The 133,959-nt window shown below is 40.1% G+C and overlaps 2 protein-coding genes and 1 non-coding gene across 3 annotated transcripts; 1 reads left to right on the forward strand and 2 right to left on the reverse strand.

Moving 5' to 3' along the window:
• Nucleotides 1–16,172: 16,172 nt before the first annotated feature.
• Nucleotides 16,173–19,595, reverse strand: SLC35D3 (solute carrier family 35 member D3). The gene is made up of 2 exons (XM_050786253.1): nt 18,975–19,595; nt 16,173–17,949 (listed from the first exon to the last, which is right to left on the reverse strand). The coding sequence occupies exons 1-2, from the start codon at nt 19,411–19,413 to the stop codon at nt 17,138–17,140; spliced, it is 1,251 nt and encodes a 416-aa protein (XP_050642210.1). The 5' UTR covers nt 19,414–19,595; the 3' UTR covers nt 16,173–17,137.
• An 8,801-nt stretch (nt 19,596–28,396) lies between these two features.
• Nucleotides 28,397–121,124, reverse strand: PEX7 (peroxisomal biogenesis factor 7). The gene is made up of 10 exons (XM_050787969.1): nt 120,893–121,124; nt 118,087–118,144; nt 116,855–117,005; nt 97,611–97,688; nt 97,123–97,231; nt 79,032–79,138; nt 75,790–75,903; nt 73,517–73,572; nt 46,888–46,987; nt 28,397–28,873 (listed from the first exon to the last, which is right to left on the reverse strand). The coding sequence occupies exons 1-10, from the start codon at nt 121,020–121,022 to the stop codon at nt 28,805–28,807; spliced, it is 972 nt and encodes a 323-aa protein (XP_050643926.1). The 5' UTR covers nt 121,023–121,124; the 3' UTR covers nt 28,397–28,804.
• Nucleotides 89,727–89,860, forward strand: LOC126954075 (small nucleolar RNA SNORA27). The gene has a single exon (XR_007725524.1). It is a non-coding gene; the product is annotated as a small nucleolar RNA SNORA27 (small nucleolar RNA).
• Nucleotides 121,125–133,959: the final 12,835 nt, after the last annotated feature.

Raw genomic sequence — 133,959 nt, forward strand, 5'->3', positions numbered from 1 at the left:
TTCCATGGACTGTACAGGAAGCATGGCTGGGAGGCCTCAGGAAACTTACAACCATGACAGACAGCCTAAAGGAAGTGAGCACCTTCTTCACATGGCGGCAGGAGAGACAGAAAGAGAGAGAGAAGGGGAAGGTGCTACACACTTTTAAACAACCAGATCTCAGGATAACTCACTCACTATCATGAAAACAGCAAGGGGGAAGTCAGGCCCCATGATTCAATCACCTCCCACCAGGCCACGCATAGGGATTACAATTCAACATGAGATTTCGGTGGGGACACAGAGCCAAACCATATCAGTTCACTTTCTGATAGTTATTTTGATAAATCTAGTCCTTTTACATAATCTCTAGGAAATTAATTTTACTTGCTACCTGCCTGGAAGATCTAGCTTACAATCTAGATTTGTCTTCAATGTAGATAGATAGCTTCCATTCCCAAATTATGTGCCTCCAATCTTTCAAGCTTAGAGATTTACCAGGGGAGTGAAATTTAGCCCAGCTTTGGAAGTTACTAACTTTATTCTCTGTCTTGGAGCAAGCATCTATAGTTAGCAAATTCAGGGTCTATTGTTATTTTTGTTTTGCTTTGCTTTGCCTTTGGAACTGGCTAATGTACTATCTTGGATTCTTAGGTCACTTGTTATGTATATGTCTTATCTTCTCAAAGAGAATGATAGTTCCTTGAATGTAGAAACTAAGTCTTTCTTTCTATGCCCAAAGGGCCTTACACAACATAGTGCTAGAAACTATTTGTTAATTGGATGGTTGATAAAGGGGAAAAAAAGGCTACTAGACCATATTAATATTTTTTACATTTAGGAATATGCTACCTGATTTTGAGGTTTTTCAAGCTTAAACCACTGTTGCAGACAATCAATGAATCAACATCCAATAGAGTATCAGAGATAATAGCACCTTTCCTTTTATAATTCTAATGACAGTTTCAGATGAGGACCATAACCAATTCTGATCCACCCTGGAAGAGCTAAGGCTTTTTGCCCACAAGCAGCTAACAAAGTTATCACAAACAAGCTGAGTGCCTCCCTACAAAACATTTTAGATTATATTCTTGCTCTCACTCACCTCGATCAATTTGTGCAATCTCAAGAAAGCATCATTTTACATATCTGACAATGAAAATTATTCTCTCAGCAAGTGTAACACCCCTCTTAAGCAATCCACGCAAGTGACATGAATAGAAGGAAATAAGAAAGGTACTTCTGAATGCATGTAAATGAGCAATGTAGGGGCTTCCTTGACCTTCTCAGAGAAGACAGTCTTTATAAATCCTGAAGAGTGGTATTATTAAGTATTTCAAATGCAAAATATGAATATATCTGTTTTGCTAATTAAGATGTCTGTTCAACCAAGTACTTGGCATCTCATTTAAATAATTATCTAGTAGAGTATATTGCACTTCTATTTGGTATATCAAGAGTGTTCAATCAGGAGAAACCCTAGCCTGCTTAGGAAAGTTTGTTAATTAAAAGATTTGAAGATTTAAATAGAGTACCTCCAGCTTTGGGAGAATCCTTAAAGTTAAGTCAGTAAAACTTATAGTTCTTATTGTTCATCTGGAACTAACAACAAGCTCTGGCAGGCATTTGAACACATCCTCAGACAAATAGAAGTGGCTCCACTCACTAGGCCACTTTAGAATGCCACCTTTGCTAATCTCCCAGAGCTGGACTCTTCCTGCTTCTCCAGCTTTGCCCATCTCCCCAAGGATCTTTTTCCATTACTGAATCTGAAAACAAAGTCAAAAAAAGTTTTTTGGCCCTAGCTGTTCAGCTTATATAATAATGTCTTGCCCAGGTTTGAGGACAGCCTAATTTTCCAGTAAGAGATTAAGAGCCAACTTAATAAAAAGAAAAGAAGAAACTGGATGTCTGTGCTATAATTTGGTTTTAATATTTTGACAACAATCCAATAGTAGGAAATTCAGGAAGGATTTTCAAAGAGTTACCTGTTTTCAAGGTCTGCCATTGAAGGGTCTGTGAATCCCCTTGTAGCAAGTGTTTCATTCATTTTTATGATGAATAGTTTTTGGAAATTAAATTTAGTTTGAGGAAATAGTTTCGGGCTGGGTACAGTGGCTCATGCCTGTAATCCCAGCACTTTGGGAGGACAAGGCAGGAGGATCACTTGAAGCCAGGAGCTTGAGACCAGCCTGGGAAAGATAGCAAGACCTTAACTCTACAGAATTTTAAAAAATAGCTGGGCATAGTGGCACACACCTGTAGTCTCAGCTACTGAAGAGGCTGAGGCAGAAGGATTGCTTAAGCCCAGGAATTGGAGGCTACAGTGAGCTATGATGGTGCCTCTACACTCTAGACTGTCTCTTAAAAAAAAAATAAAAATAAAAAGAAGAAGAAGAAAGAAAGAAAAATTATTTCGAGAAATCAAAACATGTTTTCAGTGCACCAGAAGGAATTCATGCATTGAGTAAGCACTCACTAAATGCCTACTCCCAAGGAACGCAGAGATGAACAAATCCAAGTCCCGCTCCTTGGGAGCTCAGTCTAATGGGACCACAAGCACAGAAACATAAAAAAAAATACAACACAGGATGCAAGTACTATACCAGGTGTTGAATAGACCCTTCTAGATAAGCTCAAGGAAATTGACTAGGCTCTTCAGAAAAACTGTTGAGAATACTTCTGTAAAACAGGCTTAGTGCAGTGGCTCATGCCTATAATCCCAGCAGTTTGGGAGGCCTAGGTGGGAGGATCACTTGAGGTCAGGAGTGTGAGACCAGCCTGGCCAACATGGTGAAACCCCATCTCTACTAAAAATACAAAAATTAGCCGAGTGTGGTGGTGTACGCCTGTAATCCCAGCTACTGGGGAGGCTGAGGCAGGAGAATCGCTTGAACCTGGAAGGCAGAGGTTGCAGTGAGATCACACCACTGCACTCCAGCCTGGGCAACAGAGCGAGACTCTGTCAAAAAAAATAAAATAAAATAAAAAATTAAAAAAATCTTCTGTAATACAAACTATCTCTTTTGTTAGAAGTTCACATTTTAAGCTTAAAAAAAAAAAAAACTGAGGTGTACACATCATTCTAAAAAAATAAAAGCATGTGCTCCTGGCTTCCAGTCTTCATACAACTTCCTGCTGACATGATTGAGGACTTAGTAATTAGATTTGCTTCCTATATCAGCAATTAGGCAGTTGCCTTCTAAAGAAGACTTCCTTAACTTTTCTTATGGAACCATTAAACTTAAAAATCCTTCTGGTCCGGGTGCAGTGCCTCACACCTATAATCCCAGCACTTTGAGAGGCTGAGACAGGTGGATCACTTGAAGTCGGGAGTTCAAGCCCAGTCTGGCCAATATGGTGAACCCTCATCTCTACTAAAAATACAAAAATTAGCTGGACGTGGTGGTGCACACCTGTAATCCCAGCTACTCGCGAGGCTGAGGCAGGAGAATTGCTTGAACCTGGGATGCAGAGGTTGCAGTGAGCCAAGATCACGCCATCGCACTCCAGCCTGTGCGACAGAGCGAACTGGCAGCAGAGCAGCCTGGGCTCCTTTGCGTTTGAGTCAGCAACCACATATTTTTTTCTTTCTCGTTGTTTTATAATCTGAGGTTATCTTGGGCGTGACTTAGATTGTGTTGGCACTGGAATGCACACTTTATAACACTGGTACCCCTGAAAGCATCTTAGACATCATCGGAGTTACTGACTCCCAGCAAACTCTTGTGCTATCCTTCATACCCCCTTGCTTTCTCCTCATTCACCCTTTTCTAGGGCTTCTTCCCACACTCATTTGATTCACTTTCTTGCCATCTGTTTTTTCTTATCTTTTTATTTTTTCTCTTTGGATATTGCTAATTCTCTTAGGATAGTGCAGCGCTAACTTAGTGCCCGCTGACGGCTCTGTTAAGACCCACATTCCTCCAAACTCGGATGTGGTTGACCAGTTTCCCAGGATGTCTTCTGCTGTGGGGCCCTGTTAGGGAGACTGCTGGCCTCCAGTGGGTTCAGTCTAATCATTTCCTATTTGTTAGTTATATTGATTACCATCCCCAGAGGAGTGACAGAAATCCTGGCACAGATATTAACTCCAAAATACAGAACAAATTTCATCTGCCAAAAGCTATTTCAAACACTGTTCAAAAGATTAAAGAAAGGCCAGGACAGCTTCACCCTTCATTTTTTGTCTGACCTATTTCTACCTTCCCTGTCTGAATTGTTAACAATGTTCTGTATTATTTTTCAAGACAGGCATCCTAGCCAAAAAAAAAAAAAGTTTCTTTATGAACATTTTTATTGGATTGAGCCAGGGCAAGCCTCTTAAAACTTGCCTGTAGGGAGCTCCTGGGCACCAGGGGTGCTGGTGAGAGCACTTCGGACTGAGTGAACGTCCAAACACATGTGCCAAGCCTTCCTGCTCCTCTGCATTTTGTTTGTTTGTTTTGAGACAGAGTTTCCCTCTTGTCGCCCAGGCTGGAGTGCAATGGCACAATCTTGGCTCACTGCAACCTCCGTCTCCGGGGTTCAAGCGATTCTCCTTCCTCAGCCTCCCGAGTAGCTGGAATTACAGGTGTCCACCACACGCCCAGCTAGTTTTTTGTATTTTTAGTAGATACGAGGGTTCACCATGTTGGCCAGACTGGTCTTGAACTCCTGATCTCAGGAGATCCTCTTGCCTCGGCCTCCCAAAGTGCTGGGATTACATACGTGAGCGGCTGCACCCGGGCCTCCTCCACCTTTTATGCAGACTCTACCCAGCCCATTTCTTACCCAGCAGAACTAATTTATAGCATTTGCTTTTCTAAGAATGGCCCTATAGGCAAATCAGACTTATCTATCAAGCCATCTTCAAAGGAGCTGTAGTTGCCAATTGAATGAGAAAACTAAAGTTAGGCTTTGATTTCATGACTTTGATTTCTTTCGGCAGGCAGTCAACCAATATTTATTGAGCACTGGACCAAATTCCAGGCACGGTGTTGGGCACCAGGGAGTACTGGAGCAGATAAAATAGCCAGAATGCCTGCCTTTGTGAGGTGTACTGTCAGGCCTCTGCCTCCCTTTCTACAATCATCTCTCCACATGGGTGTGGAATTAAAGAGGACAGTATTTACTCAAAGTCATTCATCAAATGAAAAAGGCAGTGCTATCCTATGATTACAGCAGTGCTCTGGAAGGCTTAGGCAATATTAAGCAAAGTGAATTTCCCTTTATACCATTGCAATGACAGTAAGTGCCTACAGAAATGGCCGCTTACCAAGTCAGTAATAACGTTTATAAAATACATTGCAGATTTTGGAAGACAGCCACTAGGTGAATTGCAAAATGTAAAACTTTTCTCTATTTGCCTACCCAATTCATCTGAAAATTGAATGCTACTCCTTCAGGAAAAACAGAAACTAGCCATTTGAACTGGGTTGCTTATTATGTACTGCTTTACGAGTGTAGCAGTTATTGACGAAAAAGCATGGTGGCCCTCTGGAGAGCCGGCAATCAGAGTGGATGCACTCTACGTGCAGGCAGGGCTTTTGAATTCCAGTCATGACCTGTGTTAACTCTCACTAATCCAAGGCAGGGATGCTATACAGCAGAGATTCACAACTGGTCGTGTTCTATTAAATTATACAATAGATTAGCGTTCTAGTCACACCGTAATTGTATGAAAAGCCAGCCCCAAGACCAACAGCACCCCACATTCATTAAGAGGTCTTTGATACAATGAAACACACACACACACACACACACACACAGAGTGGGAGAGAGACACACACAGACAGTCTACATGAAGCCGAGTAGCCAAACAAAAATCAACAAATTTGGTCTACTGCCCAGATATCTCGAAATTTGATGCTCTGCATCAAGTCCCCAAAACATTAAGTTGAATGGTTTTTTACATTTTTTCCAACTAGGCTTTTTGGCATCAAATGATTGAAATTAAACTTTTTTCCATCACACCAAAAGAGAGAGTTGATTCAGAGGCAGGAATGGATCCAACACATTTGGAATAATATCTCATGGAGGGATAAAACCAATGGCATGCTTTTTCTAATAAGTAATTGTTCTTTCTGTGGCAGCAAGTTTATTTTATGGATTTTTTCAGAACGTATCACAGAGGTTAATCCATTGTTACATTCTTGGAAGCTTTGAAGGTCTACCAAATTAGTTTACATTAAAGGAGGGGTTTGAAAAAATGATGGTTTCTATCCTTTTGCTTTCATGGTCTCAAATCTTTTCTATGATGAGATAAAAGGAATAGATGACAAATACACATGTCTTCGATGCCTTTTTTGAACATATCTATTATATTCAATTGACTCTCCGTTGGCATAAACCATGAACTCATCCTTTTTTTTTTCTTTTTTTAGGCTAGTCAAGTGAAAAGCAGTGGGAATGGAGAAGGAGCAAAGAAATCTGTAACTGGTTGTCATTAATTAGTTGTAAACACCACTGCATTCAGGCCACTCCATAAACTAATTCTTATTTGAGTTATAATGTAGGATATTGTACTCATCAAAACTATCAACTATTAATAAAATCAATGAAAACATTAAACGATAGCAGCTTACCCTTATATACAGTACTGTGCCTTCCACAGTTCAGTAAATTAAAAGCAAACTAACGTAGAGGGTACTGGGAGTGTGGAATCTGGGGCATGACTTGTTACAAGCTGAGGGCTGGTCAGGATGAGGGAGGAAGAAGAAGAAATAGGGCAGGTAGAAGCCCTCAATTACTGTCTGTTTGTCTTTCTCATGAGAGGTGAGGTGACAGTGGATTAGTTAGAATACGGGCCACACAGTTGAACTAAAAAGAACCCTACATATAAAAGCTCAACAGACAAAAGTGTATTTTCTCTCCTAATAGTTTGAAAGCAGGGATGGGGGTAGAATGGTAGAAAGCCTTTCTCAAAGGATGATTCAGGGCCCCAGTTTCTTTCTGTCTATGCTCTGATGTCCGCTGGAGCATTGTCATGGCTGGGCCAGTGCCACAGCCACCGTTGGGCTGTGGGACTGGAAAGGAAGGAAGGAAAGGACAAGCAGGTATCTTTTTTTTTTTAGAGTGGCTTTATTAAGATATAATTCCCATACCATACAATTCATCCATTTAAAATGTACAAGTCAACAGATTTTAGTATTACATTATTAATATTTTTAACTGTGGTAAAATATATGTAACACAAATTTTGTTATTTGAACCATTTTTTTTTTTTTTAGGCGAAGTCTCGCTCTGTCGCCCAGGCTGGAGTGCAGTGGCCAGATCTCAGCTCACTGCAGGCTCCGCCTCCTGGGTTTACGCCATTCTCCTGCCTCAGCCTCCCGAGTAGCTGGGACTACAGGCGCCCGCCACCTCGCCCGGCTAGTTTTTTGTATTTTTAGTAGAGACGGGGTTTCACCGTGTTAGCCAGGATGGTCTCGATCTCCTGACCTCGTGATCCACCCGTCTCGGCCTCCCAAAGTGCTGGGATTACAGGCTTGAGCCACCACGCCCGGCCTTGAACCATTTTTAAGTGTACAATTCAGTGGCAGTAATTACATACACAATGCTGTACAACCATCACTACTATCTATTTCCAAAACTTTTCATCAACAAGCAGTTTTAAACAAGTGATACGGATGTTGTCCATGCTCCTTCCCTTCCGCTTCCCATTGCTGCTTGTACCTGAATGAATCTGGAGTTCTGAGTGCAAGGAAGAATTGGTGGGTGGAGGGTAGGAGGGTAGGAGGACAAATGGGCAGACAACCAACTTTGTATTGGTTGTAACATTTTCCAGGATAAGTCTCCACTCAGCATATGAGTTTTGCATAGTCAGACGGAAAAGGGGTGATGTTTTAGTAACAGTGACTTTTCCACATTCTGGGAAGTGGTGAAGAATTATATTGGAGAGCATCTGTTCTTTAGTTTTAGAGAACACTGTTATAGCCTTTCTGGTTTATTCTTGAGAAAATGAAGAACTGGGGTCCTTGAGTCTAGAGTAAGAGTAATTATGAAAAAAGAATCTGTTCTGATTTACAGAGGACCCAGCCACATAGCAGCAGGCAGGGCCCACAGAAGGAGGACCGAGAAACTCCAAGCAGGGACTTCTGACATTAGCTTTCACGTTTTCCTTTTCTACATTGAGATGCCCTTATAGTAGATGGCATCAAGAGTTCAGTAAATCTTGTCAACTGCATCCCAGTGCCAGCTTTGTTCTGCAGTGCTTTGGGTAAAAACAGGAGTGCAGGAGTAGGTTAAGAAAAGCAGGCTGAAAAAACAATTTAGGATACCAAGAAATGATCAGTCCATACAGGCAGATCCATGGAGACAGAAAGTAGATAGTAATTGCTGGGGGCTGAAGGATTGGGAAAAAACGGGTAGTGACTTCCAATGGGTATAGGGTTTTTTATTTTTTGAGGTGAAGGAAATGTTCTAAAATTAGACGGTAGTGATGGTTGCACAACTCTGTAAATATACTAAAGATCACTAGTTTTACACTTAAATCAGGTAAATTTTATGGTATCTAAATTATATTTCAATGAGGGTTTGGTTTTTCTTTTTTTTAATTTTTAAAAAATAGAGACAAGGTCTCATTATGTTGCCCAGGATGGTCTCAAACTCCTGGGCTCAAATGATCCTCCCATCTCAGCCTCCCAAAGTGCTAGGATTACAGGTGGGAGCCACCATGCCCAGCCTCAGTGAAGCTGTTTTTTTCTTAAAAAAGTGATCATCAGCACAGCAGCCTGGAGCAGGAAGTAACCAGCAGCACTGAGCTATGCTGCTAAGATAGGGCAGCGGTGCTCAACGACTCCTTTGAAATACTAGAGCAGGTCTGTGCTTTCCAAGGTTATATAAGGTGAAGGAATATGTTATATTATTTGAATATTAAAGGAGATATTGACCCAAAAGTTTGGATAGCTTGGGGCTACTTTGTTATAATAACAATTGAGACCTTTCTCTACTCTGCTTTGCATGGTTCTTCAACTGCTTTCTTGGTTCCTAAGCTCTCACAAACAGAAAACCACACACACACACACACCCCACGTTGCTTCTAATAGTGTTGTATCCTCTTCCCTTCTGAGGACAGCAGAAAGGAGTGAATGCTAGATCCAGGGTCCTCATGGAGCTGCACAACAACTTTGTTGTTGTTGTTCATTGCTTAAGCCATTTTGATTTGGGACTCCTGATACTTGCAACCCAAAGAGTCCCAAGTGACACAAACATAAATTAATGGCTTTCATCAAGCAGGGTGGGGTAGAGGACCAAAAGAGAGTTATTGTTTGTTTGGTTTTGGTTCTGATTTTCTCCAGGGATGTCAGTGAAGAAACACAAGCTGGCTCCCCGTTGTCCCTTGCACCAACTAGGGACTAGGTAGGCCTCTTTGGGCTCTTGCAAATCACTGTCTAGCATGTACCGCTAGAACTCCCTACTGCCACTTCCACCACCTCCAGCTTTACGATATCAGACTGAATGCTTCTCACCAAGACGCAGAATGGCACAGTGGGGAAACACGGGCCCTGAAGCCAGACTACCAGGGTTCATGTCAAATCCCAGACCTACAAGTTACTAGCTATAACACCTAGGGCAAGTTAGTTAGCCCCTCCATACTTCAGTTTACCCCTTGAATGATTGGGCTAATATTCATAGCAACATAGAGGAATGTTGTGAGAATAAAATGAATTTGTAAATATAAAACATTTGGAACTGAACCTAGCAAATAACAGGCATACTAATGATTAGCACTGGGTATTATTGGTATTACTATTATATTTATTTATAGTAGTATACAATTTATAATATCCTGCAATCTCCAGTGAATTTGTGAAGCATAAACGTAGGAATCAATTGACTTGCAAATTGAAGTGAAAGACAGTAGGAAAACTCACGGGTTATTTAGGACTATGGGTGGTACATGCTAGACAGTGATTTGCAAGAGACCGAAGAGGCCTATCTAGTCCCTAGTTGGGTGCAAGGGACAACGGGGAGCCAGCTTGTGTTTCTTCGCTCATATCCCTGGAGAAAATCAGAACCAAAACCAAACAAACAATAACTCTCTTTTGGTCCTCTACCCCACCCTGCTTGATGAAAGCCATTAATTTATGTTTGTGTGACTTGGGACTCTTTGGGTTGCAAGTATCAGGAGTCCCAAATCAAAATGGCTTAAGCAATGAACAACAACAACAAAGACTTTGTTTTACATAACTGACAATCTGAGGAAAAGTACCAACTCAAGGTGAAAGCTTAATAGCAGGGCCAGTTAAGATCACTAAGACTCAGTTTCCCCAGGAACCTGCACTGCACCCCGCTCACCTTTCTGTGTTGTTTCCTTCCTATTACATCTTTTCCTCATGGCAAGATGGCAACAGCACCTCTCGTTCACCCTACTCCATTCTCCTAGGTACAAATCCAGTGAGAAAAACAATAGGCAACCTAATTAAGTCTTGCCAAAAGCATCCTTGCACCTCACTGGCTCTGACCAGGTCCCATGACTGTCACTGACCTAACCTTGGTAGCCAAGTGGAGGACATACTTTGGATTGGCTAGAATCTCATTCTGAGGGTGCAGGGATGGAGTCAACACCGTATGAACCACCTGAGCTCAGAGTGGGAAGGGGATGGTTTCCCAGGAGGGATTTAGGATTCTATTTTATGGGTTGTGTGTCCTGCTATTCTGTTATACTCTGCTCTGCTCACAGGCTCTCTTCCAAACCCTAGTGTTTTATCTTAGCAGTAGGACAAAGCTGACAGGGAGATAAATATTTCAGAATTAGAAGTACTTGTGATGTATGTAAGTGGGAGGGGACATAGCCAGGGAGAGGGTACCATTTCAGTAGATGCTGTGATGGAGTCCATCCTGGCAGATCTAACATGGTTTCTAGAGACTAAGCCAACAGATGAGTCAGGCTAGCAGTCATCACTGGGAAATTAACATGAAAAGTACAAGTGTCAGAGAAGGTGGTTGAAACATGGTAAAAGAAAATCCAGAAGTGGAAGAGGCTTGTGTTATGCAGAAGTGAAGCATTCCAAGAAGGTGAAGGAGTAATTGATACTAATTACAGCTGTCGTGGCATGCCAATCTTAATATGCATGGACTCTTGCTCACAATGCACTTGGATTTGAATGTTACCCACATGCATATGTCACCATGGCTGAATGCAGAAGTGGCCAACACTCAACATGCAGTATGGGAGGGTGGGAGTTACAAGAAGGGCCAGTAGCTTTGGGCACTTTTGTTTTCTCTTGGGAGCTTCCTTAGGAATGTCTAGGTTCCCTTCACACCTTCTGTTTTTAGAGAAATTGAGCAGACTTTTCAAAAGTCTTCACCCAGGACTTCTGGTTACAGCTCCAATGTGGAAAGAACTTAGAAGTGGTTACTTCCATCCTTATCATAAGAAAAAAGATGAACAAAAACTGAAAATCAATGACATTTCTTGGACCAGAGAACTGAGGTCACAGGGCAAATTGCCACCCCTAAACCTGAAGAGAAGTAAATCCAGAAAGTTTATAGCTGAGATCTCCTTACCTGGAGCAGAGGCCACTGGGGCCATTGGTCAAAACACTTAAATGGCAATTTTGATAAATTTCTGGAGGCTGAATATGGTCTATCAAGAGAGGGAGAAATTCCTCAGGATCACATTTTCATGGGCCTGACCTCCAGGAGCCCCACAGGTGGTGGAGAGCTGAGAAGGCGCCCCTTACCCTTTGGATGGGGGAGGGGAGAGTAATCACTGTAATTAACAGAGCACTCCCCATGACAATACCGGGGTCAATTTTACTAAGACTCTGCTGGGCGCGGTGGCTCATGCCTGTAATCCTAGCACTTTGGGAGGCTGAGGTAGGTGGATCACCTAAGGTCAGGAGTTCGAGACCAGCCTGGCCAAAATGGTGAAACCTCGTCTCTACTAAAAATACAAATATTAGTAGGGCGTGGTGGCAGGCGCCTGTAGTCCCAGCTAGTAGGGAGCCTGTGGCAGGAGAATGGCTTGAACCCGGGAGACAGAGGTTGCAGTGAGCCAAGATCACGCAACTGCACTCCAGCCTGGGCAACAAAGTGAGACTCAGTCTCAAAAAAAAAAAAAAAAAAAGATTACTAAGACTCAGGCTAGTGACTCCCAGGGTCAAAGGCTCACCAGAGCCTTATCCCACCTGGGGAAAGGGCATCTCTCCCATTTTTGGCTCCTCTAGCCTTCCTGTCTCATGTAAGGAGAGGGGGAAACACGCCAGCAAACACTTGTGAAGGTCAGAGACTAGGGACACAGGCCCACTAAAAGGCTGAAGTTTAATAAGATTGCAGACCACTTCCCCTCCCCGACACCTTACCACCACACCCGCAGTGGATTCCAGCTGAAAGAGTGGCAATGTGCCTGGCTCTAAGGAAGGAAGACGTCTCAGGGAAGCCCAAAGACAACAGGGAGACAAAAACAAGGACACTAGAGGAAGTTTGCAGCCTCTGGCACCTACAGTCACAGCAAACATTCAATAGAACCTGACTTCTAGCCAGATTAGCATGAAACTTCACACTAGAGGCCTGTTTGCCTCAATTTATATTTTCTAATACAGCATGTAACTTCCAATAAAAAAATTATAAGGCATGCTAAATAGGTGAGGAAAAAACACATCTGAAGAGACAAAGCAAGTGTCAGATATAACACAGGTTCTGGAATTATCAGATGGGGAATTTAAAATAACTGTGATGAATATGGTAAGGGCTCTCATGGGAAAAGCAGACACATCCAAGAGCAGATGGATAATGTAAACAGAGAGAAGAAAAACTACGATTCAAAAGGAAATGCTAGAAGTTAACAATGACACTGTGACAAAAATGAAGAATACCTTTGATGGGCTCATCCAAAGATTGAACACAGCCAAAGAGAGAATCAGTGAGCCTGAACATAGGTTAATAGAAAGTTCCCAAACTGAAATGCAAAAGTGTCTTCAGTCAGTTAAAGACTTAGAGTTTCACCCACTTTTGTCTTCGTGAAGTATTGCTATTAGTCGCTTAGATCACGGTGTCCTCTGACAATGAGTGATTGCTTTTGTAGGACTGCTGGTCTTACAAGAGTTCATTCAGGTCAGTGCTCAGTCCTGCTCAGCAACCCCGGTAACATGCATGCACCCTCTCACCTACACAGTTCTGGCAGTCATTGCCCCATTGTTTCTTCATTATTTATTTATTTATTTATCTATTTATTTTTTGAGATGGAGTCTCGCTGTGTCGCCCAGGCTGGAGTGCAGTGGCACGATCTCGGCTCACTGCAAGCTCCGCCTCCTGGGTTCAAGCCATTCTCCTGCCGCAGCCTCCTGAGTAGCTGGGACTACAGGCGCCCGCCACAATGCCCGGCTAATTTTTTGTATTTTTAGTAGATGGGGTTTCACCGTGTTAGCCAGGATGGTCTCGATCTCCTGACCTCGTGATCTGCCCATCTCATCCTCCCAAAGTGCTGGGATTACAGGCGTGAGCCACCACGCCTGGGCTATTTATTTATTTTTGAGATAAGGTCTTTCTCTGTCACCCAGGCTATAGTGCAGTGGCACGATCACAGCTCACTGCAGCCTCAACCTTCCTGGGCTCAGGTGATCCCCGCACCTCAGCCTCCCAGGTAGATGGGACGATGAGCACACACCACCACGCCTGGCTAATTTTTTTGTAGAGGCAGGGTTTCGCCATATTGCTCAGGCTGGTCTTGAACTCCTGGGCTTAAGTAATTTGCCCACCTCAGCCTCCCAAAGTGCTGGGATTACAAGTGTCAGCCACTTTGCCCAGCCTTTCCCCAGGGTTTCTGATTGATCTATTCCTCAATAATAGAAAGCTAGGCCCAGGCAGAGTGGTTCATGCCTGTAATTCTAATGCTTCAGGAGGCTGAGGTGAGAGGATTGCTTGAGACCAGGAGTTCGAGATCAGCCTGGGCAACACAGTGAGACCTTCATCTCTACAAAAAAAATTTTTTTTAATTGGCCAGGCATGATGGCATGCAGCTATAGTCCCAGCTACTCGGGAGGCTGAGGTGGGAGGATCACTTGAGCCCAGGAGTTTGAGGCTGCAGTGAACTATGATTGCACCACTGCACTCCAACCTGGGTGACAAAGCAAGACCTTGTCTCAATAAAATAAAATAAGACTAGACAGCATATAGGGGGAGGGGGTCAGCAACAGGCCCGGTATTGAGAAGGTCTGTCTGACATCACGTTGTGTTTTAGAGACAGATTCTAGTTGGGCAGTGACAGGTGAGCATGGGGCTGGGCCTCAGCCATGAAGAATTGTTATAGGAACGGGTTGTCGAAGCGAGGGCTCAGTTGGGTACTAGGTGGGGGTGTAATCTCAGAAACAAGGGAAAATCCAAGTTGTCAGAATGGGGTAGATCGAAAAAGACTGGGTCAGTCTAGCAACAATGGTGAGTGACTTCCAGTGGAGTCCCACCCATACGGATATCCTGGAGCTCCTCAGAAGCCCCCTGCCTGCTTGATGCAAGGTCTTACTAGAGCCCGAAAGTCACGGTAGACCAGAGTCTCGGATTGCCTCCAGTGCTACCGACAGTGGAGGAAGGATTACTTTTATACGTCAACTTGGCTAGGCTGTGGTACCCAGCTGTTTGGTCAAATAGCAGTCTAGATGTTGCTGCAAAGACATTTCTAAGATGTGTCTTCCAATTAGTTGAAGGCCTACAGACCAAAGAGCGAGGTTTCCAGAAGTAGCAACATCAATTCTGCCTCAAGACTGCAACATAGAAACCCTGCCTGAGTTTCTCACCTGCCGGCATGGCCTACAGACTTCAGACTGCCCCACAATTACCACTTACTTAAAATCTCACTCTCTTATGGGTTCTGTTTCTCTAGAAACAAGAAGTCAAATACAGTGTCTCTATAAGTTCATTGGCAGTAAAGAGTTAATCCTTTTGCTATAAATGCAAACTCACATTTTTAACCAAAGGAGATTTCTTTTTTTTTTTTTTCAGCGAAAAACAATCATTCTATCCACTTATGTGGCAGTGATAGCCACAAGAAATATATGCTTCATCCAACTTTGCTGCTTTTCATTAATTCTCAGCTTTATAGAGTTGCAACGCGATGTTGCCCTTTGGCATGTTAGCATTAAAATTAATGCTTATTTTTTAAGAAGTCATCATAACCCTGGCAAACCATTTCTAACTGCAGTATGTGAGGTTTCCTACATCTTAAATGGCTTGTGGAGGCACCTCTGGAAACAGTCAATTGCCTGTGGAAACCAGCAAACCAGGGCCAATCACAAACCACAATTACACTTGCTCAGCTGCTTGTGGAGCCAAACTGATGGAGCTGAAACCTCATTTTTGCTTCTGCTTTTTGCTTTGCTTTCATTTTTAGAAAAGAAAGAAAAATATAAGATGCTACTATCTGAGAATCTCAGCAACATGCTGGCAGATCTGAGTAACCCCCTCACTCTCAAAGTATGTCTCCTGCCTGGAGCTCACAGAAGGCTTCCTGCTTGGTGGACATGACCATTTATTACTTCTCAGACTCCATGTTAACTGAAGTCTGGTGTGGATGGCTTTCGTACCTCAGTGCGATGGAGTGTTTTATCATTTTCTGTTTGTTTGTCTGTTTGTTTTTGAGGCGGAGTCTCGCCCTGTTACCAGGCTGTAGAGCAATGGCACGATCTCAGCTCACTGCAACTTCCACCTCCCAGGTTCAAGCGATTCTCCTGCCTCAGCCTCCTGAGTAGCTGGGACTACAGGCACACACCACCACATCCTGTTTGTTTGTTTTTGAGACAGGGCTTCACTCTGTTGCCCAGGCTATAGTGTAGTGACATAATCAGAACTCACTGCAGCCTCGACTTCCCCGGCTGAGGTGATCCTCCTATCACAGCCTCCTGAGTAGCTGGGACTACAGGTGCACACCACAACGCTTTGCTAATTTTTGATATTTTTTGCAGAGATGGGGTTTTGCCATGTTGCCCAGGCTTGGCTTGAACTCCTGAGCTGAAGCCATTTGCTTGCCTTGGCCTCCCAAATTGCTGGGATTAGAGGCATGAGCTGCCGCACCAGGCCATTAACAGCTTCCTTCACTGGAAGATGTGTTTCTGTTTTTGTTGTTATTTCAAACCAAACAGCTTTGTTAATTTAGGAAGTTTCCAGTGGTGCGGCCCCTACACACCAGATACTATGACCACACATTGGAGGCAAACACAAACAACTCTACAGCAACAATAGAACAGGTGTCTAAAATAAATTTCTAACAATGTATCTTTTAATATTAGACTCATACTTTATTTTGACAAATTTAAGATAGAAAAATATCATAATGTGAATATAGCAGTTGCTCTTTTTGTAACATGGTTTGGGATGTGCAGCACAACTTGAAAGGACTTGCTTTACAGGTGGTCCCTCTTCTGGCTGGGTTTCAGTTAATTCTGAATTATATTCCAGCCATTGCATTTGCTTGAAAGAATATTGGACACAGTAAAAAAAAAAAAAAAAAAAAAAAAAAAAAAAAAGAACAGGTTTGGCATTCAATAATAAATATTATAAAGCAATGAATGGAACAACTTTTAAAATAATTACTAAAAGCAAACTTTAGACTTCATGATTAAAGCTAAGAACTCATATTTTCAAAATAGCTTTAACAGTTTCTATCAATATATAATACAATAATAGGACACCTATTTTTAAAAAACAAGTGAGTAGAATCAGAGTAAATATGGTATTTCAGATGACTATAATCAGTGAACATCAATTCAGTATATTTATATATCATTTCAGCAATATACTTTTTGCCCAGCTGGCGATAAAAACTGTAGTTCTATCATCAAAAATGCATCCCTGAATGTCATCTTTGAACTTATTAAGTGCTCTCATCATTTCTACACTCTATCTTTGGAGGGGGTGGCTTGGGGACTCTTGGTACATGCAGATATTTAGTTATGGTTATAATGACAAAAATTAAATGTGCCAGGAGTCTGAAGCAGAAACCATTGCCTTACTTTGTTAAGTACCTTCACATTCTTTTGTCTCTGTGATGCCTCAGGTGAAGTCACACTAAATAATTCACACAGGTGCTAATTTTGTCGCTCTGTCAGTACCTTTCAGCTTCTTTCTTTTCTTCCCTTTCCCACTCCTCAAAGAATAAAATGGGGAGGCCTCTCATTAAAACATGTCATTTCTAACATATAAAATAAGTGTATGCACATAGGTACATACATGCATCTCCTTCTCAAGGACTGGGTAACTCCTCATTTTCTATCAAATAATCCTTCTTCATATACCTGGTTCCCCTAACCAACCTCCACACCTCGAGGTAAGCATCTTTTAACGACCTCCTGCTCCCTTCTTCAGAGCTCCCAGCCACCAGCGGGACTCCTCGGGGGCTGCCCCTGACCTCTTGCTTGCTCTGCTGATTGGGGCCATCTGCTGCCTCCCCACCTTCTGACGGGCCATTTCCTCCCTCCCCAGGCAGCTCCTCCATCACGAATGGTAGCTGGTCTCCACTTAGCTGCGCCTCCTCTCCCCTGGGTTGGGCCTCCAGGTCCTCGTACTTGCTTTGCTTTCTGGTCTCCATGAACTTGGCCACACAGTAAATGATGGAGCCCAGGGTGTTCACCACCACGCCGGCAATGAACAGAGAGGTGGGTTCCACGTCGCTGAAGGCCACCATGCCCACCGTGATGGTGGCGATGCTCTTTACCACGCCCACGAAGCTGGTGGTCACGGCCGAGTTGATGTAGGTGCAGTGCAGCGTGGTGAAGTTCATGGCGCAGCCGATCAGGATGCAGGCCACGAAGATGCAGACCATAGCTGGGTCCTTCCAGCCAGGGAAGGTCCAGGCGTGGATGGAGTCGGTGCTGGCGAAGGAGCAGATGACCAGCAGCGGAGTGGCGGAGACGGCGATGACGTACTGCGCGGTGAGGGGCCCGTGCTCTGTGTCAGCGCTGGCCTTCTGGATGAGCACCAGGTAGGCGGCGTGCACCAGCACCGCCAGCACTCCCGTAACGTACCCGATGGGGTCGCCCGTCAGGTCGCCGGCTCCTGCGGCGCACAAGGAGGACGGCCGAGCCAGGGCAGGAAGGTAAAAGAGAGAAGACAGCAGGTTGGCGTCGGCGTGGACCCACCGGGAAAACGCGTCGGATAGGAAAGGAGACTGGGTTCGCGCCCCAGCTCTGCCCACCGATTCGAGTGACAGACGCCCGCCGTCCCTCGGCCACCCGTGTCAAATGCGACAGCCAAACTCAGTCAGTGCTCAGAGCGCCTTCCCGCCATATCCCCGGGTCACCCCATCTTCCCCTGTCCACGACAAAGGCCCCGGAGAGCGCAGATGCCCTCGGGGCAGGTGCTGTGGCTTCCCCGAGCTGGCACCGAGGTCACTCCGGCGCGTGGTACCTGCACTCCGCAGCCCCTGCCCCGTGGGGCACCAAAGGGAGAGGGAGCCCCAGCCAGTGGCCTGTAACCCAAAGGGGCCAGGAGCAGGGGAGAACGCCTGTCCTGGCCCCCAGTGAAGCTTCCCCCTGCCCCGGTTCTCGTCTCGCTCAGCACCTGGGTCGTCTGCCTCACGCCCGCAGTCCCCCGCGCGGCACGAGACACCCCGCAGTAGCCCCGGGAGCCTAAGCTTCGCCCCCATCCCCCACCTCCATTCCAGCCCCTGGTGACCCAAGGAAGTTCACGGCCCCCTCCTTCCGGCTTGGTCCTGGCTTGGAGAACTCCAGCTCCCAGGCTCAGGCGGCCCTCCCACCTCTCCCAGAGAATGGGGTGACAGGGGAAGACCAAGGGAGGGGGCAGCAGGAAGAGCGATGCCAGGTGAAGCAGGGTCGAGGGTCGGAAGCCAGGACATTAGGGGGTAGGGGCACTTGCGGGAGGAAACCGGAGAGCTGGGGAGCTCGCTGGGTCTCGGAAGTCCCTTTTGCGAGCTAAGCGACCACTTTCAAAGCTCTCCGTCCCTCTCTGCCTCAGTCTCCCCATCTGGAAGTGAGGTCGTTGCACTCAGTGATCCCCGCGGTCTCTGCCCGACGGAGAGGGGTGGGTGGGGTCGGCTGGGGGTCGCCGCGGGGCCCGCTCACCTGCCAGGGCGGCGCCGCAGGTGGTGATGAGCACGGCCGCCAGCACCCCTGGCGAGGGCGCGCCGTTCTTGAGCACCAAGACGCCGATGAGCATGGTGACCAGGGGCAGGCAGCGCTTGAAGACCACGTACATGGGCAGGCTGAGGCCGCGCAGGGACCAGAGCGTGAGGCTGGACTGCAACGTGGAGAGCACCGCGACCCCCGCGAAGGAGCGCGCCAGGCTCAGACCGAAAGGGGGCACGGCTATGAGCCCGAGGCGCCGCAGCAGCTCCAGGCTCAGCGCCGCCGTGGAGCTGGTCAGGCACTGCACCAGGGTCAGGAAGGAGAACTGGTAGCGGCTGATGAGGAACTTGAGCAAGATGTTGAGGGAGCCCGAGAAGACCCCGTGCGCGATGGCCACCGAGATGCCCAGCACTCGTCCCCGGCACAGCTGCCGCATCGCGCCGGCCTCGCTGCACCCAGCGGTGGCGGAGCTCCGCGACCTGCGCGCGAGGAGCCGGGAGGAGCGGAGTGAGGGCGGCGGGGGCGCCCGCCCAGCGCGGCGGTGAAGGGCAGGGGGCGCCGGCTCGGCTGCAGAGGGCAGCTCTGGCCAGGCGTTCTCGCGGTTCGGCAGCTCTGCGTCCGACTGCCCCGCAGCTCCGGGGAGGCAGTGGCGAGGGCGGGGGACTCCGAAAAGTGGCAGAGGTGGCGGGGGGGCCGGTCTGAGAGGAGTGGCGGGAATCCTAGCGACAGCTATTTGTAAGTGGGTGATGAGCCGCGGTGGGTTGTGTCCCGCGCGGTTTCACCGTCAGGGAAGACGCTCTGCTGAGGGAAGCGGGCGGCTGGGCGCCCCGGGGCGGCTGCCGCAGAGCGGGACGGGGGCTCTTGGGGCGCGGCGCCCCTCTCCTCCCACAGTGCCAGCGGCTCTCGCTTGCCCCTTCCTCCCAGCCGAGGGGCTTGGGTTGGAGGGATCGGGACACAGCTAAAGATTTTAGAAACAGCGCATCAGGATCGAGCGCCGTTTATTGGTCGCAACAAGTGACGGTGCCCCCAGCCCCATCGCCCCGGCGCTGCAGCGGCTTTTTCTACCCACGGTCCCTCCCGGTGCAGCGGCGGGACCTCGTCCAGCTGCCCTCCAGGGAAGTGAAAACCGTCGGTACCGGCGGGCTCCCGAAGCTCCCGATCCCGGCGCCGACGCCCTGGTATCAGCGGAGGAACCCGCGGCCCGGGGCGCTGTCCGGGGGTGCCTCGGGGCCCGGAAGCTGGCTCCTTCCGGTGCCAGGCCACGCGCACCGCTCTCGGCGTGCCTTCCAGAGAGGGTCCCGGGATTATGCGCGCGGCTCCGGGGAAGCTTTCAGGGGGTTCAGTGGTCTCGTACAGCAGCGGAGCCTGGTGGCGGGGACACACATTAGAATTGAGGCAAAGATGTAAATAAGCAAGCGCGCACAAACGAAGTCACAACCGCAAGTAGCCACCACCAGGAACCGAGAAGCTCGGGGGCGACGCTTCCCGAAGCGTGGGAGAAGGCTGGCTGCGCTCGCAGTATGGGGGAGTAGAAGGGGAGGGGGCGGGAACCCGGGGCCCCTCACCCTGTAGGGAGACTCCGCGTAGCATTCTCCGGATCCCAGGGAACTGATTCCAGGGAACCCTCACCCTGCGGGACCGTCGTGGGTTGCTTTCGGAAGCAGGAAAACCGGGAGGCAGAGGGCGGGGGAGTCATCACCTCCCTGGGCCAGGGTTCACACCTTTGCACCGCAGGACTTGTGAACTGTGTTTTTCCTATATGACTAAGAAAAAGGGAATTCTAATTTTGGGATGGGAGTAGGGCTTCGGTGACTCTTTCTTCTGAATTCAGTTCCCTGGAAAGTAACTCGCGCGGACCTGTAGTTAAATCAGCAGCAGCCAAGGGTTTCGCCCAGCCGATGGAACCGTTAAGCGCCAGGCAGTTTAGTTTTAAGGCGATTTGAAATTTGTGGCATTGGCCAGGGTTTGGCTGTAAGGGAAAGGTTCGAGATCGCTGCGCTCCAGCACCCCTTTCGTTCACCGCCAGCAGTTTATTTCTCTTAGCCCCGGGGATCGCAACCTCCTAACCTTTTAACGCTGCATCACGTTGCCTTAATAGACAGGATCCATTTCTCTCGCGGTTCTTCTGTTTTCTGCCTCTTACTTCCATCTCTGTGCTGAATGCAGCACACTTCAGCCAAGGTGTTGAAGTCGTGATTTACTGCAACAGGGGAAGAAAAAAAAATTACAGCAGGGATCAGCAGCATCACGGCAGCCCTTCATTTGGGCCAGCATTTTGGGCTTTGGATGCTCACTTTGGTGAGCTCTAGAGAGCTCGGTGTCAACCAGTCCATCAGCTCAGGTGCCCGGCGCCTAGGAGGGCCACCTCCCTGCCCCCCCACAGGTGGGCACTCAAAAAAATGTTTGTGAATGGTCCAGGGTGCCAACCTTCCAGGAATAGCTGGAAAGCATTATACTGAAACACGTGCTTCCGGTTCTCTGGGGAGCTCTTGGTTTTTGTTGCTAAAACTTGTGGTTACATACTATTGGCTGTTTAAGTGACTCTTTTTCTAGAGTTAATGTTATTTAGGAAATAATGAAGTCTGAAGCACCAGTTCACATTATGTGTATGTATGTGGTATAACTGTATATTCAAAATATATTGATTAAAAACTCTGAAAATTAACTTATAGACATCGGCAAATAACGGATTTCTGCTTCTAGAGACTATTCCAATGAAAGTGTGGCTGCTTTAAGCCATCCCAAGTGCATATTATTAATATAAAGAATTGGCTGCACAGACCTACTTTTGGAATGATTCATTTCTGCCCGCAATTATAATTGCATCCATTTGTGATACTAACATTAGGTAAAAGATTTGGGGCTGATTCAGCTATCTTACTCTTCTCATTTAGGCAAGACAATTTAGCTTAATATTTGAAACCTACAGTGGCATAAAATCGCACATTTTCTCCACTTTGTTGCATATAATTCTTTTGGAAAGAAAAAAAAAAAACCCCTTAACCCCCATCTCCCACAAAACCAGATACTAGATGAACTCCTTTTAAAAATTGTGAAAAACTAAGAATACCATGTTTAGCAAGGTTAAATGATCTAGATGAACAAAAATGTAGATCTAAAGGTCAAATAGCTATTTGACCTATTGGTATCAGGGTACCAAGGGTCTAGACTCAAGCACATCATCTTTGGAGCTACTCAATAAATATTAATGGCATTAAATAAATCCTTTAGTTTATCCATTCATTCAACAAACATATACTACAAGTATTTTGTGCCTAGGTACTCTGTTAGCCACAGAGGACTCAAAGATGAACACACCGCCTTTGTCCTTAGCAACAGTGGGATTGTGTGGCAGAAAACGGGAGCGCCAGGAGGGCAAGTACATCAGCTTGATAGCAGTAGCAGAGAAGGCTTCCTGGAGAAGGAAACATAGTCTCTTTGAAAGCTTATTTCATTATTTTTAATTGTAAAAGTAACACATGCTCATTGTGGTACATAAGAGAAAAACAAATTTATAAATAAGTAAACATGCTCTCTTCAGTATTCACCATCCCCAACCCTACAACATAGAGCTTGCTGTGCTCAGTGTGGAACCTTTCAGCCTTTTTGTATGTATGTTTTTTTTTTTTTTTTTTTTTTTTTTTTGAGACGGACTATTGCTCTGTCGCCTGGGCTGGAGTGCAGTGGCCGTATCTCTCAGCTCACTGCAAGCTCCGCCTCTCGGGTTCACGCCAGCCTCAGCCTCCCGAGTAGCTGGGACTACAGGCGCCCGCCACCGTGCCCAGCTAGTTTTTTGTATTTTTTAGTAGAGACGGGGTTTCACCGTGTTAGCCAGGATGGTCTTGATCTCCTGACCTCGTGATCCGCCCCTCTCGGCCTCCCAAAGTGCTGGGATTACAGGCTTGAGCCACCGCGCCTGGCCTGTATGTATGTTTATACACACACAAACTCCCCCTTTAAAAAAATAACAAAACCAGGATAACATATATATTTGTCTATAATCTCCTACTTTAAAAAGCACGTATTATGGGAATTAGCCTTCTAGATAGTCCCCAGTGATACCTGCTTCCCCACATTCACACCCTATGTTAACTCCTCCCACACTGTACCAGGGTTGGTCTGTGTAGCTAACAGAACCTGGCAGAAGTGATGGAGGTCACTCCTGACTTTAGTTTATAAAACACTGATGCTTCCATCTTGTATGTCCTTTTTCTTGTATCATTAAGTCTGGGGAAGCCGAATGCCACATTGTAGGGACATTCTGCCTATGGAGAGTCCCAATGTGGTTGAGTAATTGAGGTCTGATAACCATGGAAATAACTGTGGTGTCATGAGAAAATCTGAGCTCAAACAACTCAGTTGTTTCTGGATTCCCGACCTATAGAAACTGTGAGATGATAAATGTGTGTTGTTTAAAACTACTAAGTTTTGGAGTGATTTTTTTACATAGAAATAGCATATTTTTTCAAATGACTTATTATTTTCAATAACTGTTCTACAGTGTACCCTTTCTGTAGACAGGCATTTGGGTTTTAGCAAATGATGTAATGAATACCCTTGGACATAGCCATACTTCTACAGGTATTTTGGGAAAGGGGGAGAGAGGGAATCCTAGAGGTGAAATTGCTGGGTCAAAGGGTAATTTAAAATTTTGGCCGGGTACGGTGGCTCACACCTGTAATCCCAGCACTTTAGGAGGCTGAGGCAGGTGGATCACTTGAGGTCAGGAGTTCAAGACCAGCCTGGTCAACATGGTGAAACGCTGTCTCTACTAAAAATACAAAAATTAGCCAGGTATGGTGGCGCATGCCTGTAATCTCAACTGCTCTGGAGGCTGAGGCAGCAGAATCACTGAAACTGGGAGGTGGAGGTTGCATCTGTGAACTATTTATTGATATCCTTGTCCAACTTTTGTTTGGTATCTTCTTAGTGACTTTATTTATTTATTTATTTATTTTTGAGACGGAGTTTCGCTCTTGTTGCCCAGGCTGGAGTGCAATGTTTTGATGTCGGCTCACTGCAACCTCCGCCTCTAGGGTTCAAGTGATTCTCCTGTCTAGGCCTCCTGAGTAGCTGGGATTACAGGCATGCGCCACCACACTCAGCTAATTTTTTATATTTTTAATAGAGATGGCGTTTCACCATGTTGGCCAGGCTGGTCTTGGACTCCTAATTTCAGGTGATCCACCTGCCTCAGCCTCCCAAAGTGCTGGGATCACAGGTGTGAGCCACCATGCCCAGACTTCTTAGTGATTTTTAAGAGCTCTTTGTGAAGTTTGGCTATTAACCATCCATTCTGTGTATGTTGCCAGTATATCCTTTCATTAGGTCCTCTTTTAGCTTTGCTAGTGATGTGTTTTGCAATTTTAATTTTTGTATGTTGTCAATCTTACTCTTTATTTAATGCGACTTTTATTTATTTTTAATTATTATTATTTTTTTAGATGGAGTTTCGCTCTTGTTACCCAGGTTGGAATGCAATGGTGCAATCTTGGCTCACTGCAGCCTCCGCCACCTGGGTTAAAGAAATTCTCCTGCCTCAGCCTCCCAAGTAGCTGAGATTACAGGCACTCACTACCATGCCTGGCTAATATTTTGTAGTTTTAGTAGAGACGGGGTTTTGCCATGTTGGCCAGGCTGGTCTCAAACTCCTGGCCTTAGGTGATCCGCCTACCTTGGCCTCCCAAACTGCTAGGATTACAGGCATGAGCCACCGTGCCCAGCCTAATGTGACTTTTACATGATGGGTAAGAATTTACCGAGCCAAGAGCAGGGTAGTCCAGGCACATAGACCAGCCGAAAACCTGCATCACTTACATGAGGAATTTGTGAGCACACTGGTTGAGTGTGAAGAGAAGCGGTGCTGTAGACAGAGGCAAGGGCTATCCCTGGAGGACCCTGGCTGCTTGGTTAGTAAGCTTGAATTTTTTCCTATAGGTAATCCTATAAGCAGAGAAAGGTTTTATACTGAAATTGATGTAATCAGATTGCATTTGAGATCCATCTCCGGCAGCTGTGTTGAGGAGGAGGGCTCTGAGGACACAGAACTGGAAACAGACACACCATTTAGGAAGCTGCTGCAATTGTCCAGAGAAAAGCTAATGATGGCTTGAACTGGAGCAATGGTGGTTGGATTGAGGGGAAGAGATAGAAGGGAGCAGTGTTTAGGGGGTAAAAAGGATCTCATTCGATATATATGGAGAAGTGGGAATAAGGGAAGGACCAAGGATGGTGTTTAGGTCTTTAGCTTGACCCAAATGGATCTTTTATAACAGCTTGACTTTTGTCAACAAATGAAAAAGCATGTGCAGGAGGAAAAGCTGGGTTAGCAGGCAAGTGAGTTTGGTTGGAACAAAATGAGTGCAAAGGCTTGTGGGAAACCCAGGTGGGGAAGGTAGGTGTACAGATTTGGGAGTATTCAGTATTAACATGAAACTAAAAAGCATTTAAGTGGATCAGCAAATACAAGGAGAAGCCTTTTAAGTAAGAAATTCGAGTTCATTTTTGGAAGAGCCACATTATTGCTAAGATACACAGTTAAGAAGTGCCAAAGGCAGAAAGGATAGCTGACTCAGCCTGGATCTCCCTGGGCGTGATGGACCTTGGTAGGGTCACTCCAGACTAAGGCTCAGCTTAGCTCTTGAGACTTGGAAACTCAATTCTGTCAATTCCTTCAGGAATAATCAGGATCTACTCACCAGAGAGTTCTACATCTTACAACTATTTCTCAGTGTGCCAATTTCTGTTATTCTTAAGAAAAGGAGGCTATGTGGCAGGACCATGGGTTTAGATTCAATCATTCCAGATTTCAAATTCATTTCATTATTTTTTGGCTATTATGACTCCTGAGAACACTGGCTTCCTTGTCCTGAAAACAAGGAGGGCTACCTTGCAGGGATGTTATAGAGATTAAAAGTGATAACATATATAAAGCATCTCACATGGTGCCCTGACCAGAAATCAGTAACTGAGTTCCCTTTTCCTTTATCCACTCTTTAGTGCTGTTCTGTCACTACAGGTACAGGAGGAGCTTGTGGGGAGGCCCGCAAGATGAAAGCTAAAAGCTCAGCAGCCAGGAGACAAATGCTGATTTCCCAACCCAGAAAGAATGACTGGTCATCCTCTAAAGTCCAAAAGCTGCTTAACTTGTGATCTACCAAGGATTCAAAAATCTTGCACATTGTCTTTCAGGAGAGAATCCTTAGAGTTTTCCAATTCTAGTTCCAGGCAACCAACTGGATAAGCATTCACCCACTCTCACAATGATACCTGAGTTATATATTATGAAGCTAGTGTTCTAAACATCTCTAACATTCCTGGAGTAGAGGGAAAAAATAAATCAAGGGAGAGGTTACTTTTTAAATTATAAGTTTTTGTTTCAAAAGATACATGATAGAACATTTTATTAATAAAACCTCTCGCATTCTAGAAGGAAAGGAAATAATTTCATTGTAAATATTATCTGGGTTAGATATTTTTGAGACAAGGTCTTGCTCTGTCACCTAGGCCAGAATGCCTTAGCCTGGGTCACTGCAGCCTCAACTTCCCAGGATCAAGTGATCCTCCTGCCTTAGCCTCCCGAGTATCTGGGACTACAGTAGGCGCATGCCACCATGTCTGACTACTTTGGGTTGGATACTTTTAAGGGTCTATCTCAAATTCTGCTGATACAGAGAACACCCACTGTAAACCCACTTTTACTGACCACACCTTAGTATAATGCCGTTAGTTCATATAGAGGCAAGCAGCAAAAAAAACCGCTGTCAAACTCATCAGTGTGACAACTCTAAGGATGTGGCTAAGCACCATGTTCACTGCAGTATACTTTGGTGGTTAAGCGGTGTCCTCTTTATCGAACCTCTCAAAAGCAATCTGTATTGCTGATCTAAGAACCAAAAAAAGCTGAGCACCGTGCCATGTGCCTGTAGTCCCAGGTACTTGGGAGTCTGAAGTGGAAGGATGGCTTGAGCCTAGGAGTTCAAGACCAATTTTGGGCAACATAGTGAGGCTCCATTCTCAAAGAACAGAAAAAAAAAAAGAAAAAAAGAACCAAAAAGAGCTGTATTTTCCCTGAGACCATTCATTCATTTAACTAACAGTTGCTGAGCCCCTTCTGTTGCCTGAGCCAGGCAGGGTGCTAGGGCCAAGCCTGGCACAAGGACAGAGTCTGCCCTCTAGGCTATAGGCACTGAACTGTGTAGCTGATCAGATTTCCCATTTATGAGGCTAGAAACCTTAGCGGTAAATCTTTGGCCCAGTCAGTAGTAACTTTCCAGGACTTTGAGGTATGTATACTGAAGCCCCACTCCTGGCTCCACTTTCTCTCTCTGGTTCCACTTCTTAATTTATGCTGTTTTGCTTTTATATCTTAAGCTGTCTTAAATTTTTTCTGCAAGAAGTAAACAAGCAAATTTTTGTTTGTTTGTTTGTTTTTGTTTTTTTGTTTTTGTTTTTTGAGACAGAGTCTGGCTCTGCCGCCCAGGCTGGAGTGCAGTGGCCGGATCTCAGCTCACTGCAAGCTCCGCCTCCCGGGTTCACGCCATTCTCCTGCCTCAGCCTCCCGAGTAGTTGGGACTACAGGCGCCCGCCACCGCGCCCGGCTAGTTTTTTGTATTTTTTAGCAGAGACGGGGTTTCACCGTGTTAGCCAGGATGGTCTCGATCTCCTGACCTCGTGATCCGCCCGTCTCGGCCTCCCAAAGTGCTGGGATTACAGGCTTGAGCCACCGCGCCCGGCCAAACAAGCAAATTTATAAAGGCAATATATATATATTTTAGTTTATTTTTGCTCTGGTTATTATGAGCACATTTTGTTCTTTAAAAAGAACTTAAGAATTATAATCTTTACCACTTATAGTATATCTTAATATTATATAGGAAATATAAGTGTTATGCAAAGTAGTTTGATTTTTCCCCTTTAACGTACATTTTTTTTTTTCCAGTTCATCTGCACCTAGAGCTTTTCAAGAAACCTTAGGGAGGTGGCAAGGAGCATAATAGCGGTACTTAGGCCTGGTTTCAAGGGCAATAGCTAGAAGCCTTAGTAGGACCTAAAACTTTGTGTTCAATTGACAGTTTAAAAAATTTTTGATATTACAGAAGTAGGAAGACAAAATTATAGAGTCATAAGTATAATATCTAAAAATATGTGAATAAATGCTAAAAAAAAAAAAAAAAAAAAAAAAGTAAGCTCTTAGCTCATAGCATTCCATGTTCTTAAAAACATGGCACCAGTCCCTGAGAGAATCTCACTCAGTCTATGTGTCAAGCACTGAGTAGATGCTCAATAAACAGCTACTAAATAAAAGAATAAATATATTCTAGTGTCCTGTTACTGAACCACAGATATATCTATATTACATATAATACTGTATTCACATATACAATGTATTAGAAAGAGCAGTCTTTTTGGGGAAGTCATAAAATGATAAATGATCAACAGATATAGTTTATTTATCACAACAGTGATTGTATTTTACATCAAAAATGACAAATTAAAAATGAAATATATCACTATCTATACAAGTATAACCTACTGAGATCCCATATTTTAATCCATTTTATGACCCAGAGACTACATTTTAATAGATATTATAAGATACACCATAATATTAATTATTTCTTAGAATTTTAAGAAATATGGCTTATGTATCAGGCTTAATGAGTGAGCCAAAGCCTTTATCAGCTCCCTCAAAACTGATAAACTGGAAAGATTTGAAATCTGAATAGCATATAAAAGCATAATGTCTATGTTTTCCATAGTTAATTTATTTGCTGTTAGGCAGTTCTTCAGCCAACATCCTCTGTTTCTGACCAGAGTAGTGTATCTCAAGCAGGAATAGTAAGACAAGCAGGGTCATAGATCTTTATTGTTTCATCCCAAGAACAGTCAGCCACCTAGAAAACAAAAATGAAGTAAGAAGAAATGTATTTAGATGTACAAAAATTCAAAATTGGCAGCAAAAACCCAAGTCATTTAGAGTGTCGTAAATCATCCACTAGTAAACATATTTTTGAACAGGAAAAACATAGGGCTAAGTTTTTGATAAAAAGTCTATATTCCCTTTTTAGGATATACCTCAGGGTATTCCAAATGATTCCAATTGATTGAGTATATTCCAATTGGTATATTCCATTTGATTGAGGTTTCCTATAAGAATGTCCCCCACCTTCACTCCACCCAACAACTACATAATTCCCTACCATCTGAGAGAAATGTTGAAAAGATACGTTCCAGACTGTGAACAAGATGCTGTGCTCAATATTGTGGGGATGGAGAGGAAGATAAAGTAAAGCTCTTGCCTTCAAAAAATGGCTCATTCGAGACTGACTGTGGAAGGTGCACTAACAGAGACTCTTAGGGGGACTATATGACTCTAGCTGGGACAGTGTAAGACAACTTCACAATGCCATGGCATTCCCACCGGACCTCTGTAGGAGGCAGACACAAAAGACAAGGACATTCACATCTACAAAGCCATAGGAAAACATGAAGGGAAGAAAGTCCAGGGTGTTCAGGAACTATGCATTAAAAACTTAGTGTAGCAATGTCTCCAGGTATAAAATTAATACATGAAAATGAATTGTATTTCTATATACTCATTTTTTAATAGAAATGGATGAGGCAATTTTTAAAATTTATGTGGAAATGCCAGGACTTAGCCGAAAGAATCTTGAAACGAAACAACAAAGCTGCACTACTTACTCTAGCTGACTTACAGACTCAGCATGAAACTACTGTAATCAAGACTGTGCAGGATTAGGATAAAGACAAGTAGACCAAAGGAAGAGAACAGAGTTCAGGAATAGGCCCCACACTAGGACAAATGGCTTTCAACAAAGGTACCAAAACAATTAAAGACAAAAGGAAAAGTCTTTTCAATAAATGGTGGCAGAGCAACTGAATATCCATAGGGAAAAAAGTGAATCCTGACCCCAACTTTGCACATAAAAATGAATTTGAGATGGACCACAGACCTAAATATAAAAGCAAACAGTATAACACTTTTAGGAAAAAAAATAGGAAAATATATTCTCAATACAGAGGTAAGTAAAGATTTCTTAGGGATACAAAAAGTAATAATCACAAAAATTTGGTAAGTTACTCTCAATCAAAAATAAAACTTTGCTCATCAAAAGACACTGTTAAGAAAATGAACAGGCAAGACATAGTTAAATAAAAGATTAATAAAATATACACCTGACAAATAACTTGTATCCAGAATATATAAAGAACAAATACAACTCAATAATAAAAGACAATCTAATTAAAAATGATGGGCAAAAGTACACACATAAAAAAGTGCTCAACATCATTAGGGATTAGGGAAATGCAAATAAAAGTAACAATGAGATACCACCATATACTCACATTATGGCTAAAATTAAAGATTGACAATACCAAATGTCAGCAGGGATATGGAACAGCTATGATCGCATAGATTGCTGGTAGGGATGTACATGGTACCACCATTTCGGAAAACAATTTGGCCATTTCTTACCAAGTTAAACACATACCTATCTTTTGACCCAGTAATTCCACTCCCAGATATTTGTCCAAGAAAAATGAAAACATATATTTGCAAAACAATGTATACAGGAATGTTCACAGCAACTTCATTCACAATAGCAAAAAATCGAAAACAAGGCTGGGCGCAGCGGTTAATACCTGTAATCCCAGCATTTTGGGAGGCTGAGGCAGGTGGATCACCTGAGGTCAGGAGTTCGAGACCAGCCTGGGCAGCATGGTGAAACCCCGCCTCTACTAAAAATACATAAAATGAGCTGGGTATGGTGGTGCATGCCTGTAATCCCAGCTACTAGGGATGCTAAGATGGGAGAATTGCTTGAAACTGGCAGAGGCTGCAGTGAGCTGAGATTGTGCCACTACACTCCTGCCTGGGTGACAGAGTGAGACTCTGTCTTAGAGGAAAAAAAAAAAAAAAAAAAGGGAAAACAACCAAAATACTCACTAACAAAAGAATCGATAACAAATTGTAGTAAATTCATACAACAGAATGTGCTCAGCAAAACAAAGGGAAGAACTGCTAACAGGCTCAGTACCATGGATGAAGCTCACAGGTAAGAGGCCAGAAACAAGTGAGGACATACAGAAGGGTTCCTTGTAGAATTTTAAGACAGGCAAAACTCATCTAAGGTAAATAAACAAACAAACAAAAAATCAGAACAATGTTACTCTTCTCACCTGGAGGGAAGGGTGGGGATAGGGGAGATTGGAAAGGGGTAAAAAAGAAACTGGGGGAAAGATCAAATAACTGGGATGATGTGAATTTCACAGGCACATCTATTTGTCAAAAATGTATATCTAAGACTTGTAAATTTCAATATATGTTAATTATACCTAAAAATAGTAAAAATAATGTTAGCGATAATAACTAAACGATGGGTGAGAGTACAGGAATAAATAAGAATGTTGATAGTTGCTCAAGCTAAGTAATGAAGTTCATTATCCGATTCTGTTACTTTGTATGTTTTCAAAAATTTCCACAATAAAAAAAAAGAAGAAAAGAAACAAGGTAGGCAGTAAAATGAAAGATGAAGTAGGAAGAGAGTACTTTTGACCAAAAGTATTTGCACTCCATTTCCCAGCCTTTCATGGTTATTACAAAGGTTGAAAATTACACAAGAGAACCCTCGTTTTGACTAATATAATTTCTTGGCTATCACTAACTTTGAATACAAGAACCATTCAAACTAATCAGAGTAATATTAGCTCCTTATCATTCACTAGCAATATTCTGAGATCACAATCCAAGTTACAGAGAGTGTTACAGACTTTTCAGTCAAATGTTTACATTTTAAAACCACACTCTTCAAAATCTGGTTGTTCTCACTTCATTTCTCATTGCACCAGGATCACACCTCAAATCCAAGCATGCTGCTTCTGCCTCTTGATGCTCTTGTTCCTTTACTGATCCCTTCCCTTTAATAACTCCTCTTCTCCCTCCCTTTCTGTCTGCTCCTCTGTCCCCTTTGCCTTGCTCTGCCAGAGATGTCTCTTCTTTAAAAAAATCAGTTTAGGCATCACCTCTATGAGGTGTACTCATAATACTTCATCGTACCCATAATACTTGATTGTACTTATTTTACTGACCGAAGACAAAGAGTTGTCTTCAGCTCTTTCAGGGCATGGACCATGTCTTCTTAGAACATAACTCAGTGAATATTAGCTCAACAAATTAATCTTATCGATTAAAATTTCAGAGATTAACTCTGTCCTCGTGTTCACACTAGAGTAGCAGAGCTACAACCAGAACCTAAACTTGTTGAATGTATCCACTAAAAACAGTGCCTCGTAGAAAAGGCACACTGAAAACCATTATTTGCCTAATCTTGCAGTTTTCAGTTTTTATACCAGAGGACACAAAGATCATTATGTTAAATTAACCGTCTCATCTATGCTTATTTTTTTTCACGTGCTGGGCCTTTCCACAAGTTAAACATCCACTGCTGGAGAGAAAAGAATCAGATAAATAAGACTTAGGTTTCTAGTGCAAGGTATCTATAAATTATGTTTCTGAAACCTTATTCAGCACTCTTCAATCCAGCTTCTTATTTACTCAGGACTTATAATAACTACCAAATATTAAGGCCACTGATTCAGCAAATGTTCATAAATCTATACTTAATTGGATTAAGATAGATGTAAAACTGCAATGATACAGAATTAGGAATAGATTAATTCAAATTGATGAAAATAGTATTTCTCTATTTGTTAATTAAACCCTATCTGGTTCTACAAATTTAAGCAAACTAACAATAAAGAAAATAATAATAAGGTAAGAAAAAAGCACTTTACTAACAAACAAAGAGGCTCCAGATTCTCCAAGGTTGCCATGTAGGAACTTCCTGGTAAGAAAAAACTGCTGTGCCATGTGGTCCCCAGGGGACCTCTTATTAATCATCACCACCACTGCAATGGCTTCTGGTAGCACTACTTCCCCTCTAATTCTAGAACTGAAAGTAAACACTGGGTTCTTTCTTAATGCCCCATGGTACCTATCTGTGGTCAGCCTAAGAGACATTTTAAAAAGACTGTACTAAAAATAAGGGCTAACAAAAAGACATATATTAAAAAAAGACTTTGCTAAAAAAAAAAAAAAGTGTTAACAAACAGAAAAAACAAGTAAAGAAAATGGCATGAAAAGAAATAATCTGCTTTATAGGATGAGATACACTCATTCTTTAGCTTGTCAAACAGAGAGGCATCTTTCCTGGCTCCCAACCTGCTTCCTCATAACAAAAGCTTCCCCTTCCATCCCCAGAAATGCATGCCTGGCCATGAAGACTCCTTCAAAGCCAGACTCAGGACACAGAATGCGAAAGATGATGATAGGAATCTCCTTTTCTACTTACCCAAGATTATCTTTCTCAGTTTCAGTCCCATATATGAGAACCCCACTTATTTGCCCATTATCTTGCTATGAGAAAAACTGTGAATGATTGAAATCAGAAAAAAAGATGACTAAGTATCCTTTCAGTGGGAGGCTGGCATTGTCTTAGGGACCATATGGGTTACCTGTTTCTCCAGAGCTCTGTGCGTTTCACTTTCTGACTAGATTACTTTAGAACTCTGTAAATTATAGAAAACAGATAGCAATGCAAACGATTCCCATTCATAAAAGTTGCAACGGAATCCTGTCCTGTAGAGATGCAACTGATGCCCCCGCTTACCCCCTGCAAGAGATGACTCCAAACCTTAAGTCTTATTGCCCTGTGGATACTGTCCAGTTCTGCACCTATTAGTAAATTCATTTCAGCACTCAATGATTCCTTTAAGTTAGCTGTCAAATCTTACATGAGTTACATAAATGAGTTAAATAAAATCTTTGACACATGTTCATACTATGAGAGTCATGTCACCATTTTGAAAATTATCCTTTAACATGGCCACACACAGGGATTCAGTTTACTGTGTCAAGGGGGTAACCATTATTTCAATGAAACATCGTAACTCTTGCTTTCTTATAGGACATACATAGTGAGTAACAGAAAAATCACTTCATTAACAGAACAAACATTATTAAATGGGGAAAACGGATACATAATTATATTTAAAAAAGAGGCTCAGAATAGTTGCTAAAATTGAACATGAAATTAAACGCAAACAATAATATAAGATATACTGATATGATCAATTTACCAGCTCATCAGAGGATATAAAAGTTTTTCCTAGTACTTGACTATAAGAGAAATACATAACATGCCCCCATTACAAAAATTATTCAGTGCTAAAAGAGTGGCTTTATAAAAAATACATCTTTCTTCACAAGGCAGTAAAAACAACATCTCAACTCTCCTGTAGGCCAAAGGCAGACATTAAACTATAGTTTACTGGAGGCACTTCTGGAAGACGGTGGTTCTCAAGCTTTAGTGTGCATGAGAATCACCTGGAGGTCACACAGACTGGTCCCCATCTCCCTAGCCTCAGGCTTCAAAGTGGGGTCCTGGGATCAGCATCACTAGCTCCACTTTGGGCTGACACAGGCTGGGGTCTTGAAGCCAAGGTCCACAGATAGGCTTCAGAAAGTCCATACATACAACATTTTGTGTATATTTACATTCTGGTGGCAAGGGAGAGAGAATCCATAATTTTCTTCAGGGATCAATTTACCAGTTCATGAGAGGATATAAAAGTATCCTGACCCCAAACATGAATCCAGAGAATTCTTCAGCTGGGCATTGTAATCGTCTGTGGCCCTTTCCAACACTCAGCTAGGACTGGGGACCGCTGAGAAACAGTGTAACATGTATCAATTTTTTAACTGGGTTTCTGTCATGTGAACTAAGATGGGGGACTTGTGCAGGAATTTTCTGTTGTTGATTAAAAGAAATTCAAAACTTGGCAGGATTCAAATATTCTTAAGGAATAATTCTCTTCCTTTCCCGAGGAGAAAGAATAAGAATATGCCACTAACACAACGGAAAACACCTTGTGCCATATTTTTACATTTTTATTTAAAGTTTAAGTTTCAAATCTGATAGGTTAATATGAAATAGGAGGAGACAGAATTGGGAGGAGGACTAAGAGGAAACATGATTGAACTATCTTTAAACAAAAACCAAAGTCCTCCCTGAAGCATCCCTAAATCAAAAGTTTATGTAGCTTCCTGGTCCTACTCTACATAAGCCAGTATCCAGAATTTCTATTGAAAGGCATGAGAAAATTTTATTAATCATTTAAACTATGGTTAATCACAATATTTTTATTTACTTTCCTTGAGATTTGTATCCTGCTAAGTTCTAAATGGGCTGATATGGTTTATAGATTAAACCACAGAAAGCCAAATAAAGATTTTTTAAAAAAAGCCAACTCCAAATAACAAAATCTGTTCTAAAGGGAATGAATGGAGCAAAAGATTTCAGGCATCAGAGCTGAGCACATCTTAATACTGGCAAAATAACTTAGGCTCTATGCTTTATAACAATGAACAAGGAGGCAAAAGCATGCTGAGTAATATAGTATCTGTTTTCTAGTAACATTCATGTATGTTTATAAAAACTAAACCTCAAGATAATTTTTTTTTTAGAGTCAGGGATTGTATCTTGATTAAATCTGTAAATCTATATTCCTTGTTTTCTATATACAGTAAACCTTTGATAGATGCTTGTTGACTAAATGAATCCATGTATGAGCCATAGTTTTCTACAAGATTTTGTTGAGTAGAGAGAGCCTCTCACATAATAAAAAGCATCCAATTAGGTGTGAGTTCAGAGATATGGGTAAAAACAACAAGTTTTATGGGATTTGGAGGATATATATTTTGTTTGTTTGCTTTTAATTTCAGGAATATTTAGAAAAGTTTCACAGGGAGCTTTCCTTTGTGTCTTAAGAACTGTTTGTTAAATATTCCTCAGCATTACAAAGCTATCTAAAAGATAATTTATGTATATTTATCTATTCATCCATTTTTTCAATGAGAACTTATTAAGAACCTCCTCTGTGTCAGAAGTATGTACAGGTTATGACAATAAATACAAGGGTCCTGGTCTCTGGCTCCACAGATCTTGATTGTAATGGAGAGACAGGTAAGCAAAGAGAGACCTATACTGTAGAGTAGTATGTACAATGATAGAGGAATTACGGGGTCTCATAAAAGTAGGCAAGGGGCCATTATCATCGAATGTGAGGGAAGTGCCTGCTTTCAGGTGGAAGTAATATCCAAGCTGAGGCTTAACGGAGGAGCCGGCCAGACAGCATTTGTTGCTGTTTTTGGGACAGTGGCACAATGGAAAAAAGGAAAATGTTTTAGGCAGTGGGATACATCAGGGTAAGTAAAGAACTGAAAGTTTTAGTTTTCAGGCAATTTAAAAGTTATAATTGCATTATAACTCCTCTGATGAAACTCAATCTTTCGAGAGGCAGTTTTTTTCTGAATCCCATCTAGGGTTTTTTGAAGGCTGCGGCATCTCTTGTTTGACCCTCTTCCCTTACAGTATGAGTGTGCATGTGGACACTCAAGGGCAGGGGCCTCCAGGCTCTACTGCTTCTGTCCAAGGATATGCAAGTGGAAAATGTATTCCTTTACTCACAAGCCCCCACTGTGGTACATTTCATCCCTATGCCCTTCTGAATTTCCTTTAAGCTAAGATCAACATGCTAATCTTTTCATCAAAAGTCAGAATTAAAATTACTGACATTCTGGGAAAAAATGGTTTGTCAAAATGTTGTATTTTTTTACTTAATGTAAAATTTGAAGAGAGAATCAATCTTCGTTATTATTTTAAAAGATGCTATCTACTAGGGTAGTAAAAAAAAAAACTAAACCAATAGGGTAAGATGCCATATAAGTTCTATTTTTAATTATTTCATTTTCACTTTAATACAGCAAAATAGGTATTTCTGTTAAAAGAACAAGCACACTAATCAGAAATATGAATTACTTGCTTTGAACTAATATGTCAGTTTCTTCGAAACATATAATAAAGCTTGAAAAACTGAACAGAAATTTATTTTATGTCAATAAAGCCTATTAATTGGTATGTATGGCATATACATTAAGACATCTTCATGCATGGAACGCCAGAGAACAACTGTATTAAACCAGTATTTCAGCATTTCCTATGTGCAAAATACCAGACTAAATGCTACATAAATCCAAAAATAGTAAAGAAACATGCATTCACTAAGGAGACTATAATAAAAATTTACCAGTGGTGGATCAAATCACATGTATTATAGAACATCTTCAATAATAATGGTCCCATAAATATGGATTTTAGAGAAGAAAACATTAAAATGGAAATATGACCCTTTAAATACATGTAAAATTTAGAAAATGAATTTATATCCCTTAATTGTATCAATTCCCTCCACTTTATTAAAATGTTTACACATGCAACTGATAAGGTAACTTATCTCAAATGATTTAATGTGATTGTTAATAATTAGAATTCCAACTGACTCATTAGGAGCTTTACTTTATTAAGAAGTTTTCCATTTCCTATTTATCATTATACCCTTTTTTTTTCTCAATTTCGTGGACAATTGCTTTTGCCCTTGGGAAACTTGTTCAATCTACTGTAATTATCTTTATGACACATGGCCTCTTTAGCAAAAATGAATAATAGAAACAGGCAGAAAGACACAGACAGAATGAAAAAAAAAAATCACAGTTAACTCTACATTTTGAAAAAGCAGCGAAGACATTATATTGCAGTATATTAAACTTGGGACTAAAGGAAGAAACATGTTTTACTTACTCAACCAGCTTACAATAGAAAGTGACTACAGGAGAGAACATGATAATCATTATGGAGTTCATGCAAAAGCAAGAAAAGAGTTGATCAATAAACTAAAAAAATCCTTTTCATTAATTCATTCAATAGCTATTTAGCATATACGTATCAGGTAGTTGACATTAATCCTCTGTGTGTCTCCGGGCACTCAAGATATTTAGCTGACACAAAATATTTACTGAAGCAGAGAAGAAAAGAAGAGGAGGAGAGAAGGAAGAGAAGAATTTAATTCTGGAGTCAAAAAGGCAGAAATAATTTCCATAGGCAGAGGTGGAGGAGAGCAAGAGAAACAGGGGTAAAAAACAGGGATATGACGAATAACAAAATGTAATTGTTCTGCAATAGAGGATTACACAGGATGGTGAGAACTAAAATTGAAAAGGAAAACAGATTATATTGAATCCTGAAAGCAAGATTAAAAGTTCAGACTCTACACTGAAGGACATGAATGGGCTTCCTCTTGAAGGTTTCTGAGCAAAGATGACAGTGATAAAAATGACAATTTAACTGGATTAATTTGCAAATTAAAACTAGTATTTAATAGTATGGCAGGAGGTTAATGGTCAGAGTAGTTTAAAAGCATCACAGGAGTGATTAACCATGAATTCTAAAAAGAGAAAGACAGGTTAGGAGGCAAATATAGTAGCATCTGTATTGGATGACAAATGCCTTAAAAAAGGGACAGCAATAGGAAAAATGTATTCTGTTGCAGGAACATGATATGTCTGTCCATTTATTCCAGTCTTTTTTCAAAGGTCTCCTAGCAAAGTTACATAATCTTCTTAATCTAGAGTCCTGTATATTTTTAATTTTTATTCTTTAGGAATCCTACACCCATACACACACACACATGCACGCACACACATACACAGTTGTTGCCATGTAAAAGTGATTTTTCCCATTTTATTTTCTAACTGGTAATTGTTATATCTGTAGGGTATTCAATGTTATATATTTATTTTAACTGACTTTCTTATTGGACTCTCATTATTTTTAATAGGTTTAAAGTTGATATATTTAATACGTATTCAATTTGACAATCATATGAATTACAAATGACAATAAAATGTTCTACCTTTAAAAAATTTATATTCTATTTTGTTTTCTCCTATTTCTAACTGGCCACACAATTTTTAGAACCATGTTAATTTACAGTGGTGATGGTGGCAGTTCTCATCTTGCTCCTATCTTTAATGTGTTTCAGGTCAAGCACTAACAAAATCAGATTTGCATTATGGAAACCTCTCTCTAGAGGCAACATGGAGAATCAATGGGATAATGGAAACAGCTCAGAGACTAGCTTTGAGATTGTTGCAGTAATCCATGGTAAAGGTACAAATAAGTGCTCATCTAAGGCACTGGAGATAGAAAGGCATTGTCTGGATTTCAGAGATATTGGTGAGAAATAACTCATAAACTCGATACCAAGTTGAATTTAGGAAGTGTGAAGAGACAGGAAAACTAGGATGACTTCCCAGATCTCTCGTATGGCCCCAAAATGCAATCAATTGACCAGGTTAGGAATACTATAGGAAAAGCATGACATCTACTCAGATCTCACAGTAAAGTCCACTGGATACACAGGGCAAGTATCCTAGCATAGAATTATATGACAGCTTCAAGGAGAAGTTGCACCAAAGTAAAAGGGCTAAGATTGAATATTGGAGAACATCTACTTTTGGAAGGATGGTGATGAAGATATTTAGCAAAGAGGTAAGGAAGAAGAGGTCAGCATGGTATAGCATTGAAAAAATAGGACAGGAAGATTTTTTTCAATGGCTAAATAAGAAAAAAGTCGGAAAAAAGGCTAATTTGGTTTTCAGGAGTTTACTGGTGATCTTTTTGGGCTTAACTTCAATTGAATGATGAAAGGAAGACAGGTTTAAAAGAGAGTGTAGATTCTGAGAAACTAAAAGCAAGAGGTCAATCTACTAATTCTAGATATTTAATAATAGAAGAGAAATAGAACTTACTGATAGTGAGACAGGACAGTGGGGTAAGCCCCATAGAGCTTTGAAAACAGAAGAACCGATTGAAGATCTAAAAACAGTGGGTAAGGGAAGAAGCAAAGGTGTGGATGAGGGAACCAGTGAGAAAATTAGAAACCCACTGGAAGGATGGGAAAAAAAACAGAGATAACATGCAAACATTTTGGGGTGACAGAGACGGAAGAAGATGCTCATTCCTGGGAACTTTCTTTTAACAGTAAGTAGAACATAAGGTCAAATGTCCAGATACTGACATTGAAAAAGGTTGAGGAAAGATACAGTGGAGAATGGGCTAAAAAAATCAAAAAGACTTCAAAGGTAAAATCAGAAAGACTTCAAAGGTAAGTTGAGTAGGACCAAGAGCCCAAATGAAGTTTTTTTAAAAAGCTATTTGAAGTGTGCCTAGTCAGTATGTTTGGTGGGTTTTTAGAAGCAATGCTTCATAATCAAGAGAAAGGAAATTGAATAGGAAAGTGAGTGATTCAGAAATGGAAGCTCAGAGGCAGATGTCAACAGTAATGGGATGCTACAATTGCAAGGGGTACGTATTAGTCCATTTTCACGCTGCTGATAAAGACATACCTGAGAATGGGAAGAAAAAGAGGTTTTATGGACTTACAGTTCCACATGGCTGGGGAGGCCTCACAATCATGGCAGAAGACAAGGAGGAGCATGTCATGTCTTACATGGATGGCAGCAGTGAAAAAAAAAAAAAAAAGGGCTTGTGCAGGGCAACTCCCCCTTATAGAACCATCAGATCTCATGAGACTCATTCACTATCATGAGAACAGTGCAGGAAAGACCTGCCCCCATAATTCAATCACCTCCCTCTGGGTTCCTTCCATGACATGTGGGAATTGTGGGAGTTACAATTCAAGGTGAGATCTGGATGGGGACACAGCCAAACCATATCAGGGTGTCTATGCAGTGCAGAGGGTAGCAGACACAGCCTAATACCATCCATCTAAGGAGCACACTGATATCCTACAGAGCTGGACCTGGGAAATGTTTTATGGCTTGGGGAAAACAACGAGGACTTGTTATATCATTGTAAGCTAAAAAATTACACAATTATTAAAGCATCAATGAGGAAACAGCAGAGACTAATGCCTGAGGACACTGACTGTTTCTGGCACTTGTTCTTTTTAACTCTAAAGCTAGTCTGTGACAGACGCAGAAAATATCACCTGACATAAAAGGTGAACAGGACACAAATATCCTAACTACCAATAATGCTTGCCATCTTCTAATATCCAATTTTTCAAACTCATTAGAGAATTCTTAAATACTTTTATCTATTGTCAACCATTAAACCTGATATCAAAGATTATGGAAATAGAGATTTGAACCAAAACAAGAGCTGAATTTTTAAATGATACCTAACCAGGCACAGTGGCTCATACCTGTAATCCCAGTACTCTGGGAGGCTGAGATGGGAGGATCACTTGAGCCCAGGAGATCCAGACCAGCCTGGGCAACACAGTGAGACCTCATCTCTACAAAAAAGTAAAAAAATAAAAAAGTGGTGCACACCTGTAGTCCTAGCTACTCAGTAGGGTGGCGGGGGGGGGGCGGGTGGAGGCTTGAGGTGGGAGGATCGTTTGCGCCCAGGAAGTTAAGGCTACAGTGAGCCATGACGTACCACTGCATTCCAGTCTGGGTGACATAGTGAGACCCTGTCTCAAATAATAATAATAATTAAAAATAAAAATACATCTAAAGAACTCGTTTAAATTAGAACCAAATCTAATCATCTTACACTGAAACAAAACAAAAATATACAAAACTACTTCTACTCTATTAATATTTTAAAGAAAACTCATTATATAGGAGCTACATATTCCTAACATGGACAGATTCAGATATTCACTAATTAAAGATTATGTTAGGTGGGGCATGGTGGCTCATGCCTATAATGCCAGTCCGTTGGAGGCCGAGGAAGGAGAACTGCTTGAGTTCAGAAGTTCTAGACCAAACGGGGCAACATAGCAAGATCCTGTCTCTATGAAAAAAAAAAAGAGAAAGAAAGAAAAGATTGTTTACCAAGCATTTTGGGAGTCCTAGAAGGTAAACTTGTATATGTAGTATAACCAAACTTTGAAAAACTTGAAAAATACACACACAGAGACTGGAAGGGTAGCTACCATTGAGAAGGAGGGGTTCAGATTTGGGATGAGGCTTCTGGAATGCAAGCCATGTTCCATATCTCAATGTGGATAGTGGTTATACAGGGGTAGTCACTTCTGGAAAACTAATTGAGCTGTACACTTAAAAATATGTGCATTTTAAAATACAAATTTACATTTAATTAATTGTAAGAAACATAATAATATGGTAAAACAGACTTTTAAAAGAAACATAATAATATGGTATAACAGAAATTCTTTCTTAAGTGGGGAGACTATAGGTACTCTTTTCTCTTTCTTCTAAATGTAATTTCCAAAATTTTGTCATAAGGAAAACATTAAAGCTTATTAAACATACTGCAGTGATATCTGAAAGTGATAATGTTTACTTTAAAAGAGATTAAAATAATAAATATGCCCCAAAAAGAATGTATAAAGACATGTAAACATGTATCCAGCTTATAAATACTAAACTAAACATCACTGAGCATTCGGAAGAGCAGAATTGATACTGTAGAGCACAAAGTCAGGAATTCTAAAGATAATACAGAAATTCCAATTATATAAATAGGTATATTATAGGTCTAGAATCACAAACTTACAAAAAGAAAAAGAGTATCCAATTTAGAAATAATAAGGATAAGAAAGAAAAGATAAAATGTTAGAACTGTACAAATCATGATTAGAAAAAAAAAAAAATCAAAGAAAACGATGCCTTCAGCCTGCTTAACAAAAGAGGGCGTAGAGCATTTCTCAGCAATTATCCTTAAAGAATGACCCCAGACACTTACTTGTCAAGTTTTAAACTTTTAAAGACAAGATCTTACATTCTGTTAAGAAGAAAGGTGGTGTAATGTAAGAATGCCCTTGACCTCATTTCTCAGATCTCTAAGAAAGGAGAAGCTAAAAAGAAACAGAATTATACACAGAAGAACTCAGATAAATCTCTTTTAAGACTGAGAATATATGAAAACACAGAGCCTTAAAGTAACATCAGCAAGGTCCTACAGCTGCTAAGATCACAAGAGACAATAGGTATATGAAAGCAGATGGAAAGATACTAAGAGGTGACAGAAAGATACTTTCTAAGGGAATAAAATATGATCAAAGAGCAAAATTAACTTACAATCTGTAAATCTGACACATTATGAGACTAAAGGATAAATATAGTATGTTAAAAATAACTTGGCTGGGCACAGTGGCTCATGCCTGTAATCACAGCACTTTGGGAGGCCGAGGTGGGCGGATCACCTGAGGTCAGGAGGTTGTGACCAGCCTGGTCAACATGGCGAAACCCTATCTCTACTAAAAATACAAAATTAGCTGGGCATGGTGGCACATGCCTGTAATCCCAGCTAGTCGGGAGGCTGACGCAGGATAACTGCTTGAACCCAGGAGGTGGAGGTGGCAGTGAGCGGAGATCGTGCCATTGCACTCCAGCTTGGGCAACAAGAGCAAAACTTCGTCTCAAAACCAACAAACAAACAAACAAAACTTAAACCACCTACTATACCAACAAAGGTTAGTGTGGCAGATTTTAAGTGACTATCAATTCTTCACAGGCCCTCCCATCAAGCGGTAGAGTCTATTTCCCACTCTTTGAATCTGGGCTGGCCTCGCAACTTGCTTTGCAACAGAGGGAATGCTGTGTGGCTTCCAAGTCCAGTTCTCAAGATGACTTACGGCTTTTGCTCTTGCCCTCTTGGAAACACACAACTGTTAAATGCAGAGACCTGGGCACACCTAGAGACACACGGCCTGGAAGACAACCAGCACTACCCACCAGACACACTGAACAAGGCCTAAGACTACCCAGCCCTAGTTAAGCCACCAGATGGCTGGAACCACATGGGTGGCCACAGGAAAGACCAAAAGAAGAACTGCTAGGGTAAGCCTGGTCCAAATTGCTGACTCACAGAATTGTGCGCAAATAAAATTGTTGTTTTAGGCCACTAAGTCCTGGGAGTTGTTCGTTATAACAGACAAAATAAGTGAAAGGAAAAATCTGGAGATACACGTAGAACTTGATTCATATCTCCCCTAGAAAGGAGTTTGATGTGGCCTGCAAAAATACAAATTATCTCTCTCCTCCAGTCGCCCAAGATGCTGAAAGAAGACCAAGGGCAAGACGGTGGCCCCAGTCCCTGCTGTCTTGAAGCAACAGGCCAAGAAAGTGATGAATCCCCTGTTTGAGAAAAGGCCTAAGAATTCTAACACTGGACAGGACATCCAGCCCCAAAGGGACCTCACCCATTTTGTGAAATGGCCCCACTATGTCAGGCTGCAGCAGCAAAGAGCTACCCTCTGCAGGAGCCTAGAAGTGCCTCCTGTGATGAACCAGTTCACCCAGGCCCTGGGACCACCAAACAGCTGCTTAACGACATAAGCTGGCCCACAATACAGACCAGAGACTAAGCAAGAGAAGAAGCAGAGACTCGGCTCAGGCTGAGAAGAAAGCTGCTGGCAAAGCTGCTGCAAAGGGCAAAGTCCCCACTAAGAGACCACCTGTCCTTCAAGCTGGGGTTAACACCGTCACCACCTTAGTGGAGAAGAAGGCGGCTTAGCTGGTGGTGACTGCACATGACGTGGATCCCATTGAGCTGACTGTCTTCCTGCCTGTCCTGTCTCATAAAATGGGGGTCCCTGACTGCGCTGTCAAGGAAAGGGCAAGACTGGTCCACAGGATGACCCGCACCACCGTCACCTTCACACAGATTAACTCGGAAGACAAAAGGGCTTCGGTTAGGATGGCGGAAGCTATCAGGACCAATTGCAATGACAGATATGATGAGATCTGCCGTCACCGGGGGGTCAATGTCCTTGGTCCCAAGTCTGTGGCTCACACTGCCAAGCTGGAAAAGGCAAAGGCTAAAGAACCTACCACTAAACTGGATTAAATGTACACTGTTGAGTTTTCTGTATATAAAAATAATTAAAATACTACAAATTATCATTTAAATATATATAAATTAATAATATACACAACTCAAATGTTTGTGTTTAAAATGTATTAATGTTAGATACATTAAAAAAATAAAATACTGGATGAGATCACCATCTTAATTTGAATAAAATCTATTACTTAGGGACGTATGTCCTCTGATTAAGTCCTCTCATCACAAAGTTGCTTTTAATAAGGTAGGTCTACTATGTGTGGAGGATTTAGAAAACATTTGGTATTCTTCAGACCCGGGCGAGGAAGCACCACAGCTGAGGAAAAGGGCGCTGCAGCTGCTGCCACAGGTTCCAGTCTGGGCTCACAGAGGACAGGTAATAGAAATACGTAAGGATGAGGATTTAATGAATATTTACTTAGGATCCTTTGTTTGGGGGTGCCATGTTTCAGTATGTACACTATAACTTTTTAAGACTAAAACAGAAAACAGGTACAATCATTTTACTAAAAACCATCCATAAAAAATGTATCAGAAAAGGACTAGTTCATCTGAAACACATTATATTTATGCTGAAAATAATGCCATTTCACTCATCACTATTTCAGGTTTTTCTCTTCTTATATGACATTAAGTCATTTTAAATGATTATTTCTAATGTTAATGGGAACTTTCTAATACCGAATGAAAATCTTTTAAACTCAGAATTACATCTTTAATTCCTAAAATGAAAAACTCACAGGCCGAGAGCTCATGCCTGTAATCCCAGCACTTTGAGAGGCTGAGAAGGGTGAATCACTTGAGGTCAGGAGTTTGAGACCAGTCTGGCTAACATGGTGAAACCCCATCTCTACTAAAAATACAAAGATTAGGCCAGGCACAGTGGTTCATGCCTGTAATCCTAGCACTTTGGGAGGCCAAAGCAGGTGGATCACTTGAGGTTAGCAGTTTGAGACCAGCCTGGCCATGGTCAACATGGCGAAACCCCATCTCTACTAAAAATATAAAAAGTTAGCTGGGTACAGTGACATATGCCTGTAATCCCAGCTACTGGGGAGGCTGAGGCAGGAGAATCACTTGAACCCAGGAGGCGAAGGTTGCAGTGAGCCAAGATTGTACCACTGTGCTCCAGCCTGGGCTGGAGTTAAAAATTAGTTGGGTGTGGTGGTGCATGCCTTTAATTTCAGATAACTCAGGAGGCTGAGGTGGGATAATTGTTTGAAGCTGGGAGGTCGAGGTTGCAGTGAGCCAAGATTGCACCACTGCACTCCAGCCTGGGTGACAGTGTGAAACTCTGCCTACCGCACCCCCGCAAAAAAGAAAAACTTATATATTTATTTAAATTTCAGAACACATTAATGTGAAGTGGGATTTTCTTTTTGTTTAACTTATGAAAGTTATCATAAAAGCACAATTCCACAGTCATGCTCTAGAATTTCCAAATGTTGTGTTTCACTGATATGCTGGTTCTTTAACATAGTCTGTATTTAAAGGGCCTTATCACTCAACATACTGTAGTGTTTCTGACTTGACTTTACAATTTCTAAAATGAAAAAGCTTTTTTTAAAAAAAAAAAACCTGAGGGATATTTAAAGTGCAAAGTGTCTACTCTCAAGTCCTCAAGAGAACAAAAAGGGAGAAATATATTGTTTATTAACTTAAATAGTAGACATTCTCCTCTACTTGTTCTCCATCTGAAGGCTCCCGTTCGACATGTGGTGTGGAGACAAGGGCGACAGTCCTGAGAGGGTAGTGACCTGCCTGCCCATGGTCTCAACTGCCTAGTGGGACGGCTGAGTCAGGACCACATGCTCCTGACTCCTGCCAACCTGTGGCAACAATCCTGCCGTATTCCATCTTTCTCTTGTCACTTTTCTGTTGGGAGAGGCGTAGAGAAAGTCTTCAAAATGTTAGGATAATACCTCCTGGGAAGGTTCCTTTTTCTCTCACAGAAATCAATCTTTCAAGAGGAGAAAGGTATGGGAACTTTCTTGATACCTCTTATTCCCTAGTAGTTTAATGCTCAAACACACAAACTTATATAGCTAAAATGGCAACAACGTTATTTATAAAAGCAACGCATGCCACACAGAGTTGGCTGTGAACTTGGGCAGAAGAGAATATCATGAGATTGTATCTGTTACCTGAGTGGGGCTCTGAAGACTGAAGTCTAAACCACAAGTAAACTCTGTATGATGCTCCACTGTTTCAAGGAGAAAGTCAGGCTTTGAAAAGTTCCAGAATCTATGAAGATAAACAAAAGGGAATAATTTAAATGCTAAAACTACCAAAAAACTTATATTAAGAAAAAATAGATATTTGACATAGCAAAGATTTTATCCAAACAGGCTCAACCAATTCATAAATACAGAACCCCACTATTAAGCCCCACATAAAAAATCCTATAAGAAAAAAAAAAATGCACTCCATTCTATTATATAGAAAAAAAACCTAATTATTCATCAATCTACCCTTATAAAAGATTATTCTACTCCCATTAGTATACCTGGTAGGACAGAAGCTTAACAAGTTTTAATTTAAAATATGTTTTTATATTGCACAAGTGCATGAGATGATAGTCAGTATGCTTTTGTAGCAATTTCTAAAAGCATTCATGGCTGTAAAATAAGGATACTGAATTAAATGAACGCTAACAAATTGTGATTTTAAATACGACTTCATTTCTCAACAAGTGACATGAAAGATCTTAGGCTTAATTTGAATTTCAATAGCAATTAGAATTCTTTGAAAAAAATCTGTTCTCTTATGAAAATCTCTGTAATTCTGAAATTATCTTTTTTCTTTTTTGAGGCATAGCCTTTCTTACAGATTCCACATCAATATAATTCCTAGAATCAAGAAAAACAGAAATGTATTTTCCTGAGCCAATATTATGTATTCTACTTAACCTCCATAGACTGAAAGTGTAATATTTACCATAATCAAGCTCTCATTTGTACTGTGCAGACAAGAATTTGGCCCTGTTTTCAATACGTAACATAGTACTTTATTTCGAATGTTTTATTTGCTCATCATCTTTTTTATTTGACTCTAAACACACTATAAAAATGGCACTTTCAGGATCATAGAGTCATATCCTAATTCAGCTTCTCTAATGATCTACAACATGGCACACTGAAGGTTTAACAGATCCCGTTGAAAGAGAGTAAATTCACAGAACCAAGAGCCATAGTTTGTTTAACCTGGCGGTATTATTTCCCTAATAAATACAGAGTTGGCCCTATTAAGCTTTGAAAAGGGTTGTTGCTATGGATAATCCACTGTGTGGGTACCAAAGAAACAATGAATAAATAGCTCATTTATCAGATTACTGAAATCTACAAAATATTTGGGGAGAGTGACTTTACTTTTGAAAATTTGTCTGTTCAACCAAATGAGGGAACAAGCTGTACACATTCTCAGAAATCCTAATAGTGGTCTCCACTGTCTTTGCATATTTGTTTCTTTGAATTCTAGAGACAGTGAATTATATCAAAATCTAATTTTCTGGATCTCGATAATGTTTAGAGAAGCAAAAGTAAACATATAATTTTATAATTTCATTTCTAAAACATGGTTATTCACTGATTTGCATTATTTGAAACAATAATCAAATGATTTTGCATGTGGCTACCATGTTCCAAAAAATACTCAAAATGATTTAAAAATAGGCATTTAATATGGCAAAAAATGAGTTAAAGGAAAATTAAGGGTAGGGAAGTAAGATGGCATCTGCAATGAGATTGGTACATTCCATGAAGTTCTATGTCCTTGACAGGGAAGGACCTCAAGATGCTAAGCTTTCTAGCAGCCAAAGAAAACAGGGAGACAATCAAGACCCAAATGCTTGGTGTCCACAGCCAAATTGTTCCTGGAAAGCTCAGAAGGAAATTCTCCCTTGGGAGTTCAGTGACAAGAAACCCAACATTTATGTAATAAGAACATCCTCAGCATCTGTGAGGAAACATACAGATGCTTTGCCAGCTGCTGCTTATGAGTGAATGGCATCACCCTAAAGGGCAGTTTAAAAGAATGGGTCTAAGGGAAAGTCAATTTGACGTCATCCAGGTATTTAACTCTCTGACTTCATTTGAAATTTAGATTTTATTTCGGCAGAATGGATAGACTAAATATTCTTTATGTAAACCATAAAAATTGGTTTCTTCTAGAACATAAGGATAATACAAAGCAACGAGAATTTTATACTCTCCTGATAAATTCCTGGAATGCAGTTTCTGTTGTTTTGAGCCAGCTTAGGACAAAGCTGCACTGAGATAAGATAAGGTGGGCCTTATGAAAATTAAGATGCCTCACAAAGACACCTGGGTGCAGCTATCCAACTTCAGTCTGAAAGTGTGATGAGGCAAGTCACACTTTCAGGAGAACTGTGATTCTATTCAAAAGTCCATCTGAATTTGCTCTAATATACAGCTAATGGGTAGTCAAAGCCTCACAGAGTTCTACACCACAGAATCACGGACATAATTTTAACCTGGGAAAAACGATCCAGTATTTATCTGCATCTTGCAAAGAATTCATCAAAGAAAATACATGCTGAAACTCTTCTTTGGTGAAGGGAGGGTTAGTCTACTGAATGGCATAAAGACACTTCATTATACCATTTCACAGCTCTGGTAGAAATTATGTAACACACCAAGTGTATACATTATGGTACAAAAACTAAGAGAGGTTCATTTCCAACAGAATGGCTGACCTGGTTTCTAGATCAACATTTTAAAAACAACTAAAAACCCTGGAGGAAACATAAAAACAAACCACCACCATTAAAACTTCATTAAAGCATTAGTGAGGAACACTAATAGTGTAAAAACCAAGTAAAGTAAACAGTAAAAACCAAGGAACGACTGGAACCCTGAGCAGTAAATGGAACAAGGAAGCCAGCTTTTGCCTTGAGAGGATTTGCTAAACAGAGACAATCTAAGCTTCAGATTTCTTCACCGCAAGGGGATCAGGAGTCAGGAACATTTTTTTCAATCAATATTAATATGCAAAATTTAACAATAATTTTCAGTAGTGAAATATCAAAAATATTGTTAAATACGGTAAATTATACAAACTAAGTTGAGAAAACCAAATGCTAAACGGTATGTAAATACACTATAATTTATTATTCAATTGCTAATGGTTTTTTAATAACAAAATAAATATATGTATTTCTTTCCCCATTCTCACTCTCTAATTAGCAACCACTGTTAATAGTTTCATGAGTATACTTCCAGAGTTTTTCTATGTATCTCTATTCAAGTTTCACCTGGAAAGAGTGAGTTGAAAGGAGGAGGAGCTAACAGGAAGAAAGCGGGTGTTTCTCCAAGTTTTCTCAAGTTTGCAATTAAGGGAGTGGGCATGGTCTCTCCTTGCAACCTTCTTCTGGATTCAAGCACCCCATAAGTGCTATATATCCAAGGGCCTTCATGCGTATATCGCGTAAGTAAAATGGGCTCCTTTTTGCTGGGAGAAGTCATACTATAATATATCATTAAGTGGTCAAATAAGGCACATTATTCTGAAGTGAAATGTTTGTTTTGATCCAGCACATATACTACTTGGTGCCTTTTTGTCTCTTTGCTGATGAAATCATTGACTATTTAATCTCCCTCATGGGAAGTAAATATACTGAATAAGTCTTCAATGATTAAAAATATTACTGAACTGTAGGAACATTTTTCATTTAAATCGTTATGTCATAATGTCTTGGTTGAGTTATTTTTTGCTTTTTGGTTCCACAATTCTTGAACAATGCAAGTATACAGCACTATATTACATCTCTTCTTTAAACATTTTATTATTACTTTTTTTTTTTTTTGAGATGGAGTCTCGCTCTGGCCCCCAGGCTGGAGTGCAGCGGCGCAATCTCAGCTCACTGCAACCTCCGCCTCCTGGGTTCAAGTGATTCTCCTGCCTTCGCCTCCTGAGTAGGTGAGATTACAGGCACATGCCACTACGCTCAGCTAATTTTTGTATTTTTAGTAGAGACGGGGTTTCACTATGTTGGTCAGGCTGGTCTCGAACTCCTGCCCGCCTCGGCCTCCCAAAGTGCTGGGATTAGAGGCGTGAGCCACCGCTCCCAACCTATTATTACTTTTTTTGGAGACAGTGAAATCATAGGTCCCTGGCAGCCTCAAACTCCTGGCCTCAAGCAATCTCCCTACCCCAGCCTCCCAAACAGCTGGGACTACAGGTGGGTACCACTACGCATGGCTCCTCATAGTCTGTATTAAATAAAATGTCAAAATCATTTCAACGATTAAGCTGAAATTACTTACTTCCTACTTTAACCAAATGTAATTTGAAATCTCTATACTAACACTTGAAATTTAGCCAACAGATGAATTCAGCAGAAGGTTTAAAATATTTTTTTAAAGTTCTTTCTTTTCCTTTTCTGTACTCAACTTATGAGTTAGTCACAAATTACTTATAAGTCTTTCCTTACTATGAGAAAGGGACAATGTTCTGGCTATTTTTCAATGCCTTACATGTACATTAATTTTTGTTGTGTTTTTATAATTTTAAGCAAATTGCACTATTATACTCCCTTCCATTTGCAGTACTTGGGCACAGTAGTCTCTAGAGCAAGTAGCAAAAATGTAACTACACTTACTTTCACCTCATTTAGTTACTCATTCATTCAACAATTTATTAGTCCTTCCATGTGCCAGGTAGGTGGTAAGCACCATATGCAAGACAGACATGGCCTGAGCCCTCCTGTGCAGCTCATAGTTCAGTGAGATCAACTGACATGTTTTTAAAAATCACCAAAACACAAATGTAATGACAACTGACAAGTGCCCCAAAAAGACAATGCAGGATGACTTAAGAGGATGTCCTGAGGAAGTGACATCTGAACTGCAAATCTGAAGGTTGAGGAGTTAGCCTGGGAGAGAACAGAAGAGCAGCTTGTCCCTTGTCTGCAAGGAGCCTGACAGTGTGTGACCAGGCAGGCCCATGAGGCTGGCACAGGGAAAGGGAAGAATGTTCCAGGACATAAACAGGGCCAGGTCAAACAGGTCTTGTAGGTCATTCGAAGAATTTGGGATTTTCTCTTTCAGAAAAGAAAGAAAAAAAAACCACTGAAGGATTTTAAGCAGCAACTTAAATTTGTGTGGTCAGTTTATTTTAAAGCATTTTAATAAACATTTTTCATTTAGAAAAGTTCTAAATTTACAGATAACTTGTGAAGATAGTAAAGGAGGGGTCCCATACACCTCAACAGCCAGGTTCTCCTACTGTTAACATCTTGTCTATGGTCAGCTTTGCCTTCAAAGGTGTCTCTGGCCACAGTGAGAAGAATGGACTTGAGGGCTTGAGTGGGTAGGGGAAGATCAGTGGTCCAAAAAGAGATCATAGCAGCTTGGACTTAAGGTACTGACCGTGATGATGAAGAAAAGCTGATGGACTGGAGATTTATTTAGGCAGAAGAATTAATACAACCTGGTGATTAATGGAACAGAAGACATAAAAAAAGATTCTCATGTTTCTTGCTTCATTCATAATACTCATAATACTTCCATGCATTTATTTATTTCTTAATATAAATCTCTCCTCCTTTAATAGGCAATAAGCTCCTTGAATTCAGGGACAGTGTCCTATTCTTCTTTGTATCTCTTGCATGTATAAAAATGTCTGACACACGGTCAACCAAAGAATTTATGGACACTCATGAATGAATGAATGAGCAAATAAATATACAATGGGTATAATTATTCTCATTTCAAAGGTGAAGACAATATGGTCCAGGAAATTAAGCAATCCATGGTTATAGAGCTAATAAATGGCAGCCCCAAAACACAGACCCTCCTGACATCATGTCTAGTACTTTTTCTACTAAAAAAATGGCACCATACATTTTTTTCTCTATGCCTAGGTCATGCCAGAAAATTTTAAATATAGGTGGGCAGGATCTGGAATTCTTCAGGCAGTTTTGATTAACACCCTGAAAGTTCAAATAGGCCTGGACCAAGTCAAGTATCCCCCAAACTCTTCAAACAACAGAAAGAATTTCATAAGCCAAAGCCCATGCATGCCAAGAGCCCATTAGTCGGCCACTTAGAATCAAAACCCTAAGGAAATTATGAGCCAGAATACATCTGAACTACCATGGCAAGGACTTCAGAAATTTTATTTTCTCCCTTCTAATATTTTTTACATGCACGTACTGCATCCTCTAGTCTACTGTGCTGTCTCTTTCTAACTTATGTATCACTCACCTCTCTTTCTGTAACCACTCAGATTTCCATTCTTTTGCAGTGAACCCACTATAGAACATATGGACTCACGGGCCTATTTCTTTATGATCTGTATCACTTTTGGAAGGGATTAAACAACAGAAGTGGTAGGGCATGGTAGCTCATGCCTGTAATCCCAATACTTTGGGAGGGCAAGGCAGGTGGATCACTTGAGGTCAGGAGTTCAAGCCCAGCCTGAGCAACATGACAAAACCCTGTCTACCAAAAATACAAAAATTAGCCAGGCATGGATGGTGGTGGATGCCTACAGTCCCAGCTACTTGGGAGGCTGAGGCAGGAGGATCGTTTGAACCCAGGAGGTAGAGGCTGCAGAGAACTGTGACCTGCAGTGAGCCTTAGCAACAGAGTGAGACTCTGTCTCAAAAAAAAAAAAAAAAAAAAAAAAGAAGTTGTTGGCTAGCAAAACAGTTTTATAGAGTTAAGCTATTCAATCACTGAAAAATATTTATTGGGACGGGCGCGGTGGCTCACGCCTATAACCCCAGCACTTTGAGAGGCCAAGGCGGGTGGATCACGAGGTCAAGAGATCGAGACCATCCTGGCCAGCATGGTGAAACCCAGGTCTCTACTAAAAATACAAAAATTAGCTGGGGGTGGTGGCAGGCGCATGTAGTCCCAGCTACTCGGGAGGTCGAGGCAGGAGAATCACTTGAACCCGGGAGGCGGAGGTCGCAGTGAGCTGAGATTGTGCCACCGCACTCCAGCCTGGCAACAGAGTGAGACTCTGTCTCAAAAAAAAAAAAAAAAAAAAAAAAATTATTAATGATAACATTCATTTATTTGCATGATTTGATTAAAAATTGTTTTTTGGTTTTGGAACTTGTACTAACTTAAACTAATAACAAAAATAAAGTTTAAAACAGAAAAAAAACTTAACTACCTGCTAAATGAAGAATACATGATCAATTGCGAAAAATTACTGAACAATTTTCAAAGCTGTCTCTCGGAATGCTGAATCACTAATATCCAGAAACCCCACATTTACAAACTTTGAAGGCTACATATGATAAAATTCCAGACTTAAGCTTCCCTCTCAAAATGAGTCCATCACGATATTTCATCTAAAACTCTAATCGGATCAATATTTTAGAGGAGCAGACTTTACTTCATCACAATAAACATTAAGCCTGGGAACCACATACCACAAAGCCTAGGGTACTTGGACAAATTAATGAAAATGATCAGGCTGATGGAAGGCCTGCTCTGAGAGTATTTATGGCAGAGATCCACAGGGATGCAGGATGACTTTCTGAAGAATGCCACATCTCAGTAAGAGGAGATAAAGGAAAAGAGCCAAAACTCCTCTGTGGTTTGTGTATTGCTTACTGGTACAAATCAAAGAATCATGAAATGACTTTTGCAATACAGTTTCAAATAAATACTTGACTAAAAAAGAAAGAAAACTGGAAGAACTCTACTCATGAAATAGTATCACTATCTTAGGAATAAGAATAGTCTGTGTACATCTGAAGAGTAACTGGCAGCACCAAAATGTGGCCACCTAGAGCAAAAGAGCATTTCACTGATGGATAATGTGACCACACAGCGTTGCTTTAGAACTTCACCCCATACCTAAATGTTGACAATCATTAAGCTTACAGCAGCTGCCTATGCTTTGGTCATTTATTAGCAACATTACCATGAAATACTTAATGTCCTCATCTCTGCAGCTAAGCATTTATGAATAAACCCACTCAGGCCGTCATGTAATGGAATGTCCGCATTGCTTACGACGATCTCCTTTATTTAACAACTCTCTCCTCAGCAGACGGTGGACACAGTGATGGGGGTGTGGAGGGGGAGAAGACAGACACCGACAAAGAGAGAAAAAAACAGAGACAGAGCAGACCAAATAACTCTGTTCCTTTTCTTGTAAATGGACATGCAAGCTTGAGGAAAAAAAAAAGAAAAAAAAAACCAGCCTGCAGGACGAGGAGGAATGACAAAGTCAGCTGTACAGTTTCAGTGCCTTCCACAGGCCGCACTGCGCACAGTGCTCCTGCCTTTGGGCTCTGAGGGACCCCACCGTCTGAGAAATACTTCCCCGTTTATATTTAAGCTATCTAACGATGGTTTCTGTTTTACACATGTGTGCACAGACACACATACTGTAAATAATATAGTCGAGAAAGATAAGGGACTCTGCTGAATTTTATTTAGGATGAAAATAGATGAATAATTACAGTCTTTTATTCTCCATATGGTTCGTTCCATTAAGTCCAATCTCTAAGAATTCCATTTTAGAATATTTAGTGTTGCCACACTCTAGGGTTTCCGGACAGGCCTCAAAGGGTGCATTATTCATCCTTGTGCTCTCTGGGAACTGTGTAAACTACTACCAGCTGACTGGCAGTACCCAGTTGGTCTAAGTAAATAGGCTTACTATGTGTGCAAATAACGGAGAGAGGGAAAGACAGGTTTTCTGCTCAATTATCCTTTTCTTAAAAACTATAATTGCACAGATTCGAGTCAACTAATTCTACAAGGTTTATAACAGAAAACAGCAGCTTCCTGCTGTACTTTCTCAATCTTTCACCTCAGAGGCAATCACTCTAAATTCTTTTAGTTGCTTCTTCTGATATTTTACTCTGTATTTCTAAATAATATGCTCATGGAGCTCATTTATTTTGTCATTTTCAGATATTATCTTTTGACTTCCTACTCTGAAAAATGAGAAAAAGCAATATCTACATTTAAAAATACAAATACATGCAACAAAATCTACTCAGTTGCCTTACTGAAACCCCACAATAGGATTTTTTAAAAATATGACGCAAATTAACTGACAAAGTCCATAAATTTTCTGTAGGAACTAATCAGCAGAATTCAAAGTTCAAAGCAGTGACTTACACTGCATTAAGCTAAGGCTTAACATTCCTCGCTCCTTTTAGATTTATCTATTTATTCATGTGCTTGCATTCGGTTATGAATTAGACATGGATCTGGTTTGATTCTTAAAGAAAAATGTTAGTAACAAATAATTCTGAAAATGCTCTGCAGTTATAAAGCAAGCTATTTAAAATCAAAAGTCTTACAAGTTTCTTTCCAATTAATGTATGTTGTTTCATTTTATAGGAAATTATTTTCATTTTCTTCTGGTACTTAACTTACAAAAGTATACTTCACTTCATGAAAAGATCTTTCCAGTATGATAGTAATTAACACAAGCATTTTCTAATTTAAATAAGTCAAATGGAAAAACTCTTTTGGGACATATTAAAAAACTAACATATCAACAAACTTGGGAGTTATTGCTTCATATATACAAATATGTATCTTAACCCAAAGGTATAGGAAGCTTAGAGATTTGTCAGTATATTGCATATTACAATTGATTTGAAGAAAAAAATAAAAATGTTTATCTGTCACTTTAGTTAACAATCAGGAAATACGATGGTTCCAAATGTGCTAAATACTAACATTCTATTAGTTAGTTAGTGCTGACTTAACTACAATTGAACAGCAAGTTTTCTCCTTGGAAAAGATTTTGCATTCCAACAGGACTTTTCACCTTAAATTGTTTTATTAATGACTGCTTCAGAAATATTTAAAGCGGAAACCATATTAAAACACAAGTGTTTGAGCTTCTACAGTCAGAGTGACTAAAGGATATCACAATTTTTCATTTAATTCAAATTCACTTACATGTATAAACATGTACTTAGTATATCCACATCCCAGGAGTCAGGGACAAAACAATAAAACAGAGAAGTCCTACCCTGTCAGGCAATGTGCTTTATTAACACAGAATAAATTCAGTACTAAAATATCCTTGCAAGGATTACACACATCGGGGAATGCAAATATTCCCGTTCTTAAAAGGAAACCAAAGACGACTATTAAGATGCTTTTCTAAAGTCATTGGTGAGGTGTGGTGAACCTGTCTCACAAAGTGAGAAACGGCGATAGGGTTACAAAGACATTTCTAGCCAAGATATCTGAAGGCACAGAACATTTTAAAAATCTCTGATCATCCTAAGAATTTAACTGTAGTTCCTGCTAATGTTAACAATCAGCATCATATCATTAGCCACATGATTTCTTGTGGTTTGATGAACAACAGTAGAGGAATTAAAAACAACTATCTTAAAAGATGAGGTAAAATGATCATCTGAAGCTGCATGGCAGCTCATATTCAGCCACATTTCTTATCTGTTTACTCTGACTGACCTTTTTTTGTTGGTAAGGGGGACTGGGTAAAGTTGAAACGAAAGGTTTGTGAGGCAGAGTACATATTCAACTATACTATCTATTTACTTTGGCTGACCTTTTTTTAAGGGGAAGGGGAAGAAAGAGAAGTATCTGCCTGTGGAAATCTCTGTGCTAATAAACATAAGGATCAAAAAAGCCCATCAGCCACACCAAAGTTAAGACACTTACTAGATAAGGGCAAATCCCATGAGAGTAGCTGTGACAAAGATAAAAGGTATTTCTGCATCCTCTACTTTAAGATTTTAAGTTTACGACAATCCAATTAAAAATCATTTTCTCACAACACAATATAATAAAGCTAGTTATCTTATTCTACAATTAAACTGATATCATTAAATAATAACATTAACTAGAAGGTATCTCAGGCTCTTATTTTGCATGAGTAAATACAGCTTGCTTTTTTCTCAAGTGTTTTTATTTTGAAAATTACCAACCCACAGTAAACCTCAAAGAATAAAATGAACACCCGTAGGTCCTTTGCCTAGTTTACTCACTGTTAAAATTTTGCCACATTTGTTTTCTCTTTCTCTCTCTACACATATGCATATGAAGGAATATTTTTGCTGAACCATTTAAAAATAAACTGCAGACATCATAACTTGTCTTTGTCATTCTGCTGGTTTTCAGCAATTTTGATCAGAAATATAAGAACATATTTACAGTGACATGACAACAAGAATAAAGTCTGAAGAATATATATGGGAATAAAAAATAAAATTCTGAGTGCCATATATGGGCCAGGTACTATGGGAACAGCCTTGCATATATTGATATTTAAATATCATAACAGTACCTCTTATGACTGAGGAAACAAAGGCTCAGGGAGGTTAAGTCACTTTATAAGAGATCAAATATAACCAAATTACATTAATTATATATTAAGTAATATATAATTAAATTATAACATAGCTAGTAATGGCAAATTCAGGATTTTAAGCTGTATCTCTTTCTCTATTACATCATGCTGCCTCCTTATGAAATAATTTTTTCAACAAATGTGTGTGGGTAATACATAACAATTTAGGGGAAAATTTCTAAATAGGTTGAAATGAAGTAGAAGTGGTCACCTGGTAACAGGTTTTGTTTGTTTGTTTGTTTTTGTTTGTTTTTTTCAAGATAGGGTCTCACTCTGTTGCCCAGGCAGGAGTACAATGGCAAACATGGCTCGCTGCAGCTTCCATCTGCTGGGCTCAAGAGATCCTCCTGCCTCAGCATCCCAAGTAGCTGAGATCACAGGTGTGTGCCACCATACCTGGCTAATGTTTTAATTTTGTAGAGGTAGGGTCTCATCATGTCATCCAGGCTGGTCTCAAACTCCTGGGCTCAAGAAATTTTCCCACCTTGGCCTCCCCAAGTGCTGGGAATACAGGCATAAGTCACTGCGCTTAGCCCCTCTGGGAACAGATTTGAATCAAATGCCCAAACATATTCAACTTTGTATGGTGTAACCATTATCCTGGTTCACGCTGCACCATATTCACTAGGTTCACTCTCCTACTTCACCTTCACAGTGCAATGAAAATTCCTATTCACAAAGCTCCTTAGTGACTGTAAGCAATATAATTATGTTATTAATGTAATGCTAGGTAACATATGAATGATTAGTATCTTAACTCTCCCTAAAGTACTTACATTTTAAAATGGGAAACATTATTACTACTAGTATTCTCATTTAAAACATCTGCTATTTTTTTGAGCTCTTACTATGTGCCAGAGTATTTACAGATACTACTTCATTTAATCCTCTGAACATCCCAGCAAGGTAGATCACAGTTCATTTCCTATATTTCACAGCTAGTAAATAGAGGAGTCAGCTTATCACTTCAAGTATGACTCACTCAAAGGTCTACATGCTCACCCCACTACGTAATAGATGTCTAATCTATAGAACGTTCCTAAATATCTCCAAAGAACAGGGATGTGGAGGGACAGAGCTGATTCTAGATAACTTCCTACGCCCAATTTGTACTTCTCTTTCACCTCCAAGGAGCAGAGGACAACAAAAGGCTAGATGGGGCTGCTTGCTCTTGCTGCTGTAAAATAAAAATTATTACCTCACCCTTGAAGACTAAAGCTGAAATGGCCTCAAGCCCAATGAGACAGCCTTCCGTCACCACCCATTCTAGCCTTAATAATGACAAACGTAGCAAACACTTACATAGTACTTACTATGTGCCAGCATTTGTGTATATTAGCTCTTCTGAAGCAGAAGCAGCTTTCCAGACCCTAAAGAAGGCCCTAACCCAAGCCCCAGTGTTAAGCTTGCCAACTGGGCAAGACTATTCTTTATACGTCACAGAAAAAAAACAGGAATAGCTCTAGGAGTCCTTACACGGGTCCGAGGGACCAGCTTGCAACCCGTGGCATACTTGAGTAAGGAAACTGATGTAGTGGCAAAGGGTTGGCCTCATTGTTTACGGGTAGTGGCGCAGTAGCAGTCTTAGTATCTGAAGCAGTTAAAATGATACAGGGAAGAGATATTACTGTGTGGACATCTCATGATGTAAACGGCATACTCACTGCTAAAGGAGACTTGTGGCTGTCAGACAACCGTTTGCTTAAATATCAGGCTCTATTAATTGAAGGGCCAGTGCTGTGACTGCATACTTCAGCAACTCTTAACCCAGGCACGTTTCTTCCAGACAATGAAGAAAAGATAGAATATAACTGTCAACAGGTGATTGATCAAACCTACGCCACTCAAAGGGACCTTCTAGAGGTTCCCTTGACTGACGCCTACCTCAACTTGTATACGATGGAAGTTCCTTTGTAGAAAAAGGACTTTGAAAAGCGGGGTATGCAGTGGTCAGTGATAATGGAATACTTGAAAGTAACCCGCTCGCTCCAGGAACTAGCGTTCAGCTGGCAGAACTATCAGCCCTCCCTCGGGCACTAGAATTAGGAGAAGGAAAAAGGGTATATATATATACAGACTCTAAGTAGGCTTACCTAGTCCTCCATGCCCATACAGCAATATGGAGAGAAAGGCAATTCCTAACTTACGAGGGAACACTTATCAAACATCAGTAAGCCATTAGGAGATTATTATTAGCTGTACAGAAACCTAAAGAGGTGGCAGTCTTACACTGCTGGGGTCATCAGAAAGGAAAAGAAAGGGAAATAGAAGGGAACTGCCAAGCGGCTATTGAAGCCAAAAGAGCCGCAAGGCAGGACCCTCCACTAGAAATGCTTATAGAAGGACCCCTAGTATGGGGTAATCCCCTCTGAGAAACCAAGCCCCAGTACTCAGCAAGAGAAATAGAAAGGGGAACCTCACGAGGACATAGTTTCCTCCCCTCAGGGTGGCTAGCCACCCAAGAAGGGAAAATACTTTTGCCTGCAGCTAACCAATGGAAATTACTTAAATCCCTTCACCAGACCTTTCACTTGGGTATTGATAGCACCTATCAGATGGCCAAATCATTATTTACTGGACCAGGCCTTTTCAAAACTATCAAGCAGATAGCCAGGGCCTGTGAATGTGCCAAAGAAATAATCCCCTGCACTGCAGGCCATATATTTCAATCCCTGTATCTTTAACCTCCTTGTTAGGTTTGTCTCTTCCAGAATCAAAGATGTAAAACTACAAATGTTTCTTCAAACGGAGCCCCAGATGCAGTCCATGACTAAGATCTACTGAGGACCCTTGGACCGGCCTGCTAGCCCATGCTCCAATGTTAATGACATCGAAGGCACCCCTCCCAAGGAAATCTCAACTGCACGACCCTTACTATGCCCCAATTCAGCAGGAAGCAGTTAGAGCAGTCGTCAGCCAACCTCCCCAACAGCACTTGGGTTTTCCTGTTGAGAGGGGGGACTGAGAGACAGGTCTAGCTGGATTTCCTAGGCCGACTAAGAATCCCTAAGCCTAGCTGGGAAGGTGACCATATCCACTTTTAAACATGGGGCTTGCAACTTAGCTCACACCCCACCAATCAGGTAGTAAAAAGAGCTCACTAAAATGCTAACTAGGTAAAAACGGGAGGTAAAGAAATAGCCAGTCATCTATCACTTGAGAGCACAGGGGGAGGGACAATGATTGGGATATAAACCCAGGCATTCGAGCCAGCAACAGCTACCCGCTTTGGGTCCCCTCCCATTTTATGGGAGCTGTTTTCACTCTATTAAATCTTGCAACTGCAAATAAATAAATAAAATAAAATAAAAAGCTTGTGTTACAAATATTAGCCATCCAGAGAATCTAAAGGTAGTATCTGTATAGTTATCAGTGCTAAAAATTAAACAGGTTATTGCTGGTCTTATATCTGAAATCTTTTTCTTCATGTTAAAATGGTTTTCTGACACTAAAAATATCATCAATCCAATCAGATTTAAAATTCTTCAGAGGATAAATTTAACTCATATCACGTGGAGTAAAAATCCACCAAAAACGCACCTTTTCTGACCTTTCCAATCAGTGGTCACCACATTCAAATAATGAGACTAGACTCACATAGGCATTAGAACGATTAAAGTCTTATTCTTAACATGTGTTGAAAATTACAAATATACATACATGTAATATAGTCAAAAGTGAAGGGTTTTCAAATGATTTTGGCTTCCTTTTCTATTTATTTTTCTTGTTACAAGAAAGTCTTCGATAATCTTATATTGGAATACACAATCACTAGCCTCCAGTTACATTCAGTATGGAGCTGAAACAGTAATTTAGTAGCTACAATATATGTTAAAATTAAAATTATAATTCTAAAAAGATGATGTTGCTTTTATATACTGCCTGTGAAGCAATGCTCCACTTCATAGTTGGAAAATGTTCACCAATTTTTCAAGAAAAAGGAGAATTCTAGGTTTCTGGCTTGTTTGAATAGGGATAAGGTTCCCATTAACTGAGATAAATAACACAGATAAACAAGCAAAGAAGGAGTTCAGTGTGAGATTCCTGTTTGGACACTCAGGTGCCTGTGTTCAGATACGGCAGAATATGCAGGCCTAAGGCTCTCAAGAAAGGCCAGACCTGGAAGAAGGGGCTAGAATTATCATTTAGAATGGGCATGTACAAAAAAGTTCTAAACCAAAGGGAGATGACCAAGTTTAAAGGGAAGGGAAGGAGATTCTATCATGAACCCTAAGAAGGAAGGGTCAGAGGAGAGTAAAACAAATAAACAAAAAAGAACATGGAATCCCTAGGATAAGGAGTTTCCAGAAGGGAAGGTATGATCGACAGTGTAAAACAGAAAAAGGTTCAGCATGACAAATGCTGACAAGTGGACTAGATTTGGTTTTACAGAGGTCGCCAGTGGTTTTTGCCAGAGCAATTTCAGTAAAGAAGTAGGGACTGAAGCCAGTTGTGCCATTAGGAAGAACTGTAAGTGCCTATGCCTATAAACTTTCAAAGGTCTACAAAATGCCTGAGAGCTGAACATTTAAATTAAACTTTTAAAAAAATTAAATTTAAAATTAATAAATTAACATTACTAATTGATAAACCTGGCACTCAGAAACATTTCATTCCACTTGGAAACAATTTCTAGGTTAGGGTTGTTTTTTTTTTTTTTACTTCACATGAATTCCTTAGCAAGCGTAATGATTGCCAAAAAATCATAATCAATCATAAGTGAGTTACTCAATGCAAATCACTTCAAAAGCAAAAGCCACAAATCTTTTCAAAATAATTAACCTTATTTAATCAGTGATGTGGATCCATTGTATAGGTTCAAGTGATCCAGGGTAAGACCTCCAACATAGAGTACCCTGGGACAGTGAAGACCTTAAAATGGCCCTGGTGAATGGAAGCTTATGGGGACACTAAAAGCTTGGCTAAGAAAAAAAGAGAGATGTAAGAGAGGAGTTAAAGTCAAATGCAGGATGAAGGAAAATGTTACAGGCTGAGGAAAAAGTCACCAGAGATTTGGACACTAAAGATATAGAGAGATATGGGGGGAGAAGAGGTCGCTTCACGGCGTAAAGTCCTGAAGAAAACAAGTATGAGGGATCAACAGCATGCATGCCTAAGGATTCTAAATAACAGGAGGAATGAAGAGGTACAGATTTAGAGAAAATCCGCAGGCCTAGCTTAGAAATTAAGATAATTTGTGCTTGAGTCCCACAATTATTATTATTATTTTAAAGGTAAGATCTTTTGCTGAATGTGCAGGGAATAGGGTTGGGAAGATGGCTTTAGAAGAGAGGCAAAGGGCCAGGAGTGGCGGCTCACGCCTATAATCCCAGCACTTTGGGAGGCTGTGGTGGGCAGATCGCTTGAGGTCAGTTCGAGACCAGCCTGACCAATATGGTAAAACCACGTCTCTACTAAACATACAAAGATTAGCTGGGGGTGGTGGTGTGTGCCTGTAGTCCTAGATAGTCAGGAAGCTAAGGTGGGAGAATCACTTGAACCTTGGAGGTGGAGGTTACAATGAGCCAAGATCGCACAAGTACACTGCAGCCTGGGTGACAGCGAGACTGTCTCAAAAAAAAAAAAAAAAAAAAAAAAAAAAAGAAGAAGAAGAGAGGGAAAAGCAATTAAGAATTATCACAGTATTTTTAAGAATGTCTTCTCATACAATTCTTGTAATCACCCTGTGAGCTTGTGAGCACAGATGTCACTAGTTGCCATATTACATATTAATAAAAGAAACCTGGACTCTAAGTTATACAGGATCATTGCTTTCAAATATCTTTTAAACTTTATGTTTAACTTACGTTAAAGATATCCTATTATTGAACCATAAATCTCAATTTTCCCAAGTGCTTACAAACATAGCTACAACACCTTTGATCTGGTCTCAGGACCATGACCTAAGCCACCTCCCTCACCAGGGGCACTAAATACCTATTCCCCCTCCCCCGTCCATGCTCAGAGACTCAGCACTTAACAGTGGAGAGAAAAGTAAGGATTCTGAGCATGGTTTGATACTCCCAAGATTTTCAGAAATGCAGTTCACATCCAGTCTTAACGAACATTCCTGAGACAAACTTACATCTATAAAAGTAAGGCATTTTCCCACAGGGTGTTTAGGGGAACTTAAATACATAAAACAGGGAGTGGTCAGTCAGTACGATTAAGATCATAATGACAATTCTGAGAAGAAAGTCTCAGAAGTCATTAGATTTTTCTCTTTAATCAGAAACAAAGCACCAAATGGATTTAAGATGTCCCAATTAAAACTGTTAAGAATACCAAATATGAGATCACCCAAAGATTAATGTCTCATCTCAGTTTATGCTTTCTTCCCAGAAAGATGTTCGAATTCCAAGATCCTATATGTGGAAATCTTTTTGAACCCATGAGTGACAATATGTAAGAGAAGATTCCAAGTTCTCTCTTTATCCTGCTTAACCATCTGGTGGATCTGACATTACTGGCCATTCACACCTGGTTGAAAGCCCCTCCTTCCACAGCTTCTGTGACTACTGCATGCTCTAAGGTTTCCTCCTGTTCCTGGTGGGCTGCTCCTTCCTGCTTTCCAACATGAATTCCCTCCTGAAGAAAGGAATTTTTTGTTCTTTCTGTACATTTATCTCCCTTTGGCTTATTCATTCTTACGGACTGAACTATCAGTAAGTAAATGGTGTCCAAATCTACATGCACAGCCTTCACTTCCAGTCAGTGATCTAGCTCCACAGTTCCAGTTTCTTCCTTTCTGTTGTGTTGCCACTAGTTGGTTCCCAAGTTGAAAAATCTATAATCACTACTTATTATTTTATATAGAATACTAAAAACAAACAAACAAAAGCCTGGTTATAGTACACTTTTGAAAGCTGGGAGCCTCCATGTGATTATGCTTCCCAGTTGTCTGCCTGCTTGTATTGAATGAATCAAGAAAACCAAGTTAAGGCATGAAATGCATCTCAAGGCTTTGTAATTTATTCTATTGGAAGTACATTTTATACAAACAAAGTTATATAGACTGGGCCATATCTAATACGGACTCAGAAGTGAGGAGAGAGGAGATTTGGGTAGTCTAGGCAATGAGGCTGTGTTAATCCAAAACTGTTACTGTATTCTTCAAAAACCAATACAGAACAACAAAGAGAACAAATAAAACTACACAAACCTCAGGTCTTCCACACATCCAAACTTCAAATTAACTGTAAGAAGAAAAATCAAAACAGAATCCTTATGAGCTTGCCTCCCTGTTCCAGCTGCAAGCCTGTGTGAATGGCAAGGGCAGTTTGGGGAACACTGAATGGTACAGAGAGGGCAGGAGCTAGGATTAGGTCTACCGCTGACATAAAACCATCATGAGAAAGAGAAAGTGCATCCTATGAGTGAAAATACTGGAAAAAGGCATAATAAAGATTAGATTACAGATTTTAAAGTACACTGGATACAGGGAGGTGATCTTGGAAAGCTGATAGTTTAGGGGGGAAAGGAAATTAAAAGGCAGGAAAGGGGCCAACCTCAAACCATCAACCCTGTCCACAGATATAAAGAGACAAAAACATTCTTTATTTATTTTTAAAAACACACATACACATATAAATGGTTACAAGAATTCCAACAATTAATCTGACAAAAACTTCCCTCAAAAAAAAAAAAAAAAAAAAAAAGCGAGGTAGAAAACCGTAACATATCCTAAACTGAATCAAATATCTTCAAGCAAGCACTTGGGGACATGGAAGAAAAAAAACCAACAAAACTCTTGATTAGGAACTCAAAAACAAAGAAAAGAAGTGGACAAAAACAGAAAGACCTGAAACAGACCTGACTGAACTCAAGAAAGAAATACAAGAAAAAAGGCACAATCATTTCACAAATAAACACAGAATTACATTGGGGCCCAAGAAGAACAGATTCACACAAAAGCATAACAAGGGCATTGAAGACAACAGGAAAACAACCAAGAAAATGAAAATGAGATAAAGAAAGAAAGAAAGAAAAATTATCAGAGAGAAAGTATCTGATACAGAACACAGGTAAAGGAGAGTCTTTTTATACATAATGGGAGTTCCACAGAAAATTAAACAATTAAGTAGAACTATTATTTAAAATTATAATCCAAAAAACTTTCTGGGAATAAAAGAGGACCCCAATCTATACACTTAAAGAGCTCACTGAGCCTGCAGCAAGAAAAACTAAAATGCAACAAGGGTTCTTTTTCTGCCCAGGGGTCTTGAGGAGGAGGGAAGGGGTTGATGGGGGGGCGGGGCGGGGAGTGTGCCAAACAACTTACAACTACAAGAAAATTAGACTGGCATCAGAATTCTCAAAAACGACATAGAAAACAAGGTAAAAACATAGTAGCATTTTCAAAAACCTCAAAGAAATAAATGTAAATCAAGGGGTTTATATTCAGCTAAACTATCCTCCAAGTAGGAAAACTACAGAAAAATAGTTTTAAACATACGAGAGTTCATGAGAATTCTATGCCCATCAGTCCCTCTTGAGAAATCTACAGCATTTCCTCAAGATAAACTGCATCAGATAATGGGGGAAACTCAGGCAAAAAAAAATTGATAATGAGTATTTGATATATTTAATTATACATTTAAGACTAAAACAAAGGTAGAAACCAAGTAAAAATATATTATATGCTATGTGCTATATGTTACAAGTTGCATGTTCTAACAAAGCATAAATGAAACAAAATTTGATGGAAAAGGGAAAAATAAAAAGGGAAAGTAGAACAAGTTCAATGGTTATTATATAAGAAATAGGAGGGATTTCACAAAAATATAATGAAAAACTTACAAGGCAATAAATGGTTTTTTTTAAGAAAACTTTTGAAGACATTTAAAAAGTTGTAACACCAAAGGCAACCACTAAAACAAACACATAAAATCTTACCTAAATGTCAAAAAAATCTTAAGTCAAAGAAAAAAAACAAAACAACAGAAAAACACATCACACACAGAAACATAGCAAATAAAATACAAATAATAATCATAAGATATGACACATTCGATGCTAAACATTTTTATCAAGAAATATGAAAGAGTTAAACTTACATATTCTAATAAAAAGACTATTTGTTCACTAAGCAAGATCCTAATATATGCTCTATACAAAGACATACCTAGAACAAAATGGTTCAACAAAATTGTTTAAAAATAAAGGTATGGGGGTTCAACATACACAAATCAATAAATGTAACCCATCACATAAATAGAACCAATGACAAAAACCCCATGATTATCTCAATAAATGCACAATCGGCTTTTAATAAAATTCAACACCCTTCATGCTAAAAACTCTCAATAAACTACATATTGAAGGAACGTATCTCAAAATAATAAGAGCTATTCATGACAAACCCACAGCCAATATCATACTGAATGGGCAAGAGCTGGAAGCATTCCCTTTGAAAATCGGCACAAGACAAGGATGCCCTCTCTCACCTCTCCTATTCAACACAGTGTTGGAAGTTCTGGCCAGGGCAATCAGGCAAGAGAAAGGAATAAATGCTATTCATACAGGAAGAGAGGAAGTCAAATCATCTGTGTTTGCACATGACATGTTTGTATATTTAGAAAAACCCCATTGTCTCAGTCCCAAGTCTCCTTAAGGTGATAAGCAACTTCAGCAAAGTCTCAGAATACAAAATCAATGTGCAAAAATCACAAGCATTCCTATACACCAGTAACAGACAAACAGAGAGCCAAATGACACATGAATTCCCATTCACAAATGCTACAAACGGAATAAAATACCTAGGCCAGGAATACAACTTACAAGGGATGTGAAGGACCTCTTCAAGGAGAACCACAAACCACTGCTCAAGGAAGTCAGAGAGGACACAAACAAATGGAAAAACATTCCATGCTCATGGATAGGAAGAATCAATATTGTGAAAACAGCCATACTGCCCGAAGTAATTTACAGATTCAGTGCTATCCTCATCAAACTACCACTGACTTTCTTCACAGAATTAGAAAAAAAATACTACTTTAAATTTCATATGGAACAAAAAAAGAGCCCATATAGCCAAGACAATCCTACAAAGCTGGAGGCATCATGCTACCTGACTTCATACTATACTACAAGGCTACAGTAACCAAAACAGCATGGTACTGGGGCCAAAACAGATATATAGACCAAGGGAACAGAACAGGGGCCTCAGAAATAACGCCACACACCTACAACCATCTGATCTTTGACAAACCCAATGAAAACAAGCAATGGGGGAAGGTTTCCCTATTTAATAAATGGTGTTGGGTAAACCAGCTAGCCATATGCAGAAAACTGAAACTGGACCACTTCCTTATACCTTATACAAAAATTAACTCAAGATTGATTAAAGACTTAAATGTAAAACCCAAAACCATAAAAACCCTAGAAGAAAACCTAGGCAATACCATTCAGGACATAGGCCTGGGCAAAGACTTCATGACTAAAACACCAAAACCAACGGCAACAAAAGCCAAAATTGACAAACGGGATCTAATTAAACTAAAGAGCTTCTGTACAGCAAAACAAACTATCATCAGAGTGAACAGGCAACCTACAGAATGTGAGAAAATTTTTGCAATCTATCCATCTCACAAAGGGCTAATATCCAGAATCGACAAGGAACTCAAACAAATTTACAAGAAAAAACAACCCCATCAAAAAGTGGGTGAAGGATATGAACAGACACTTCTCAAAAGAAGATATTAATGTGGTCAACAAACATATGAAAAAAAGCTCATCACCACTGGTCATTAGAGAAATGCAAATCAAAACCACAATGAGATACCACCTCACAACAGTTAGAATGGCGATCACTAAAAAGTCAGGAAATAACAGATGCTAGAGAGAATGTGGAGAAATACGAAGGCTTTTACACTGTTTGTGGGAGTATAAATTAGTTCAACCATTGTGGGAGACAGTGTGGTGATTCCTCAAGGATCTAGAACCAGAAATACCATTTGATCTAGAACCAGCAATCCCATTACTGGGTATATACCCAACGGATTATAAATCATTCTACAATAAAGACACATACAATAAAGACACGTATGTTTATTGCAGCACTGTTCACAATAGCAAAGACTTGGAACCAACCCAAATGCCCATCAATGATACACTGGATAAAGAAAATGTGGCACATATACACCATGGAATACTATACAGCCATAAAAAATTATCGATAGAGTTCATGTCCTTTGCAGGGGCACGGATGAAGCTGTAGACCATCATTCTCAGCAAACTAACACAGGAACAGAAAACCAAACACTGCATGTTCTCCCTCATAAGTGGGAGTTGAACAATGAGATTACATGGACACAGGGAGAGGAATATCACACATTGGGGCCTTTCAGGGGGTGGGGGACTAGAGGAGGGATAACATTAGGAGAAATACCTAATGTAGATGACTGGTTGATGGGTGCAGCAAACCACCATAGCATGTATATACCTATGTAACAAATCTGCACATTCTGCACATATATCCCAGAACTTAAAGTATAATTTTAAAAAAAATTTAAAGAATTGAAAATATGATAAAACAAAAACAAAATAAAGGTATGGGGGAAAGTATATCTGGAAAGTAAACACAATATGAAAGCGAGGGCAATGATTCTGATATGAGACAAGGCATAACTGAAACAAAAAGCATTAACTGTGACAAAGAAGGATATTCTTTAATGCTAAAAGTCTCAATTCGCCATATACATTATAATATCTACACACCGGAAACACAGCATCTGTTTCTATAAAGTCAAAACTACCAAAGATGCAGGGAGATGTAGAAGCCTGCTAATGATAGGAGATTTTAACACACCACTCTCAGTAACATACCATTCTCAGACTAAGTGGACCAATAATAAGAAAGGATACAGAAAGCCTAAACAACATAATCAATTTGTAAGCTTATGATTACATACTGAACTTAACAGCCTGAAAATGGAGAATATACATTATTCTCAACTGCAAATGAAACATTAACAAAAACTGATCGTTTATTAGGTTCCACTTCCCCCAAATGTCAATATGTTCCATAAAACTGAATGACTAAAATAGTATTCTCTGATTTTAATGCAATAAAACTAGAAATTATTAACAAATATTTTTAAGTTAAAAGGCATTTTCATATGGAAACTAAGTAATTTACTATTATACAACTCTTGGAAGAAAAGGCAAGTAAAACAGAACTTACAAAAATTTTTAAATGATAATGAAAACATTATATATCAGAATCTATGGGCTATAGTTTGAATAACAACCAGAAAAAAATTTATAGCCTTAAACACTTTATTAACAAAATGAAAGAATACAAATAAATTCCCACCTCAAGAAGCTGAAAAAAAGAACAACAAAAAGAAAGTACCAAAAAGGAAATAATAAAAATAAAAGCAGTGATTAATTTTAAAAGCAGTTCTTTTTTTTTTTTTTTTGAGATAGAGTTTTGCTCTTGTTGCCCAGGCTAGAGTGCAATGGCACAATCTTGGCTCACTGCAACCTCTGCTACCTGGATTCAAGCAATTCTCCTGCCTCAGCCTCCCCAGTAGCAGGGATTATAGGCATGCACCACCATGCCCAATTAATTTTGTATTTTTAGTAGAGATGGGGTTTCACCATGTTGGTCAGGCTGGTCTTGAACTCCTGACCTGAGGTGGTCCACCCACCCCAGCCTCCCAAAGTGCTGGGATTACAGGCATGAGCCACTGCACCTGGCTGAAAAAAGTAGTTCTAATTAATAAATTAAAATTCTGCCTGCTGAAGAAAAATAACAAAATAAACATACCACTAGATAGTCAAAGAACTCATAAAGATACAAAATCAGAAATAACAATAGTAAAACAACCAACAAAAGAGAAGAAATCCTACAACATTCCTTCACAGACTTTTTTTTTTTTTTTGAGGCAAAGTCTGCACCCAGGCTGGAGTGCAGTGGCACGATTTCAGCTCACTGCAATCTCCGCCTCATGGGTTCAAGCAATTCTGCCTCAGCCTCCCAAGTAGCTGGGATTACAGGCACCTGCCATCACGCCTGGCTAATTTTTCTATTTTTAGTACAAACTGGGTTTCACTATGTTGGCCAGATGGGTCGTGAACACTTAACCTCAGGTGATCTGCCCACCTCGGCCTCCCAAAGTGCTGGGGATACAGGCACGAGCCACTGTGTCCACCCACTTTAGAGACACGTCTACAAATAAATTTGAAAACCTACAAGCAAGGGACAATTTCCAAACTTGATCCCATTAGAGACACAAAGTTTAAACAGACTCATTTCCATAAAAGAAATGAAGTTATCAAGAAAGTACTCCACAAAAAACACCATGCTTCACTAGTTTCACAGAGCAATCCTACCAAGGATTCAAAGACCAAACAGCCTCAATGCCGTACAAGTTGTTCCAGAGCTTTGGAAACAAAGGAAAATTTCTTAATTCTTTTTTATGAAGCAAGTAAAATACAGACACACAAACAAAGGGAAAAAAGAAAGAAAACGGCAACTAATCAGAAGCTTTAAATAAAATATTAGCAAACACAATTCAACATCATGGTGAGAAAATGATACACAAAGAGCATGAGAGACTTACTCTAGGAATGCAAGGTTGGTTCAATCCATTAATATAGTACATCATAGCCACATCTCTAAGAAGAAAAATCATGATTATCTCCATAAATGCTGGACAAAAAAAGCCTTCAACAAAACTTAAGATCCATTTCTGATTAAAAAAAAAAAAAAACTCAAGAAAATAGGAATTCATGCATACTTTCTTAGTATGACAAATAAACATATATAATTTGCATTACAGTCAGAATCTTATTTTTAATAGAGAAACACTAAAGGCATTTGCACTTGTATCATGAATCAGACATTCTCTATAAACTATTTAGCACTGTATTAGTGGTATTTGTGGAGGCAATTTTAAGAAAAATCAATTAGAGGCATCAGAATTGGAAATGAAGGTGTAGAACCACCTTTACTTGCAGGTGATATGATCATACACCTGGAAAACCCTAATGAATCAATGATCTTTAGATGGCAGAGAAACAGGTACTCTCAAACATTGCTGCTGAGTATCAAAATTGGCATATTCCTTATGGATGGGAATTCAGTAACATCTAACAAAACTACATGTGTTTACTTTTTAACTCAGCAATCCCACTTCTAGGAATACCGGACATTAATTCTCCAGTAACACAAAGCTATCATTCACTGTGGCACTGTTTATTTACAAAACATTGAAAACAAGCTAAATCTCCATAGATAGGAGAGCAGCCAAATAAACTACAGTACATCCACACAATGGTGTATTATGCAGAATGAGAATGATCTCTTTGATATAGAAAGATTTCCAGGATATATTTTAAGTGAAAAATGCAAAATTTAAAGGAGTATGTATCGAAAGTACCCCACTCTTTGTGTAAGAAAGGGGGAAATGAGAAAATATATATCTGTCTATGTATATGAGTGAGACTAGTTACCTATAGAGTATGGAACAGAATAAAACAGAAAGGCTGAGGAAATAGAAGGGGGGAAATGACACCTTTCTGAATATATCTTTATGTACATCTTGACTTTTGAAACCATGTCAATGTTTTGCCTAGACAAAATCAACAAGGACGGGAGGAAAACCCTAAAATTGAATACAAACAGAAACAAAGGAATCAAACCATGTTTCAAGTGAATAACATAACCACACTCTAACAGAGAAGAGGAGAATTAACCTAAGTAACTTCTGAATATAGTATTTGAACTAAAGACAAAAAAACTCTAAGCAAGTGCTGAGCTCTCATCAGTAAGATTCTTTTTTTCAAAGGTATGGCTTTGCAATTCTGAAACTACTTTCTAAGCATTACAGGGTTTAACACATAAGAAAATATATTGTGAATAAAATGGAAGTCAAGAGTTACAAATTTGGAAAGAGAAAATAAATCCTGTGTGGTGTGGCACTGTAACTAGAAGTATAAATAGAGACACACACCCACACACACTCTTATCTAGATACCCATGCACATATATACACATATATGTTCATATATCTACATTCACAAAAAATCATACATTCATGTTCATTGTTTTTTTCATCTAAGCAATCTTAGCCTTAAGACTCATATAATTAGATCTGAAGAAATGAAATTTCCAAATTTCTAAATCTAAATTTCGAAGATATTGGCTATGCGATCCATAGTGTAGGAAAGTGTTACCATAGAAACATCTATTAGAAAAGAGAGCTTTTAAACAGAATAGCCAGGCTAATACTTGAAGAGAAAAAATTTACTCATATATGTGACTGGATCATGAAAACAGGAAAAATATAATATTAATCCTAATAAATATTTAAATGTAGCCATCTCAGATTATTTTCATGTTAGTAAGAGTAATCACATTATCTTTTATAAAAGTTGCAAAGATGCAAATGTTATCTGGTATTTCAAAAGGAAATGTATTAAAAACCACTGTACCTTACAGTAAAATCATACGAGCAAGAGGCCAGCACAGAAGCATGAAACGGCGAAAACTAAAAAAAAAAAAAGAAAAGAAAAAAACCCTTTTTGAAGTCAGCTGTGATAATAATACTGCTTTCTAAGATCATTCCATAAACATTATAATAAATTTAAGTTGAGTCAGAGCTGTCACTTAAAATTATGCTTTTCCAAAGCATATATGCTTTAATTTGAGGCCAAAATCTTCTGGCCTTTTAAGTATCCATCTTCAGGAAAAATATTTTTATATTCTCCAAAGAAAATTATCCCTCAAGCTTTTTAGAACTTACTTAGAACAAAATATTCCCAAAATGTTGCTATTCTGGAAAAATTAAATACAATTTCATACTGGCTATCCAAAAATGATTCTTATAGGCCAGGTGCGGTGGCTCCCACCTGTAATCCCAGCACTTTGGGAGGCTGAGGAGGGCAGATAACCTCAGGTCAGGAGTTCAAGACCAGCCTGGCCAACATGGTTTAATAGAAACCCTGTCTCTACTAAAAATACAAAAACTAGTCAGGCATGGTGGCATATGCCTGTAATCTCAGTTATTCGGGAAGCTGAAGCAGGTGAATTGCTTGAACCCAGGCAGTGGAGGCTGCAGTGAGCTGAGATCATGCCACTGCACTCCAGCCTGGGCGACAGAGAGACTCTGGCTCAAAAAAACCAAAAACAAACAAACAAACAAAAATGATCCTTACAAATATAAGGGATTTAATTATATAATAGTACAAATATATAATTATATTATTTACCAATTTTACAAATATATAATTGCTATAATCACAAGTTATCAAAATAAACATTTAAATGTTAAATAAAAACACCTTTAAGATATTTTTATGTTATTTGTATATTACAGCTAATGGAAAATGATATCAAGGATAAAAAGCAAGTTTAAAGACAAGTAACGTCTTCTAGATGAGTAAAAATGTACTTAATAAGTTGACCTTTGCAATTACCTTTCTTCAGTGTTTGTCTTACCAGCACTTTAAATAGTTAAATACACATATGTAACTACATTTGACCAGCACTTAGTTTGCAAAGTACTTTCACTACATTACCTTATTTCATTCTCAGAATCACTCTGAAATATACATAGAGCATATTTTTCAACTGCTAAAACTTGTCCACATAAAAAAAATTTTTATTAAAAAATAAAACAGCACTGTGTCTCCTATGTTGCATTGCAGCCAGCGAAACTTAAAATATTAACTTAACTAAAAATTTAGAATTTTTGGCCAGGCATGGTGACACAGCCTGTAATCCCAGCACTTTGGAAGGCTAAGGCAGGTGGATCACTTGAGGTCAGGAGTTCGAAACCAGCCTGGACAACACTGTGAAACCCCGTCTCTACTAAAAATACAAAAAAATTAGTGGGGCATGGTGGCGCACACCTGTAGTCCCAACTACTCAGGAGGCTGAGGCAGGAGAATTGCTTGAACCCAGGAGGCAGAGGTTGCAGTGAGCCGAGATCGTGCCACTACACTCCAGCCTGGGTAACAGGGCAAGATTGCATCTCAAAAAAAAGAAAAACAAATTTAGAATTTTTAAAATAGTAGGAATACTGTAATTATCTTATTAAAATAATCAATAAGGTACTTTTTTACCCTTAACGTAAAAAAAAAAAAAAAAAAAAAAAAAAAAGGATGAAATTGGGAGATGTCACTTAATAAGATGTTTTCCAGTCATTTAGCAGAACCTGCCTAAATGAAAGCCAGGAAACTAACCTAAGTCATCTTATAACCCAGAGAAATTTACTGGGACCATCATTAAAAATTTACCTCATCCTCTGCTGTTCCGAGTAGAAAACTTTCTATATCCCAAACATCTGTGAACAGTCATGTATGTTATCATGTTAGGAAAAAGAATTAACCATCTCTTTACACCTGTTTCAACAAAGAGACTCTCACTGATTAGAAACTTATAAAGAACATAATACTAAAAGTGAATTACTATAGTTAAAAAAATAATATTAAAGGAAATAACAGATTGGGGGTGAAAGAATGAGAAAAAGATTTTTATTTAACGTTAAGTATTGAATGTCTACATTGCCCAAATTCATTCAATAATTATTCAAATATTCTTAACTAATTTTAGCTTTCAATATTAATTAACTAGGTAACAAAAACACATATAAAAAAGAATTAGTAACTCCAATCCCTAAACCCAGAACACTTCTTAATATATGCTTCATTGATTATATTTATGTAATTTTATTCTACATATAAAAGAAAAGATGAAAACTTACTTTTACCCTCCTAATAGCATAGGTATGACCAAGAAGTTCAAACACTGGTTGTCGTACATTCCTTAAGTCCCAGCCTCTCAAACTACAGTCAACCGCACCTGTCACCAGCAAATTCTAAAAACAATTCAGAGAAACATAAACTGTGACATCTTTGCAATTAAACAGTATGCAGGCTTTCCTACTAGAAACAACATCTACTTTCTGATAATTATTTAATATGAACCCAGGAGCCATTTTTGAGAAGTTGTATAACAAGTACAGACAGGAATCAACATAGACATTAATAGCAAAAAATTAGTATGACTTGTGAGAAAAAGAACTCAATATGCTTTATGTACACGATGGAACACTACACACAGCTGGAAAAGGCATAGTTCCAAATAGCATTGTGGATTTTCTAATCCACCTTTACAAGTGGCAGTAAGTACACAGGGGATTAAAATTTTTATCTGACAAATGAGCCCAGCTTTCTCTTCAAATGGTTTTCCCTGGAATCCCAGCACCTTGGGAGGCACAGGTGAGAGGATTACTTGAGGCCAGGAACTTGAGACCAGCATGGGCAATAAAGCAACACCCTGTCTACCCAAAAAATTTTAAAACATTAGCCAGGCATGGTAACACACACCTGTAATTTTAGCTACTTGAGAGGTTGAGTGAGGCAGGAGGACTGTGTGAGCCCAAAAGTTAGAGGCTACAGTGTGCTGTGATCACCCCACTGTACATCAGCATGGATGACAGAGCAAGACCCTGCCTCTAAAAAAAAAATAAAAATTTAAAAAAGGTTTTCAAGACTGGGTGCGGTGGTTCACTCCTATAATCGCAGCACTTTGGGAGGCCGAGGCCGGTGGATCACTTGATCCTAGGAGTCTGAGACCAGCCTGGGCAACAGTGAGACCTCGTCTCTAAAAAACAAACAAACAAAAAGGGTTTCAACATACTCTGAGGTTTTTCCAGGCATTAAAAGGCAAGAGGTCTGTTCATTTAGGTACATCTGAAAAAGCAAAGGCTATGAATTAAATTTTTCCATGTTCTCTAAATCTAAATTAATCATTGTTTCCAACTCTCTTGGACCACAATTCTTAATACAATATCTAATCATATCCAAGAATGTAATCAAATAGTGGTGAGTCTCTTATCTATTCTGGCTTTACAAATTCTGCTATCTAGAGCCCCAAGTGAACCCAGAGGTCCTAGGTGAATAGGTCAAGTGCTGGGTCCACACTCAGTCCACCCCACATAACCCAGAACAGCAAAGGATTTAAGTTGGTGCAAAAGTAGTTGCGGTTTTTGCATTGAAAGTAATAGCAAAAACTGCAATTACTTTCGCACCAAGCAAACATTGTCTGACTATGTTGGGTTTTAGTGTAAGCTAATTTGAAGAAAAGTTTCAGTTATTAGAAAATAAATTTTGTAAACCACTCTCAAATGTCTATCAGCATCTTTGTTTAGAATTCCCAAACATCTAATATACAGGCCATAATTAATTTTCCAATATGAAAAATTCATTTATGACTTTGAAACTATAGTCATCAGCATTGAAATGTTTCGATTAATATCATTGCATATGTACTTATTAATAACTTATTTTACTTATTTTTATTTAAAGATCTCTGTCAGTACAATGTTCTTTTAGCTTTAATTAATTTAAAACTGGGAAAAAACAAAGCATATATTTTATGTATTTGTCACGGTCAACAGACTACTTCAGGGACATAAATACAGTCATGCATCACTTAATGATGGGGATATGCTCTGAGAAATGTGGCATCAGGTAATTTCATCTTCGCGTGAACATCACGGAATGTACTTATACAAACCTAGGTGGTACAGCCTACTATACACCCAGGCTAGATGAAACAGCCCATTGCTCCTAGGCTACAAGCCTGTCCAGCATGTTACTGTACTGAATATTGTAGGCTACTGTAATACAATGGTAAGGATTTCTGTATCTAAACACAGAAAAGGTATAGTAAAAATATAGTATGGAAGATAAAAAAATGGTAGTAGGGTACTTACCATGAATGGAGCTTACAAAACTGGAAATTACTCTGGGTGAGTCAGTGAGTGAATGGGAAGGCCTAGAACATTACACTAAATTTATTTTTTTAATTTCCTTTCTTCAATAATAAATTAACCTTAGCTTACTGTAATTTTTTGCTTCATAAATTTTCTATTTTAAAAAAAATTTCTTTTTGTTGTTGTTGTTTTGAGATAGAGTCTTGCTCTGTCATCAGGCTGGAGTGCAGTGGCATGATCTTGGCTCACTGCAACCTCTGCCTCCCAGTTCAAGCGATTCCCCTGCCTCAGCCTCCCGAGTAGCTGGGACTAGAGGCGCCCGCCACCACGCCTGGCTTTTTTTACTTTTTGATTCTTCATAATAACAAAACTTAAAACACAAACACATTGTAGAGTTATACAAAAATATTTTCTTTCTTTATATCCTTATTTTATAAGCTTTTTTCTATTTAAATTTTTTTATTTTAAACAAAACTGAGACACACATGCATTAGTTTAGGGCTACACTGAGTCAGGATTATAAATATCACTGTCTTCTACTTCTACATCTAGTCCTGCTGGAAGGTCTTCGGGGGCAATAGGAATTTTTCAGCTCCATTATGTCTTAAGGGCCCTGTCATATATGCAATCTGTCATTGGCTGAAATGTTGTTATGCAGTGCATGACTGTAGTATATTAACACATATTTAATCCATTTCTATCTCTGATTCATATGTTCATGTGGTTAACTGAAGCTTTAAAAAAGTTGCACATGGACACTTATCTTACAGAGGCATGAAAATTGGTTAGGCTTAAAAAGGAAGATGAAACAGAAAATTTAAAAACTGATGGACTGTCAAATTAAAAATCAAATTACAAATAGTTCAACAGCCTGACTAGCAAAGTGAAAAAGAAATAAAAGCAAAAGATGATACAAAATTGCAGGGTTAAGAGCAATAAAGAAAAACATTACATAAATTGGTAAGGCAGCTTCCCAAAACAAACAAGTAAGGCTGCACTGTTGAACTTTGAAAATTTCTGTTTCTTATTTTGCCATTTTATGAGCACTTATATCCAATTAATGCTAATGCAGGTCAGTCACAATCATTAATTAGAAAGGAAAGGGACAGAATTTAACTTAATGGTCCAGGAACACCACCAAAGTCCACATAAACAAAGATAAATAAAATTTAGAACATTTTAACATTAGGAAGGACAGCAGCTTAGGATAGAGCCATACACTGTACCTCACTGTATTTACACCAGTCACAACTCAAGATTTCTGCCTGATGTGCGGGAATCACGATTCTGACTCCTGCTGCCTTCACATCCCATATTCTCAGAGTCTGATCACCTGGTAAAAAGGAAGACTTGATCATTTCCCATCACACCACTTGAATGCGCAGTGACATAATGTGTTCATAATAATAAGTCAAGCAAAAATACACTGCTTTCAGTGTTAGGATATTGCCACCTTTAGACTTATTTTTTTAAACCATAATAATGCATAGGAACTATTCAAATGAAGGAATACAAAAGTGACGTTGCACTGTGATAATGCTTTTAGGAGGAAAATTTGAATCTCACAGAGATAAACACAATATTGACTAATCACACACCTGCTGCTTTTTTCTTTGAGGCAGGAAAGGCCCTGAAAATTCTTGTATTAGGAAATAAAGTGATCACTCTGTACCCGCATATTGTACTAGAAACCAACAATAGAGTAACAATTTTACTGCTAAAGGCGGGCAAAGTCTACCAAGCCAAAATGGAGAATTTTTTACTTTTCATTGTCAAGTACGCTATATGTTAATGGGCCAGCTATAGGTGTACTTTTCTCCTCAAAAAAAAAAAAAAAAAAAAAAAAAAGGCTAAAAAATTTTATTTATTTATTTATTTTGAGATGTGGTCTCGCTGTCACCAGGCTGGAGTACAGTGGCATGATCTTGGCTCACTGTAACCTCTGCCTCCTGGGTTCAAGTGATTCTCCTGCCTCAGCCTCCCGAGTAGCCAGGACTACAGGTGCGCACCACCACGCCCAGCTAATTTTTGTATTTTTAGTAGAAACAGGGTTTCACCATGTTGGCCAGGATGATCTCGATCGCCTGACCTTGTGATTGGCCTACCTCAGCCTCCCAAAGTGCTAGGATTACAGGCGTGGGCCATAGCGCGTGGCCTATTTAATATTTTTTTGAGACAGAGTCTGGCTCTCTTGCCCAGGCTGGAGTGCAGTGGCACGATCTTGGCTCACTGCAACCTCCACCTCCTGGGTTCAAGCAATTCTCACGCCTCAGCCCCCCAAGTAGCTGGGATTACAGATGTGTGCCACCACACCCAGCTAATTTTTGTATTTTTAGTAGAGATGGAGTTTCACTCAGGTGCGGTGGCTCACACCTGTAATCCCTACACTTCGGGAGGCCAAGATGGGTGGATCACCTGAGGTCAGGAGTCTGAGACCAACCTGGCCAACATGATGAAACCCTGTCTCTACTAAAAATACAAAAAATTAGCTGGGCATGGTGGCAGACGCCTGTAATCCCAGCTACTCGGGAAGCTAAGGCAGAAGAATCACTTGAACCTACGAGACAGAGGTTGCAGTGAACCGAGATTGTGCCACTGCACTCCAACCCAGACAACAAGAGTGAAATTCTGTCTCAAAAAAAAAAAAAAAAAAAAAAAAGAGTGAGAGAGACAGGGTTTCACCATGTTGGCCAGGCTGGTCTTGAATTTCTGACCTCAGGAATCCTCCTGCCTCAGCCTCCCAAAATGCTGAGATTACAGGTGTGAGCCACCATGCCTGGCCAACAAGCTAAAAACATGTAAAGATTACACTTTGCATTATTACGAAAATAGTTTGCATTACCTAACTGCACAGTCACCTGATTAAATGTTTTACATGTTGCTTGCCTCCAATTTTTCTAAACTATAGGAAACAAAAGATGACAAGATCAATAAAATCCAGAATATATACAGCTACCTCAAAAGTAAAATACAAACAACTGACAATGGGAGAAAACCCAGTTCCATGTAATGAAAAGCACGCAGTTTCTGGCATTTTACCAGGTGGGGTCATGAATGCCATTTTGTGGTTCTAGGTCCCTGCATAGGATATGTAATATCTCTGAGACTGATTCATTTCTAAAGGAGACATCAGAATGCCCAACATGCAGCACTGTCTAAGAATTTCACCAAGTTTCTATAAAGCACCTGGCATGGTCTCTAACACATAGTAGACACTGCCAAATATGGTATATAAAAGTGCTAAATTTTTAAAGTATCTTTTACTTATCTACATGTATTTTCCTATATTCCCAATTCTAAATCATATATTGTTAAGCTAAATTTAGCTATCCTAGGCAATTTTTTCCTGGCTTCTTTGGAAGTTGCTTAAGAAAGATAAATGTGTTGGCAGTAATGAAATGCAGGGGTTAAGAACGGGGCGTTTGGAGTTCCCGAGCTTGGTTCTAATCCAGCTCAATCATTTGGTGGTCACTGATGCTTAATCAAGTTACTTCGCTGATCTTCAGTTTGCTACCTACAATAAAATAACTGCCTTGTAAGGCTGAAATGAGACAAGGTAGTAGCGTGAGTACGGTGCCAGATGTGTAGTAAGCTCTCAATATGTGTTTCTTTTAAATGAGAAAAAATACCCATGATTACAAGTTATTTCTGTCCCCCCAGTAATAACAACATGAATAATAGTTAATACTTATTGAGTGCTTCCAATGTGCCACCACATACTGTTCTAAGCATTTTATACATATTTTTTCTAAAAACATCACAACTACATAAAGTAGGAATTTGGAGATATAAAAAGTAATTGTATAGTACTATACAAATGAGGAACATAGTACTATACAAATGCAGCATATAGAGATGAAATAACTTACCCAGGATAGTAAGCAGCAGAACCAGGACCTGGACCCAGAACTCAGGGAGTCTGGGTCCCCAGCATGTGCACTTTACAGCTTTACAACTACGCTACACTGCTGCCTCCTTGTGTTGCTGGAGGACAAATGCCATACAATCAATGTTGGCTAATTCTGGAGGAATTATTTTAATTCTTTTATTTCCAGGCTGGAGTGCAGCAGTGCAATCTCGGCTCACTGCAACCTCCACCTCCCAGACTCAAGCAATCCTCCCACCTCAGCCTCCCGAGTAGCTGGGACTACAAGCGCACACTCCCATGCCCCACTAATTTTTCTATTTTTGGTTTTGCCATGTTGGCCAGGCTGGTCTCCAGCTCCTGAGCTCAAGCAATTCACCTGCCTCAGCCTCACAAATTGCTGGGATTACAGGTGTGAGCCACTGCATCCAGCCCTATGTTACTTTTTCTTTAAATTGGAGAAAAATCTGTTATATTTTCAATACCACTTCCCATCTCCCTGCCCAGAGACCACAACAGTCATGAATGTGGTCCACAGCCCTTTAGTCTGCATTTTGGTAATACTTCTATTACATTTTTATGGATCCACAAATACGTACTACTACTGCTTTGTATGCAGGATTTTTTTCCTTTTTTGATTTAAAAATATTGTCTTATTACATTAAAAAAAGGTTGAAAACCACTTTGATAGACGAGAGTAACAAACATTTTTGGACCTAGCTAAGGATGGTACCTCTGTCCACAGCACCTCATTCCTTGTTCAGACTACAGATGACAGGCCAAATGGGGGTACTTGGGATTTTTCTGAACTACAACTGAAAAATAATGTCAGTCCCTCTTCTATGGCAGAATTGACAAGTTACAAAATTCAGGACCCACTAGTGACAACATATCTCATTGTGAAAAACAAATGATGAGTTTGAAAGTAACAAAAGGAAATTGTTCAGAATTGGTACAGGTTAGAGCTTCAAATAACTTCAAGGGCCCTCATTATAATCACTGTCTGTGGTCTAGCCACCAGTCAGTAGAATTTGCTTCCAGAATGCCAAATAGCTTTGATGCAATGATCTCTCATGATTTTCTCCAGCCTTCAGTGTGTAATGCCGGGTGACGTGGATGTCTAGTGTTTGGCCTGCCCAGAAATACCCTTTTTCTAGGAATATCATATGTCCTTTTCTCACCAAGTGATTCTATAAAGACTTACACCTCAACACAACTGACTGACCAAAGGTAGGTCCAGGCAAGACCAACTACAGTACCTCAGTCCCTGCTCTGACTACAGCTGAAAGGTCAAAGGTAGGTACTTGGGATTTTTCTGAACTATAACTGAAAAAATAATGTCTGTCCTTCTCTTATGGTAGCATTTACAACTTAAAAAATTCAGGAGGCCGGACATGATGGCTTACACCTGTAATCTCAGCACTTTGCGGGATCACTTGAGCCCAGGAGTTCGAGATCAGCCCGAGCAACACAGTGAGATTCCATTTCTACAAAAAATTTAAAATTTAAATTTAAAATTTAAAAATTTAAAAATTAGCCAGGCATGGTGGTGCACACCTGTAGTCCCAGCTACTCTGGAGGTTGAGGTAGGAGAACTGCTTGGGTCCGGGAGGTCGAGGCTGCAGTGAGCCATGATCGCACCACTGCACTCCACTCTGGGTGACAGAACAAGACCCTGTCTCAAAAACGTAAAAATATGGCCAGGCACAGGAGCTCCTGCCTGTCATCCCAGCACTTAGGGAGGCTAAGGCAGGATCACTTGAGACCAGGCGTTTGAGACTAGCCTGGCCAACATGGCAAAACCCTGTCTCTACTAAAAATACAAAAATAAATAAATAAATAAATAATTAGCCAGGCATGGTGGCACACGCCTGTAATCCCAGCTACTCAGGACACCGGGGCACAATAATTACTTGAACCCCAGAGGTGGAGGTTGCAGTGAGCTGAGATCACACCACTGAACTCCAGCCTGGGCAATGGAGTGAGACTCTGTCTCAAAAAATAAAAATTATATATATATAAAAATATATAGTATATATAATTTTTATTTTTAATTTTTATTTTATTTTAAAATATATATATAAAAAAACAGAAAAAAATATATATGTAGCTTTGATGAAATAATCTCTCATGACCTTCTTCAGCCTTCAGTGTATATGTGTGTGTGTGTATATAAATATAGTGAATTTACATATATATATATAAAAATTCAGGAGCCACTCACTGGTGGCCATGTGTCTCACTGTGTAGAGAAAGCCAGTCCACAGAGTCAAGTCAACAAGTAGAGAAAAGTCCAGATGAGAGACAGAATGTGTCCTGGGCCTTTCAAGCAGCCCTTCCTTTTCTGGAGTACGCTTTTTAACAAATTTCACAAAGATCTAACATAGTTCCAGTTCTATCACTTGTAGGCAAAGGAAATCACTCATTACAATAAGGGAGCAAAGGGTATTCTCCTGAAGCTTCAGTCTCCTGAAGCTAGCTCCAAAGAAAACCATTAGATTAAGCACGAGGCTTCCATTAAAACATATGAAATGCCTAAACAATATATACTAACTTTCAGGAATTTATATCTAACACTAGGTTAAAACTATAAATTCTACTATAGCTACAGCATTGTCTCAAGATCAATGAGCTTGGGTTCACCTTAATAAGAGTATGTGAATTGACTTAAAGTACCAAAACAGGCCAGGCATGGTGGCTCACACCTGTAATCCTAGCACTTTGGAAGGTCAAGGCAGGCAGGTCGCTTGAGTTTAAGAGTTCCAGAGCAGCCTGGGCAACCGTGAAATCCTGTCTCTACAGAAAATACAAAAATTAGTCGGGCTTGGTAGCATGCACCTGTAGTCCCAGCTACTCAGAAGGCTGAGGTGGGAGGACTGCTTGAGCCTAGGAGGCAGAGGCTGCAACAAGCCGAGATTGTGCCGCTGACTGCAGCCTGGGTGATACAGCCAGACTCTGTCTCAAAAAATAAAATTAAAAAAATTTAAAAGTGACAAAACATTACAATGAATGTGGACTAGGAGATTAAGAACTGTTATTGTAGGAATAACATGGATGAGTCTTACAAGACATCACGTTGCATGAAAGAAACCAGTAACAAAGGTATGAAAATGGGCAACATTAATCCATGTTATGGAAGGCCACACACTGGTCACCTGGGGTGGGGGGTGGTGAGAAGTGACTACAAGGATGGGAGGAGGCTCTCTGGGAACATTCTGTTTCTTTACCTGGGTGCCAGTTACAACGATGTGTTCATTGTGAGAATTCACCAAATTGTATACTAAGATTATACACTGTCCAATATGTGTATTATACTCCAATAAAAGATTAAAAAACATAGTAACAAAGGTTGGGAGGTTTTGTTCCACACTACCACTCTCACGCAATAAAAAAAAAAAAAAAAAAAAAAAAGACAAAAACAAAAACAAAAAAAAAGCCATGGCTTGGGCTGTCCCCTCTTGCAGTTAATTTAATGGGCACAAAAATGTGAAGACTGCTGGGCAGGAGCTGAGAATTCCACTTCCTTGACGGCAACTCCTGATGTAACCATTTGGCACTTTGTCCTCACCATTTTGTTTTCCAGGTAGGAAAGAGACCTAATGACCAAATGGTACAATGACTCATTCAGCTCTTTCAGCTGCCAGGACATCTGTATTTATGTTGTTTTTTAAATTGAATTTTCCAGACAATTGGCCTTTCATTGACAGGCAGACATTTATCAGGGCCCTGTGATGGTGCCATAGACTCACCTGAATTGCCAGCTTCTCATCAACTGCAGACCTGCCACTGACAGAACCAGTGAATTTTTTTTTTCTGAGACAGAGTCTCACTCTGCTGCCCAGGCTGGAGTGCAGTGGCTCACTGCAACCTCCTCCTCCAGGGTTCAAGCAATTCTCCTGCCTCAGCCTCCCAGTAGCTGGGATTACAGGCACCTGCCACCAGCCCGGCTAATTTTGTTAAGCTTTTAGTAGAGATGGGGTCTCACCATGTCAGGCTGATCTCAAACTCCTGACCTTAAGTGATCCGCCCACTGTGGCCTCCCAAAGTGCTGGGATTACAGACGTGAGCCACTGTGCCTGGCCAGAACCAGTGAATTTAAATATACAATACGGACAAGGAAGTGCTGGCTGTTACTATGTCTAATTTCAAATTGCAGCAGGTAAGAGGAAGTTGCATAAGGAGAATGAGTGTAAACATAGAGTCTAAAACTGGGAGGTGAACTGAGTAGCAATAAGGTACTTTGGGGCCAATATAATATAACTTAACGAAAATGCCCTGTGCCTCTCGGCTGTAATATGACTTTTTCTTACAGTAGAATGAGGTTTGCTTTAACTACTGATCCCACACATTCAGGCATGGTTATGACTTACACAACTAGATGGAGTCTGTGACAGCAACAATTTAGTTTTCATGATTCCAAAGATAATTTACTTCATATCAATCCTCTTCATAAAAAGAGCCCAAATATTCTTCCCTTCTATCTCATATAATTTAGAAATATGAATTCTGTACTAACACAACTATCATGAAATAGGCAAAATGCAATGTCTTTAGGGAACTCTGCTATGGAAGGTAAATCTAGTTCTATTAGTAGTTCTCTAAAAACTTCCCCCATTTTGGCCTATCTTAGCTTAGCTAATGATAACAAATTTGATTCCAGATTTGCAAAACTATACAACCTTGAAGGTGATTAAATTCTTGGAGTAAACTAAATGCTATGTTCTCATATATAATCTTAAAATATAAGTTGTAATCAGTTGAAAGATACACTTAACTATATGTGTGCAACAGGATTAGACATAAAAATGTATCTTGACTGCCTATCACATAAGCTTCCACCATGAAAAACAAGTATTTTACAACTATGTGTTCCATACTACAAACTTTGCAATTGGGATTACTTTATGCAAAGATTATGTTATGTTTTATAACAAGCACTTGTCTGTAAGCAAGAAGACAAAGCAAGAGAATTAATAAAGATAAATTCACTAGCAAAACTGAGAAAAAAACCAAGCAGTTCTCAAACTAAAGAAACCACTTCTCTGAATTCAGCACTGAAACCATTATGTAGGCTTTTTAAAAAAGAGTTGAGTATATTCCACAATGGGAAAACAGACATGCAATTCCCATTACCTCAAATAGAACTAAGCTGTCAATTTGGCATCTCAAACAGAGATATTCCATAGACTAGTACAGTGCTTCCCAAATTGGACTGCTCACTAGATTCAGCTGGGATTTAAAAATATACCTCCCAGAGGTATTCTGTCTTTTTATTCGGCAAGACTTAAGATGAAGTCCAGAATTCTGCTGCTGTTTTTTAATGCTCTCCCAACGGTTCTGATGATTAGCCAGATTCTAGAATCACTGGACTAGTATGTTACTATACCACCATGCATTCCAGAGTCTACCTAGAGCAAGTCACTCTAGAGCTGTACGAGTTTTAGCTCTCAGATAAGCACTAACTGTCGATTGTTACAGCACACATACACTGCAAGGGCCATTCTGATGGTCCTCAAAAATGCTCTGTTCTCTCCACATTCCAGCTTTTGCCTCCCACTTCCCATTTCCTCTTACTTGTTCATAAAGTAGTAGCTTAGACTGTTTCTTTTTTTTTTCTTTTTTTTTTTTATTATTATTATACTTTAAGTTCTAGGGTACATGTGCATAACGTGCAGGTTTGTTACATATGTATACTTGTACTGTTTCTTGAGGGAAGTAATCTGACCAGTCAACTCTGACAAGCTCAGGAATCCATTTATACATTTCCACAGAATTCCGGGCATACGTGTTAATAATAACTGTAATCTCAGCACTTTGGGAGGCTGAGGCAGGAGGATTGCTTGAGTCCAGGAGTTCTAGACCAGCCTGGGCAACACGGTGAAACCCTGTCTCTACCAAAAATACAAAAATTAGTTAGGTGGTGGCGCACGCCTGTGGTCTCAGCTAGTAGGCTGAGGTTGGAGGATTGTTTGAGCCCGGGAGGCAGTTTCAGTGAGCTGAGATGGCACCACTGTACTCCAGCCTGGGCAACAGAGCCAAATCCTGTCTCAAAAAAAAAAAAAAAAAAAAAAAGAGGTAATGCTCACAGAGCTTTTACTCTGCCAGTCACTGTTCTAAGCCCTTTATACACATTAGCCACTTACTCCTCCTCAACACTCCATGATATGGATACCATTATCACCCTAATTTTAGAAATGAGGAATGAGGAGACAGGTTAAACGGCATGACCAAAGAAATTCTCCTAACAGCAGGAAAGTAGAACTTGATCTGAAGCAGTCCAGCTCCAGAATTCTTATTCCTGACCACTGTGCTATATTACCTCTCCTTAAAGAACTTCACAGTCTTCATCATTAGCTGCTTCTAGATTTTGTCTTAGCATTCCTCTTTCCTACTGGACGATATGCTCTAGGAGGGCAGGAACTCCATCTGTTGTCTTCCTCACTGAGTCTCCAGTAAATGATGGACATTTGATAAATATCTGACTGACTCATGGGCAACGTCCTTCTCAATAATCGAAATGAACTCAGATATGTTTTAAAAATTTGAATAAGATGGTTACTACCATATCTTATATAATAACAATCAAAAATATTTTCATGTTTGGCTATGTAAGGCATTTGGCTATGTAAAAGAATACACAAGTGTTACAGGAAATGTATGAAAACAAGCGAAGAAAAGAAGACCTAAGCACTGCATTTGCTTACAAACGCATGGTACATAGCTCAGTAAGTAAATGTTCTTGTCTCTGAAATGGCTAAGGCACAATGAGAGTTTCAGAACTTGCCTTGACTTTTTACTATACCTCAACTCCTTCCAATATTTTTGCCGAGTGGAAGAAGAACTTTGAATCTTTTAAAAAGTACTAAGTAGACTAATATTTGTAAATCATCACAAAGGATTATTTCAGGAAAATGGCAAATGTTTGATAAATCAACCTTCCAATGAGTTCCCCAAGTCATAAAAATGGGCAGAAAACAGCTTTACTGTATCCATTTCACAAGGAAAGTTTTTAAAGCACATATTTTAGAGCTTACAGGTCCAGGACTTGATTTTCATCAAATCCCCTCTGATTTATCCGAAGCCTTAGATGTGCAGCCAATTTAGTGAATACTGGCCCCTTAGACTCCATCCACCTCCTTTCACCTAATCTAGATTCACTCTTTTCATCCTCAGTCCATGTTGTTTGGGTAACTCTCTCATTTTCCATTCCCAACTGCAGGGACTAACTAGGCCTAAGCCAATCAACACATTATATCCCCCTCACCCACACACTGATTAGTTCAGGTACACCCACAAGGACTCATCAGAGCCCATGACAGAAAAATGAAACTGCCTGGATGTCTGAGAAGGAATCTTTCAGTTTTTCCTACTGGACAGAAACCAGAAAGGATGTACTAGGGGTTGGAGCTACTGCCATCTTGCCATCATGTGGTGCCTGATACCCTGATTCTGAAACCAACACAACAGAAGACAGAGCCCTACCATCCAACCATGACTATAAAGCCAGATTTAATTCTGAACATTTCACTTATGTGAGCAAATAAGTTATCTTCTTCCTTAAAGTACTTTGGGTGAGAATTTTTTTTTTCTACTTTCAACCAAAGAAGTCCTGGCTGATACGACCAAGATTTATATTAATTTCTAACATAACACATGAAGGTAATGTAATTAAACAGGTGTCTTCTCTTCTACAGAAGCAATCATTCTGCTGATAAAAGATCGCTTTTCTACTACCCACTTACACTATTCAGATAGTTTGAAAAGTTAAGTGTTGTGATTACACTAACGCTCTACAAACAATTAATCTTCTGTTATTCAGTCTCATACACCGCAGATTCTACAGCACTATCCAGAGTCAATGCTATGTATTCCATGCTACACAAAGACCAATGTAAAAGGAAGAGGTGTGTGTGACTCAGCGCAAATGACTAATGGCTAATACACATAATTCTGACTGATGTCTAAAAAATGCAGCTGCATTAGTTTATGATTTTGTCACTATCAGATTTATATTTGGTCATACGCATAAAGAGAACAATGATTAAAAACAAATCAATACCCTCTTTTTACTCTGCCAACTGGACGTATGTAATTACTGGTCATTCCAGTGGGGCAAAGGAAATATCCTTTTTAAAACTCAGGCAAACTTGATGTTTGTCATAGTCATGTATCCTGTCAGAGAAAACAAACTGAAAACAAATAAACGAACAAAAAACAACAAAAAAATGCCCAAATCAAGGCAATTTTAGAACCTTAAATAGCCCGGGCACAGTGGCTCGCGCCTGTCATCCTAGCACCTTGGGAGGCCAAGGCGGGCGGATCACCTGAGCTCAGGAGTTCGAGACCAGGCCTGGCCAACAAGGCAAACCCCCATCTCTACTAAAAATACAAAAATTAGCCAGGAATCGTGGCACGCATCTGTAATCCCAGCTACTCGGGAGGCTGAGGCAAGAGAATCGCTTGAAGGCGGGAGGCAGAAGTTGCAGTGAGCTGATATTGCACCACTGCACTCCAGCCTGGGCGACAGAGCCTCTGTCTCAAACAAAAAAAAAAAAAAAGAAAAAGAAAAAGAACCTTCAATAATAAAAAATATCAACAAGATTACATAAAATAAAAAGGTAAGGAATTTTTTAAGACCTACCAATTGTTCAAGGAATTGTATTTATGAATACTTTTCCAACTATACAAAATTATATTCTCATTATTAATTTTAGTTTACTGTGTATGTTGCCAATTAGAGCTCCCCGCAGACAGGTCTTCACTGTTTCACTAGAAGAGAAGCATGTTTCAGTTCTTTTTCTTTTCTTTGAGACAGTCTTGCTCTGTTGCCCAGGCTGGAGTGTGGTGGCTCTATCTAGGCTCAATGCAATCTCCACTTCCCATGTTCAAGTGATTCTCCTGCCTCAGCCTCCCAAGTAGCTGAGATTACAGGTGTGTGCCACCATGCCCGGCTAATTTTTGTATTTTTGTAGAGACAGGTATCACCATGTTCATTGGCCAGGCTGGTCTCGAACTCCTGTTGTCAAGTGATCCATCCGCCTCAGCCTTCCAAAGTGCTGGGATTACAGATGTGAGCCACCATGCCTGGCCTCAGTTCATTTTTGAGGTGGAGCTATTCTATACCACTAATTCAATCTAGAGTTTGAAATGACTCCTTTGAAACTGTAGGATATAATGCTAAAAGGCATCCCTCACCTAAGAAAATAATGCTAATGTCAATCTAATTCACATCCTTACAAGAACTTTAATTCGACTTGGACTAATACTCTCTGCGGTAGAACCTTTCACCAGTGGTAAAATTACAAACCAGTAATGTGCTCAACTTACAGATCCAATTCACTATAAGCACAAAACTCATTACCATTGATTCCAAATCAAAGCCATAGGCCAGGCACAGTAGCTCACACCTGTAATCCTAACACTTTGGGAGGCCGAAGTGGGTGGATCACCTGAGGTCAGGAGTTTGAGACCAGCCTGGCCAACACGGTGAAACCCCATCTCTATTAAAAATACAAAAATTAACTGGGTGTGATGGCGCACACCTGTAGTACCAGTTACTCAGAAGGCTGAGGCAGGAGAATTGCTTGAATCCGGCATGCGGAGGTTGCAGTGAGCCGAGATTGCACCCCTGTACTCCAGCCTAGGCAACAGAGCTAGACTCTGTCTCAATAATAATAATAAAAACATAAAAGATAATTAACTCAAGTTATATATGTAAGTGAAAGCGTTTACTGATTCAAATTAAATGTATTAATATTGCTACCACTGACTTAATACACACTCAGCCTTATGGTTAACTATGTTACAGAAAGATAAAAGACCAAAGAAGGAATTCAGGGTTGGAAAAGGCAACATGAGAAGAAAAAATGTATTACCGGTCCCATTCCAAACGACTTCATATGAAGTCTTAGAAAAAAATTTAAATTAAATCTTAGAAAAGATTTAACTCAGATTATGGACAAAAAAAGCTATGACTTAGCTTAAAAATTCAAAAAATAATAGTTTATAACCTTATAAGTTGACAGTGTGTACTGCTCATCATTCTAGAAAACTGTTAATTTTTATCAGAGAACAAAAATATTTTTTCTTTTATTAACTATGCCCCTACACATAGGCATTACTAGTATTCATTATTAGGATCTCAAAAAATTACATAATCTTTCACCTTAATCATGCTCCCTGTAAAAAGAAAATTGCATACTCTAAATGGATATACTTGTCTGTATATAATTTACCTGAAGGTTTCCATTTCTGAGTGTTTTCAACCTAATAGTACTTTCACAATTTAGGATGGTTTGGTAATTTTTCACTTTTAAAATTAAAAATAATGAAATAATGAGAAAAATAGTGTGTGATATTATATCTCCTAAGAAAGCCAATCAACATAATTCAACAACTCAGGGAACTGATACAGTTTATTAGCAAGAAAGGAACAATTATCCTACCTATTGCCTATCTTTGGATGCTGCATAACTGAAAGAGGAGACACTATTAGGAGCACCACCTCCTCTTCCAGCTAATGTCTTCTGTTCTCTACTAAACAGCCAACTGCACAAAACAGTTTCCGCTTCTTTCTCTCTCCTTGAGGATTTATACCAGAGGTCAGCAAACATTTTCTGTAAAGGGCCACAGGCGGTAAATATTTTTGGCTTTGAGGACCTTTCAGTTTCTCTCACAACTACTCAACTCCATCACTACAGTGTGAAAGCAACCACAGACAATATGTTAATAAATGGGCATAGTTGTATCCCAATGAAACTATTTATAAAAACCATCAGTTTTGATCTCAGGGCAGCAGTTTGCCAACTTGTGCTCTATTCCAAGGTTTCTTTGACTTAGTCTTTCCTAGGTGCTCTGATTTATTGCAATGGCTTCAGTTACCAATTCTAAGCCAATGATACAATTTTTATTCACAAAGCCAGAGTTCTCAGCTCCAAGCTCAACCTGCTTATTGACAAGCAGATGCATGTCTCACAGGTTCTGAAACAGTGTTCTAAAACAAAACTCAAGACCTTCTCTTTCAAACATGTATCATATCTCAGTTATAACATTACCATCCATGAATTTGTCCTTGCCAGAAATCTAGGAATTATTCTTTAGGAGCTGGAATCATCGAAAAGTAATCTGAACCACAGCTAATTCTTGTCAAGAGGCTGATAAAGAAGTAAAGTCCTAAACATGGAAAGGAACAACCGGTACCAGCTACTGCAAAAACATGCCAAATTGTAAAGACCATCGATGCTAGGAAGAAACTGCATCAATTAACAAGCAAAATAACCAGCTAACATCATAATCACAGGATCAAATTCACACATAACAATATTAACCTTAAATGTAAATAGGCTAAATGCTCCAATTAAAAGACACAGACTGGTAAACTGGATAAAGAGTCAAGACCCATCAGTGTACTATATTCAGGAGACTCATCTCACATGCAGAGACACACATAGGCTCAAAATAAAGGGACAGAAGATCTATCAAACAAACGGAAAACAAAAAAAAGCAGGGGTTGCAATCCTAGTCTCTGATAAAACAGACTTTATACCAACAAAGATCAGAAGAGACAAAGAAGGCCATTACATAATAGTAAAGGGACCAAGAAGAGCTAACTATCCTAAATATATATGCACCCAATATATGAGAACCCAGATTCATGAAACAAGTCCTTAGACACCTACAAAGAGACTTAGACTCCCATACCATAATAATGGGAGACTTTAACACCCCACTGTCAACATTAGACAGATCAACGAGACAGAAAGTTAACAAGGGTATCCAGGAATTGAACTCAGCTCTGCATCAAGCGGACCTAACAGACATCTACAGAACTCTCCACCCCAAATCAACAGAATATATATCCTTCTCAGCACCACATCACACTTATTCCAAAACTGACCACATAATTGGAAGTAAAGCACTCCTCAGCAAATGTAAAAAAACAGAAATTATAACAAACTGTCTCCCGGACCATAGTGCAATGAAACTAGACTCAGGATTAAGAAACTCACTCAAAACCACTCAACCTCATGGAAACTGAACAACCTGCTCCTGAATGACTACTGGGTACATAACGAAATGAAGGCAGAAATAAAGATGTTCTTTGAAACCAATGAGAACAAAGATACAACATACCAGAATCTCTGGGACACATTTAAAGCAGTGTGTAGAGGGAAATTTACAGCACTAAATGCCCACAAGAGAAAGCAGGAAAGATCTAAAACTGACCCCCCAACATGAAAAGAACTAGAGAAGCAAGAGCAAACACATTCAAAAGCTAGCAGAAGGCAAGAAATAATTAAGATCAGAGCAGAACTGAAGGAGATAGAGACACAAAAAACCCTTCAAAAAATCAGTGAATCCAGGAGCTGGTTTTTTGAAAAGATCAACAAAATTGATAGACTGCTAACAAGACTAATAAAGAAGAAAAGAGAGAACAATCAAATAGACGCAATAAAAATGATAAAGGGGATATCACCACCAATCCCACAGAAATACAAACTACCATCAGAGAATACTATAAACACCTCTATGCAAATAAACTAGAAAATCCAGAAGAAACAGATAAATTCCTGGACACACACACCCTCACAAGACTAAACCAGGAAGAAGCTGAATCCCTGAATAGACGAATACCAGGCTCTGAAATTGAGGCAATAATAGCCTACCAACCAAAAAAAGTCCAGGACCAGTCGAATTCTACCAGAGGTACAAAGTGGAGCTGGTACCATTCCTTCTGAAACTATTCCAATCAATAGAAAAAGAGGGAATCCTCCCTAACTCATTTTATGAGGCCAGCATCATCCTGATACCAAAGCCTGGCAGAGACACAACAAAAAAAGAGAATTTTAGACCAATATCCCTGATGAACATCGATGCAAAAATCCTCAGTAAAATACCGGCAAACCAAATCCAGCAGCAAATCAAAAAGCTTATCCACCATCAAGTGGGCTTCATCGCCAGGATGCAAGGCTGGTTCAACATACGCAAATCAATAAATGTAATCCAGCACAAAAACAGAACCAAAGACAAAAACCACACGATTATCTCAATAGATGCAGAAAAGGCCTTTGACAAAATTCAACAGCCCTTCATGCTGAAAAACTCTCAATAAATTTGGTATTGATGGGATGTATCTCAAAATAATGAGAGCTATTTATGACAAACCCACAGCCAATATCATACTGAATGGGCAAAACCTGGAAGCATTCCCTTTGAAAACTAGCACAAGACAGGGATGCCCTCTCTCACCCCTCCTATTCAACACAGTGTTGGAAGTTCTGGCCAGGGCAATCAGGCAGGAGAAAGAAATAAAGGGTATTCAACTAGGAAAAGAGGAAGTCAAATTGTCCCTGTTTGCAGGTGACATGATTGTATATTTAGAAAACCCCATCGTCTCAGCCCAAAATCTCCTTAAGCTGATAAACAACTTCAGCAAAGTCTCAGGATACAAAATCAATGTTCAAAAATCACAAGCATTCCTATACACCAATAACAGACAAACAGAGAGCCAAATCATGAATGAACTCCCATTCACAATAGCTTCAAAGAGAATAAAATACCTAGGAATCCAACTTACAAGGGATGTGAAGGACCTCTTCAAGGAGAACTACAAACCACTGCTCAGTGAAATAAAAGAGGACACAAACAAATGGAAGAACATTCTATGCTCATGGATAGGAAGAATCAATATTGTGAAAATGGCCATACTGCCCAAGGTAATTTATAGATTTGATGCCATCCCCATCAAGCTACCAATGACTCTCTTCGCAGAATTGGAAAAAACTACTTTAAAGTTCATATGGAACCAAAAAAGAGCCCACATTGCCAAGACAGTCCTAAGCCAAAAGAGCAAAGCTGGAGGCATCATGCTACCTGACTTCAAACTATACTACAAGGGTACAGTAACCAAAACAGCATGGTACTGGTACCAAAACAGAGGTATAGACCAATAGAACAGAACAGGGCCCTCAGAAATAATACCACACACCTACAACCATCTGATCTTTGACAAACCTGACAAAAACAAGAAATAGGGAAAGGATTCCCTATTTAATAAATGGTGCTGGGAAAATTGGCTAGCCATATGTAGAAAGCTGAAACTGGATCCCTTCCTTACATCTTATACAAAAATTAATTCAAGATGGATTAAAGACTTAAATGTTAGACTTAAAACCATCAAAACCCTAGAAGAAAACCTATGCAATACCATTCAGCTCATGGGCAAGGACTTCATGACTAAAACACCAAAAGCAATGGCAACAAAAGCCAAAATTGACAAATGGGATCTAATTAAACTAAAGAGCTTCTGCACAGCAAAAGAAACTACCATCACAGTGAACAGGCAACCTACAGATTGGGAGAAAATTTTTGCAGTCTACCCATCTGACAACGAGCTAATATCCAGAATCTACAAAGAACTTAAATTTACAAGAAAAAAATCAAACAACCGCATCAAAAAGTGGGCGAAGGATAAGAACAGACACTTCTCAAAAGAAGACATTTACGCAGCCAACAGACACATGAAAAAATGCTCATCATCACTGGCTATCAGAGAAATGCAAATCGAAACCACAATGAGATACCATCTCACACCAGTTAGAATGGTGATCATTAACAAGTCAGGAAACAACAGGTGCTAGAGAGGATGTGGAGAAATAGGAACACTTTTACACTGTTGGTGGGATTGTAAACTAGTTCAACCATTGTGGAAGACAGTGTGGCAATTCCTCAAGGATCTAGAACCAGAAATACCATTTGACCCAGCAATCCCATTACTAGGTACATACCCAAAGGATTATAAATCATGCTGCTATAAAGACACATGCACATGTATGTTTATTGTGGCACTATTCACAATAGCAAAGACTTGGAACCAACCCAAATGTCCATCAATGATAGACTGGATTAAGAAAATGTGGCACATATACACCATGGAATACTATGCAGCCATAAAAAAACATGAGTTCATGTCCTTTGTAGGGACATGGACAAAGCTGGAAACCATCATTCTGAGCAAACTATTGCAAGGACAGAAAACCAAACACCACATGTTCTCACTCATAGGTGGGAATTGAACAATGAGAACCCTTGGACACAGGATGGGGAACATCACACACCAGGGCCTGTCATGGGGTGGGGAAAGGGGGGAGGGATAGCATTAGGAGACATACCTAATGTAAATGACCAGTTAATGGGTGCAGCACACCAACATGGCACATGTATACATATGTAACAAACCTGCATGTTGTGCACATGTACCCTAGAACTTAAAGTATAATAATAAAAATAAAAAATAAAAATTAAAAAAAACAAGTAAAGTCTTAAGAGCACGAAAGAGTAGTAATAGGCTCCTGTTTTCTCTTTGAATCTAAGGTACACAGCGCCACCTAATGGTAAAAACAAGGCCACCATTCACTACAAATAAGGCTTTTGGTAAATACAGAATTACTTACCTGAGGCTGAAGCAAAACAACCAGGGATGTGGGGAGACCAGATTGTGCTATAAATAATACTTTCATGGCCTCTAAAGGTGCACAGAGACTTTCCAACAGTTGGATCCCACTAAAAATAAATGAATAGATCAATTGCTCAAGAGGGATAAATTCAAATTTATGCTTTTACATATACTATACATACCAATAAACTATATACATTTATATATACACATACAATATATATACAGATCTCAAGGATTTTTAAAGATCTATTTTGATATAAAGCAGGATGGTATTTAAGTGCCAAACTAATGCTGAGCTATTAGTTCACAGCCAAAAGATTAGAAAATTTTAAGTTCTAATAAATGTTTTAATTTTTTTTTTTTTAAGAAAACTCAGCTATCCAATCATAAAGCTACAGAAGTATGTTTGGAAAAGAAAAGAAAATTTAGCAGAAGCTCTAGAGAGGGGAATATTTGTTTTCAAATACAATAATGCTATCATACCAATTTGACAGTTTGATCCCATGAGCCAGACACCACAAGCTGTTCACCTCTGGTTTGGCTCCAATCAACACTATACACCTAAAAACAATCAAAAGCATTTAGAAAGCAAAAGACCATCAAGTTCAACGTTGCATTTTATCTCTTGTTATATAACAGTGAGAGGCAGAACAACTAATTTACTATGTCAAAACATCAAATAATTCCTATCCATCTCAACAAGGTGTCCGAGAAATGAGAAGTTGATCTTGTCCATTCCTCCAGACTTATTCCTTACAGATAAGACTCCATTCTGCTTTCATAGAATTCTACAGTATACTTCCAAACCTTCTTCACTGAAACAAATTATACATATTTTAAAACCTACCAACAAATCACTGTTTGCAGCCCCACGAAGAAATGTCAAAGCAGATTAGAAAGTTAGTCATCTAAAAAAGCTTGCTGGGTCAATGTTTATTGGAAAGCATTAAAATTCAATTAATATCCCTATCTGGCCTTTCCTAGAAAAAGCTTGCAGGAACCAGGTGATCCTTCCAGATCTCTTGGTAAACAGTTTTAGTTATCCAATGCTGCTATTCTAATGTATGCTTCACTGCTCTCAGTGAACCATTTCAAATGAACCATTTGAAAACTTTTGGAAATGTTTTCATTCCTTCATTTTATACAACAGATTATACACAGATCACTCCTGTAAACTAAGTTCAACAAAATATGTGCATAATTATACTTTATGAAATTAGTCCTGACAAGGACCTGCGTATATGCCATTGGTATATCACATTGGTGATCAGCCAGCAGGTTACTTTGAATCTTATTACTCTCTCCCACATATATGTAGGAAGTATGAGTATCTGGGCTTAAGCCACTTAAATGTGGGTTACTTTCTCTCTGCTGCCCAGTACTATGTTGAGCCATGTTGGAGGCTGAGGAAAAAAAACATCAGTAATACTGATCCCGTCACTTATATATGGAATCTAAAAAAGTCAAACTTAAGAGAAACATACAGTAGAATAGTGTTTGCCAGGGGCTGGGGGTGGGGGAAATGGAGATATGTTGCTCAAAGGATACAAACTTTTAGTTATAAGATGAATAATTTCTAGAGATTCAATGTACATCATGGTAACTATTATAAATAATAATGTATTACTGAATACTTGAAATTTGCTAAGAGAGTAGATCTGCAATGTTCTTATTGTGAGAACAAGAAAATGGTAACTATTCAAGTGATGGATATGTTAATTAGCTTTACTGTAGGAATCATTACTCAAGATATATTTAAATCAAAACACTAAGCTGTACAACTTAGATTTCTTTTTTTCCCCCCCCAAAACAGGGTCTTGCGCAGTCGCCCAGGCTGGAGTGCAGTGGCACAATCTCGGCTCACTGCAGCTATGACCTCCTGGGTTCAAGCGGTCCTCCCACCTCAGCTTCCTAAGTAGCTGGAGTCACACTTGCGTGCCACCACACTCAGCTAATTTTTTTCTTATTTTTTGTAGAGACGGTGTCTCACCATGTTCCCCAGGCTGGTCTCAAACTTGTAGGCTCAAGCAGTCCTACCACCTCAGCCTCCCAAAGTGCTAGGATTACAGCCACTGTGCCCGGCCTACAAATTTTTATTTGCCTATCATACTAAACCTGGAAAAAAGTTTAACAAAATTATATTAAGCTTCCAAAAAAGGAATAAAAAAGTAAAATATCAATACTTTGTTCACCATGGGTTTTTTGCATTAATTTTTATTTTTAAAAACATTAACAAATTATCTTATCAAGTTTTTTGGGGCCCCCTTAAATTGTGTACCTAGAGTGAGTGCCTCACACATCCTACCCTAGTCCTGGCCCTGCCTCTGCCCACATTCATGCAAAAGATATAAGAGTAGTTGGGACACTAAAGGAAGCACAATCCAGCAGCAGCTATGAAAGGAATAGAAGGGCCAGTGAAAACCAAAGCTACTGTTGCCATCTGTTAGTTATGGATAGAAAAAAGGCTGGTTTGGAAGCAATCACTGAAGATCTTGAGAGATAAAGAGTTTGATTTTATCCTCTAAATTTCTCCTACAAAGGACCATATAGTAAATGGTAAGTTTCTTCAAAAAGTTACATTTCTTCTACAAAGAGCCACATGGTAAATACTTCAGACTTTACAGGCTATTTGGTCACTGTCACAACTACTAAACCCAGCTCTTGCAGCACACACAAAGCAGCCATAGTCAATACTGAATTAATGGGCATGGTTTGGTTCCAATAAAACTTTATTTGTAAATCTAACTGCAGGCCAGATTTGGTCCTGGCCCACATGATGTAGTTTCCCAACCCCTGCTTTAGGCTGATGTAAACAGTCAAAAATAAAAATAGCAAACCTTTATTGAACACTCTGAGTGTCAGATCCTGTTGATAAGCACTTTATGTATTTTATTTCATTTAATTTTCATTTATATGAAGTAGATACAATGTCAAGGCCCAGAGAGGTTAAGTAACTTGTCCAGAGTCCCAAAGCTAGTAAGGCACAGAGATGAAATCTGAACCTGGGCAGCCTAATTGCAGAGCCCACTCTTAATCGCTATGCGAGGCTATCTGTACAGCATGCTACTTGAGGGCACTGTTGAATCAGAACTTCTTGGCTACCTTAAGCCATGATATCAAGGAACTAAAGCTCTACCCCTGCTGGTATCACCCTTTACTGGAGCTACATTTGGGCCCATTGATTCCATTGTGTTTTCATGAATTACCTATACAAGGATCTTAAAGCCCCTGTCCACTTGTAAATTTCCATTTATCTGTCAAGATGTGGCCCATTACATCCCTTATGAAATAAGCCTCCCCTGATAAGCCCTTCAATGAGTCATATGATGCCTTCAACAACAGCTTGCACCTACTTCTAACTCGGCATTTACCATATTTTATTTACTTAAAAGAATGTTACATAACTGACATACCTGCTAGATTTTGGAGACTCCTAATGAGCAAAACATTTTGTACATCTACGTTCATCACAGTAAAATAGGCATTCAAACATTGGTTAAAATAATTTAACCAATCAAATTTCTCTTTACAACCTGAATCACTGCTAGGTAGGTATAGAGAATTGCTAAGTAAATACTAGCATCATCAGCTCAGACTCTACTGCCTCCATACACCTCCAGCGTGATGCAGCAGGTGAGACCTTGTGACTTCTCACCTTCTAAAACTGCAGGAGCCTCCACCGGCTCAAGAGAATCCAGCCTGAATCAACATCAAAGATAGGAAGAAAACCATGCGGATGGCATTGTTGCTGCCAGCTGTCTTCTGTTGCACAACCAAGTGGCAAGCATTAGGTCTCTAGGACAGAGCTAAAGATAGGACACATACGGTGGTGAAGTTAAAAATGGGATAATAAAGAAGGAAATAGGCTGAGTGTGGTGGCTCATGCCTGCAATCCCAGCACTTTGGGAGGCTGAGGCAGGCGGGTCACTTAAGGCCAGGAGTTCGAGACCACCCTGACCAACATGGTGAAACCCCATCTCTACTAAAAATATAAAACTTAGCCGGGTGTGATGGCATGCACCTGTAGTCTCAGCCACGCGGGAGGCTGAACCAGGAGAATCGCTCCCGGGAGGTGGAGGTTGCAGTGAGCCAAGATTGTGGCACTGTACTTTAGGCTGAGTGACAGAGTGAGACCCTGTCTCAAAAAAAAAAAAAAAAAGAAAGGCAACTGAATACTATGTTCAAAATATTAGGACATGGGAGAGGAACTAACAGATCAGGAGACTGTGTGGGGTTTTTTTTGTTTTTAATTAAATAAAAAGTAACTACAACAGGCATGGTGGCTCATGCCTGTAATCCCAGCACTTTGGGAGGCCGAAGCAGGAGGATTGCTTGAGGCCACAAGTTCGAGACCAGCCTGGACAATATGGCGAGACCCCGTCTCTATAAAAAAATTTTAAAAATTAGCCAGGTGTGGGGACACGTAACAGTAGTCCCAGCCACCCAGGAGGCTGAGGTGGGAGGATGGCTTGAGCCCACAAGGTCAAGGTCAAGACAGCACTGAGCCGTGACCATGCCACTGCACTACAGTCTGGGTAGCAGAGTAAGACCCTGTCTCAAAAACAAAACAAAACAAACTATTGACCTAAGAGAAGGATTGAAGCGGGGCCCTGAGGGCTGGCTAAAATGTCAATAGGCAAAAAGCAGAAATCAAACAGTAACCAGAAAACTTCCCCAAAGACATAAATGGGAATATACAGCACCCTAGAGGTCGGAGGTAGTGAACACTGCAAGATAACACCAAGGTTTTGTGCCTGAGGACTGTCAGTGATGACAGCATTAACAAAAGTAAAAGACTGAAGGAAGGAAAATAATGTAATTTTATATATACTGAGTTTGAGGTGACAGCAAGACAGGGTTTGGGCATTAACCTCAAGCTCTGAAAAAAGTTCACAGCCAGAGAGATGTTTGAGATACAGCTGAAAAGGGAAGAATGAATTCCATTATCCCAACTTCAATCAATTCACTCATCTATTCAACAAATGTTTATTAAGCACCCACTATGTACTAGGTACGGGGGGAAGGGAGGTTACAAGTTTAGAAAAGACCAGCCCCTATGGATCTTATATTTTAGCAGCAGAAAACATGCTATAAATAAATGTATAATTTCAAGTTGCAATTTTTTTAAAAACTACAAAGGAAAAGCAGAGTAAGGAGAACAGAAAATAATGACAAGAGCAGGGGGTCATTTCTCAACAAAATGGCCAGGAAAGACCTCTCTGTGCAGAGACTTGAGTGCAGTTAAACATTGAACTCTGCAGGCCGGAGATGAAAGGCTCAGGTTACAGAGAACAGGGAAAGACCTTGAACAAGGAACAAGCTTGCCAGATTTGGGGAACAGCAAGGTTGAATAGTTGGGAGGGATAAGATCCTGAAGAGCTATGGCTAAGAATTTGTCTATGATTTCTCTTAAGAGGTTACAACCATCAACCATAAGTTATCACTTAGATTATAACATCCTTCTAACTGTTCTCCCCATCCATTTTTGTTTACCTCCAATCCATTATCCACACTGCATAAAAAGTAATCTTTAGAAAATACAAATTAAATGTCACTCCCCCGTACAAAGCCTTTCAATGGTTTCACACTATATGTAGCTCCTACAGCTTAGCATCTTCGCTCAACATTACGTGAGATTCATCCATGTTGATTCTTATTACCCAAAGGTCAAAATCATGCAAAACTATGCATGACTTAGGGATGCATACATATGTTGTAAAAATAGAAAGAAAAGCAAAAAATATATAAATAGAAAATTTAGGCCAGTGGTTACTTCTGGGAAGAAGGGAGGAAAAAAAATGGAGAGAGGGGAAGGATAGGACTAGAAAGGGTAAGCAGCGGACTCCAATGGTATAGGTAATGTTTCATTTCTTTAAGCTAGATGGTGAATATGTGTGTTCAATATATCATTTTTACATCTTACATGTTTTTTATAATGTATAAAATATTTCATCGATTTTTAAAATCTGCAATGTCTTTCCCCTGATCTTGGCACAATGGCCAAAACGCTGACAGCTCCAAGCACGCAGGCTCTATCCTTTCTGGTCAAGCGTGCTCTTTCATTTGACTCTAACACTACTACCCTGGCCTCTCCACTTGAATAATTCATTCCAACTTCCCCTTTAGACCAAAGGATGCCCTCCCTGCCCCTTCCCCAGACAAATCCTCCCTTCCCATAACACTGCATACATTCACAGCGCTTACCACATTAGACATTAGATAACCGGAAGTCTGCCTCCCTAGACAGGGCAAGGACTCCAGGAGGGCAAGGGCATGCCTAAGGTGTTTGTCTTCCCAGCTAGCCTGGTACAGTGTCTTGTACACAGTAGCACTAATAAAAGTTTCTGGAATGAATGAAGGAAAGGAGAAACAAATCTGAATGGAAAGCACATCTTCTGTTAGTCTCCTCTTCCATCTCTTCCTTATTCCCAACCTCCCCCTCCACTCCCACTCAAATAGTGGGCATGGCAAATGGTCAAATTAAATACAAAAAGGAAGAGAGATATGCAGTGCCTGACTTTATGCTTTAAGAGCAGGGTCCTCTAGAGGCCTATCTGATGAAATAACTCTTGGCAGTGGTGAAGAAAATTAACCAGGAGAATGGAAAAAGAAAAAAAAAACCCACTGCACAATGTTTTGTGCTGCTTTATGAAATCTGAACCTCATCAAAACCACAGTTTGAGAGGACAAATTTTATTACTGAAACCAATTCCCAAAGAGCTCATCTTTAATCTACTGTAAAGTACTGCCCTTTTTAAGTTGGTCTATTTAATTAAAAGTTGTCAAATAAAAAACTATGTCCAGAATTTTTATTCTTATCTGTATCAATACAAAGGAAAGGGTCACTGACTTTTAATTCCTGAGTGACTAGAAAGGGCTATATATTTCTTTTAAGGTGAAACTTTAGTTTTCTCTTTTGAGACAGGGTCTCACTCTGTACCCAGGCTGCAGTGCAGTGCCACAAGCGCAGCTCACTGCAGCCTCCACCTTCTGGGTTCAATTGATCCTCCCACCTCAGCCTCCCGAGTAGCTGGGACCACAGGTGCACACCACAACACCAGCTCATTTTTTAATTTTTTGTAGAGACAAGGTTTTACCATGTTTCCCAGGCTGGTCTCTAAATCCTGGGCTCAGGTAATCCTCCTGCCTAGGCCTTCCAAAGTGCTGGAATTACATGCATGAGCCACCACCTCCAGCTCTGAAACTTAAATTTTCAACTTTTTTTCATTATGGACTTTTTAAAACATGCATAAAAGTAGAGAGAAGAGTATAATAAACCCCCAGGCACCCATTACGCACCTTCCATAATGATCAACATGTTGCCCATCATGTTTCATCTGTCCCATTATTGACTGAATGGCTGACTACTGGGGTATTTTAACATCAGACCTTTTACTCCTAAATACTTCAGTAGGTAAGGCCAGTTTGTTTTTTACATAAGCACAGGTCAATTTCACCCCAACGAGATTAACAATGGCTACTTAATATAATTTAACACTCAGTCCTTATTCATATTTCCCTGACTGTCCCCAAAAATGTTTCTTTCACAGTCAGCTTATTTGAGTCAGTATCCAAACAAGACCCACATTTTACACTTAGCTGTTATGTCTCTTAAGCCTCTTCTAAGTTAGGACAGTCCTCCTCCCCATACCTTGATCTTCCTGCCCCACATCCCATAACATTTATTTGTTGAAAGAAACCAAGTTATTGGTCTCATAGAATGTCTTGCCTTCTGGATTATCCCAAATGTTTCCTCATGGTGGTAATTAACTTTTTTCTCTACCCTTCCAATTTCCTTTAAATTAGAAGTTAGATCTGGAGGCTTAATCAGATTAGTTCATTTTTTTTTTTAGCTTCCAATTATATTAGGAGGCATATAATTTCTGGTTGACCCACTTTTAGTGATCCTAAGATTGTTCAGAGAATGTTTCAATCTTCAACTAATGGTTTTAGCATCCATAGTGATCCCTGCCTAGAGTCATTATTTCATTAGGGGCTACTAAATAGTGATTTTCTAATTTCTGCTATTCCTTCTGCATTTATTAGCTAGAATCCTGTTATAAAGAACTTTTCTTATCAACTATTTTATAATACCACAATAAAAGTCATAAAAGAAAGGGAAGGTAAATGCCTTGATTCTTTACTTTTGTTTATCAATTTTCAGAATAATGAGCTGGTTGTCCTAATAATCTTCAATAGTGACTACATTTTTCCTAATCACAAGTCTATCTCCATATAAGGACTGAAAATACGTGTGTGTGTGTGTGTGTGGTGTTTAAATTCATTGCTTTCATTCTTTTGGTTGTTCCAATAGTCTCATCTTTGGCCAATGAGAATCCCTTCAAGTTGTACCTTCTAAACCTTTGATATGTCTCCAGCGACCTTTCACAGCTTTCCTGCTTTCTGACACAAGAAGATGTCTTGCATTCCTGCCCAGCCCTGGAATAAACGACTTCTCCAAAGACACTATTCCGGTCAGTGGCAAACAGTATTTAGAGGCCATACTCAGGGCACTAAGAATATTCACTGCTACTCAGTTGTCACTGCTTCTAAATCTTTATTGTGCAAAAAACTAAGAAATATGTACTTTTTTCAGACAGAGAAAAATAAATCACAAGCTTATATGACGATTTCCCATTCAACTTTAAGATTGTTTCTACTTCTTTATTCTCGTAATGCTTTTGTCTCACTTTAAAACTTTCAGTTTCTTTTTTTTTTGAGACAGAGTCTCAATCTGTCACCCAGGCTGAAGGGCAGTGGTGACATCTCGGCTCACTGCAAGCTCCGCCTCCTGGGTTCATGCCATTCTCCTGCCTCAGCCTCCCGAGTAGCTGAACTACAGGTGCCCACCACCACACCCGGCTAATTTTTTTTTGTATTTTTAGTAGAGACAGGGTTTCACCATGTTAGCCAGGATGGTCTCAATCTCCTGACCTTGTGATCCGCCCACCTCGGCCTCCCAAAGTGCTGGGATTACAGGCGTGAGCCACTGTGCCTGGCTAAAACTTTCAGTTTCTAATGACATAATTACTGGTATGCCTTATCCTACAATAGTTTCAAAGTAGCAATGTTAAATTTTTTGAATGTAGTTTCAAATTTCTTTCCAATTCTTTGTTTTTGTTTCTTGTGACAAGAGTCTCACTCTGTTGCCCAGGCTGGAGTGTAGTGGCACAATTTCACTCACTGCAACCTCTGCCTCCCAGGTTCAAGCGATTCTCCTGCCTCAGCCTCCCAAGTAGCTGAGATTACAGGTGTGCACCACCACACCCAGCTAATTTTTGTATTTTTAGTAGAGATGGGGTTTCACCATGTTGGCCAGGCTGGTCTGGAACTCCTGGCCTCAAGTGACCCACTCGCCTTCATCTCCCAAAGTGCTGGGATTACAAGCATGAACCACCATGCCCAGGCCTAATTATTTTTGTTTATCAGACTGATCTTATTAGGAATGTCTAATCAAAATACTGGGTTTCTAAAGCCACTTGAAATAATTATTTCCAATACCTAGTTATGGCATCAATTTGATGGACCTTTAATGTGCTTGTTTTCAATTTTTAGCAATTGCTTTTTCTTTCCAACTTATTAATACATTGGGATTCTTAATTACATAAAACATTTCAATGGTTCCAAGGTCAAAACTATAATACAAGTTATATGTGAAGAAATCTTATTTCCATTCTGGTCCCCTTTTCCCTGATTTCTACCTTACCCCCTTTCAAGGTAACCATTTTTATTAGTTTTTGAATTATTTTTCCGTTATTTCTTTTTGAAACGTATATACACAATATATATATATTTATAATATATAACTGGTACAGTTAAATATATATGTGCTTCTATTCCTCTCTTTATGTAAAACATAAATTTTACATACATTTACATAGCTCTGCCAATAATTTCATTTCATGTTAGCTTGCAGCAAAACCAAACATAATTTCTAGTTTCATATAAATTGCATAATTCTCCTACATATGTTTTTGAATAGATTCTAAAATCAGAGATGGGGATTTTAATTTCTATCTACAGTTCACTCACTAACTCACTTCAGAGACATGCATAGTGTTGACACCTACACTGTGTGTATGAGAGAGACTACAGATACAGTAGCAGTAGTCATGCTTGAAAGTCCTTCTTTATCTGAACATATTCTATTATAGTTTCCATCTATTTAAAACTATCATTTTCTCTTCTTTAAAAAAATTTTAGAAAACTTTGAGGTTAGATAACGGGTTGGGAATAATGATTTTGCAAGGTAAACCAAATAGCTCCTTTTATTAAAGATTTTTTAAATCTACATTTTGAATATTGCAATCCCCAAATTATTAGATAACACACATATCAAGGCCATTAGAATTGAACACTTATCAAGTCAAGGCAGTGGCTTCCAAACAATGCTGCACATTGAAATCATCTGGGAATCTTTAAATAATACTGATATCTGGCTCCAGTCCCAGACACTGTGACCTGGGCATGAAGATATTTTAAAGCTTCTGGCTGGACGCAGTGGCCCACGCCTGTAATCCCAGCACTCTGGGAGGAGGAGGCAGGCGAATCACGAGGTCAGGAGTTCGAGACCAGCCTGGCCAACATGGTGAAATCCCATCTCTACTAAAAATACAAAAATTAGCCAGGCATGGTGGCACACGCCTATAATCTAAGCTACTCAAGAGGCTGAGGCAGTAGAACTGCTTGAACCCAGGAGGTGGAGGTTGCAGTGAGCTGAGAACATGCCACTGCACTCCAGCCTGGGCAAGAGAGCAAGACTTTATCTCAAAAAAAAAAGAAAACAAACAAACAAACAAAAATTTTTAAAAGGTCCCAAAGCAATGCTAATCTGTTGCAAAGTTTAAGAACCACAGACCTAAGGCTGGGCACAAGCTCAAGCCTGTAATCCCAGCACTTTGGGAGGCTGAGGTAGGCAGAACACCTGAGGTCAGGAGTTCAAGACCAGCCTGACCAACATGGTGAAACCCCATCTCTACTAAAAATACAAAATTAGTAGGGTGTGGTGGCGCATGCCTGTTAGCCCAGATACTTGGGAGAGCGAGGCAGGAGAATCACCTGAACCCGGGAGGCAGAGGTCGCAGTGGGCCGAGATCGCGTCATTGCACTCCAGCCTGGGCAACAAGAGTGAAACTCCATGTCAAAAAATAAATAAATAAATAAATAAATAAATAAATAAATAAATAAAATAAACTACAGAGTTAAGACAAGCCTTTGCATACCTTTTTTATGTTAAGTATTAAAATTCCAGATGCCTGAATTATAGTCTAATCCTACTTGACAACTAATACTTGAAGAAGTGGATTAAGTAGAAAATGGACAATACTTACCTATCCATGTACGTCCTGTTTTCTGCCCACAGTGTGTGGCCCAAAATCTACACAATTCATCTTTCTCCTGAATTTTAAAAGCATAAAGTCCAACCCCCACGATAAGGTATTCAAGGCCCATCAGGATATGAACCTTACCCACCTCTGTTACACCATCTCCTAGCACACACACTCTATGCTCCAGGCACATCAAAGGACATGTGGTTGTGTGGATATGCCTCGCTCTTCCACAAATCTTAACTTTTGTAGAGGCTCTTCTCCATCAGAAATGTCCTTTTCGGTTAGGTGTGTGGCTCATGCCTATAATCTCAGGACTTTGGGGAGCCAAGGTAAGTGAATTGCTTGAGCCCAGGAGTTTGAGACCAACCTGGGCAATATGGAGAAACTCCATCTCTACAAAAAATTCAAAAATTAGCCAGGCATGGTGGCACGCACCTATAGTCCCAGCTACTCAGGAGGCTGAGGCAGGAGGATTGCTCGAGCTCAGGAGGCCAGAGGATTGCTTGCCTCAGGAGTCAGAGGTTGCAGTGAGCTGAGATTGTGCCACTGCACTCTGCCTGGGCAACAGAGTGAGACTCCATCTCAAGATAAAAACAAAACAAAAAAAGAAATATCCCTTTCCCTTAGGGCTGCCTAGCAAACTACTAAAAACTACTAACTGCCCAAGACTCAGGTCAAATAGCACCTCATCTGTGGAAGTCCCTAGTTCTCCTCTCTATGTACCTTCTAGATACCTCTTTTCAACATCTATCATCTTGTACGGAATGTTTTTTTTGTTTTATTTTTTAATTTACATGGAACCCTAAACGGTTTGTTTACATGTCCCAGAATTACAACCAGAGAACAGCACATGAGTCTTATTTATACCTGCATCTTCAATGACTGACACATGCCTGGCACATAATATGTGCTACAAGTAGAGACAGGTCTCCCTTTTTTAATACAAGTCTAAACTTTAAAATATAAAACAAAGTCAAAAGAAGGTAAATGCTTTTAAAACATGAGAATTGAAAGGTGATGACATATCACATCCTAATGGCAGTAAAATCCAAAAAGGGAGAATTGATTCAACTGACATTTAACTAGAAACTATTTTTCTGTACAATCACAATCTTTACAGGGAGAAGTTTTAAATGGCTATTATAAATTCTAATAAAATCTTATTGCAGTAACCTATTCCAAAATCAATGGCTGGGCATGACTAAATATGCAAAAGGAAATATATCAAGTCCAACTATTTCCTCAATTTTTTAAAAAGAAACAGGATGCAAAGAAAGAAAAAAATGCCTTCAGTTGATAAATCTGTTGTGTAGTTTTAAACATAAATGCATTTCTGAAGAAAACACACTGATTTTAAATGCAGGACTGGTTGTCATTCTGCATTAATATTTTTTATTGGCACCTGATATGGTTTGGTTTTGTGTCCCCACCCAAATCTCATCTTGAATTGTAATTCCCATGTGTTGAGGGAGGGACCTGGTGGGAGGTGACTAGATCATGGGTGCAGTTTCCCCCATGCTGTTCTAGTGATCGTGAGTTTTCATGAGATCTGATGCTTTTAAAAGTGGCAGTTTCCCCTGCTCTCTCTCTCCTGTCGCCTTCTGAAGAAGGCATCTGCTTTCTCTTCACTTTCCACCATGATTGTAAGTTTCCTAAGGCCTCCCCAGCCATGCAGAACCATGAGTCAATTAAGCCTCTTTCCTTTATAAAGTACCCAGTCTCAGGTATTTCTTTATAGCAGTGTGAAAAAGGACTAATACAGAGAATTGGTACCAGGATAGTGAGGTACTGCTATAAAGATAATCTGAAAATGTAAAAGCAACTTTGGAACTGGGTAATGGGCAGAGGTTGGAACAGTCTGAGGGCTCAGAAGACAGGAAGATGTGGGAAAGTTTGGAACTTCTCAAAGACTTCTTGAATGGTTCTGAACAAAATGCTAATAGTGATATAAAAAATGAAGTTCAGGCTGAGACGGTCTCAAATAGAGGTCAGGAACTTAATGAGAACTGCAGTAAAGGTCATTCATGCTATGCTTTAGCAAAGAGACTGGTGGCATTTTGCCCCTGCCCTAGAGATCCGTGGAAGTTTGAACTTGAGAAAGATGATTTAGGGTGTCTGGCAAAAGAGATTTCTAAGCACCAAAGCATTCAAGAAGTGACCCGGTTGTTTCTAAAAGTGTACAGTCACATGGATTCATGAAGAGATTATTTGAATTTGGAACTTATATTTAAAAGTGAAGCAGAGCATGAAAGTTTAGAAAATTTGCAGCCTAACCATGAGGTAGAAAAGAAAAACCTATTTCCTGGGGGAAAATTCAAACCTGCTGCAGAAATTTGCATAAGTAACAACGAGCCCACTGTTAATAGCCAAAACAATGGGGAAAACGTCTCCAGGGCATATCAGAGATCTTTGCAGCAGCCCCTCCCACCACAGGCCTAGTGGCATAGGAGGGAAAAACGGTTTTGTGGGCCTCAGTGGCCCTGCTGCTCTGTGCAGCCTCAAGATATGCTGTCCTGCATCCAGCTGCTTTAGCTCCAGTCATGGCTAAAAAGAACCAAGGTACGGCTAGAGCCATTGTTTCTGAGAGTGCAAGCCCTAAACCTTGGCAGCTTCTATGTGGTGTTGGGTCTGTGGGCGCACAGAAGACAAGAGTTTAGAAGATAAGAGTTTAACCTCTAACTAGATTTCAGATGATGTATGGAAACACCTGAATGTCCAGGCAGAAGTCTGCTGCAGGGGTGGAGCCCTCATGGAGAACCTCTGCTAGGGCAGTATAGAAGGAAAATGTGGGGTTGAAGCCCCCACACAGAGTCCCTACTGGGGCACTGCCTACTGGAGCTGTGAGGAGACAGCCACTGTCCCCCAGGCCCCAGAAAGGTAGATTCACTGACAGCTTGTATTATACACCTGGAAAAGCCACAGGCACTCAATGCCAGCCAGTGAAAGCAGCCATGAGGACTGCACCCTTCAGAGCCACAAGGGTAGAGCTGCCCAAGGCCATGGAAGCCCACCCCTTGGATGTGAGATATGGAGTCAAAGGAGATCATTTCAAAGCTTTAAGATTTAATAACTGCCCTGCTGGGTTTCAGACTTGCATGGGGCCTATGGCCCCTTTGTTTTGCCCAACTTCTCCCATTTGAAACATTTAGCCAATGCCTATAGCCCCACTGTATCTTAGAAGTAACTAACTTGTTTTTTATTTTATAGGCTCATAGACAAAAGGGACTTGCCTTGTGTCAGATGAGACTTTGGACTTGGACTTTTGGGTTAATGCTGGAATAAGTTAAGACTTTGGGGGACTGTTGGAAAGTCATGATTGGTTTTGAAACGTGAAAAGGACATGAGCTTTGAGAGAGGCCAGGAGGGGAATGATACAGTTTGGCTCTGTATCCCCACCCAAATCTCATCTTGAATTGTAATACCCATGTGTCAAGGGAGGAACCTGGTAGGAAGTGATCAGATCACGGGAGCAGTTTCCCCCACGCTGTTCTTGTGATAGTGAGGAGTTCTCAAAAGATCTGACGGTTTTAAAAGTGGCAGTTTCCCCTGCTTTCTCTCTCTCTCTTTCTCTCTCTCCTGCTGCCTCGTGAAGAAGGTCATCTGCTTCCCCTTCACCTTCTGCCATAATGTTAACTTTCCTGAGGCCTCCCCATTCATGCAGAACTGAGAGTCAATTAAACCTCTTTCCTTTATAAATTACCCACTCTCAGGTATTTCTTTATAACAATGTGAAAACAGACTAATACAGTACCTATCATTATTGACTTCTCAACTTTTATCATTATCAAAAAGCAAATAATTGATTCATTTCTTAAAATAAACAAGATTTTAACTCTTAAAATGTATAAGCAAATACATTTCCTCCATAACAGAATACTAATAGTTGCATACTTAGGTCAAAAATAAGTTTTTATAAGCAATGCTCAAAAACCTCAATGGATCAAATATGTTATAAAAATTCAGCAAATTGATAAACCTTGCTATTTGACAATGAAAACAAATTTTAACTTTTTTAAATTGTGATAAGCAAACTCATTAGTTTGAAAATTAGAAATTAATATATTACATTGATTTATGTCATCTTTAAAGTCACTTTAACTCACTCTCAGTAGCACAGTGTTTTAAGTCAGAAAGCAGTGAAATAAAATTGTCGATTCACTCTTATTTTTCTATTCTCACTGAATTTTTTAAATTTTTTATTATATATTCAGCAGCATTAGAATAAGCAAAGCCAAAGGCATTTTATGGGACTCAAAAGACACAATGACCTCTGTAGACACTAGTTAAACAATACACAGAACAATTTGATTCCTACTTCGATGCTAAGTTTAGCAACCATTCACACAGATAATGTCCACGTTTTTCTTTCTTTTCATTTCACCAAGACCTTCATTCCTCAAAGCCTAAAATATATCTAAATCTTGGATTTCTCTTTTTTGCTTCATCTGACAACTTGAACATTGACTGTTGGACACACAGCCATCAAGTGATAAAATGGGTAACTGGAAAAGTTCTAACTTGTTTTGTATTTTTCAAACCCTATTAAAATAAGAGCAAATAATAATACTAGCTCATATTTATTCAATGCTGGTTCTAGTTCAAGCACTCACAGCAACCCTGTGATACAGACTACTAATAAACTTAGTTTGCAAATAAAAACACTCAAGTTTAGGAAAAACATGTGACATATGCAAGGTCTCACAACAGGTAACTTACAAAGCTGGGATTTGAATCCCAGATTGACTAAAACCATGCCATACATCTTTATTATATAGTCTCTTCCATAGAAGAAAATGAGCCATTAGTTGCTGTTCCATTTCACAACATAGCTTCCCTGAACATACTGGTGGAAAAACAAACAAACAAACAAACAAACAGAAATTGGCTATGTTCATTCATTTATCAACTTTTTTTTAATAAATTTTTTTTTAAGACAGAGTCTCACTCTGTTGTCCAGGATGGAGTACAGTGGCACAATCTCAGCTCACTGCAACCACCACCTCCCAGGCTCAAGTGATTCTCATGCCTCAGTCACCAAATAGCTGGGACTACAGGTGTACACTACCACACCCAGCTAATTTTTGTATTCTTAGTAGAGGCGGGGTTTCACCATGTTGGCCAGGCTGGTCTCAAACTCCTGGCCTTAAGCGATCTGCCAACCTCGACCTTCCAAAGTATTAGGATTACGGGCATGACTACCGCACTCAGCCTCATTTATTAATTTATTCAACAAATATTTACAAGCTCCTTAAAACTCTCATTTGAGCTCAAATCCTTTTAAGTATTTTTGAGTATTTTGCATATGCAATGGACTGAATATGTCCCCACAAAACTCACAAGTTGAAATCTTAACCCCCTACAATGTAATGGTATTAGGAGGTACGGCCTCTGGGGGGTAATTAGGTCATGAATGTAGAGCCCTCATGAATGGGATTAGTGCCCTTATAAAAGGGATTTCCAAAACCTCTCTCATCCGCTTTCCATCACCTGCAGATACAATGAAAAGATAGTAGTAGTCTTTGACCTGAAAAAGGACTCTCATCAGAACCCAACCATGTGGGCACCCTGACCTTGGACTTCCAACCTCCAGAACAGTAAGAAATAAATTTCTGTTCTTTATAAGGCACCCAGTCTATAATACTTTGTTACAGCAGCCTGAGTAGACTGAGGCAGAAATTGGTGCCAATAATTAGGGGTGCTGCTGTAACAAATACCTAAAAAGGTTATCTTCATTTATTTTTCACATAACCAAGCAAAATATGTGAAACAGTAAACTCTGACTGTTGAAGCTACTTGTTTTCTATTACACTAACATTCAAGGCATCCTGATACAAACGCTTACCAAAAATTGCATTTGAAAAGAAAACAAAGGCTAACTAGAATAGTAGCATGCAAAACAAATTTAAAAAGTTAAAAAACAGAAGTGTATCTTCAGTTCAATAGATCAGTTGCAAAATTATAGAATGATGTAAAACTGGTTTAACAGCAGTTCAAATAATAAAAGAGGTAAGTGTGTTACTAGTAGACTCAAAGTAACCTAACACTAAGACATGGCTGAGAACAATGTATAGCCACTTTAGGTAATATTATTAGAACTAGGGGCTCAAGACTATGGTGGTAAAATCTTATAAAGCTTAGCCCTTCATCACATTTCTGGAATAAATTAGATATATATTGAAAGGGGCACTGAAAAACAGTGCCCCTTTCTAAGGCACTGTTTCAAGGATTATCAAAGGAGGCTACCAGGAGGATGAAAGATGTAAAGATCATGTCATCTGAGGACAGGGCAATGAAATGACAAGTGCACAGTCTGGAAGAGAGCACAGTGGCTATTTTCAAGAGGTTTCCTGGACAAAAGGGGCTGGACTCGGTCTTACCACTTCAGAGAAAGGCACTAAGAGCAGCAGTTGGTTGCTATAGAAGGTAGATTTGGGCTTACAAGAAGCAGTTTCTTAATCATCAGAACAACCTAAAAATCAAATAAGTTATCTCAAGAGAAAGTGAAATTTACTTTCACTGAGATGAAGACTGAGTGACCACCCATCCAGGACATCCTAGAACAGTATTTCCCAGAAAGTAGGTGCACAAGAGATTATTTTAACTGGTACATACATTTATTTTATTCATTACTTATTTATCTTAATATACATTAAAAACAAATAAATGTACATACTAAAGTAGCCATCAACCCCATTGTTTCATGAATATTAGTGTTTTAGGATAAATGAAGCAACAACTTCAGTTGATTAAAAGAAAAACATTAAGTCAATATACTGAATTTAACTTAAGTAGCAATATTATTTTATGATGTTAGTTATCACCCTTGAATTTATATAGGTAATAAAAGGCACCAAAGATTTAAGAAAAGGAAAAAAAAACTACTAAAAAGAAAAGTATTTTTTAAAAAAGAAAGAAGGAAAAGAAAAACATTAAATTAATTATAATACAAATGATAAAAGAAAAAAAAAATGTCAAAAATCACAAAAACTAGCCTGGGCAACATAGCGAAACTCCATCTCTACAAACACACACACACACACACACACACACACAAATTGACTGGGCACGGTGGCTCACGCCTATAATCCCAGCACTTTGGGAGGCCAAGGCAGGTGGATCACGTGAGCCCAGGAGTTCAAGACCAGCCTAGCCTACATGGTGAAACCCGTCTCTACTAAAAATACAAAAATTAGCAGAGAATGGTGGCGCACATCTGTAATCCCAGCTACTTGGGTGGCTAAGACACGAGAATGGCTTAAGTACAGAAGGTGGAGGTTGCAGTAAGCCAAGATTGCACTAGCCTGGGCAACAGAGTGAGGCCCTGACACACATACACACACACACACACACACACACAAAATTCACATACGTTCCACAAAAGTATCTGAATTTTGGACATACTGTTCTGTAGAGATTCGTGCACTGATCATCCTGAAACTAAAACTTCTCCTTTACCAAAATTGTCTTAGTACTCAGTAATTCCCTGAAAACATGATAATTTACAACTACATTTATTCAAATAGCTATCACAATTAAAAAAAAATTAAAATTTTTCATTATTTCAGTAACAATCTTAGAAATCTTGATTGTCAATAGCTATAGCTATAAAACATCTGGATCCCTCACATAACTAATCTTTACCACAAAAGACTGATATTCCTGCATCTAATAAGCATTTATTGAGGGCCTTCTCGGGCCAGGCACTGTGGTGGACAAAAATTTGAAAGTAGGGTAGCAAGTTGTCATTTGAAGGATGTACTGCTACCTTAAGGAAAATCTTAAAACATTTAAGGTAAAAACACAAAAAGAGGATGTCTTCATTATTATGTTCACTGAAAATATACATGTATGTTAGTATAACTGAAGCCCAAACTATTTTCTATGCTATACATATACACACACAAAATCTAGACACATGAACCAGATTTAGATATAAAATCCCTTCAGTAAGTCCTGCCTCATACTCAGTATTTTATACTCTTGCTCCAATATACTCTGAAACACCTCGAGAATCTCACTGAAGCCCCAAAGGCAATCTTATGACGTCTATGTGAAAAGTCCACCTACCTCTACCTTAAGGCACCATGTGGCAAGCACATTCTTAGAGCACAAAGAAAGTGATGGGCCTCTCAGGAGGAAATGGTGCCAGAGTACACTGCTGGAGGCGTTTCTTCTGCCTAATGAGAAGACTGACCTTTTCTTTTCTTTCCCAGCTCCTTAGGCCAAAGGTACTTTATGTTTGAATAATCAAATAATAAGTGACATCTAATATGTATACGAAATGCTAAAGTTTAAACTTGTCCCCTGAAGATATTTCTCCATGTGTACATCCCCAAATGGATTTCAACCAAAGTCGAAGAAAGAAAAATAACCAGCTCAGAAAGATTCCCCTCCTACCTCCTGAGTGTGTTCTTTATAGACTTGCAGTGGCCCCGCAGCTTTGGCAGTGTCCCAGAGCTGCAGCGAGCCATCGCCACTACAGGTGATGAGGACATGTTCATTGTTCTCACTCCAGGTCACATCAAACAAACCATCATTCCAGTCAAAGCTACACTAGGAAAAAACAAAAAAACACAACACTTACATAGGCAGCGACACAACAACAACAACAAATAACAATTATAATTATGGTTTTTTTCTTACAATTTATCACATATTTTAACACGTATATCTCATGTAATCTTCACAACTATGGGAGTTAAGAGAGCAGGTACTTGACAAATATGGCAACAGATTCAGAAAGGTTAAAAAAACAGTCCAGTGGAATGTAACAGTCCAAAAATGTAATGCTACACAATATACTACTCCATATTTTTTTATGTTTAAGTTTTATAATTTACGAGTGGACACTAAGAGACAGGCTTCAGATTTGTTTTGCTTTTTATTTAAGAGAAAGAGTCTTGTTCTGTCACCCAGGCTGGAGTGTAGTGGCCCAATCCCAGCTCACTGCAGCCCTGAACTGGACTCAAGCAATCCTCCCACCTCAGCCTCCCAAGTAGCTAGGACAACAGGTGTGCACCACGGCATAGCTAATCTTTAAAAAAAATTTTTAGGCCGGGCCCAGTGGCTCACACATATAACACCAACTCTTTGGGAGACCAAGGCGGGCAGATCACCAGAGGTCAGGAGTTTGAGACTAGCCTGGCCAAAATGGTGAAACCCTGTCTCTACTAAAAAATACAAAAATTAGCTGGGCATGGTGGCGGACACCTATAATCCCAGCTACTCGGGAGGCTGAGGCAGGAGAATCACTTGAACCCGGGAGGCTGAAAGATTGCAATGAGCCAAGATTGCGCCACTGTACTCTAGCCTGGGTGACAGAGCCAGATTCTGTGCATAAAAAAAAATTTCTTTTAGAGACGGGGTGCCCCTAACATAGTGGGGGACCCTATGCCCATGAGGCTGGTCTTGAACTCCTGGCCTCAAGTGATCCTTCTGCCTCAGACTTGGGAATAGCTGGGACTATGAGTGTGCACCACCACAACCAGCTAAAAATAAGCTTCATCCTATGCAAACGCCAAGGTTCCTTTTATATTGTATATTAAAACATTAACCAAAGAGTCAAAACCTAACTCTATTAAGGCTTTAATAGCAACAGTAAATACCTTTAATAATTTCAGCCCCCTTACCTTCTAAAAAGCCTTAGCCCAGATTCATCTGGATCCAGTATTAGTAGGGTTCCACAGCCTAAAGAGAAAAAAAATCAAGGTCATCCCTTTGAACCTGCCAGGGTAACATCAAAAGTCAAGGAGTTATCAAGTAATTGGTACCTGATTTTAATACCACAAATTTCTCCCCAGAGTTTTTCAGACCTTAAATACCAAACAGTCAGGTGATCAATTTCTCCCTAAAGTTTTTGGGACATGAATACCAAATGTGTTCTCTATTTCTGTTTTTCCATATTGTACTTCAGTTACTAAATATTCAACTTCCCATTGCACCTAAGATTGGAATCCAGACATGGGCCTAACAAAGGGGTGAAATACTTAAGGGCCTACTCTGTAGCCAGACAAGGCACCAGAGACACAAACCTTCCAAGTTGGTGTTATCATCCCTACTGACAGATGAGAAACCTCTGGCTTACAGACCCCAGGGACTGCACTCCTCACCAGTAAATCTAAAATACATCTAACACAGGATTTTAAAGCAAAATATGAATGCGGAGATACCTGGTGGGATTTACCACATAACTGGTGGTAATACACCGCTGAAAACAGTATTAATATGTTACCCGTCAAAGATTATTTTACCAAAGGGCCATTGTATTTTAAAAGTTATATTTACTTTTATAGAGACCAAGGGGGAAAATCTCTTCTATTTAAACATGACTGAATGTTTTTTTAAATGCCAATTCCTTTTAAAGAGTTTTTGCATAAGATTTTAAGTAGCATTTACAGGCCAGTCACAGTGGCTCACGCCTGTAATCCTAGCACTTTGGAAGTCCAAGGCAGGAGGATCGCTTGCACCCAGTTCAGAACAAGCCTGGGCAACACAGTGATACCGTCTCTACAAAAATAAAAAATCAAAAATTAGCCAGGTGTGGTGGTACGTGCCTGTGGTCCCAGCTACTGGGGAGGTTGAGACAGGAGGATCATTTGAGCCCAGGAGGTTGAGGCTACAGTGAGCCGTGACTGCACCACTCTACTGAACCTAGGCAACAGAGTGTGACCCTGTCTCTAAAAAGAAAAAGAAAAAAAGGAAACTACTACCATTATAGACTCATGAGTCTTCAATCCAACTGGTGGGCCATGTAAATCTGAATGTGCCAAGCACTAAGAGCTAATAAAGAAAATAAATCAAGTATTTCTCTGAGTTTTAGAAGTAACATTTTTTTCTGCTGTAGGACAAAACAAAAAATACAACAGACCACTGACATTATGAAATGAGTTGTTGCATCTCCCTTCAGTGCCTATAATAGCTAGGACATGAATTAAGGCAAAAGCGAGAGGCCGGGCGCGGTGGCTCAAGCCTGTAATCCCAGCACTTTGGGAGGCCGAGACAGGCGGATCACGAGGTCAGGAGATCGAGACCATCCTGGCTAACACAATGAAACCCCGTCTCTACTAAAAATACAAAAAAATTAGCCGGGCGAGGTGGCGGGCGCCTGTAGTCCCAGCTACTCGGGAGGCTGAGGCAGGAGAATGGCGTGAGCCCGGGAGGCGGAGCTTGCAGTGAGCCGAGATAGCGCCACTGCACTCCAGCCCGGGAGACAGAGCAAGACTCCGTCTCAAAAAAAAAAAAAAAAGGCAAAAGCGAGAATGAACCCATGCCTTTTCATCTAGTCCACTGAGAGAGATGATTAACTTTTTTTTCTTTTTTCTTTTTTTTTGAGAGACAGTTTTGCTCTTGTTGCCCAGGCTGTAGTGCAAAGACACGATCTCGGCTCACCGCAACCTCCACCTCCTGGGTTCAAACTATTCTCTTGCCTCAGCCTCCCGAGTAGCTGGGATTACACGCATGCGCCACCACGCCTAGCTAATGTTGTATTTTTAGTAGAGTCGGGGTTTCTCCATGTTGGTCAAGCTGGTCTGGAACTCCCGAACTCAGGTGATCCGCCTGCCTCGGCCTCCCAAAGTGCTGGGATTACAGACGTGAGCCACCTCACCGCGCCTGGCCTTTTTTAAGACGGTGTCGCAGTCTGTCACCCAGGCTGGAGTGGAGTGATGTGATCTCAGCTCACTGAGCTGGGGCACAGCGATGTGATCTCAGTTCACTGTAGCCTCAACATCCCGGGCTCAAGCGGTCCTCCCGCCTCAGCCTCCCGAGCAGCTGTAACTACAGGCTGAGCCAATGCGCCCCGCTGGAGACAATTAACTGTAGTCTGTAACAGCTACTTGCTAAAGTATGCATTCCTCGTGAGACAACTACAGGTGAGAACTGAACTTAATATATTTCATGGTGTCACCGGTTGGACTCCAGGCGTCCATTCAGGAGCATCCTTCTTAGGACGGCCAGCCCGCAGGTCGTGGCTCAGTGCTCGAATGCAGACTGGGAAATCTGGGCCAACTCGCGAGCCCTGGGGCGGTTCTGGCTCAGATCGTCTTTCCCGTACAGCTGTGTGGAGCGGACCGCTCCGAGGTACCGCGCAGGCTACCCCGGCTCTCCGCACGGGGACGTGTGCCTGGGCGTGTGACAGGTGGCAGAGGCAGCCGTTCTCAAAGAACAAGGACACGGGCTACCAGGCTACACCTATATGCACTTACACACAACTGAAGAGGATCGACTCCCGCTTCAGACCAACTCCTCGCGCTCCGCAAAGTGAGAGGAGCCGACCAGCGCCTCTTCTGCCCCCTGGCGCGGACCCGCGGAACCGTCTACGCTCAGAGGGGCTTTCCCTCAAGCGCGAGGAGCTAGAGCCCGGCCGGCCCCCGCCTCCGCCTCCGCCCCCCAGCCCCGGCTGCGCGCCCCCGCCCCGGCTGCGCGGCCCCGCCTCACCCGCGATGCCGTAGTGCTGCGCGGTGGCGCAGGCCAGGCGGCCCGGCAGGTACGGGGAGAACTCGGCGGCGTAGCCGTGGCGTCCCGGCACCCGCAGCGTCCGCGCCGGTCCGCCGCACACCTCACTCATCCCGCCCGCCGCCCCCGGCCCTCGCCGCCCCTGCCGCGGAAGTCGTTCCGAGTCGGAGGCGCACTGGCGCGATTAGAGAGACCAGGAAGACCGGGCGGAAGTGCGGGCCCCGTGCCCTGTATTCGATATTCTGATTGGTCCGCACAGGAAATGGACTCCGACGGAGACCATTTTTGTTTTGGGTGAAACCAAACTGAATTGCGCCTGCTGCAAAGATACAGATCTTTCAGGGGAGTAATCCAGGGTTAGGTATTATTAATAATTACGACAACTTTTGTCGTTGCATCTCAGCCTCTGCTGCGGTGCTGTTTTTTATTAATTTCATTGAGCGTTTGGAAGACTGGCATCAGGAACTTTTCCTGATGATTACAAAGTGAGACAAGTTACAGCCGACTCTGAAACCACGTAGCGCGTCCAAAATTGCGTGCTGCTTGCCCAAGGAAACTGGAAGCAATGATAACTTAAGTCCGTGAAGTCAGTGCGGTCTTTAGGGATAACAGCGTGGGCTGGTGGGCTACTTTCACACTATAACTGGAAAAGACGAGACACCGACTCCAAACCAACTCCCCATACTTGGCAAGTGAGAAAGAGGAGCTGGCCAGTTCTAATGAAGCTAAGAAAAAAAGCAGCACATCGTCATAAACAACTTTTTAAAAAAAGTATTACTACATATGTATATATTGTATGGTAATAAGTGCTCAGATTCTGGTGCTCACTCTATTCATTCATTGCCAGGCATGTACTATGTGGAGAATGACCAGATATAACTTATCTGCCAAACCAAGATACTTTTGGAGTAAAGAGGGTCTAACTATTAAGCCGGGTCAACAGGCACAAACCAAGTCATATGATCACCTTAACCATATACCAAGCACAGTATTAGGCATTTGGGATTCAGAATAATAGGATATGGTCCATGGCCTCAAGAGACTAGAGAAGAAGACTAAAAGAGAAGTCGTGTAATTAGTTAAGTGTAATCAAAATACTGTAGAGGCTAGGAGAAATATAGGTGGGGTATTTTTAAAAGGTGATTGTCAGTGCCAGAGGTATGGGAATTGCAGGAAAGGCTGCAGAAGAAAGATAGTCTTTATGGTGATTGTACACAGATGAGTAGGTTTTCTTTAAGTAGACAAGAAGATGGAGATATTTGTAGGAGCAGGAATAACATGAGCAACCCAGGAGATCTCAACCAGCATGATCCATAGGGGATCGTGGCTGCCAGGACTCAGCCTGGCCAGATGGAAGGGATACAGTGAAAAGAATATTGGGTGGGGAGACTATAGAGTGTTGTACTGGGGCTAGATCATGAAGAATCTTATATACCATACTAAGAGAATTGGATTTTTACTGTAAACAATGAAAAAGAGTGGAAGTTTTCTAATGTGAGAAATTAAATGACCAAGGTTTTATTTTAAAAAGTCCTGCAACACTAATATGGAGGATGGAGTTTGGAGATGGGGAGGCCAGTCAAAAGACTAGCAGGCTGGGTGCGGTGGCTCACACCTGTAATCCAAGCACACTAGGAGGCCGAGGCAGGTGGATCACTTGAGGATCCAGACCAGCGTGGCCTCAATTATTTTGGATTTTTATCATATGTAGTCACTGGAATGTATGCTGCATGAGGGCAGAAATTTTTGCTTGTTACGTTTGCTGGTGTATCCCAAGGACCTGGTATTTAAGCATTCGGGAAATGTTGAGTGAATCCAGCCTAATACAGTGCCTAAATGATCACTGTTTTTTGTAATACTATGAAAAGTAACCTGGAAACATTCTGGAGTTTATTGAAATGCTAAATAGGCGTTAATAAAATATCAAACTAAGCAAACATGAAGCAGCTGGGACCTTGGCAAAGCGTTGTATGTGGAGAGTTATCCAATCTAAGCTAAAAGTAGTGTGGTCTCTCTGGGAGGGACACAGGCTGGTTCCAGCTGGGGTAAAGGGGTAAACTATTTACAGTGACCTTGGACATACACACACACACAAACTGAGCTGTTATCTGCTCCTTACCTAACCATACATGATTATAGCATTGTAAAATATTTCATCCCACCTGTGAAGCTTTCTAAAATACAAACAACTAAACATGTAAAAAATAAACCATACTCTTAAACTAGATTTTGAGCATCTTGAAGTAATGTCCAAGTGTAATTTGTTTGTGTCTCCAGTACCTCATGTGCTGGAGGTACATGTTTGACAACTTGAGCTGAACTGGAAAATTAAGGAAAAGGAACATGAAATGCTCCTTAGATTCTCCTTGTTCCCTGCCCTTGCTCCACACCCCTTCCTCCACCTATACTTTACCAAGTGGAGTCCAAGTTTGCTAGGGATATGGATAGAATTGGAGTTAACAATTGCCTAGAAGGGCCAGGCATTGTGGCTCATGCCTGTAATCCCAACACTTTGGGAGGCCGAGGCGGGCAGAACACTTGAGGTATGGAGTTTGAGACCAGCCTGGCCAACATGGTGAAACCCTGTCTCTACTAAAAATACAAAAATTAGCCAGGCATGGTGGTGGGCACCTGTAATCCCAGCTACTCTGGAGGAGGCTGAGGCAGGAGAATCACTTGAACCCTAGAGGCAGAGGTTGCCGTGAACTGAGATCACACCACTGCACTTCAGCCTGGGCATCAGAGTGAGACTCCATCTCAAAAAACAAAACAAAAACAAAAACACACACTAAAAAACAACTCTCTTTGTTGTCTACCACCTGTTTTTGTCATCGTTTAGGAGTACTTGGTATTTCCCAACTGAGACAGAAACCGTTTTTTAATAAACATTCACTACACCTCAGAGTTGTGTAATTTCTAAACTTGTCCAACTCTGTGGAAGACTTTCTAACTCTGTGGAAGGCCTAATAGTGTAGGCGGACATGGCTCGATGTCAGGTTTCTATAAGGATCTACAATTATATTTAGATTGTTTTGTTTTCTAACTGCTATGGTGACCTCATACTCTAACTGCAAATATTTACCAACCCACATCATTTTTAAAGCTAGTTTAGCTTTCCCATGGAGAGAGACCGGAAGTAAAATAATTGAAATACGTGGTCTTTCCACCCAGGTGAATCATTATCCTAGGTAAATCGGCAACTTGTTATGTTTAAGGCTGCATGTGGTAGTTATGTGAAATAATTCCAAGAAAGGATGGATAATTTCATTGTTCCTTTTAGCTCTGCACAGCATTGTGCTGGGTAACTAGTAAGCCTTTAATCAACGTTTGCCAGAGGGTTAATGTAATCATCATCCAAGAACTTTAAGCACTATCTTCAAATATATGATGGGTACTTGGACTGATGCACTTTAGAGACCACTTAAAGCTCTGAGAGGCTACAATTATGGGCTAATTGTCTACATTGCTCATTTTATATCATTCATCACTTATTATTTTAGTTATACTTTCTTGTTAAAAATTTTAGAATCTGTGGTAATGTAAAATGGTGCAGCTGATATGGAAGATAGGATAGCAATTGCTTAAAAAATTAAACATAGAATTACCATATAATCTTGCAATTCCACTCTTGGGTATATATCTAAAAGAAACGCAGGAATTCAAACAGATATTTGTACACTCCTGTTTGCAGCAGTATTACTCATAATAGCCAAAAGGTGAAAGCAACCCAAGTGTCCACTGGCAGATGCTACGGTCTGAAAGTTTCTGTCCCCCCAAAATTCATATGTTGAAATTTAATCACCAATGTGATGTCTTAAGACGTGGGGCATTTGAGAAGCAATTAGGTCATGAATGAGATGATTGCCTTTATAAAAGAGGCTGCAGAGAGAGACCTCTTACCCCTTCCACCACGTGAGGACACAGCAGGAAGTGAACATCTATGAACCAGAAAGTAGGACCTCACCAGACATCAAACCTGCTGCTGATGGCTTGATTATGGACTTTCCAGCCTCTAAAACAGTGATAAATATATTTCTGTTGTTTATAAGACCAAGTTTATGACAGCTTGTTATAGAAGCCTGAACCAACTAAGACAATAAGTGAATACATAAAGAGAATGTAGCATTTGCATACGATGGAATATTATTCTTCCCTAAAGAGGAGGGATATTCTTACGTGGATGAACTTTGAAGACATTATGCTAAGTGAAATAAACCAGGCACAAAAGGACAAATACCATATGATTCCATTTATATGAGGTACATAGAGTAGTCAAATTGATACAGACAAAATAGAATGGTGGTTACCAGGGGCAAGGGGAAGCGGGGAATGGAGAGTTATTGGGTGATAGACATGGAGTTTCAGTTTAGGAAGACGAAGCTCTGGAAATAGATGGCGGTGATTGTATAACAATGTGCGTGTACTCAACATCACTGAAGTGTCTGCTTAAAAATGGTTAAAATGGTAAATTGTATGGTATGTATATTTTACTACAATCAAATTGGAATCTTGAGTATTGGTTTAGGACATATATTTACTGCACTTCTATGTAAAAGGAGAGAAAAATATATGAGTGATTGGTATAATCTGATCATAGTAGAAAATGCATTTAGTCTTTCCCTCTTTTTCTGGAAAGACAGCAATTAAGAGCATGGTGTTTAGAGTCAGAGACCTGGGATTGAACCCAGGCCTTATGCTTTTTAGCTTGTGTGATGGAAAGCGTGTAACATCTATTTATCTACTTTCAGCTCTTGGATAGGATTAATATTTTAGGTGATGCTGCACATGTACTGACAGCTCCTTGACTCCCCACATGGCTGGATAGACAGGTGCCTCTTCTGCAGGCTCAACTCAACAAAACAACATGAGGTGTGATATACTGGCTCTTTCAAATCCCTATCCTGATAACATCTCCCTCAAAGGGTTGTTGTAAGGATTAAATGGGGCAGGTGTCACGTGTAACTGTAAACCCTTAATTGGCAGAGGCTATTATTTGAGTTGTGTGCATTCTAACTTGGATCAAGTATTAAAGTTACTTCTTCATGGCAGGAAATTAAACCGTCTAGTTCCCATTTCACTCTTTTTTTTTTTTTTTTTTTTGAGATGGAGTCTCACTCTGTCACCCAGGCTGGATTGCAGTGGCATGATCTTGGCTCACTGCAACCTCCACCCCACAAGTTCAAGTGATTCTCCTGCCTCAGCCTCCTGAGTAGCTGAGATCACAGGCATGTGCCACCATGCCCAGCTAATTTTTGTATTTTTAGTAGAGATGGAGTTTCACCATGTTGGCCAAGCTGGTCTCAAACTCCTGACCTCGAACAATCTGCCTGCCTTGATCTCCTAAAGTTCTGGGATTACAGATGTGAGCCACTGTGCCTGGCCCCATTTCACTCTTGATTCTCTCTCTTAACCTCTTTTACTATCACCAAGAAATAATGATTTCTCAATGCTGTTAGTACTTTCCTAATGTTTTGGCTCATATACTTCCTAAAAGAATTGATAATCATGATGAAGCACATCTATGTTTTAAGTTGCCCTCTAAAATGTTTTCTCATAAGTTTAAATAGCTGCAAATGACATAATTTCAAGTTTATTGAAAATTAATGTCACTTTAAAAGTAAAAATATTTGATCACCCTTAAATGTATCTGTGGATTCTAAAAACAATAGGCTTTTGGTACTCATCATTATTATATTAGTTATCTATTACTGTGTAACAAATTGTCCTTAAGCTTCACAGCTGAAAACAACCATTTATTATCTCACAGTTTCTCTGGGGCAGATAAAAGTCTCTCACAAGACCGCAATCAGGGGGTCAGCCAGGACTGCGGGGTGATCTGAAGACTTGACTCGGGGAGGATCTACTCCCAAGCTTCCTCACATAACTGTTGGCAGGATTCAGTTTCTTATGGACCATAGGGCAAAGGGCCTAAGTTTCTTGCTGGCTAATAGCTAGTGACCTCCCTCAGTTCTGTGTCACATGAGGCTCTCCATAGGGTAGTTCATAATACGGCAACTGGCTTTCTTCAGAGCACAGAAAAGAGAAAGAGAGAGCAAAAGAGGAGAGCAACATAGAAATCACAGGGCTTTGGTAACCTAATCTCAGAAGCCTCATCCCATCACATTTGCTGTATTCGCTTTATTATAAGCAAGTCTTTAGGTCAAGCCCAGTCTCATGGGGATGAGATTACACAGGGGCATAAATATTATACCTGGGGGCAAGGATCACTGGGGGCCATCTTATAAAGCCTGCTATCCACTACTATCAATTTTTAAAAAACATTTGAACAAGGTCATTTTTAACTGTCAGAAAAATTTGTCGTTTCTTTTCTTCTTGAACTTATAATTCCATTCTACTATTCTCTTGTAGGATTTGCTCTAGTGTAATATTCATTTATGCTTGAAATCATTTTATTGATCTCTTTATCATATATATCACATTCGAAAATTATGAACATAAACTGACATTTTAGTTTAATTTAATTTGGAGACAGGGTCTTACTTTGTAACCCAGGCTGGAGTACAGTGGTGCAATCATAGCTCACTGCAGCTTCAACCTCCCAGGCTCAAGTGATCCTCCCACCTCAGCCTCCTGAGTAGCTGGAACTACAGGCACCAGCCATCATGCCTGGCAAATTTTTTTATTTTTCACACAGAGAGGGGGTCTCACTATGTTCCCCAGGCTGGTCTTTAATTCCTGGACTCAGGTGATCCTCCTGCTTTGGCCTCCCAAAATGTTAGGATTACAGGCGTGAACCACCGTGCCCAGCCTGAAATTTTAATTTTTAAACAATTTCCTGGGGCCAGGCGTGGTGGCTGATGCCTGTGATCCCAGCACGTTGGGAGGCTGAGGCGGGCAGATCATCTCTGGTCAGGAAGTTGAGACCAGCCTGGCCAATTTGGTGAAACCCCACCTCTACTAAAAATATACAAATTAGCTGGGCATGGTGGCGGGCTCCTGTAGTCCAGCTACTTGGGAGGCTGAGGCAGAAGAATGGCTTGAACCCGGGATGCGAAGTTTGTAGTGAGCCAAGATCGTGCCACTGCACTCCAGCCTGGGTGACAGAGCGAGACTTTGTCTCAAAAAATAATAATAATAAATAAATTTTCTATAACCATATGGCTTTAAGGATTATATTTTTCTAGACTGAGTTATCATTAATTTGTTATTAGTAGTAGTATGAATAGCATTATTGATTAAAACTACATAAACATTTAATAAAATTGGATAAATAATATTATGAAATACAAAAGTAAAATGCCATTGGAGATACATTGCTTAATGCAATAGGTTTCTTTTCAGTTAGTTCATTCATGCTTTCTTCTGTATAACTTAGAATGAGTGAGGGCCACTAATAAATGAGAATCTAATGTTTATTAATGATGGTTGTTAAGTGTCTTATTTCTGGGAGAATTCACATTATATTCCCATTAAACTAATCCAAACTTAACAGATACATGGGAGGAATAATAAACGAGCAGAGAAATGGTTGCTGAATGAGAGAGTGCCAAAGTAAACACTAATATGGATTTAGGGTATCCAATAAGCTTTTGGAAAAAAAATAATGAAATGTTTCCTTTGCAAACTTTTATAAATGTTTATGTAAATACAAAACACTGGCCAGGCATGGTGGCTCAGGCATGTAATACCAGCACTTCAGGAGGCCGAGGTGGGAGGCTCGCTCGAGCCCAGGATTTCAAGAAAACACCAACTTACTTCCTAAAAAGGAAAAAGAATTCTGAAAACCTTTTCTCAACTCTAGCAGTACAGCAAAGATATATCTTTAAAGGGCACAAAAGAGAAAATTTGTAACAGGGGAAAACACATTCCAGAGTTTCTCTTTTTTCACAAATTCATAATCACCAGGAAGAACGAAAATGATCATCACAACATGAAGTGCGTTATTTTCAGGGTTCTTCTTTATTGAAACCACGTGCTTTGGTTCAAAGTGTGAGCGACTCTATTCAGCAGAGATACTTCCACATACATGTGGAAGTGATGCAGTCAGCAAGATCATAGCAAACTGTAATTTCTGCATTTGGTGATAAATGACCATAAATATTGTGATAAAGATGCCTCAATTCATTGGGGGAAGAAACATGAAATGCTTTTATTTTCCAGTTATTATCACCAACTATTCTTTATCTAATCTTCTTCATGCTGGGTAGCAGGACTACTGGCAAAAACATAGTCTTTCGTATGTGACTATGACCTTGAGTAACCTTGAGTACTGTATCTCAGACAGGTCTCCATCAATTTAGAAAGTTTATTTTGCCAAGGTTAAGGATGTGCCTGTGACACATTCTCAGAAAGTCCTGATGACATGTCCTCAAGGTGGCTGGGGTATAGCTTGGTTTTATACTTTTGAGGGAGACATGAGACATCAATTAAAACACGTAAGATTTACATTGGTTTGGTCCAGAAAGGTGTGACAACTCAGAGAGGGAGTGGCTTCCAGGTCATAGGTAGATTTAAAGACTTTCTGATTAGTGATTGGTTGAAAAAGTCATTATCAATAGAAAGGAACATCTGGGTTACTAATAAGGGGTTGTGGAGACCAGGGCTTTATCATGCAGATGAAGCCTGGAAATATTTCCCTTTTTAAAAATTTTATAAAAAATTTATTCAGGATCCAAAGCAGTATGTAAATGTTTCTTACCAGATTTAAAGAGTCTGTTCTATCAGTAATTCCAAAAGGGAGGAGTGTATAATGAGGTGTGTCCAGCTCCCCATTCCCATCATGGCCTGAGCTTATTTTCCAGGCTAACTTTGGAATGCCCTTGCCTACAGGAGGGGTCCATTCAGATGATTGTTGGCAAGGGCTTAGAGTTTTATTTTTGACTTATAGTATTTACAAAGGATTACTAGTGTCACAAAGGCTGAGGATTCAGAAAAAGCTGATGGGAATAATGCTATGGAATTCATGCAAAAGCAGGTTACAGTAGGTCTTTCCTTTCAGACCACAGGAGTGATTATAAATCTTGGCAGAGGTTATTGAGTCAGTCTGCCCAGCACCCCTTACTTCTCTGGAAGCTACCATCTGCTCCACCTAACCTTCACGACATAGGCCTCTGCCTAGGACTGAGCCTCTCCTAACACCCCTATCTAGATACCATGTTGTTCCAGGACTGCACTGGGCCCAACCCACATTAGTCAGAGTTAGTCCCTGGGACTTTTCTAATTATCTTCTACTTTGTTGTTGTTGCTTTTGTTTGAGACACAGTCTTTCTCTGTCACCCAGGCTGGAGTGCAGTGGCACGATTGCAGCTCACTGCAACCTCTGCCTCCCAGGTTCAAGCGATTCTCCTGACTCAGCCTCCTGAGTAGCTGGGATTACAGGCATATGCCACCATAGCTGGCTAATTTTTATATTTTTAATAGAGATGGGTTTTTGCCTTATTGGCCAGGCTGGTCTCAAACTCCTGGCCTCATGTGATCTACCTGCCTTGGCCTCCCAAAGTGCTAGGATTACATGTGCGAGCCACCACGCCTGGCCCTAATTATCTTGTACTTTGATGAGAAGCCAGCCTGAGAGAATACTCCAAAAATGATAGTTTTAGGATCACCAGAGTATGTACCTTATAAAAATGCTGTACTACAGTGGAGGTTGTCCTATCTCTCTTAAATGGACTAAAGTCACCTCTCCAGGAGAGTTGAAAATGTATTAAAATCCACCTCCTCATTGTCTAAACCATAGGATTTCAGAAATAGCAAATCAAAATAAGCCTATACTACAAGGGTAAAGGAATTGGCTACATTTGAAAGAAAGAATCCCAGTGAATCAGAAGGCAGGAAGTAGATGCTAGATTTTAAATATTCATAAATGTTAAGACTTTGGTTTAGAGTATAAAGTAATCTGTTTTACAGCTAAAAGTTTCTGTTCTTTCCAAAAGGAGCTGGGAGCACTGTGAATCACAAAAGCATATTAGAAGCCTCTTGAATTGGAAATGGCATTCAGAGAACTCAGGGCACAATAATGAGATTTGTATATTCCAAAGATGATGAAACTGAAATTAGGAAACTTTGATTGGTAAAATGCACAATATACAAGGAACTGGAAGTTGAATAGTTCACCTGAAATTATTTTTAATCCAGAAAGGGTAACTATAAATGCATTCATATAAAGCTAGAAGTAGTATAAATTAAACTTTTTAAAACAATGTATTTTGTTCTGAAATTAGTTGTAAGCTCAGAAAAAATGAAATATAACAGGCTACAAGAGAAGAATAAAAACTTCAAAAGGACTTCAAAGATAGAAAATAAGCAAGAAACTTCAAAGAAAGAAAGGGAAAAAATGGCAGTTTTAAATAATATCTAACAGCAAAGTCTCTGGTTTTACCAAGATGGGGATTGAACCAACTACTCCTCACCCTTTTCTAAGTAAAGGAATGAATTATGAATATTAATTTCTTTTAAAAAATTCTAAATTTGGGTATTTTTATATCAAACAATTTTAAATATCTAAAGGGATAACATTCTACAATGAATCAGGGAGATTTAATTTTACCTTAATTTTAAAGGAATATAGTTTTATTATAGATTTTCTCAATAATGATAAGTACAGTTACTACAGAATATAAAACTGGTAATTGAGGCATCGAATAACTTGTTTGTTTTTTCATTTTTATTTGTTTTAAGACAGAGTCTCGCTCTGTTGCCCAGGCTGGAGTGCAGTGGTGCCATCTCAGCACTTGGGCTCAAGCGATCCTCCCACCTCAACCTCCTGAGTCTCTGGGACTACAAGCATGTGCCACCACACCTGGCTAGCATTTTGTATTATTACTATTATTATTGTTATTGGTAGAGACAGGGTTTTGCCATCTTGCCCAGGCTGGTCTTGAACTCTTGGGCTGAAGTGATCCTCCCACCTCAGCCTCCCAAAGTGTTGAGATTACAAGCATGAGCCACTGCACCTGGCCAAGTATATTTGACTGCATAAACAAATTTGGAATTGTGCACTAAAATTAAATAGTCATATTGTAGCAGGACGAGCCGCAGACAAAACTCCTCAGACACCGGATTAAAGAAGGAAGAGTTTTTTTATTCGGCCGGGAGCGTCGGCAGACTCGCGTCTTAAGAGCCGAGCTCCCCGAGAAAGAAATACTTGGCCTTTTTAAAGGCTTACAACTTTAAGGGGTCCATGTGAAAGGATCGTGATAAATCAAGCAAGCGTGGGAAACGTGACTGGGGGCTACATGCACCAGCTAACAGAACAGAAAGTTTTACAATGCTTTTTTCATACAGTGTCTGGAATTTACAGATAACACAAGTAGTTTAGGCCAGGGGTTGATGTTATTATTATTACTTTGTTTAACTCCTAGGGCCAGGTGATCGTGCCAAGGTTGTCTGGCTATTTATCTTACTTTTGTTTCTTTCTCTCTTACTCCTGTCTTGTGAATTAGGCAAGGTTGGAGGAGGGCAGCAGGAGTAGTAGTGGTCTCCTTCCTTAATATTTATGTAAATATGCTTTTTTTAAAGAAATGTGTGTGATTTCAAATGGAATTTATTGTGCTGGAAGTGTATAGGCACATGTATATTTTGTGAGTTGGTTTTAGCAAGAGTTAGGAAAGTAGAACATTTTCTGAATCTATAGACCACTTTGATACTGAGTAAAATTGCAGTGTTTAGCATTTGACACTTTTTTTTTTTATATAAGTGATTATATCAGTCAGGCATACAGAGAGAAAGAGGTTTATATTAAGGTTGGCTCATGGGATTGTGGAGGTTGGCAAGTCTGAAATATGTAGGGTAGGCTAGAAACTCAGTCAGGATTTCTATGTTACAGTCTTGAGTCTTATTTGGGAAACCTCAATCTTTGCTTTAAGGCCTTCAACTGATTAGATGAGGCCCATCTACATTATAGAGGGTAATCTTCCTTATTTAAAGTCAAATGGGCCAGGTACAGTGGCTCATGCTTATAATCCCAGCACTTTGAGAGGTCGAGGTGGGAGGATCACTTAAGGCCAGGAAGTTGAACTGGGCAACATAGTGAAACCCTTTCTTGATACAGGTTTGGCTCTGTGCCCCTACCCAAATCTCATCTTGAATTGTAATCCAAATTGTAATCCCCATGTGTTGAGGGAGGGACCTGGTGGGAGGTGATTGGATCATGGGGGCAGTTTCGAACCATGCTTTTCTCGTGAGAGTGAGTGAGTTCTCAGGAGATCAGATGGTCTTATAAGTGCCAGTTTCCCCTGTGCTGTCTTTCTCCTGCTACCGTGGGAAGATGTGCCTTGCTTTCCCTTTACCTTCCATCGTGATTGTAAGTTTAATGAGGCCTCCCCAGCCATGTGGAACTGTGAATCAATTAAACCTCTTTCCTTAATCTTTACTCAGAGTCAGCTGGGCGCAGTGGTTCATGCCTGTAATCCCAGCACTTTGGAAGGTCAAGGTGGACGGATCACCTGAGATTGGGAGTTCATAGACCAGCCTAACCAACCTGGAGAAACCCGTCTCTACTAAAAATACAAAATTAGCTGAGCGTGGTGGCACACGCCTGTAATCTCACTAACTCTGGAGGCTGAGGCAGGAGAATCGCTTGAACCCGGGAGGCAGAGGTTGCAGTGAGCTGAGATCACGCCAATGCACTCCAGCCTGGGCAACAAGAGCAAAACTCTGTCTCAAATAAAAAATAAAAAATAAATTACTCAGACTCTGGTAGTATCTTTTTTTTTTTTTTTTTTTTTTTTGAGACAGAGTCTTGTTCTGTTGCCCAGGCTGAAGCACAGTGGCTTAATTTCAGCTCACTGCAACTTCCACCTCCTGGGTTCAAGCAATTCTCCTGTCTCAGCCTCCCAAGTAGCTGGAATTACAGGCATGTGCCATCACGCCCGGCTAATTTTTGTATTTTTAGTAGAGACAGGGTTTTGCCATGTTGGCCAGGCTGGTCTCGAACTCGTGACCTCAGGTGATCCGCCCACCTTAGCCTTCCAAAGTATTGGGATTACAGGCATGAGCCACTGCGCCCAGCCGACTCTGGTAGTATCTTTATAGCAGAGTGGAAATGGACTAATACATGTCTCTACAAAAAATTTTAAAATTAGCTGGGT

This window comes from Macaca thibetana, chromosome 4, assembly GCF_024542745.1.
Source record: "Macaca thibetana thibetana isolate TM-01 chromosome 4, ASM2454274v1, whole genome shotgun sequence".
NCBI classification, from domain to species: domain Eukaryota; kingdom Metazoa; phylum Chordata; class Mammalia; order Primates; family Cercopithecidae; genus Macaca; species Macaca thibetana.

Bases quoted from the DNA above. Each gene is read 5' to 3' on its own strand.
- SLC35D3 (XM_050786253.1), bottom strand. From the start codon at position 19,413: ATGCGGCAGCTGTGCCGGGGACGAGTGCTGGGCATCTCGGTGGCCATC. The intron at 17,950-18,974 runs GTGAGCGGGCCC...TGTGCGCCGCAG, and splicing joins CTGCGGCGCCGCCCTGGCAG to GAGCCGGCGACCTGACGGGC.
- PEX7 (XM_050787969.1), bottom strand. From the start codon at position 121,022: ATGAGTGAGGTGTGCGGCGGACCGGCGCGGACGCTGCGGGTGCCGGGA. The intron at 118,145-120,892 runs GTGAGGCGGGGC...TTTTCTCTTTAG, and splicing joins GCAGCACTACGGCATCGCGG to GCTGTGGAACCCTACTAATA. The intron at 73,573-75,789 runs GTAAGTTTTCAT...TTTTTTTTTTAG, and splicing joins ATGCTATTAGGAGGGTAAAA to TTTTCGCCGTTTCATGCTTC.